This window comes from Papio anubis, chromosome 11 (assembly GCF_008728515.1).
Source record: "Papio anubis isolate 15944 chromosome 11, Panubis1.0, whole genome shotgun sequence".
NCBI classification, from domain to species: Eukaryota; Metazoa; Chordata; class Mammalia; order Primates; family Cercopithecidae; genus Papio; species Papio anubis.
Genome location: NC_044986.1, coordinates 21,982,889 through 22,127,067, shown reverse-complemented (window position 1 = coordinate 22,127,067; position 144,179 = coordinate 21,982,889). Strand labels below are relative to the sequence as shown.

The 144,179-nt window shown below is 40.2% G+C and overlaps 1 long non-coding RNA gene across 1 annotated transcript; it reads left to right on the top strand.

The window, feature by feature from the left end:
- Window positions 1-47,490: 47,490 nt before the first annotated feature.
- LOC108580463 lies at window positions 47,491-128,123 on the top strand. Its single transcript, XR_001891545.3, has 3 exons — window positions 47,491-54,873; window positions 87,819-87,929; window positions 124,871-128,123. It is a non-coding gene; the product is annotated as an uncharacterized LOC108580463 (long non-coding RNA).
- Window positions 128,124-144,179: the final 16,056 nt, after the last annotated feature.

The window sequence follows — 144,179 nt, the reverse complement described above, 5'->3', positions numbered from 1 at the left end:
ACACTAGCTTCTGGTTAGCTTCAAACCCTAACCTCCTCATTTAAAAAATAGGATCTGATGGACCTCAGAGGGAGTATGCTCATTAGAGAAATATTTAAACTGTTGAAAATGCCTTTCAGTGGCCATTTCAACACTGGCTTGGCCAATTTCTCCCAGGAGAAGTGTGTGGAGTGTGGCATGGGGCTTGCTGGGCTCAGTAACCCACAGCATGGAACTCAAATCCCAGCTCCTCTGTGAAACCTCCATGACCAGCCCACCTGGGCCTTATGTTTTCAGTGCTCACTCCCTAGCCCCCCAGGACTTACCATCTACAACTTTGCTGGGTGTTTATCTTTTTTTTTCTCCTTATGCATATCTGATCCCCCAGATAGGAGGCAAGTCTCTTGAGGGCCAGGACCATGACTTACGCAACTCTACCCTGGACACTGAGACCTCTGAGCTATTAGTAGTGTGATTCCAACAGAGTTAGGTGCTGTACATGCCACCATATACTCACAGGGTACCCAGTGGATTATTGTATGGTGTGTTTTCCTTCCTGGGATTAGAATTAAAGAGGACTTGATTTTGCAGAGAATTAAAACATGACTTTTACTGGAACAGACTTAAGAGCAATTGTCCCAGGCGCTATTTAGAGACCGTGACATGTATTAACTTTTAAAATTCTTACCAGTATCCTATTTTGTGGATGAGAAAACTGAGGCACAAAATAAGAAACTTGCCCAGGGTTTCTCATAAGAGAGTCTTGATCTGGTTTCTTTAGATTCCTTCTTTCCACAACCCTAACCCTAGTACTATAGGGTTCCCAAAGTGAGGACAGTCAGAGGGGTGAGGTGTGTGTTCATTGGAAGGGCTGACATCAGTTTTTTTGTTCATGTGTCCATCTGGTTGAATGAGCAGAAACCCATATAAGCCACTGGGGGTTTTATGGAAGCCAAGGCAGGGATGGGTGCTGGGTTTCATGACAGGCTGGAGCAAGAACTTGAAAGGCACCAGGAGATGGAGGAGCTTCTCGCTCTGCAGCTTATTCCTGCATCTGTGGGTGTCTTCTCCCTTCTTCTGTCTTGTCTCAGCAGCTTGATCCTCTCTGCACATGGGTCAAAATGTCCTTGAAGTTTAAATACTGAGACTGGCCATAGGAACTGTGTTCCAATCCCAGGGGAGAGTCTGAAGGGTCCATCCCCATCCAATCTACTGTGATGGGGGATGGGGTCCTTAATATCAACCTGCTCTCCACTCAATATTCCTACCTTACCAGTGCCTCAATCAGAGATGTCCATTCAGCTGTCATTCTCCCGAAGGAAGATCTGGAAGAGTCACCAACCATCTGGGTTTTAGCCTGTGTTCTCTTCTCTGCTGCTTTATGCATCCAAGTTCTGGGGTCCTCAACTTTTGGTGAAGCCCTGCTTAATGCAAGTTGGAAACCTGAGTGTCCTGAAGAAGGAGAGAGTGCATATTGAGGAAGGGGGACCCTGATGTCATGTTAGATATCTCTGGGCCAGTTGTACTGAGGTGCCTTGGAAGTGACAGAAAGCAGAAGAATGGTTCTTTCTTGGCTCTCTAGTTCTCAATCCTGCTTGGGGTGATTTCTCTGAAAATTATATATTTTTTTATGTAGATGGGGTTCAAGCATCAAAAAAAGGTAAAACGACTCTGATGATTCTATTGTGTAGCCAGAGCTAAGAACCCCTATCTTGATGGTAGTTTGGAAAGCAAATGTAAGGTCCCAAGTGCAGCTTTAAGGATTAGCTTCTGGGAAGTGGCTTGTTTTCTATCAGGTATGCTTATCTGCTGCCTTGGCCACCAAGTTCACAATCAGCACTTTATACTACCACTTTGTATTGGTGGCACCAGGGTGTGAATCCCTTCAAAGACTTCTGAAAGAAGGAATGCAAAGCAATTTAGTGGGCTGGGGCAGTTTTGCATCTATTCCAAGTTCGCCCAGAGACCCTCTCCTTGCCACAGGAAGACTGTGTTAATCCATTTTTGTGCTGCTATAAAGAAATATGTGAGGCTGGGTTATTTATAAAGAAAGGTTTAATTGCCTCACGGTTCTGCAGGTTGTACAGGAAGCATGATGCTGACATCTGCTTGGCTTCTGGTGAGGCCTCAGGAGGCTCACGATCATGGTGAAAGGCAAAAGGGGAGTCTGGATTACATGGCATGAGCCAGTGGGGAGGTGCCACACTCTTTTAAACAATCAGATCTTGCATGAACTCAGTGCATAAATAACCTTGAAAGTATGTCTCTTTCATCCCTGATTATTAATAGCTTGCTTTTGTGCCCTCCAGAGAGTTGTGGATGCCTGACTAGCATTCTGCCTGGGAGGTAAGAGGAGAGCAATGCAATGGGAGGCCATGAGGGAAGTGACTTGTGGACATCTCTGGCTCTATACCCAACCATTCGGTTTTGGAAGTGAAAGGTAGTTGTGGGAATCTTCACATGCGGTGATCAATGTCACAAGAAGTGATTTAGAAAAGCTGACTCGGGGATTAAGTCAGGACCTTTCAGAAGAATTTCAGGTGTAGGTCTGGAGTGCACAGAAGCTAGTGATGAGTCTCTTGTAGAATTAGGATGGCACTTCCAGCCACTCTGAAGCTTAGATTTCAGGTGAAGACTGAGATCATTTCACCTGAACATTCATTCATTCATGAACCTTATACTTATGTCTCTCTCTTCTTGGTTTAAGTACACTCTGCTTCTACTATGGAAGAGGCTGAAGGTCCTACCAAATTGTTGCTTCAATAAAATTGGGGGTGATCCTATTTTACAAATCTCTCCCTGATATTTGGCATCTTTCCCCCACTGAATAAATTAGCTCCCAGTGGGTATGTTAGTTGAATCTGTTTCACAAAAACAAAACAAATCAAAACACCAAAAACCCAACTCTAAGTAGATTGAGAGTAAAGGGGAGGTTTTTGTCTTTTGTGAGTGGTAAGTCCACAGGCTTCAGCATGGATGGATCCAGGGCTCAAATGACGTTTTGAAGCTCAACTTTCTCTCCACCTCTTGGCTCTGTTCTCCTTAGCACATTTCTTCATTCTAAAGGGACATTCTTTGGAAGAAAAGGTAGCCCCTGGTGGTCCCACGCCGGCATCTCTAAGTTTGTAGTCCAAAAAAGGAGGATCTTATTTTTTCCAGTACGAGTATTTACATTCTCAGACAAGATTCTAATCAGTTCTGCTAGGTTCATGTGCCCAACTTGGAATCAACTATTAAGGTTAAGAGGTGTCACACTCAGCTAATCATGGTACGATGCCCACCTCACCTAGAGGTGAGTCTTATTCCAAATACATGAAATCGGCTTCTTGTGGGAAGGAGGGGTTCTATTATCAGATGAAAAAGGGGGAAAGGGATGCTGGACAGATAGAAGTAATGACTTTACACCACAGCAGTCAAGCTTGTTTCTTTCTTGGCCTAAAGGATAGTGTTGTGGGCTCTGTTTACACTTCCTCTTACCATTGTGAAGTTATTTAATTGTTTCAGTTGCATAATTGGCTAAATTGGCTAATGTGCCTCATTCTGTGGCTCCATAACTAGCCTGTGTGCCCTCTTTTTTCTTTCCCCATTCCTCTCCTGTCCCCGACATCATCCCTGTATGAGTCACCACTAACATCTTTCCAGGAGTATACTGCTTTGGGAAGGATAATTCCTTACTTGTGTCGGAAGAGGATGAGAGCAATTAGCTAAGGAGCTCAGGCCAGCATCCATCCAGGCCTCCTTGGAGGATTCTGTGTTCTGTGGGAGGAGAATAATCTGGTTAGAGATAATTTCGGAAAGCCAATGGGATGAGGATGGCTCTTGGGTTTGCTGAAAGAGTACTTCCTATCATCACCAGAATGGAGCATTCTGAATATCATGGAATGAGAAACTTGTTTGGGGGAGATCCCGTGTTTTGGGGCTCATTGAGCAATGACTCCAGCACTGCAGTGGGAGAGGGGAGAATAGAAAGCATCATTCTTGCTTATAAGGGATGCTCAATCTACTTGGGAATTCTTGGAATACAGGTGCAAAGTGCTGGGGTCCAATGAAAGGCTGCACATAGTTATGTCTAAACCATATTTTGAGTTAGAAATGCAGAGACAAAGATGAGAGAGGGCTAGAGGAGTCAGGGAAGGCTTCCAGGAGGTGGTCTTGAAGCATGAGTGGGAACTGACAAGGTAATGGGAAGAGGCATGCCTGATAAAGGAAGTGCTACAAACCAGAGAGGAGAAAATGAATGTGTGTTAAGGGGTCAGTTGAACAGTATCCTGGAAGGAGGGGTAGAGGTATGGATCAGGGAAGGCTGGGTGATAAAGAATCTAGAATGTATTGACCACAGTCTGAAGTGCAGAATTATCTTCTTGACTTAGCTATGTTGGAGGCTTTGTCTTTGTTCTACAGCCCTCCAATTTTGTCTCTGTTTGATTCCATTTGTATCAGATATTGTGTAAATTCCAAGTGATGGTTACTACATACTGTAGGAAGTGTAGCTCATCCATGAGGCTAAAAAACATACAGTAGAATGCCACCTAGAACTCTGGGATGTCCAAGGTTTATTTCTTAGGAAGTAAAGAGGTTTGGGGACTTAATTTTTTAGTAGAGTTTTGTTTGTTGAGTGTTAGGTAAGGCACAGGCCATAGCAACAGTGGCTGACAATCTGGACAGTACCAAGTTCCCATTATGTACTTGGGAGTTTGGTTTAACAAGCATTTGCAAAGACCCTTCCATGTGATTGAGCTAGGCAGTCCGGGTGACACAAAGGTATTTCCCCACCTGCGAGGAGCTTATCATCTAGGAGGGTCTTTAATGGAGAAGAAATGAGGTACAATAGCAAACATGATAGCTCTATGACCTTGGAAAAACAGCAGGAGTTCCTTAAGTTTCTTCATCTGTAAATTGAGACTAACACCTGTCCTCCAGAGTTATTGTGAGGATTAGAGATAATATGTGAAATTAAGCTTCTTGGCTCACAATAAGTACTAAATAAGTGTGAGTTATCAATATGACTTAGGTGGAAATCAGTACAGCATCTTCCACCGAGATGAATTTTGGACCATTGGTCTCCCTTAGAGCATAATAAAGAGGAGCCTGAACCTACTTCTTGGTCAATTTTCACAGTTAAGAGCATTTTTAATTGAAAATACAAATACATCCGTGTTTCCTGGTGAGCTAATATAACATTGAAAGGAGATCTTCTAAAAGACTGAGATTTGGTCAATCTCAAATTATAAATTTTGATCAAGGCTAATGAAGTAAATGGCTTTAAAAATGGTTCAGTGGTTTAAAAATGAAGTGAAAATGGCTTTTAGGATCTCCTCACTAACAGTGACTGTACTCTATCTCAAATTCCTGGCATAGTTGCCCCATAGTGTATTTAATAAATATTTATTGAGTGCTTATTGTGTGTTCAGTACAGTTCTAAGAATTTAGTTTTTTATTTTTCACAGCAGGCATAGAAAGGTTAAGTAACACACCAGTGGTCAACCCAGCTGACACTGAGGGAGCCGTATTCAAATCCTGGCAGTATGGTCCTTGAATGCAGTTCTCAACCATGAAAATGGATTGCCTATTCCCACAGAGGTCTGCTCCCAGGTGTAGGCTGATGTTATATAAACTGCAAACCCTCATAAGCATGTTCACATTTTTACAGGGAATTCTTGAGGATAAGCAAGGCACCAGAAAACAGTCTCAGTAGTGAAATGACAGGATATTGGGTTGTTTATTAGGGTCAAGTTTTTCTCCAGAACACCTTCTGGGGACTGCAAGTGGCAGTTGTTACCCTGGTGGTCTAAGAACTTTCAGGAACTTTCTTAGGCAAAATAGTAGTCAATTTCAGGATTCCTGGGGAAGAGTCAGGGGCTGCCTTTTAAAGCAGAAAGAGTTTAGAGTTGAAAGAGCCAACAGACATCATCTAACTCAAGCTTCTGTCTAGTACGAAATTCATCAAAATTGGCCGGGAAGTCCATGACATCCTGTCTCCACGTGAATACTGCCTCTTGCAGGTGGCTCGCTACAGCTGCCATTCTGTTGCTGGACAGCTCCAGTTGTTAGAAAATTTCTTTCGTTCTTGAGTCAAAATCTGCCTCTTCCTAACACCCACCAATATGTTCCAGTTTTCCTGATAGAACAAATCTATCTCTTCTGTTGGGTGACAAAGTGGTGGGACGAGTGTGTTATTGTTGGCATCTGATGCCGGGTTGGCAGAAACTCCTTAACTTCCAGCCACTGTTTCGTCCTACTTATAGATCGGCACCCCTTCTGACCTCTGTACTTCTCTCTCTAGGGAAGAGAGGCTCATGCCCTGGATCTAGCTCCCCCAACCCCTGCTTTCCACAGGAATCTCTCTCTACCAGTTATTTCTTTTCTCATCTTTAACCTCTCTCAATTGGCTCAATGCACTCAGCATTTAAATATATTTAAGTATTTCCATCTTCACAACAAAAATAAAACTCTCCACAGTGTCTTCAACCCACTCCTCTTGCTTTTCCTTCTCCTTCGCAGCCTAACTTCTGAAACAGTTGTATCCATTCAGTTTTCCAATTCCTCACCTTCTGGTTTCTCCTCAACCTGCTCCAAACTGGCTTTCCTATCACCCACTCCCTGCAGTGAAAGGTTGCCTAAGATGTCTTTGTCCTTAAGACCTAGAGACACTTTTCAAGTCTAATCTTATGTGATCTCTGTGTTATTTGACATCATGAACCACTCTTTAGAAAAACATCCTCTTCATTGGACTTTTCCTGACACACAATCCTCTGTTTGCACCTCCTGTCTTGCAATTACTGAATCACTTGGAAGACCCATATTCCAAAGTATCAAGTATTGGGTCCATTGAGATTCTCTCTTGGATTTCTTCTGACTTGGGGTACTCACACTCAGTCACGTGTCTTTGATCACCACCCATGTCTGGCAACTCCAAAGTCACTATATTAAGATGTGTCTCTTGAGTTCCAGATCTATATTCAATGATCCACATAGCATTTCCAGATGGATATTTCACAAATTTCCCAAACTCTGGACATATAAAATTGAATTTGACATATTTTCCTTCAAATTTGCTCATTTTCTGGTATTTCTAACCCAGTATTTGGCAGCACCATCCTACCTATTGACCATCCAGAGACATTGGGATTATGTTTGATATTTGCTGCTGCTTTTTCTCTGTATATAAACTGTCTTCCTTAGCCACACCTTGCTTATTCTAGTGCCTAAATATTTCTTGAAACCACCATCTTCTCTCTAGTTCCTCAGTCACTATTCTTAATGTAGTTCATTATATTTTGCCAGGGATAATGCATCAGTTTCTAACTAGTTTCTTGTTTCTTCTCTCCATTCCTTATACTGAGGTCATCATGGTCTTTCTAGAGGTCAAATGTGTTGCCATTACTCCTCTGCTTAAAACCTCTCAATGGCCTCAGATTCTTCTAAGGGTAAAGTTCACATGTTCATGCTGCACCCAGTGATCTGAAGTAGTGGTGGGCTAGGCTGTGGGCAGGGATTTTAAATCAAGAGATGGAGTTCAGTCCACTGAGGTTGGGGGGTGTTACAGAACATGTGACTATTAAGAGTGGGTGTGGTTATAAAGGCACAAACTGGAACTATATGACTCAAAGATCAATACTAAAAAGTTGAACATGGCAGGAGCCATAGACAGATTAATAAGCCTGGGCTACAGTTACCATTGAGGCAGCACCAGGGACAGCTCCAGGGTCTTGGTCCAGTCTTAGCAATTGCCATCCTTTTATGTGGGAACAGTTTCAGAATTTATTAAACTCTTTGGGATCTTTGACGCTAGGAAGACAGACTGAAGGATGGAACTGACTGATCCATTAAAGCAAATTCTGATCCTCAAAGAGGTTACATCCTTATCTTTTTAGAACTTTCCAATGTTTGAGGGAAGGCAATGCCATTGTTCTGGGTTGGTGATTTGGGGCTTGGGAAAGGGAGTATGGGGAATGATTCCTTCTTGTCCTTAGAGTTCATCTCACCAGATTTTTTTGTTTCAGGACTCTAATACTTTTATAGTTTTGAAGGTTAAACATTTGCATAGAGCCCTCATGTGGTTCCCTTTTTGTTCCCCTTCATGGCAGTTTCTCCCTGCTCCTGACCCCAAAAAGTGTGTTAGCCCCATCCTGCACTCCAGTGGATTTTCTTCCTGGTACCATTGTGAATTGCTGAGGAAGTATTACAAGCGGATGCTTGAAGCCCCCTCCCCAGAGCTTTCTCAGGGACTTGCTTTGTCTGGGGAACTTCAGAAAAGGAAATGGAGAAAAATCACTGAGATGTGTTTTCCTATGTTGCTTTCTTCAGGAAATCACATGGAGTTCTGTTCCAAGGACAGGCCTTTCATACCTTTTTTTCTGATCTGTTCTTCCCCTAGATATTAGGATCATTCTTCTGGAAGTTTTCAGGAGAGATGAGAATGGGACTGGGGAAAAAACTCCAGTTCTAGGCAGCATGAATAAATGAGCTTATTGGGAAAACTGCTGACTGCACAGAACTCAGGGACAGATCCCAGATATTTTGGAGATATTTTAAGGAAAATAAAGTCAAATTATAGCATTTTTGTCTCCCAGGCTCAGTCAGAAAATGTGTCTCTGCCTCCTGGGGAAAGAAACATTTTTCTTGCTGGCATGGAAATAGGGAAGATATTATTATCCTTTTAGGTGGGCACAAGAAACTGAGAACTGTTTTTGGGGGTGGGGTGGAAATGGCAAACTCATTTTCTCAAAGACCAGACTAATTCCCTCAAGTCAGCAGGCTGTGGTGGTTCGATTTCTTCAAGACTCTTTATGTTCAAGGGAAGTAAAAGGCATTCATTAGTTCCACTCGGATATTTAATAATAGCAAATGCACAGGATGGAAAGTGGGCTAGATTGACTTTATCGTGAAGCTGTCCTCTGAGATGAAAGCCTTGGGAATGCTGTGGTGAGAGCTGCTGGCTCTTCTCCAGCAGGCAGATGAAGCCAGCCTTGGGAGTAGAAGAAATTCTTAGAAAACTAGCCAAAGTCTTTGCAAGGTATACACTTGGGCTCCAAGCTCAGATCCTGAGCTACCCTGTGTTATTAAGAGTGGGAAGTAGAGAGAAGTGTTTCAGACCCAGTGTGCATTAGGTGATGGGGAGAGGGGGGAGTGGGAGGGTGCACATCTGTTAGTTGTGAAGACAACTGGCACCTGACGTCACAGCTTCCTGCAGGGCTCTCCTCATCTAAAAGTTAACTCAAGAAGTTAACAATTCGTAAGTGAAGGAGTCCAAAGAGGAACCCTAGGAAGAGCTGGAGGGAGGCCCAGGCTTACAAAAAACTTCCATGTTCCATGACACTACTAGTGGAAATTTTTATAACTTGAGGAACATTTACCACCAATGTTCTTCGGAAAAATTTCAGCATGATGGTCTACATATTGAGTTGATGCTGGTTGCTTGGGGCCAGCTGCCTGACTTTCAAAATTCAGGGATACCAAGCAATTACTCTGAAAATTTGCAGGGGGAAGTCAGTCATGATTCTCAGTGTGCTCTGATAGTTCCACCCATCTCAAGTTTCTCCACATTTGTAAATGAAAACTCCTGATATGGTGAGAGGTAATCTGGAGGTGAAAGGCATGGCTTTGGAATGGGACGTGGTTTGAGGTTGGGTACTGGTTTTGTCATTTCCTAATAGGGTGAAATGGGGCAGGTAATCTCTCTGAGTCTCAGTTATTTGCATAGAAAGTGGGAATATGGCCCATATCAAAGCACTACTATAGGGATTCAATGATGATGAGTATAGAATAGCCCAGGTGGTGCTTGGGACCTAATGGGTATATGATAATAACCAGTCGTGTGAAAAGAGACTAGAATTTTGGTTTAGTCTCTCCTAAATGCAGCAGTTCTATGAGGAAGTTACAGCCTATACCTTGTGGTGTGTGTTGATCGGAAGTGTAGGCTCTGAATTCATACATATTTGAGTTCCAGTATCAGCTTCAGCACTTAGTAGCTGAGTGATCTTGGATAGATCTCTTAACCTCTCTAAATCTCAGTTTTTCAGTTATAGAATGAGATTAAATACCACGGACATTGATGAGTTGCTGTGAGAATTAAAATAGTATACATAAAAGGTTTTGCAGAGTGCTTTTTGCCCAAAGAAAGTGCCCTCAAATTTAACTTAACATCGTTATTGTGTAATTATTACTGAAATGGCTATGTCCTGGGTTAGCTCATCCTAATAAAATGAAGGTGCAAATATGATTTAGCTCTACCAGTTAACTGAATGTCCTTGACACCAGAACCTTTTCCCCCCTACACTGATGTATGTAGTACTTTCATCTACTTAAATCTTAGCAAGAACTTAATGTTTTCTAGGCTTCAAATTTATTTATTTATTTTTATAATTTTAAGTTTTATTTTAGATTCAGGGGGTGCATGTGCAGGTGTGTTATATGGGTACATTGCATGATGCTGGGATTTGGGGTATGATTGATTCCGTCACCCAGGTAGTGAGCATAGTACCCAATAATTAGTTTTCAAGTCTTGTCCTCCTCTCTACCTCCCTCTTCTAGCAGTTCCCAGTATCTATTGCTGCCCTCTTTATGTTCATGAGTACCCAGTGATTAGCTCCCACTTATGAGTGAGTACATGCGGTATTTAGTTTTCTGTTCCTGTGTTTGCTTAGGACAATGGCCTCCAGCTGCATTCATGTTGCTGCAAAGAACACGATTTTGTTCTTTTTATGGCTGTATAGCATTCCATGGTGTATATATGCCACATTTTCTTTGTCCAATCCACCATTGATGAATAACCAGGTTGATTCCATGTCTTTGTTATTGTGTAGTGCTGTGATGAACATAGAAATGCTTGTGTCTTTTTGGTAAAACCATTTATCTTCATTTGAATATATACCCAGTAATGGAATTGGTGGGTTAAGTGGTAGTTGTGTTTTAAGTTATTTTAGCAATCTCCAAACTGATTTCCATAGTGGCTGAACTAATTTACATTCCCACCCACAGTGTATAAGTGTTCCCTTTTCTCCACATAGACCTCAAATTTGGCAAATGTTTTTTGTTAAGTGCACTTGCTAACTCAGCTAGTTTTATCTGGGTGGATTGGCTAGTTTTATCAATTAGTATAGGTCCTAATTAAACGGCAATACCCTGATACTACATTTAGCAACGATTCTGTCCCCGAAGGGGCAAGGAAGGAATAAATGAACTCAATTGGTGTTAGTGTTGGGAAGTCCTAGCCTTCAGTTATGGTTCCTAAAGTTTGAGGCCCAGGGAAACAGTGGGTCATAATTGAGTTAACCTGAGAATTAATGCAAAAGCCAGAGGAGTTTGGAGCACAGAGTAGCTGATCTAGGAGAACTCTTTACCATTTAATTCCCTAAGGGTCAGGAAGGTGTTGGGTTTCTGTCTCTGGTATCCTGAGAAGGTTTTCCCCAGTGCTAAGGCTGTCTTTCCAGGAATGGGCAGAAACAGATGTAGTGATTCACCTTGGCCTGCCCTGGGTTACATTTGGACAACCAAAGAAAAGTTATTACTTCTGCTCTCAGCCCAAAGGTGAGTGTCTGTTTGAGCCTTGTTGGAGAGGGAAAGTAGCTGATGGGTTTTCTATCTTGTAACTAAGATCTACTCTCAAGGAATTCAACACACGCTTGGGCATCTACCATTGTTAATAGTGCTCCCTAGCTATGGGTACCCAAAATAAGGGTGTCTTCAAGTCTCTACCCCTGGGAGGCCATTTGATCCTGGTGGTGTTTTCTAGAGGTTTTGAATTCCAGAGTGAAGCTTGCTTAAGCCCTGTGACCTCTCAATGCTTCTGCCCTCTGGTAAAAAATATGGAGCCAATCAAGTTTGCCAAATGATGAGAGGTAAGAATGTATTTGGATGGCCCTCTTTCTCTTCTACATTATCTTCTTAGACAAGGCACATTTGAAGCAATGACTCCTAAGCGGTGATCCACAAAATATTACAGGCATACCTCAGAGGTACTGTGGGTTCAGTTCCAGAACACTGCAATAAAGCAAATATTGCAAAAAAGAAAGTCACACTTTTTTTTTGGTTTCCCAGTGCATATAAAAGTTATTTTTACATGACACTGTAGTCCATTAAGTATGCAATAGCATTATTTATAAATAAATATACATACATTAATTTAAAAATATTGCTAAAACGTGCTAGCGATCATCTGAGTCTTAGAGTCAATAATCTTTTTGCTGGTAGAAAGTCTCAATGTTGATAACTGCTGACTGGTGGTGGTTGCCGAAGGCTGAGGTGGCTCCCGCATTTCCTAAAAGAAGACCACAGTGATGTTTGCCACATGGATTGACTCTTCATTCCACAAAAGATTTCTCTGTAGCATGTGATACTATTTGATAGCATTTGACCCATGGTAAAACTTCTTTCAAAATTAGAGCCAGTGCTCTCAAACCCTATTGTAGGTTTGTCAATTAAGTTCATATAATATTAATATAAATCCTTTGTGGTCATTTTGACAATGTTCACAGCATCTTGACCAGGAGTAAATCCCATCTCAAGAAACCACTTTCTTTGCTCATTCATGAGAAGCAACTCCTCATTCATTCAAGTTTGATCACGGGATTGCAGCAATTCAGTCACATCCTCAGGCCCTACTTCTAATTCCAGTTCTCTTTCTCTTTCTACCACGTTTGAGGTTACTTTCTCCACTGAAGTCTTGAATCCCTCAAAGTCACCCATGAGGACTGAAATAAACTTCTTTCAAACTTCTGGTAATGTTGATATTTTGACTTCCTCTTATAAATCATGAATATCTTTTAAATGGAATCTACAATAGTGAATCCTTTCCAGATAGTTTTCAATTTACTTTCCCCAAATCCATCAGAAGAAACACTATCTATTGCAGTGATAGCCTTACAAAATGCATTTTTTAAAGTAAAAATTACTCTTTGATCTACTGACTGCAGAATAGATATTGTGTTAGCAGGCACGAAAACAACATTAATTTCCTTGTATATCTCCATCAGAGCTCTTGGGTGACCAGGTGCATTGTCAATTAGTAGTAATATTTTGAAAGGAATCTTTTATTCTGTGAGTAGTAGGTCTCAATGATGGACTTAAAGTCTCTAGTACACCATGCTGTCAACAGATGTATTGTCATCCAGGCTTTGTTGTTCCATTTATGGAGAACAGGTAGAGGAGATTTAGCATAATTCTCATGGACCCTAGGATTTTTGAAATGGTAAATGAGAATTGGTTTCCACTTTAAGTTACCAGCTGGATTAGCCCCTAACAAGACAGTCAGCTTGTGTTTGGGATATTTGAAGCCAGGCCTTGATTTCTCCTCTCTAACTAGGAAAGTCCTAGATGGCATCTTCTTCTGACAGGTTGTTTGGTCTACATTGAACATCTGTTTAGTGTAGCTACCTTTTATAAATTAGCTAGATTTTCTGAATAACTTGCGGCTTCTATATCGGCACCTGCTGCTTCGCCTTGCCCTTCTATGTTATGAAGATGGCTTCTTTCCTTTAACCCTATGAACCATCCTCTGCTAGCTTCCAACTTTTCTTCTGCAGCTTCCTTTCTCTCTCAGTCTTCATAGAATTAGAGAGTTAGAGTCTTACTCTGGTTTAGGCTTTGGCTTGAAGAAATGTGAAACTCTGTAACAATTAAACTCTAAAACTTTATCTGCAATAAGGCTGTTTGGCTTTCTCATCGTTTGTGTATTCACTGGCATAGTACTTTTATTTCCTTCAATAAATTTTCCTTTGCATTCACAACTTGGCTGCCTATTTGGCACAAGAGGCCTAGCTTTTGACTCAGGACTTCCTCACTAAGGAAGTCCTATGAATTGTCAATGCTTCTGCCCTCTAGCAAAAAATCTGGAGCCAATCAAGGTTGCCAAATGACAAGAGGTAAGAATTTATTTGGATGGCCCCTCTTTCTCTTCTACATTATCCTCTTAGACAAGGCACACTGGAAGCAATGATTCTCAAGCTTGGCTTTTCACATGCTTTCCTCATTAGTCTGAATTATTTATAGCTTTTGACTTGAGAGAAACGTGTGATTCTTCCATTCACTTGCACACTTAGAGGCCATTGTAGGGTTAGTAATCAGCCTAATTTCAATATTGTTTAGTTTTAGGGAATAGGGAGGCCCAAAGAGAGGGAGAAAGATGGGTGCATGGCCCATTGGTGGGACTGTCAGAACACAAACAACATTTATTAAGTTGCCATCTTATATGAAGCGATTTGTCGTGCCCCCAAACAATTACAGTACTAACATCAAAGATCACTGACCACAGATCACCGTAACAGATATAATAATTAAAGTGTTTGAAATAGTGTAACAATCACCAAAATGTGACACAGAGACAGCAAGTGAGCACATGCTGTTGGGAAAATGGCACCAATGGACTTGTTCAACCTATAGTAACACAAACCTTCAGTTTGTAAAAAAAAAAATTAAAATAAAAAATAAATTTAAAAAAGTTATCTGCAGAGATAATGTAATAAATAGCAATAAAATGAGGCCTTCCTGTGGTCTTATAAGATGATTAATCAAAAAGAGTCCTGGGATGAACACATTTGAAAAACACTGATCTAGCTCTTCTCTCGTCTGGAAATCAGTTGCAGAATTTTGGTAGGAGTGATGGGGACAGAATTGGATGACCTTTGCTATTTTGCTGGGTCTTCCCTGGGCCTAAGAAGGTTAACTTTAGAGGATGGTGGTAGAAGTGTTTCTGGGACTTGACCTGCAAGGCAGCTTCCTAGAGGACTTGCTAAAGTCTGTGAAGTAAGTGCTTATGTTCCCATCCCTGTGCCTAGAAGCCATCACCTGGTGGTTTATCTTGGTCCCAAGCAGAGAAAAGTAGAGGTTTAAAATGGAACAGTGTGGGCAGCACATGCACATGTAGACAAACTTATGCACAGATGTAAATGCATCTTTGGGATGCAAAACACTGAAATAGTCTATAAGCTTTTTATCATGGGGGAAGCTGAGTTAAATTGTTAAAAAACCTAACCAAATTTGAGCTGCCCTTCCATTAAAATCATATGTATATTTCATCAGATGTGAACTCTTCAACAAGACTGGAATGTATTTAGTTACTTCCTCTGGAAAGCAATTATTACACCATTATAATAGGCTTTCTCCAAAAACCCCCTTTGTCACATTAATTCATCCCACAGCCTGTGATCAAGTAAAATAAAACATATGGTTACAAAGCAGAGTTGTTACTTTTTTTTTCAAAGTAATGTACAGCATAAATAAATGACAGGCTTGCAGATGAAGGTGATGCTGATAAATTCTTGGGCTTGGAAAATGTACCTTCTCATGTGGTTGGAGGCAATCTAAACCAAACCTCCACAGAGACTCCAAATCATATATAGACCCACTCATTTCTTCTAATAGCCAAGGTACAGGTTGTTGCCAGAAATTTGGGCTCCTACGTAATAAGCATCTTTACTTCTTAATTTTAGCTTGAGATAGTTGCAACTGTCAAGATACACTTTTGTAAAAATCCTAAGCTCCATGGGAATCCAGATGACAATGTGAGAATGACAACAGCCAACCCTGATTTTGTCCCCCACAACCAAGCAAGTGGATTTTTCTGATATAAAGTTGCATAGAAAGACAGAGTGCTACAATCAAGACAGTCTAGCATGTGGCACACATTATAATGTAGGAAAGGGACCAGTTTGGGCTAGAGAGAGAGGGGACTCAATATTTTTTGAGGCTTTTCTAAGAACCAGGCAGGCATTCAGGCACTTCGCATATATTAACTGCTTTAATCCTCAGGGTAATCCTGTGGGCCTGGTGTTATCACTATAGGATGTCCATTAAATCTGGAAGTCCAGGTATAATGGACATCCTATAGTGATTATGTGTGTGTGTGTGTGTGTATATATATACACACACACACATATACACACACACATATATATGTATATATATATACACACACTATATATATAAATACAAATTTTATTATGTATTTATACACATTATATACTTATAATTTTTATTATATTTTATATACATTATATATTTGTATATTATATACATTATATATTATATATTTGTATTATATATTTGTATATTATATATTTGTATATTTTATATATCATATATAATATAAATTATATATTTTTTCACACTTTGAAGACATCCTTAATGACTATATATAGTATATATATAGTATATATAGTATATATATAGTATGTATATAGTATATATAGTGTATATATAGTGTATATAGTATATATACTGTATATATATACACACACACATGCTTAGAAAGACAGGGCTATAATCAAGACAATCTAGCATGTGATACACATTATAATAGTGGGAAAGGGACCAGTTTCCCACTATATATGTATAGTCATTAAGGATGTATTCAAAATGTGAAATAATAAAAATATTTCCCCTCTATTTTCTAAGTTTATGGAACCCTGTATTTGTAGATGGGTAAGATGAAGTTCAGCCAATAATATGGTCACTGGGCATTGAACCCCAACCTGTCTGATTTCAAAGACCAGGTTCTCTCATGGACACCTCGCAGCTATGACCAGGAGTTTGACTTGCTTTACAGGGAGGGAAGGGCTAGAAAGAGATCAGGGGTTTGCAGGTGAAACCTGACCACAGCAAGAATCACTGCAGGCCTACAGGCTGTTTGGGAAATGAACCATCTGCAGAATCAGCAGGACTTGCCTTTTAGAGGAGGGCCAGCTGGGTCTCCATGCACTGTGACGACCATCTCGAGAAAAGTGAACAGAATGAGTAAGTGGATGGCAAGTTAGACTTAAGAGTAAAGGTGAGAGGAAGTGGGCTGCCTTCCACCCTGAAAAAACAGGCGGAACTGCCAGGCTTACCCCAAATCCCTTTAGAGAGTACTCTGATGGGAATAGAAAAACAAAATTTTAAGATTCCCTGCAAGCACCCAAAACACTCCATTCAGATTTAGAACTCGTAATTCACCGGATGTTTGCTAGGTTGGACCCAGGGCATGAGCCTTAGCTATCTTTTTCTCCTTGCAGTATCTTGTTTTTCCACAACTCTCTTAGTTTTGTGGTTTTCAAAAACTCTCACTGCTTTTGTTTGGAAATTAGTGAAGAGAATCTGAAGGCTGTTCTCTCCTGGAGGCCTAGCTAGAATTCCAAATAAGCTGCTCCCTCCCTGAGGCTCAGGCGCAAGCCAGAGGCAAGTGCCAAACCAATAGCGCCTTGGAGCCTGGGCCCAGGAAGTTCTGTGCCATGCAACAAGCCCTGCCTTTGCCAAAGAAAAGAAAAATGAGGGAGGCCCATTTGGCCTTTTCCCATCCTCATGTAATGGAGGATTTTGTGCTTAGAGATGATAACTTATGATGTGCCAGATAAAGTGATCATTGGATGGAGGGGCTAAGCTCTCAGTTTTACATTGATGTTGAGGGAGATGTTATATACAGCATATAATTGTATAGTTATTTCTCCGGTAGTCTGTTTATTATCTTCTTCATTGAGCTCTAAAGACCATGAGGACAGGTTCTATATCTGCTTCGTTCATTGCTCTCTGTACCCTCAGGTTCTAGCACAAACTACGCGAGAGATATTTGGGGGACAAATGAGTGAATGAGCATCAGAAATGGGTAGTGATGAGTTGTGCACTGAGCACAGGCCATGGGATGGTCCAGAGTCTGTCTCCATCACAGGATAGCCAAGGCAAGGTGGCTTTTGGATGTGTCACATGAATGGGAAAAGGAGGCAGCAAGTATGGGAAGGAGTGCAGAAGACAGAGAGATTGCTGAGGCCTGGGATAGTTACGGAAGCCTTGACAGCAAAGACAAGCTCAAGAATGCCCTCAAAGTTAGGTTAGGAGAGGCCACACCTGGGGCACCTGATAGCATGAGGAAAGGCAAGCTGAAGCAGATGAGAAAAGTACATGGTGGATGGAATATTACTCACTATGTAAAGAAATGAAATAATGTCTTTCACAGCAACTTGGATGGAACTGGAGGCCATTGTTCTAAGTGAAGCAACTCAGGAATGGAAAAACGAATATCTCATGTTCTTACTTGTAAGTGGGAGCCAAGTTATGGGGATGCAAAGGCATAAGAATGATATAACGGACTCTGGGGACTCAGGGAAAGTTGGAAGTGGGGTGAGGGATAAAAGACTATATTAGATATAGTGTATATTGCTTGGGGATCAGTGCACTAAAATCTCAGGAATCACCATGAAAGAACTTATCCATGTAACCAAAAACCACCTGCACCTCCAAAATAACCAAAATAAAAGTAAAAATAAAAGTAAAAAAGAAAAGTACACGGTGGGCCTGAAAGATGACTGCCCAAGCACCCAGGTGTTTGACAAGTATCTTGGAGATGGTGGGAAGTTAATTGGGGATGGCCTGGCAAAAGTATTTTAAATGTACACAATAATAGACGAGGCGCGGTGGCTCACCGCTGTAATCCCAGCGCTTTGGGAGGCCGAGGCTGGTGGATCACCTGAGGTCGGGAGTTTGAGACCAGCCTGACCAACATGGAGATAACCCATCACTACTAAAAATACAAAATTAGCCGGGCATGGTAGCACATGTCTGTAATCTCAGCTACTTGGGAGCCCGAGGTAGGAGAATCGCTTGAACCTGGGAGGCAGAGGTTATGGTGAGCCAAGATCGCGCCATTGCACTCCAGCCTGGGCAACGAGCAAAACTCTATCTCTTAAAAAAAAAAAAAAAAAAAAAGATTTTGCATTAATTCCTGTTATACATCAGGCCTGGGAGTTAGAAACTATTCCCATTTTCTAACAGAAGAAACTGAGGCACAGAGAAGTTAGGTCAGTCAGTGTAGACTGTAGTTGACTCCAGATTCTTTGTCATTACTGTCACATAATCTGTCTCTTCACTCAGGTCTGGGCTTAATCTTAGTTTGGGGAGGACTATTTACCAACACCCCTCCTGACCTCCTAATCAAGCTTTCACATAGGTGATGGTATTCTTTAATGTTTTCAGCCTGACTCCTGTCATATTTGACATTTGTTCCTTGCTGTATTCCCAGATAACCCTTAGCAGAGTTGCTTTGGGGTCCTGGAATCAGATATCAGTTGGAGAGGCAGGAAGATTTTAGAGTGTGAAAGGCTTGGCTCCCAATCTCTACTGTACCCTTCACTAGCTGTGGGACTCCAGGGAGAGTTGTATAATCCATCTGGCAGTGCTGTTGGGTGAGGGTACCCTCCTTCAGTCCACAGTGCAGGGAACTGCTGTCAGAAAAAGCAAATGAATGTGAAGTGCCCAGTCTAGGGCTCTGCATGTGGATTAGAAACGCTTAAAAAATAGCAGCTATTTCAGTGCGTAGGTTTTAGCTAGTGAAGGAAGCTCAGTTTATCACATTGTACTCTCTTGTGCAAATGTCCAAACTTGAGGTGAATTGTCAAAAAACGTAAAAACAATACAACATGTTATTGTGTTGCTATTTTGACAGCCAGAGAGCTAAATGGGGAATTTGAAAAGGCAGTGAAGAGCTCTGCGTGCCCACAAAGGCAGGGAAAGGGGGTGAGTTGTGTGGCAGGAGTGAAGGACAGATATTCAGGGAAAAAAATGTTGCTGTGGTTACAGCCTAGAAAATAAAAACTGCATGCCAAACAGAAGTCGCTTAAAATTCAGTTGGAATTTATAAGCTGATGAAACAGGTGTTCTTGGAATTTAATTAAACACCAAAACATTGTTCAAGTCTGGTGAAGAATTGCCAGCAAATGTGTTTCCGCTGTTCAGGGATGTTGGGGCTGGAATGTTCTGTGGCGTGAACTCTGTGGCTATGAGCTAAGAGCATGTTGCTTGCACTCACACAATTGCTGTGACCTGAGTGTGTCTCTTGCTTCAAGTGTGAAAATAGCGCAGGGACTAGGGTGAGGAGAGGGGAACACTCGCTTTAGGAGGGCAATGGGAGGGTGTGCGCAAGACTCAGTAATCAGGATAAATAGTTTTTTAATGCACTATTTTAAAAACTCAATGAAAAAACTCATGATGAACAAAAAATAAAATTTTGAATAAACACAGGAATTGAATAGCACCCTGCCATCTCTGAAACCTACATTCAGCCTTTATGTTCCAATGTTTAGGTGAGAGAACACTGTCTGGGACTCTCCAACCCTGTGGATTTTTGACAGTCACGATGGCTTCTAGAATGTTCCATGGTCTCCTGTCAAGGGAACTGTTTCTTCCTTCCCCTCTTTATCCCTCCTCATCTCCCCTCCCTCTCAGTCAAAAAACATATATGAAATACCTGCCATGTGATGCCGTGCTCCTCTGTACTGAGGACTCTGAGATAAATAGGACACGGACCCTGCTTAGTGAGTAAGACTGACAGGTGAACTGATCACAGAGCCGCACTGTAGCGGCAGATGTGCTAACAGCTCTGGGAATTGTCCTTTTGTCTTTTTACATCTTATTTCTTCAGCAAGGCTCCAATTTCTTTGTGACCAGGGAGGAATCAGAATACTCAGTGTGATGGTTAATTTTACGTGTGGACTTGCCTGGGCTAAGGGATACTCACATGGCTGGTAAAACATTTTTTTTTTTTTCCTAAGTGTCTGTGAAGATGTTTTCAAAAGAGATTAGCATATGAATCAGACTGAGTGAAGAAGGTCCACCCTCAGCACTGTGAGTGGGCATCATCCAATCCCTTGAGGGCTTGGACAGAACAAAAAGGTGAAAATTCTCTCTCTACCCCTCCCCCTACCCCATCACTTCCTTGAGCTGGGTCATTAATCTCCTCTCCTGGGACATTGGAGCTCCTGGTTCTAGGGCCTTTGGACTCCTGGACTTACACCTTTGGCTTCTGTGGTTCTCAACCCTTTGTACATGGACTGAAGTACACCACAGGCTTTCCGGGTGCTCTAGCTTGCAGATGGCAGACTATGGGACTCCTTGGCCTCCATAATCTTGTGAGCCAATTCCTATAATAAATCTCCTCTTATCTATATATCTTCTATTGGTTCTATTCTCTGGAGAGCCCTGAGTAATGCCCTCAGGTACTGCGTGATAGTGCTTAAGAGTTCAGTGTGCAGCATCTAAATGCCTAGTTTTGAATTCCACATTTGTCACTTACTGGTTATGTTAGATGCTTGGACATCTTAAGCCTGGGTTTTCTCACCTTTGATAAAGGGCTGTAATAGTCTCTACCTTACAGGTTCACTGTGCGGATATAAAAGAGACACACGGAGAGTGTTCAGCCCAGTATCTGGCCTGTAGTAAGTGTTCACAAGTGTTGGAATCATTTGAAAGGCATGAGGGGAGCAAAGGAGACACAGCCCATGTGAAACAGTACAAAAGGACAAGACAGCTGAAAGGCATCTTTCCTGAGGTTTCTGTAGCTAGAGGTGCTTTGGAGTGACTCATATGGCCCCTGATGACAGTCATAGATGAGGCAAAGTTTGATTTTTCCAGAGTCTCCCAGGATTAACTTACTGCATATCCTGATTTAATTGTCTGCCCTTGTCATGCTGTCTCCCAGTCATAGACATATGAGCAACAGGTATAATCATATTATTTTATTATTAGACACTGATCATGGATAATGTACTTTGTTTATATTGGCTTTAGGAACTCAGAACATCAACTGGAGTAGACATTGTTGAGAACTTTATAAGCCATTTTCAGCTGATAGCCACCCCATGTATGTGAATGGCACAGTCTGGCATTGCTGAATTCTGATTCATTGAGGTTTCTAATAGGTCAGCTGACAGTGATGACCTGTAAGCTGTGATAATGGTTTCTGTAGTATCATGATGTTTCTCATGCTTTGTATCTATAAAGTATGTGTTTATTAAAAATCTTTTTTATCATATATGCATCCAGAAAAATGCACAAATTATAAATGTATCATTTGATGGATTTTGCTAACTGAACATACTCAGGAAACCAGCACTCAAATTAAAAAATGGAACATCACCATCTCAGAAGCCCCTCCTGCCCCTGCCTGACCCACTTCCTGTCACTACTGCTTCCCTCCCCTATCCTGACTCCTAGAAGCATGAATTAAATTTACCTGCTTTTGTATATGACGTAAATGAAATTATAAAATAAGTACTCTTTTGTGTCTGGCTTCTTTTGCTTAATGTATGCTTGTGAAATTCATCCATGTTGTTATTATTAGTTGTAAAACTTTTACTCTAGGTGCTGTGCAACATTTAATAGTGTTACTATCTCACTATGTATTCATTCTGCTATTGATTGATGTTTGGACTATTAAAAATGGTGCTGTTGACAGACATATAGAACAATGGAATAAAATAGAAAGCCCAGAAGTAAGTCCTCATGTATATGGTCAAACGATTTTTGACAAAAGTGCCAAGACCATTCAATGGATAAAAGGCAGCCTTTTCAACAACGGGTGTTGGAAAAACTGGGTACCCACCTACAGAAGAATGAAGCTGGACCATTAATTTAAATGGATAAAAGACCTAAATGTAAGAGTTAAGACTATAAAACTTTTAGTAGAAAACATTAGGGGGAAACTTAATGGCATTGGATTTGGCAATAATTTGTTGAATATGACATCAAAAGCACAGGAAACAAAAAATAGATCAATTGGACTACATTCAAATTAAAAACTTTTGTGTATTAAAAGGCAAGATAGTCAAATAGAACCTTCCAGCAATTGTCCCCTGCAGGAACACCAAATTGAACAACTATACATGCAAGGGAGCACCTTCATAGGAACAAAAAATCAGGTGAGCAATCACAGTATCTGGTTTTAACATAGTAACAGGAAAGAGGGATTGAAGAAGGTAGGAAGGGCAGTCTTGCATTGCCTACACTAATCCTTCCCAACCCCAGGTAGCTCAGAGACAGAATTCATGTGCTTGCAAAGTGAACGAAAGACTTTGCATTGGAACACAGCGCTGCCAGCAGGCAAAATCCACCAGTGCCCATTAAGGGGACATATAGATGAGTCCTGGGACAGAGGGAAATGCTCTGCTCTAGTGGGGGGAAACTGAGTCCTGCCCAGTTTCATCACTAGCTGACTAAAGTGACCTGGGGCCCTGAATAAATTTGAGTGGCAGTCAGGCCACAGTGACTGTAGTCCGTGGAAAAGCGCTTGTGCAGCCCTGGTCTCAGTGGCAGTGTGCTTGGGGTGTCACCCAGCTGTGGTGGCCACAAGAGTGCCTGCATAAACTCTCCTCCAATTCTAGGTAGTGCAGCTTGTGGAGATACTCCTTCCACTCGGGGGAAGGAGAGGGAAGAGTACAGAGGACTTTGACAACTTGGGTACAAGCTCAGCCACAGTAACATAAAGCACCAGGCAGATCCCTGAAGCTCTCGATTCTAGGCCTTTACTCTTGGACAGTGTTTCTAGACCTACCCTAGACCAGAAGGGAATATACTTCCCTGTTGGTATGAACCCAGTCCAGGCAGGATTTACCACTTGCTGATTCAAGTGGCCTTGGCCTTGAATAAACATCAACAGTCAGGCAGTAACAGCCATAGGCTTTGGATGAGCATTAGTACTGTGCTGGTCTGGAAGGCCCTCAGCCTCAGGTGTGATCCAGTGTGGTGCCAGCTGCGGTGTCCATGAGATAATAAAATCATCCTTCAAACATGACGGAGAAATAAAGACTTTCACAGACAAACAGAAGCTGACTTTGTCAAAACCAGACTTGTCTTACATGAAATGCTAACATGAATTCTTCAATCTGAAAGAACAGAACATTAATGAGCAACAACAAATAATTGGTAAATATAAGTACACAAATACAGAATACTCTACCACTATAATTGCAGAGTGAAAGCCACTCATGTCTTTAGTAGAAAAACTGAGAGACAATTCATCAAAAATAATCACTACAACAATTTTTAAAAAAAATACAGACAATATAAAAACATATAAATAGAGACAACATAAAGTCGAAAAGCAAAGGGGATGGAGTTAAAGTATAAAGTGTTTTAGTTTTGTCTTTGCTTATATTTTTTTTCTTTGTTATCAGAGCTAAGTTGTTATCAGTTTAAAATAATTGGTTGTGAGATGTTACTTGCAAGCTTTATGGTAACCACAAAGAAAAACTTAAAATTGGTATATAAAAAATAAAAAGCAAGAAAAACATACCACCAGAGAAAATAACTTTTACACAAAGGAAGACAGGAAGGAATGAAGGAATGAAGAAGAGAAGATAAGACAACCAGAAAAGAAATAAGAACATTGCAGTAGTAAGTCCTTACCTATCAATAAGAACATTAAACGTGAATGGACTAAATTCTCCAGTCAAAAGACATAGTGACTTAATGGATTAAAAAACAAAAACAAAAAAACCACAAGACCCAACTATGTGCTACATGCAAGAAACTCACTTCATCTATAGATTCAGATAGACTGAAAACAAGGAAATAGAAAAAGATACTTCATGCAAATGGAAACCAAAAAAGAGCAGAAGTAGCTATGCTTATATCAGAAAAAGTAGATTTCAAAACAAAAGGAGATAGTCATTATATAATGATAAAAGGGTCAATTCAGCAAGATGATAAAACAATTATAAATACATATGCACCCAGTGCTGGAGCACTCAGGTATATAAAGTAAATATTACTAGAGCTAAAGGGAAAGATGGACCCCATCAGTAATAGCTGATGACTTCACCCCATTTCCAGCATTGGCCAGATTATCTAGAGAGAAAAGAAAGAAACATTAGACTTAGTCTGTACCACAAAACTAATGGACCTGATAGAGATTTACAAAACATTTCATCCAATAGCTGCAGAATGCACATTCTTCTCCTCACCACATATGTTAGGCCACAAAACAAGTTTCAAAAAATTCAAAAACATTGAAATCATATCAGGTATCTTTTCTGATCACAATGGCATAAAACTAGAAATAAATAACAAGAGGAACAGCATGGTACTGGCATAAAAGCAGACATAAAGACTGAAGGAACAGAATAGAAAGGCCAGAAATAAGTTGATACATTTACAGTCCACTCATTTTTTGACAAAAGTCAGTAACATACATTGAAGAAAGAATAATATTTTCAATAAACTGTGCTGAGAAAACTGCACATTCTTCATATGTAGAAGAATGAAGATAGACCTGATTCCTCACCATAAGCAGTAGTCAAATAAAAATGGATTAAAGACTTAAATGTAACACAAGAAACTATGAAGCTACTAGAGGAAAGCATTGTAGAAACACTACAGCACATTGATATGGGCAAAGATTTCTTAAGACCAAAAAGCACAAGCAACCAAAGGCAAAATGGACAAAGGGGATCACATCAAGCTAAAAAGTTTCTCCACAGCAAAGGAAACAATCAACCAAGTGAAGACACAACCCACAGAATGAGAGCAAATATTTGCCAACTGCCCATCTGACGGTGATTAATAACCAGAATATCTAAGGAGCTCAAACAATAGGAAAAAAAAAAAAAACAATTTAATTTAAAATGGACAAAATATGGCCAGGCGTGGTGGCTCACACCTGTAATCCCAGCACTTTGGGAGGCTGAGGTGGATGGATCACCTGAAGTCAGGAGTTCGAGACCAGCCTGGCCAACATGGTGAAACCCCGTCTCTATTAAAAATATAAAAATTAGCCAGGTGTGGTGGTGGGCACCTGTAATCCCAGCTACTCGGGAGACTGAGGCAGGGGAATCACTGGAACCCGGGAGGCAGAGGTTGCAGTGAGCCGAGGTCGTACCACCACACTCCAGCCTGGGTGACAGAGCGAGATTCCGTCTTAAAAATAATAATAATAAAAGACAATAACAGATGTTGGCGAGAATTTGGAGAAAAGATAATCCTCATACTGTTAGTTGGAATGTAAATTGGTATAGCCACTATAGAGAACAGTATGGAGATTCCTTAAACAAATTAAAATAGAGCTACCCCATATGACCTAGCAATTTGAAATCTGTTTTGTCTGATATAAGTATAGCTACTACTGCTGGCTTATACATCCAAAAGAAAAGAAATCAGTGTATTGAAGAGATATCTGCACTCCCATGTTTATTGCAGCACTATTCACAATAGCCAGGATATGGAATCAACTTTAGTGTCCATCAATAGACAAGTGAAAAAAGAAAATGTGGTACTAATACACAATGTAATATTATCACATCATAAAAAGAATGAAATTTTATTATTTGCAGCAACATGGATGGAACTAGAGGACATTATGTAAAATGAGATAAAGCAGACACAGAAAGACAAATATTGTATGTTCTCACTCATATGTGGAGGCTCAAAAAATAGAATTCATGGAGATAGAGAGTAGAATGATGCTTACCATAGGGTGGAAAGGGTAGTGGGGAGTCGGGAGGGGAGATAGAGAGGGAATGGTTAATGGATAAAAAAATACAGTTAGATAGAAGGAATAAGATCTAGTGTTCGCTAACACCACAAAGTGACTGTAGTTAATAATTTATTGTATATTTCAAAATAACTAAACTAATGAATTAGAATGTTTCTAATCCAAAGAAATGATAAATGCTTGAGGTGATGGATATTCCAATTACCCTGATTTGATAATTCTATATTGTATGCTCCAATATATCACATATAGCCCATAAATATGCACAATTATTATATATCCATATAATTAAATATATATATATTAAATGACATTATTAGAGTGAAAAGACAATACATGGTGTGATTGAAGGATGCAGTACTGATCCTGGGTGTGTCTGTGAGGGTGCTGCAAAAGAAGATTAACATTTTAGTCAGTGGGTTGGAGAAGGCAGATCCACCCTTAATCGGGTGGGCACCATATAATCAGCCACCAGCAAATATAAAGCAGGCAGAAAAACGTGAAAAGGAGAGACAGGACTAACCTCCCAGCCTACATCTTTCTCCCATGCTGGATGTTTCCTGTCCTTGAACACTGGACTCCACGTCCTTCAGTTTTGGGACTTGGGCTGGCTCTCCTTGCTCCTCAGCTTGTAGACAGCCTATTGTGGGAATTTGGTTCATGTAAGTTAATACTTAATAAACTCCCCTTTGTATATCTATCTATCCATCCTATTAGTTCTGTCCCTCTAAGAGAACCCTGACTAATATGAATGAAATGAGAGAAAATATTACCAAATTATGTATCTGATAAGGGAATAATATCCAGAATATATAAATAACTCTTACAAGTCAAAAACAACCACAAACAACAACCTGATTAAAAAATGGGCAAAGGACTCGAATAGATACTTCTCCAAAGAAGATACACAAATGGCCCATGAGCATATGAAAGATGCTCAACATCACTAATCATTAGGGAAATGCAAATGAAACCCACAGTGAGATACCACTTCACACCTTGGGATGGCTATTTAAAAAAAAAAAACACCCCGTCTCTACTAAAAAATACAAAAAACTAGCCGGGCGAGGTGGCGGGCGCCTGTAGTCCCAGCTACTCGGGAGGCTGAGGCGGGAGAATGGCGTAAACCCGGGAGGCGGAGCTTGCAGTGAGCCGAGATCCGGCCACTGCACTCCAGCCTGGGCGACAGAGCAAGGCTCTGTCTCAAAAAAAACAAAAACAAAAAAACCACAACAAAACAACAACAACAACAAAAAACAACAGAAAGCGGCAAGTGTTGGCCAGGATATGAAAAAATTGAAACCCTGTGCTTTGCTGATGTGAATGGAAAATGGTGTGGCCTCTATGAAAAACTGTATGGAGGTTCCTCAGAAATTAAAAATAGAATCACTATATGATCCAGCAATTCCACTTCTGGGTATAAACCCCAGAGGATTGAAAGCAGAGACTTTTGGGGTACAAAAATATTTGTGCAAATATTTGTACACTCATTTTTCACAACAGCATTATTCATAATAGCTAGAAGGGAGAAGTCACCCAAGTGTCCACCAATGAATGAATGGACAAACAAAATGTATACACATGCAATGGAATATTCAGCTTGAAAAAGGAAGGAAATTCTGGCACACGCTATGACATGGATGAATCTTGAAGACATTATGCTAAGTGAAAGAAGTCAGTCACAAAAGGATAAATACTATGCGATTCTACTTATATGAGATACATAAGGTAGTCAAATTCATAGAAAGCAAAAGTAGAATGATAGTTGCCAGAGGCTGGTGATCTAGAGGGTTTGGGTGTTAGTGTTTGATGGGTATGGTGTTTCCGTTTGAAAAGATGACAAAAATTCTAAAGATGAGTTTTGGTGATGGTTGCTTAATAATGTTGATGTGTTTAATGCCATTGAACTCTGCTTAAAAATGGTTAAGATAGTAATTTTTGTTATGTATACTCTACCATGGTTTAAAAAAATAATGGTGCTATTATAAACATTCTTCTAATACATATCCTTTGACAAACACATCTATATTTTTGTTTGAATTATTGGGACATAATCTATGCATATGTTTGGCTTTAGTTGATGCTGCCATTATTTTTCCAAAGTGATTGTAATAATTAACACCCCCCAGCTCTGCAACAGCATGTGATAGTCCTCATGTTCCGCATCCCCACCAACATTTGATAGTATCTGTCTTTTTCACATAGACCATAAAAGATGATGTGTATTATTATCTTATAGATTTAATTTGTATTTCCTGGATGACTAATGCAATTGAGCCCTATTCTCTTTTGTGAACAGTCTATTTAAATCTTCACTACTCTTTCTGTTGGGTTGTCTTTTTCTTATAGAGTGAATTATTGTTTTTTTTTTTTTTTTGAGACAGAGTCTGGCTCTGTTGCCCAGGCTGGAGTACAGTGGCCGGATCTCAGCTCACTGCAAGCCCTGCCTCCCGGGTTCACGCCATTCTCCTGCCTCAGCCTCCCGAGTAGCTGGGAGTACAGGCGCCCGCCACCTCGCCCGGCTAATTTTTTTTGTATTTTAGTAGAGACGGGGTTTCACCGTGTTAGCCAGGATGGTCTCGATCTCCTGAACTCGTGATCCGCCCGTCTCGGCCTCCCAAAGTGCTGGGATTATTGTTTTTAATTTGTCTTAGGTAAATGTCTGAATTATATCTAATGTGATGGATTCTGAAAATAAAAGGCCCTTATCCATCTAGATATATAAATTTTCATTGTGCAGTTTATAAAAATTAAATTTATAGGAGTGCAGTTAGATTTTCCAGTATCTCTTTGTTAGTTGTGTGTGCGTGTGTGTGTGTGTGTGTGTGTGTGTGTGTGGGAGGGGGGCGGGGTCTACTCTAGCTGGAGAGTGTCAGCAGAAGCCGGAAAATATCACTTTCTTGATGACTAGTTCTGGTTAGTGTGCCAACCCCAGATACCCTGGACAGCCTCAGCAGGTCTGACCAAAAGTCAATTACAGAATTGTATAGACTATATGACCTGAACACCCAGTCAATTCTGTTAGGTCTGCTTTGATTGTACACAGCAAATATTTAGCTTTAATAGGCTTCAGTAGGTCTGCAAAACATCTAAAATTATATACAGAATAGTATTTTGTGAGTCTGTGTATTTTTCGGAAGGAGAGCGCCCAAGGCTTTCACTGTATTCTCAAAGAGGGGAAGGGGGATGGTCTGTGGCCTCTAAAGGGTGAGCATCCTTAGTTCAACATGAAGTTAGTCTTCTTGGCTCATCCTCAGTTAACTTCTGTTTCCTATTTCATGTCCTGCCTGTCTATATTTGAGGTAAGGACAGCAAGTTTAATATTAACCCTGTTTCCCTAAGAGTAAGAAGGTGGTTACCTATGTCTGAAAGGGTTCCAATTCCTATCTCCCCCTGGCTCAGATAAGTAGAAGCTATGATAGGCTGAATAATGTCCCAGAAAGGTATCCAGGTCCTAATCCTTAGATCACATGAATGTTACTTTATTTGGCAAAGGGAACTTTGCAGATGTAATTAAATTCAGGATTTTGAGATGGGGAGATTTTCCAAGTGGTCCCGAAGTGTAATCACAAGTATCTCTAGGAGGAGGAGGAAGAAGGCCTGGTGCAGTGGCTCACGCCTGTAATCCCAGCACTTTGGGAGCTCAGGCAGATTCCCTGAGCTCAGGAGTTTGAGACCAGCCTGGGCAACATGGTGAAACTCTGTCTCCACTAAAATACAAAAAATTAGCCAGGCATGGCGGCATGCACCTGTAGTCCCAGCTACTCAGGAGGCTGAGGCAGGAGAATCGCTTGAACCCGGCCGGCGGAGCTTGCAGTGAGCCGAGACCATACCACTGCCCTCCAGCCAGGGCGACAGAGCGAGACTCTGTCTCAAAAAAGAAAGAAAGAAAAAAAAAGGAAGAGAAAGATTTGACTACAGAAGAAGGAAATGTGACAACAATAAGATGTGACACTGCTGGCTTTGAAGATGGAGGAAGGAGCCATGCACGAAGGAACGTAGGCGACCTCAAAAAGTGGGAAAAAGCAAGCAAATAGATCCTCCTCTGGAGACTCCGTAAAGAACTAACCCTGCCGACACCTTGACTTTAGCCCAGTGAAACTGATTGCAGACTTTTGGCCTACAGGACTGGGAAAGAATAGGTTTACATTGTTTAAAACACTAAGCTTATGGTAATTTGTTGCAGCAGCAGTAAGTGGCTTTTTGAATTATCCATCCGTGGGGATTCAGGGAAGTCAGGTCTGCTGTTGGGCTGTGTTTAAGACCAATTTTGAAAAGAGTGTGAAACATGTCACTAGAATGTGGGTCTTGTTTTACGGAAAGGCTAAGCTCTGAGAGGCATTATGTGGTAGCACTATCCCTCGGTGCTCCCCTAGGAAGAGATGTGCCACAGGGCATAGGCTCTTCTCAGGGGTTTGGAGACCGGGACTCTTTTCCTGGCTGGGTAACCTTAGGAAGTTCAGTCACCTCTGCATTGACGGTTTCCTCTTTTATCAAATGAAGAAGCTGGACCAGAAGGCCCCTATTGAGGGTTGGATGACCAGGAGGCATGTCATGTAGGATCTCTCTTCCTCACTCAGAAGTGTTCTGTTAATGGTCAGGCACAGTGGCTCATGCCTGTAATCCCAGCACTTTGGGAGGCCGAAGCGGTGGATCACCTGGGTCAGGAGTTCGAGACCAGCCTGATTAACATGGTGAAACCTTGTCTCCACTAGATACAAAAAAATTACCCTGCGTGGTGGCGCATGCCCATAATCCCAGCCACTTGGGAGGCTGAAGCAGGAGAATCACTTGAACCCGGGAGGTGGGGGTTACAGTGAGACAAGATAGTGCCATTGCACTCCAGCCTGGACAACAAGAGCAAACTCTGTCTCAAAAAGAAAAAAATTCTGTTGATAATACTTCCTTTGTAACTCTGGAATCCATCAATATCCGCCTCTATGGCCATTACCCAAGAAGTCACTTTTACTTTCCACTTATTCTATTGCACTATTTTCTAGCAATTTTCTGCCTCCACTTTCGTCCCAATTTGATTCATTATCTACATGGCAGCCACACTGACATTTTAAAACACAGTTCTAATCAAGCATTCCCAAGCATAATCCCTTCTTCAGCTTCCTGTGCTCCGAGGATAAGATCCCATCCTGTTTGTTAGTTTTCTGTCCTTTGCAGGGACATGGATAAAGCTGGAAACCATCATTCTCAGCAAACTAACACAGGAACAGAAAACCAAACACTGCATGTTCTCACTCATAAATGGGAGTTGAACAAGGAGAACATACGGGCACAGAGAGGGGAACATCACACACCCGGGCCTGTTGGGGGTTCAGGGGCAAGGACAGGGATAGCATTAGGAGAAATACCTAATGTAGATGATGGATTGATGGGTGCAGCAAACCACCATGACACATGTATACCTATGTAACAAACCTGCACATCCTGCACATGTATCCCAGAGCTTAAAGTATAATTGTATAATTAAAAAATTAAGGCCAGGTTCGGTGGCTCACACCTGTAATCCCAGCACTTTGGGAGGCCAAGGCAGGTGGATCGTGAGGTCAGGAGATCGAGATCATCCTGGCCAACATGGTGAAACCCTATCTCTACTAAAAATACAAAAAATAGCCAGGTGTGGTGGTATACACCTGTAGTCCCAGCTAATGGGGAGGCTGAGGCAGAAGAATTGCTTAAACCTAGGAGGCGGAGGTTGCAGTGAGCCGAGATTGCGCCACTGCGCTCCAGTCTGGGTGACAGAGCAAGACTCCATCTCAAATAATTTAAAAAAAATATCCCATCCTGCCTGGCCCTCCACAGTCTGGCCCTGCTGCCTCCCAGTGTCCCCTCAGGCTAGTCTGCTTGCTCAGCTGGCCTCTCACCACTGCCTCCTGCCTCTTGCCTCCTGCCTCATGGTCTTGACCCCAGTGGGTATCTCTTTCTAGAAGTCTCTGTAAGCCACTCTTCTTAGTTCCTATTCTTCTTTTGCATCTTAGCTTACATGTCACTTCCTAGTAAATAGGTTACGTCCCAAATTAGGTCAGGATCCGTATTACAACTCTCATACCCCCCTGTACTTTTTAAATTGTGCTTATTCCAGATTGTAGCTCTGTGTGCTATTATTTGATCAAGACTTTTCACTTCTTCCAAACTGCACAACTTCATGAGCATAGGAACTGTGTCTGCTAGGAACTGGAATCAAACACAGAGTAGATGCTCAATATACATTGGATGGATGAATTGATGCATTAATGATGAATGACTGGGTTCATTCTCTTCTGTCACTGCCTCCTTCCCCAACATTGGCTCCTACCTGCCAGCCAGAGATCCTGACCTTAGCTTGGTGACATAAGAAGATGAGATGCAGCAGCAACATCTAGAATCTCACTCTTCCCCTCAGCAGCAGCCACAGTCAACTCTTCAAATCCATTAACAAGTGGCCTTCTGTACTCCACTGTGCCTGCAAAGGCTGGGATGAAGGTCTCTCAGGACCCGGCTTTGAAACTGACTTTGTCTTTCCTTAAGCAACGTCTCTGACCTTGAAATCTCTCCTCTGGGACAGGCGTGGTGAGTTTTGCTTGTAATCCCTGCACTTTGGGAGACTGAGACAGGTGGATCACCTGAGGTCAGGAGTTCGAGACGAGCCTGGCCAATATGGTGAAACCCTGTCTCTACTAAAAGTACAAAAATTAGCCAGGCATGGTGGTATAATCCCAGCTGCTTGGGAGGGAGGCTGATGCAGGAGAATTACTGAACCTGGGAGGTAGAGGTTGCAATGAGCTGAGATCACACCACTGCACTCCAGCCTGGGTGACAGAGCGAGACCCCTCTCAAAAAAAAAAAAAAAAAAAAAAAAAAAAAAAAAAAAAAAAAAAAAGAAAAAGAAAAGAAAAAAAAGAAAAAAACAAAAAACAAAAAACAATCCCTCCTCTGTAAAATGATGGCATCTTCTTGTTCTCATGAGGTAGTGACATGGAGTAGATGAGAAGGGTTATTATAGTGACTATACGTTGTGTACCTTATAAAATGCTGTTCCCCAGAAAGGGGTCCTTCAGCAGAGATCTATGTTAAAAGGGAAGCAAAACCAGAAACTCTGGTCCACAGAAAGAGATACTAAGTTCATCTTTGCTCTGTTCATCCTGGTGACCATTTGAAGGCATCTCCTCCTCTCCTCCTCCTGTTCTATCCTACCTGCCATCAGGGTTCAGCTGGATGGCTCCCCGTTCCTGGAAGCCTTCTGTGACTCCTGCTTTAAGATTGTTCCCTCCTCCCCACCCCACCCCCCTTTTCAACTGAACTCAGCCAGCCACACTTAGAGTGGCTCCTAATTAATCTTTAGTAGCCTTACCACCAAGTCTTTTCTCCCTAGCTTCAGCAAAAGCAGTTTTCTGGTTCAATGGCTGCCCTGGACTTCTCTTCCTAGAGGCCAGATACCTCACCTCCACCTCCCTGACTATTTTCCTGGTGGCTTCTAAGGGTCTGGATGTCAGTCTCATACCCCAGGCCCAAGGTCAACATTTTTGCTCCTGCATTCCAGAGTCCCTTTGACCGAGTCCTCCATTCTAGGAGATGGAGGTCCTCCAGGGAATTGACATTAAGGTTTGGGCTTTGGTTCCCGTGAATTGATAGCAGTATATCCCTGAAGTTAAGAGCAGGAACTTAAGACTCAAACTGTTCTGGGTTCAAATTCCACTTCCCACTTATTATTTTGTGGCCTTGGGAAACTACTTGATCTTCAGTTTCAGGTTTCCCATGTGGATATCATAAAGGTATTTAAATACTTTTATGATGTAATTTAAATATATGGTATAATAAAAATGGAGACAATAAAAGTATACAACAACATTTTTTTTTCAGAAGGAAGGAATTTTCAAAATTTTAGCCCTTAGTAAATGATCATCCTCATCAGGGATACCACTTTTGTGTTTCTGCTTTTTTTTTTTTTTTTTTTCTGGAGATGGGTACTCTTTCTGCCCTAAGTGAAAAGTGCCCGGTGCACTCCCAACCCCATCTGGTCTCCTTGGCTGGACTAGCTTCAGTCTAAAAGGTAGGCAGTGACAGGATCACAGCAGTGTGACATCTTGTCACTGGCTTACCCAAGAGGGTCTTCCAGGGTCCTCTTCCTCATCTGACGGAGGCCAGGTTTGCCCCACAGCTGTGCATGTCTGTGAATGGTCCATTCAGGCATGCAAAAGGCTGGTGGTCCCTGAGGTGATCTACCCCTTATTCCAAGCCAGTGGAAAAGCCTTCCCAGCAAGTTGGACTTTGTCTTTCAGAGCAGTGTTCACCAACCATCACCTTAATTAGATGCCTCATTGTCTCCTATTCTGAGGAGGGAAAAAAGCCTTGGGTGTTGCCAGGTGAGCTCCACCAGGACTAGAGGCAAGAATCCGAAGACAAAGCAGAGAAAGCCAGTCAGCCTGTTGAGGGGCGAACAGAGAGAGGGAGACATGGACTGCTTCTGAGGTCATAAGCCTGGCAAATGACTCTCAAGAAACTCATGATTTCATTTAGAAAGTATGCTAAGTGTTCCTAAGACAGAAAAATCTGTTAGATTTATTTCCTCTGCAATGAAGGCAAGCTTATCCCAGCTCCCCCTCCTGCTACCCACCCCCATGTTTGTTGCTGCCAAAGTACTTGGAAAAGCAGAAAAGTGAGTTCTGCAGGTTGCAGCTCTACTACAGGGGACTGTGAAGACAGCAGGCTCAGTGGACTAGCAGTCACCCAGCTGGGCAGAGGGGACAGCCTTCTGCAGAATGGCTCCAGAGGGCCCTGCCAAGCCCTGCCTGCTCAGTCACTGCCCCTCCCAGCAGCCCTGACCGTGAGACAGACAGAGGCAGTTTCCTTAGCCTCATTTTGCAGATGACTTTTTATCTATTCCTTACCTTTTGTTCTTACTGGATTATTTTAAAGAAAATTCCAGATACTGTGTTGTATCACCCACAGGTAATTTGTATCTCTAGCAAAGATTTAACAAATACAACTCCTATGCCATTATTAGCAATTGCTTCATATCATCTAACTGTCTATGTTCATATCCCTGATTTATTAAAGAATTTTTTGGTTGATACTGTAAAAAAATATAAAACTGACAAAAAGTTGTAAGAATTTCTCATATATACCTTGCCTAAATTCACCAAATGCTTATGTTTTGCTGTATTTGATTTATTATTTATATAAATGTTTTTCCTGAGTGATATGAAGTACATTGGAGACATCATATCCCACTCCTTGTAAACACTTCAGTGTATAGACATTCTCTTGTATAACACAGTATAATTATCAAGAACAAGAAACTCTGCACTTCTATTATTTATCCTCGTCCACTTTTAAAATTTGGCAGTTTCCCCAAAAATTCTTTTTAGAGTTATGTATTTTCCCTAGTCCAGATGCAGTGTAGGATCGTACGTTTGGATGTCATGTCTCTTTAGTCTTTTTCGTAGGGAACATCTCCCTTGCCTTTGTATTTCTTGACTCTTTCATTTTTTCAAAGGTACAGGCCAGCTGTTGTGTAGAATGTCTCATGATTTGTCTGAAGTTTCCTTATGGTTAGATTTCAGTTATGCCTTTTTGACAGAAACACCAAAGACGTGATACTATGTTCTCCGTGCATACTATTGGAAGGCGATATTGGTCATGTTGACTTTGATCATGTGGCTATGGTGGTGTCTCCGGGTTTCTTCATTGTTTAGTTAATTATAAGTAATTAGTGGGGAGCTTGGGAGACTATGTAAATATCCTACTCCTCATCAAACTTTTACTCACAAGTTTTAAGTATCCATTGTGATTTTCTAAGTTTATTGTCTAATTTATTATTTGGCATTCTATATACATGAGTCTTCCACCATTTATTTAGTCACTGATTTATTTATATCAGTGTGGACTTGCAGATTGTTATTTTACTTAATGTGTGATAATCAATTATTATTTATTTTCGATGCTTAAATTTTCCCAAATTTGGCCAGTGGGAATCCTGTCCAGCCAGCTCCTGTGTCCTTTTCCTATGTCCTCGTTGTTCTTTAAGCACTTCCTTAATTTCCGGATCAAGAAGGTGCTCCAGGATCTCCTAGGTTTTCATTGTTCCAGCTCTGGAATTAGCGTTTTCAGAGTTCTTATTCTTTTTAGAGAATAATAGTACTTAGAATCCAAAATCTGTGTGCCTAGTGTGCTCATTGCTATTGTTACATCATAGCTTCTAGGATGTTTCAGTGGACAGAGCTAGAAAATACATGTGCACATGCATTTACTTTTATAAAATTATAAATTATTAAAAGCTATACATTAATTAAAACTATACATTTATACTGATGCCTCCCATCCTAATCCAATGAATTCTAGTTGTTCCCTTTCCATGTTTGATATCTCCATACTAGAATACTGAGAAGCCTGGCCCCTGTGATCCTCAAGGTATTTACTTATTTGCTCAAGCATAGAAAACACAGAAAGTGGTTTTAGAATTGTTAATCCATGTCAATGTGAAAACAAAATGTATTGACTAGAATTTAGTATTTGTTTATATTCTTTTTTTCAAGGTAAAATTGATCAAGAGTGACATGTACAAATCCTAAGATACATGCATTCTTGTCATTCACGTCCTTCTCAAGATAACATTTCCATCACCTTAGAAAATCCTCTTATACCCTTTCCCAGTTTTAACTTCTCTTCTAGAGCTAATCACTTATTTTTTTTTCACCATAGATTACTTTTGCTTATTCTAGAACTTCACGTAAATGGAATCACACAATATTCTTTTGTGTTTGGATTCTTTTAGTTATGATATCTGTTAGTTCCTCCATGTTGTGTATATAGTAATTCATTCCTTTTTATTAATACCTAGTATTCCATTGTATGAATATACTACAATTTGTTTATCCATTCTCCTGTTGATGGACATTTATCCTACCCTGCAGTCCCCCATTTTTGGCTGTTATAAATAAAAATACTATGAACTTTCTTGCACATGTGTTTTTGTGGGCATACTTTTATTTCTCTTGAATACAAACTAGTGGGTAAAATTTCTGTGTCATAGGGTAGGTGAATATTTAGCTTTTACTTCGTCAGCTAAGAGACTGATAAACTTAGGCTTTCTTTTCCCAGATGGTTTTGCAACTGTATAGGATCTAAACAAGGTCTACATATTGCATTTAGTTTTTATGTGTTGATAAGTTTCTTTCCCCATTCTAAACATTTATCTATTTTTATTTATGTTATTTTAAGTTGACAAATGATATTTGCATGACATTTATGGAATGCAATGTGATGTTTTGATATATGTATACAATGTGGAGTAATTAAATCAGGTTAATTAACATATTCATCACCTCACTTACTTGACATTTGTTGTGGTGATAGATTTGAAATTTACCCTTTTAGTTATTGTTAAATATACGATATATTATTATTGACTATAATGACCCTGCTGTGCAATAGATCTGAAAACTTATTTTTCCCATCTAGCTGAAACTTTGTACCCTAAGGTGAGTATTTCCTCATTCCCTTAAACTCTCCCTACCCCAAGCCTCTGGCACCCATCATTCCACACTCTACTTCTATGAATTCAACTTTTTAAAGATTTTGCGTATAATTGAGATCATGTGATATTTGTTTTTCTGTGCCTGGCTTATTTCACTTAGCACAAGTTCCTCTAGATTCACCCACATTCTCCCAAGTAACAGGATTTTATTCCTTTGCAAAGCTGGATAGTATTTCATTGTTTATTCATACCTCATTGCAGGTTGTTGAAAAAATGCTCAGCATCACTAATCATTGGAGAAATGCAAATTAAAACCACCTGTGAGAATGACTTTATCAAAAAGATGAGATATAACAAGTATTGGCAAGGATATGGATAAAGGGAACCCTTGGACACTGTTGGCAGAAATGTAAATTAGTACAGCCACTATGGAAAATTGTCTGAAAATAACTAAAAAAACTAAACATACGACTACCGTATGATTCCCTTCTCATGCGATTTTATCTGTTGAAGTACCAGAACATTTAGCTTGTAGAACATTCTAGATGTGACTGATCAGTCTTTCATTATGCCATTTAGCTTGTTATTCGGTTCCTTGTATTTCATGTTATCTTACAGCTATACCTAGAGACTGAGAAGATTCTGGTTCTTTTTTTTTTTTTTTTTTAAAGAGGAATGCTTCAAAGGTTCAGAGTGGAGTTATGTGTTTGGCATTGTAATACACTGTGAGGCATATAATGTGTGGTTCTTCCATTTTTAGTGCTTTAAAGATGGAATTGTGTGTTTAAATAGTGCTAGCTTGCTCTCTCCATTATAATGTTCCCATCAGTCTTTCAATTTCATTAGTGGTTTTTAGCATTCGTTCATTGTTATTGCCTAAATCTATTATTTTATTTGTGTTACCAAAAGGTGATATTCTAATTCCATCACTCCTCCTGTCTTTATTACCTAGGATTTTTCTGTAAAGAAGAACTTGTTCCCAATATTTTCATTACTCTGAATAAAATCTATACAGGAAAATCAGAATAAATATTTGATTTTTGCAAGTTATCAAATTTTGGGGTAATAAGTTGGTGCCTTAGCAACCTCCAGTGGTGATGAATGAGATTATTTTTTCATATCATGATTAGCTCATAAATTTTTATATATTTGATATATTTCAATCCTTTGCAGTCATCATTTTTTCTCACATTATGTCATCTTAGGCCATTATGCACCTTTGACTTGGCTCCTGAGTGTTTTTCATATGGCCCTGTTTGACTCTGATGACTTCCTTGCTTTCTTGGCGCACCACAAGAGCTCAGGCTCGTGTTGTATATTTCCAGCTGCAGACTTGGACTCAGTCATTTCCACAAGAAATCCCAGTGTTTTTGTGGACAATGGTATTTAGAGAGCACAGACTGGGCATTTGGGTTGCTCAATGCTACTGGGTTGTCATTGCTACTAGGCCTCTTCAGTGATCTGAACTGGGAAATACATATTTTTAGAAACAGAAAAACATACTGATATTTTCCATTCAAATGTACCTTTGCAGGGTCTTTCTTTAATTTGTCTGATTTATGCTCTTTTAAACTCAACATTTTGGTTCCTAGTGGCATCATTGTAATCATTTGCTATAAAACACATGTAATAGTTTAGCTGGGCACGATGGCTAACGTCTGTAATCCCAGCACTTTGGGAGGCCGAGGTGGGCGGATCATGAGGTTAAGAGATCAAGACTATCCCGGTCAACATGGTGAAACCCCATCTCTACTAAAAATACAAAAATTAGTTGGGCATAGTAGCATGCGCCTGTATTCCCAGCTACTGGGGAGGCTGAGGCAGGAGAATCGCTTGAACCTGGGAGGCAGAGGTTGCAGTGAGCCGAGATCATGCCACTGCCATCCAACCTGGTGATAGAGCGAGACTCCATCTCAAAAATAAACAAACAAAAAAACCAAACAACAACAAAAAACCACACACGTAATAATTTAAAAATAACTGTAGCCATATTACGACTTAAGCAATTCCTCTGCTCCTGAGACAGTCCTTGTCAGGGTTGGCTCAAGACAGCTCATTCACATGCTGGTGCCTTGACAAGGATGGCTGGATATTCGGGCTCTGCTGGGATCTCCTCATCCTCCAAGTAGCCTCAGGACCTTTCTAGGTGGTTGCCTTTTTAGCGGGGTAGATGGACTGCTTACGTGGTGGTTCAGGGTTCTAAGAGAGTGAAGTAGAAGCTGACAGTCCTTTCAAAGTATAGGCTCTGGCTGACCTTGTGTCATTTTTCCCCTATATTCTATTGGTCAAGGCAGTCATAGGCAAGCTTAGATTCAAGGGAAAGGAAAATAGATTCCATTTCTGGACAAAACAAGTGTCAAAAATTTCAAACCTATCTTTAGACCATTCCCCTCCCACTCCCCTCTTCAACTCATATACTCTAAAGAGTATTCTGTTCCATATCTTTTGTCACTGAAGGAGGTAACCAGGACAGTGTTTTATATCCTTTTTAAAACTGTCTGATTCTCTATGATGTGGAAGTTTCATTGTTTATTCACCAAGCCCCCAATTGATAAACACTGGTCTTGTTTTCAATCTCTTATCATTATAAGCAATGTCCCAATAAATATCTGTACATACATCATTTTGTATTTTTTTGTTTGTTTTTTGAGATAGAGTCTCACTCTGTCACCCAGGCTGGGGGTGCAGTGGTGCAGTCTTGGCTCACTGCAACTTCCGCCTCCCATGTTCAAGCGATTCTCCTGCCTCAGCCTCTTGAGTGCCTGGGATTGCAGGTACACGCCACCATGACTGGCTAATTTTTTTATTTTTTATTTTTATTTTAAGTAGAGACAGGGTTTCACCATGTTGGCCAAGCTGGTCTTGAACTCCTGACTTCAAGTGGTCCACCCGCCTCAGCCTCCCAAACTGCTGGGATTGCAAGCATGAGCCACCGCACCTGGCCCATTTTGTGTTTTTTGACAGTGATGATTCCTAGAAGTGTAATTGCCAGGTGAAAGGATACAGGCACATGTGATTTTGCTAGACATTGCCGAACTTCCCTCCATGAAAGTTATATTAGCAACGTATCAGCCTGTTTTAGCATAATCTCACCAACAGTGTATTCCCAAACTTTTTATTTTTTGCATATTTAGCAGTAAGAAATGGTATTGCAGCTTGATTTTTTTCATATTCTTGAGCTTTAACATAAGTGAATATGTATAGTGAAATAATTTCAAGTGTAAAGTTTGATAATCTTCTGTTTATAAATGGCCCTGTTTGCCTCTGATGACTTCTGTGTAACTATCATTTTTATCAAGATATAAAATATTTCCGGAACTCAGAAGACTTCTTTCCTGTTCCTTCTCAGTCAATATTGATATGAGAAGTAACAGTATTTTTATTTCTAGTACCTTAGACATGTTTACCTCATATAAATGAATTATAGAGTGTGTATTATTTTTTTTCTAGCTTCTTTTGTACAACCTAACATCTGTGAGACTGGTCTATGTTGTGTATATATAGTACGTTGGTTACTTTTCCTTATTGTGTAGTATTTCAATGTATTATGTACATTTTGATGTTAATTATGTTGATAGACATTTGGTTTGTTCTCAGTTTTTTGAATAATGCTATTATGAACATTTTTGTTTGCTCTGATTTTGAAGGAAGTTGAGCATATTTTAATTTTATTAATAGGTCATTATCTTTTTTGAACTGATCAGCTCATACTTTTGCTTATTTTAAAATTTGCTTGTCTTTTTTTAAAATTAGGATATCTTCATATAGTTGGGATATTAGTTTTTGGTCTAGAAGTTTCATTCATTACAGTAGTTTTCCTTGCTTTCCATTTTCTTTCAACTTTATAATTTTTTCTTTTTGCTGTTCAGAATTTTTATAATGTCCTCAAATTTAAATATATTTTAAAATTGCTTTTAGACAATTTTAAAATAAGTTGTACCCAGGAAAAATTTTCCTCAGTCATTTTTTAAAACTTTTAAATCTCTAATTCACTTGGGATTTGTTCCAATGTACGTTTATTCTAATGTATGGAATTTTTTTTCCATGTAGTCATCCAGTAGTCAGGTCATCATTTATTAAACTCTGCCTTTTCTCATTTATTTGAGATACTTACTGCCTTCATCATACATTAAATTGCCCTGTCTGCTTAGGTCTATTTTTGGGTTTTCTCTTCTGGACCACTGGTCTGCCTGCCTATTAATTATATAATAGTTCACTGTTTTATTCATGGAGATATTTCATATTTTAATATCCAGTAGGACTAGCTCCCACCTCCCCAGAATTGCCTTAGCTTTTCAGGGTTTTCTTGGTTATTTTTTCCTTTTGCTTTTTCCATATGAACTTTGTTATCAACTTGTTTAGCTCCAGAAAGAAATAAAGCCTGATCATTATTGAGATCTCAATAATCAAAAGTTAACATAGAGAAAATGAACATCCTTCTGATGTTATGATGTTGAGTTTTTCTAATAGCATGTATGTTTCTGTGGTTCAAACTATTTTTGTGTTTTCAGGAGTATTTTAAAGTTTTTCTCATATAGATTATGTACATTTCATGTTAGTTTAATGCTTGGGTATTTTGTTTTACTTTTTTTTTTTTTTTTATTCTGTGAATGGGGTTTTCTCTTCCCTTGTATGTTCTAATTGGTTATTTTGTATATGTGAAGCCTATTGCTTTCTGCATAGGTGTTAATCAGAGTCCAATCAAGAGACAGGCATAGCACCAATGATTTTAACAGAGATTATTTAAGACAAAGAATTGTTAACTGGTATAAAGGTGTAAAGTGGGTAACTGAAAAGGTAAAAAGACGATACTAAGTAATCACAGAAGAAGAAAACTTCAGGAAGCAGTTACCATCCTTAGGGCTGCATAACAAAGGCACAGGGACAGAGGTATTAAATCTAGAAGTTTAGGGTGGGGGATCCCATGGAGTTGAATCTCTGTGAGGAGGAAGCTGCTTGGCTGCTGCTGGAATCTCCAAGCTCAGAGGGAAGGGTCATGGGACCTGGACATTGGCCGGCTGTTGCTTGTGTCTCTGAAGGGTACACAACATGGCTGGTTCTGTAATTCTTGGAGAAATTAAAAACTGGATTCCACTGATGCTACAGAAATGAGGAATTATTGCTTGGAGACATTCGCAGGAATAGGAAGCTGGCAGGAAGGCAAGAGGAACAAGCAAATTCCTCCTTCCCCTGCAACCTGCAGTCTCCCTCTGGGACCCCTTCTATTGAAGCCATAGAGGGAGCTGCTGGCAAAGCTGAAACTGGATTTGTGGAGTCCTAGCTCCTGCATCACAAAAGTGAGTATAGAAGGGTGGGTCTGGAGCTGAGCGACAAGAGCTTAGTAGCTGGCATAACATGATAATTGTACATTCCTTGGTTTTACTAAGAGTTGCTTGTAGTAATTTGTCCATGGTTTGTTTAGCTTTTAGGATTATATCATCTGCAAATAGAGATTTTTTAGAACCTCTTCCTGTATAATTTTTGCCATTAATCTTTTGATCTTGGTTCCTAAAATGTCTCAAACACAATGACTACTGCTCTTGGAAAAAATTATTGTCCATCATTGGAGATACTTTGTGAGGAGGGGTGGTGCTGGATAGAAGAAAGCTTTTCTTTATGGTCTTCCTTGATGAGTGTTTAGAAAAAGCTAACACAGCACTGAATGCTATTTCTTGACTATACCTAGGACACTGGGGGCACCTAGTAATTGCTAAATACTGGTGAGACAGATGTGTAGGTCTGCCTGTCCATCCACTCTTCTTTGTTTTGACCTGGTTATATCCATTCTCTCTTTTTCTGATATATGATGGAGATGTCCATTGGGGCATTCCACGTCATTACAGTGATTGGTTCAGACGTTGTCATGTGTTCTAAGCCAGGACAGTAATTCTCAATCTCAGAATTTTTGCTGAAGTTGATGGAAAGAAGCTGTCTGTCTTTTCCTTGAGTCTCTTCAGTTATTTGCTTCTAAGCCTGGTGCTTTCAATGACTACCCTTGCTTCCACTCAGAGAGAACTTGTTAGTAACTGGAAAAAGATTTCTGATGGTTTCATTTGAGCACCTGATTCCAAGCCATGCCTGAAATTTTAGGTCTAAGGCCCTTTAAGTGAGCAATAGTGTCCTTTGCAATTTAAAGCAGCTTGAGTTGAATTTCCCATTTCTTATGATTAAATGAGTCCTATTTGAGCAAGTATTAATTGTATTCATTGTTACTGGAACTTATATGCCATGCAAATCTGTGAGAACACTTTCAGTGTCAAATACTACAGAACCAGACAGGTTTACTAGAATGCTTTCTCTATGATGTTTACAGCTCTTTCTTTGCTTTGAGCAATTTTCTTGGTCCTAATGACCTTATGTCTGCTCTGGTTTTCTTGCCTCCATCGTCTGTGATTATCTTCCCATTCTTTCTCAAGGACAATCATGGACCATTGTCATGGTCAGTTGTCTTGAAGATGATCATAGACCAATCATGGACAGCCTCTAGGTCTACCATTGCCTGTAAGCTCTAGACACAAGTGCATTTTTGCTTTAAGAGTCAGAGAATCAGGAAAACCACAGCAAACACCCACCCATCTTCTGTCTTCTGGTTCTCTCTGGCCCTACACTGTGAATTCTGGTTTCCATTCCACAGTTTAACTGAAGCAGATCCTTTGAATGGTATCACCTCATGACTGAATTGGGTTTTCCATGTACGTCATATTTTTGGCTTTTATAGTTAATCTCTGTTTGTACCATTGCAACCAATCTCCTTGAGGGCTGCTCTGGGTCCCCACTGGGTGACTGTTGAGTGAGCCTGTAGGAGTGAGTAATAGATGATCTACAAGTGATTGATTCTGTTTGGTTCAGTCATTCAGTCAGCAAACATAACCAACATCTTATTCATCTTATTTTGTTTTCCACAAGAGAGAAGACTAATACAAGAAACCCCTAGGAAGATGAGAAGAGCAGCATTATTTCATTGACCAGTGCAATTGGTCCCAAGGCACCACTGTCTGATATTGCAGACAAGCAGGGGTGGGGCCCTGACTTTTGCAGGCAAGGAGGTGGAGCCATCCTAGGAATGGAAGGTGACTTCTTCTAGGACACACAGCAACATTTGCAAAGTGTTTCTGAACAAAGCTTCAGGGCAGCCATGCTTTCTGCCTGGAACCTTGCGTTCCTGGGAGATTCATCTGGCATGTAAAGAAAGTGGGATGGTTGAAACACAGAGGATAGGTATGTGCAAATTAAGTCCTTTTCTTTTTAGTAACTGCAGGGAAGGTGCAAAGAAGCTGGTAAATAAGGCTGTGGGAAATTGATAGAAACTTTCTCACTCTGCATGATTATTATCACCATTAATCATGATCAGACTTTATTGTGTGCTGACAGTGTAGCTAGTACAGTGCCAAACACAGATATGGATGTGGTCTTCATCAAAAAAGACAGTAATCCATAAAGTGGCAGGAGAAGAGCAATCATCTAGGTGAGGAAGGGCAAGTTGCCACCTGGTTTCATTTTATTTCTGTTTCGGACCTTCTCACCATTGAAAGAGTCTTTTGCTGTAATTGTGAAGACCCCTCTCCCCGACACTGCTGGCTTCTAGATTTTGCAGGATGTTCATCATTTAAGAGCACAATGTTTTGCTAAAAATTATTCCAACTATACTCATATTCTATTTTGTACAGTCTCCCATTTTGATCAGGAATAAAAACAGTAGTCATGCTTTGCAAAACTTTCATTATAAGAACTGAGATGAAAAGTAATAAAAGAGGGATGCTCTCAGGAGAAAAACTTGGAAGAGAGCGTAATATATCAGCCAAATAGAGGAATTGAACAAAACTGCTTTCTAGCTTAGGACTATATCAGACATGGGGGAAAAAAAGAACAAGCCAGGTTGATTAAAACAACTTATCACCTTAAAAAACATTCAGGATGATGAAGTCTGAGCATATAAATTACATCTCTGCCCATTCAGTTAGGAGAGCAGAGTGATGAGGTTGCTTAGAGAGAATGCTCTAGGATATCACCGCAATCTTTATATCCCTTTCTTATCCTTATTATTTTTTTTTTTTTGCAGTTGATGTTTGTTTGCTTCAGTAAGTGAGAGCTTTTCGCCTTCCTCTTTCTCCTCCTCTTCCTCCTCCTCCTCCTCCTCCTCCTCTGCATTCCCTTATTTCTAGATCTGAAAACTGACTTTAAAAGTAGCCCTCCTGGGCTCAGTTTAATAATGAAGCTATAGGAAACTCTCTGTTGCTGGTCTTACTACATGGAATCTTAACAGCTTGAAATTTTTATGGTAGTTATTGGTCATTCAATTGTCAGCTGTTTGTGAGTTGAATTTAAATTTATAAACAATCCTTTAGCACCTACAAAGTGCTAGGCAGCAGGGATGCTGGAGTGAAAAAGTAAGTATTTGCTGCCTTCAATTTTCTTGTAATCTATCAGAATAGCAGTATGCACACCACAGGGCGAGTTTCTGCAGCATGTCTAATGCTATGTTAGGTACATGGTAGGCATCCAATGTACTTTGGGATATCCTTTCTTTTTCACATATAAATGTCCTATATGGTAGTAGGAGCCGATATAGAGGGACGGAACAAGGAGCATGTCGGACGAGGAAGGGAGTAGTTAGCTTTCTCTGGGGAAATGTGGGAGGGGTTCATTGTGAGGTTAGCTTGAGCTGAGCAGTAATTTACCAGGTAGGCAAGATAAAGAGGAAGAGAAAGGAGAATGATGAAAGCACATGGGGGAGAAACAGTATGGTGGATTAGGAAAGCAGCAAGAGGTTTGGGATGAATGGAGTACGGCCTGTGAGAAGATGGGAGCTGGCAAGAAATGCTCCTGGGAAGGATGATGGGGGCCAGCTGAGGAAAGGCAATGCCTGTGTGCACAGGAACTTAAATCTTCCCCTCCAGATAGTGGGGAGCTTCTGAACAAGTGAGTCACTGGATCAATTCTGCATCCATGTTTAATTTTCTTCATTTTTCTTCATTATGACTTTGCAAATGAAGACAAGTTGCTACCAGTAGAGCATGCTGGCTGGCAGTGGGAATGAGTTTGAAATGAATCCCTGTTTCCTTCTCCTCGCCTCTCTAGGGATCAGTCACACTGCTGTGAGTTAACCAGCCTTGAGGCTGGAGTGAAGGGAGCATTGTTAACCTAGAGTCTGAGCCAGGGGCCTGGGCAGCTATGCTTATACCTCAAGCCATTGAGCTCCTTTGTGGCTCAAAGGAACTTCTGTATCATGAAAGGATGACTGCAAGGGGGGCTGGAGTTTATGGTGCATTAGAATTGGTTACTATCTGAGGTCTTGAGAGCCATCTCCCTTTAAAGTGGATATTTTGAACACCACCAACCAAGAGATGGCTTGGGGACTTTTCAGAGCTCAACAGAAGCTGATAGAAAATGCCAGGGGGGCTGGATCAGCCCCAAGACTTTGGATTCTTAGCCAGACTTGCCCATAAAAGGTAGCTACTCCAGTATGGCTGCAAGAACACCTGATGGGCTGCACTCAGTTTTGATTAGTGGAAGCCATAGAAGCCCTGTTCCACCACTGTGACTGCCTCTGTAAGTTTCTCTTTCTGATCACAAGGCCCTGATTCTGGAGATGAGATAGGGAAAGGCTGGATGAGAGGAAGAGGGGAGGAGGGGGAAAGAGGGAGAAGGAAGAAAGAGGGAAGAGGGGAGAGAGAGGGGAAGGGAAAGGGACAGAGGAGGAAGAGGAAGAGGGAGAGGGGAGGACAAGTTGGAAGGTAGGGGAAAAGAAGAGAGTGAGAGGGGTAGAGGGGGGAAGGAAAGGAGGGAGGGGAGAAGAGAAAGGGAAGGAAAGAGAAGGGAAAGGAAGGGAAGAAAAAAAAGAAGAGAGAAATGACTCATCCTCTCAAGCCATACAGCAAGTTCCTGGTGAAGCCTTGACTCCAAAAGTTGGTTAATGCTTCCTATGGTGACCCATGTGCATGGCTTGATTCTAGGTGCTGTGAGTAGTGATTCACTACTATAAATATAAATAAAATATAAATAATGGGGATATTTATAACCTGGTTAGGGAAATAAGACTGAAGCTAAGACAACTGTAACTTAATAGTTATAATAGTCCTATTTTTTGAATATCTGTTATGTGCTAGGCATTTTACAGGGTGCTTTTACACTTTTTGACTATTATGAGCTGAGCACATGAGACTGTAATATTATTCCCATTCTGCAGATGAGGAAACTGAAGCTCAAAGAGATGAGGTCACTTGCTCAAGATCCATCTAAGTTCTAAGGGGGCAAGGAGTTGGTCTAGGATGAGCTTAGCATTGAGACTCTGGAGTCTATCGCATGTTAATTACGTGCTTAATGAACATTTGAGTGGTGAGTGAATGGACAGTCACATAGTTAGAAAGAGCCTAAGGTGGGCTTGGAATCCAAGGCTTATAATTCGAAACCAATTCTATCCACTAAACTCCACTGTCACATAACAGAGGGCAGTAGAAGGCAATTGCCAAACTCAACGTGGAGACAGTAAGATACTGGGGAGACCCAAGGAGAAAGAATAGATATAGCACAGGCCGTGTGTGGTCAGAGGTGTCATGAGACAGTGGGGATTGAAATGGGCCTTGAAGGTCAAGCAGTATTTGGGTGACTGGAGGGGAAAGGTCAGTGTGTCCTGGATTCTTGAGAGGCAGAGGAATCTCCTTGTAAAGAGCTTAGCCTCCTGGTGCAGACTTCTGGGTTTAAAAATCTGAGTCTACCACTAGGAAGTTGTGTGATGCTGGGCAAACCTCTTCATGCCTTAGTTATCTCATTTACGACTGGGCATAATTCAGAATAATTCATGTAAAAGAGTTTGCAGACAGTGTCTGGGACACAGCGTTGACTCAATAAATATGAATTGTCATTAGGTCAAAGCAAAGTGCTTCCTTCCTATGGGGCAGAGAGCAGAGTTGGGAAGATACGATGGGATCAGAATGTTCTGAGCCTTGAACACAGAGTAAAGATTCTGAATTTGACTTTCTGCTCAAAAAGTTTGTCTCTGACAAGATAATAATGGTTCTAAAGATTACATTGCTGCCGAGTTAGTGTCATTTTCTGCTCATTGTGCATTGACAAGCTGCGCCCTTGTAGAAAGCCCTTGACTGTCCCAAGCCAGCAGATGGTTTCTATGTTCCTGCTTTTGTGTCTAGTAGTATGTTGTTTCTCTGGGGGGCTTGGATCACAGCCTAAATCTAGAGGGAACTTTACTGAGACTTAGTAAATGGAAGCCAGGCTGTAGACAAAACAAAAGCCAAAACTCCCAATAAAAAGAGAATAGACCAATAAACAAACCCACAGCCTAGAGAAAGGTAAGTTTTATAATAGCATTTGAAGATTGAGAAAACCTTGAAACTAGCTCCAGCACTGTCACCCTCACCTGCAGATGGCTGCAATTTCTCTCAGCCTTTCTGCACATTAATGCCTGAAAAATGCAATAATCAAGTTCACAGATGTGAAATTTACTTAGGAGGCAGCCTATTTGCCACAATCACTGGCTTGAGTGCTGGTACTTGGGAAAATTTTGCAAGTGGATAATAACACCAGCCTTCACCCTACATGATAGATTAGCATTGAATCATAATATTCAGTGAACATTTTTCATCTATTGCTTTGGAGTATTTTATAAGATGGAATCCTATTATTTTTACTTCATCTTGATACATCATATTGCTTAATTATTCCAGACAATTTATCTCTGTTCTTTTGCCCATCTTTTCTCAATCCTTTCCCACTATTGCTTCTGTCAGAAGATTGAAATCCTGAAGATAATTGTCAGAATAAAGGCACCCCAAAGAAGTCTGCAGGAGGCACCCCAAAGACCAAGATCTTGGACTGTTGAGGCTTTGAACAATATAAACTCGAAAACTGCCATTGCTCTTATTAAGACAATATTTCCCACTTAGGGCTCTACTGAGAAAGCTGGAAAAGTTAAGATGATTCAGAAACGGGTGGCAGACAAAGAACTAAAACATAAAATTCAGTAGAAATGTTTAAAGGAGACATTATAGTTGATAGCACAGAGTGGAAGGTTTGAAACAACTTAACGCTTTTAAAAAGTTATGAAGTATTCTAAGAAGAAAGATAAAAGTACCCTGTTGTCTAAGCGGGGGAGGGCAGCAGGGTATGATAGCAAGATAGAGTAGCCTTGGTGAAATCAGGAAGAACTGGGATCAAACCTTAGATCTACTACATGCCACGGTGAAACATTGGGTATGCTACTTAGCTTCTTTGACCCTCAGTTCCATCATTTATAAAAAGAGAATTATAACACTGATTTCATGGGACTATTTTGAAGAATTAAATTTTGTATGTTGAATGCCTATTGCAGTGCTTGGCATATCGTAGCTACTTACTAAATGGTAGTTAATGACAATAACAGGGGAAATGACCTTCTATTGCAAGAAAGTCATGAGTTAGATAAAGCTTGCTGCCTTTGCAACCTGCTATGTTGTGATGTAGTATTGTTTGGAAGCAGGAAAACAGCTTGATAGAAACTGGAATTCATGGGGAATATTTGGGGAGTAGAAACATGTTATGCTGAGTTGTCAGTAACTAGCAGGGGCCATGCCAGGGTTAGGAGAAAAGAAAAAAAAAAACGGTTCTTGGGAATTACCAGGCAGGGAATGTCTTTGGATCCTGTAGGGACTCACTATGTCTGATGACCTTGGCCCAAGCCTTGATAACCATTGCCATAGAAACCAGCATGAATGTGCAGTGCGAGCTCATTTCTTCAAGTTTGCAGCCAGTGCCAGCAGAGCAGAGCTCCAGGACTGAGAAAGCTGATCTTTCTTCCTGGGTGGAGGTCCTGGTACCTGGCAAGTAGTTGAATCAGTTCAGTTGGTGAGGTTACAGGAGCCCCGTTCCAGTTGGGATGGGGCACAGAAATCCTGCCATGGTTGCATTCACATACCTGAATGATCAACATGCAACTAAAAAAAAAAAAATTAAAACATCACCATCACAGATCTATTGACAACCTAGAAGACATGATTTCGAAAAGGAAGCAAAGGGCTTGTGTTCTTTTATATCACGTGGTGGCCTGCTCTGGGGGTGGGAAGACAATATTTTTTTCACAGTAGCCCTTTTCCAAAAAATGGCAAACCATCTCAGGGAGCAGGAACACCCAGCTCTGTTTTAGGCTTTTTGGCTTCTGCCTTTTTCCAGGGGACTGAGAGCTGTTAGAGTTCTTATAAGTGGAAAGTGACTTTTCACTTTATGACATGATAAAAATTGAATGAAATTCAATATGGTTTTTTCACCCTTTCCACAAATTATAAAAAATGGCTAAATCTACACTGAAGCAAATTTCATTTCCCTGGGTGCTGAGTTTATAGATCACATTTTTCAACTTGGGGAACATTTTACAAGCTGAACCTTTACATCCCTTTGACAAAAGAAGAAAAAAGAGGACCACTTTTGGCCAATGTGCTTTGCTATCAGGTGGGTGCTGGCTGTGATGGCAGGGATTGGAATAATTTAAATAAGCATCTTAGGTGGGCAAGTTAGAGACCTGAAGTTTTGAGTTGAAAAATGACTTTTTTGTTGTTGTTCCATGGTTTTCCGGAATCTCAGCTGTGCCCCCACAGAAGATCTTGGGAAAGTTTACTCTCTGTGCTGCGCTGTGCTAATGCACAGGTGTCAAGACTTGTTGAGACATTTCTCTCATGGAGAGAACAAGACTGTGGATGCCTGAAGCTTGAAATAATAGTTCATTTACGGATGTTTTTCCTTTTCCCAATTAGTCCCCTGCGTGCCAAGTAGAAGAGGCAGAGAGGAGTTAGCTCTAAAATTCTGTTTATAAGATCCTTCCATTTTAAGACAAAATAACTTATTTTTCTAAAGATTCTGACCTTAAACTTCCTGTGCCTGAAACTTCCTCTGACCTTAAACTTCCTGTGCCTTAAACTTCCTGTGCCTGGTATGTGATCATTCGATGGTTCTGGCACTGAGAAAAGGTCAGGTCCATATTGCCATGCAATGGGACACCAGGTATGCTGGGAGAAAAGCTCCCTGTGTCTGCTGGGACCTCCCGCAGCACCTGGAGGAGCGTAACATCCATGGAGCCAGGTGTGTGGTGGCCCCTTCTCCCATCCCACTCCCAGGGCCTGCTGTCTTTCCAGAGCAGTGAACCTCATCTTCTGCCTCTAGGACAGAGGTTCTTAAACTTGAGAAACTTGAGAGTATATCAGAATCCCCAGGAGTGGGAAAAACTTGTTAACAATGCAGACTTCCAGGCCCTCCGTGATTTTGATTCAGTTGATCTGGGGTGGGACCCCGGAGTCTGTATTTTATCTGGCTCCCTAGGTGGCTCACGGGTTATACTTTGAGTCTTTCTGGGAGATTTTCCACATTGAAACAATTCCTTCTTTCTCCATCTGGACCAGTTGTGGCAGAAATAAGACCCATTTCCCAAAGTGACTAACTTGTTTGAATTCTTCATGACTTTGGCCTAGTTCTGTCTTATTTCCACATTCTCAGAAATGACCTCCTTTTAGTCCCACATTCTCCAAGGTGAGGAGGAGAGAGGCTGTGATGTGAGCTAGTTCATTCAAGTTTAAATGCCAGCTTCTTAGGATCTGGGAGCCGCTGGCCTTACCTTTCACACCAAAAAAAAAAAAAAAAAAAAAAAAAAGTGCTCATAATAATCTGACCTGTTGCTTAAATGAAATAGAATGTATGGATGTCTCCAGAGGACAACCTGGCACATGGCAGGACTCACCTGACATGCTCTTTACCCATCTCAGACCCTCTCCTATGGATCCATTCACATGCTGCCATCTTCTTGGCAGATGAGCTTCATTAAGAGAAGGCCCAGGGGCAACTGCCGGGGTTCATCCCGGCCTTGTTAAGGTTGTGCCCTTGAGCAGGGTAAGGAGGGGGATGAGGCAAGGTGAGGAGGCTTTCCTTAGGGGAGGGCTTCCCAGCAGGTATAAATTAAAGCAGTCATCATTTACCCAATGTGGCAAGCTGAAGCTACTTGGCACCTGTATACTGTGAGACAAGAGGGGAAAAGAGAGAGAGAGAGAGAGGAGAGTCTTAAAAATATAAAGGCAGTATTGAGGAATCTAATCTGTCTTGTATTTCCACCCAACTCAACCTGATTTCTGTGCTGGCCAGGAGTAACAAATTGAATATCTCCCCAAGCTAAAGGGTAATTATGTCCCTGGGCAGGGATTTAAAATGCATTTTCCACCAGAGCAATGAGGCCTGACCGATGAATTGGATGTGCTGTCATCTGGTCATGCTGCTGGATGAATGGTCCCACGTGTCAGGTCATACAGCTCTCGTGCATTCAGTTCACATCCACTCGACACCATCTCTGTGCCAGGTTCCAAGCTTCCTGTCGAACACAGAGGTCTTGGGGATGAGTAGGAACCAGTCCCAGCCTTCCAGGAGTTGCTGATCTCACAGGAAAGACAGACAAAGAAATGGGAACAGTGTGGTTGTGACTGTGACAGGTCAAGGCAGCCTTCAGGTCAGACTACCCGGGATAACATCTCAGCTTGGCTAGTTAGAAGCTGTGGGACTTGGGAAAGTGAGCTACTCTGAGCTTCGGGAACTCATTGGTAAATTTGGGATTATAATTTTGCCTCTTTCATGGAGTTATTGGGAGAATTAAAGAAGGTAATATTAATTTTTGATATACTATAAACATAATAGTAGTTGCTAAGACTTATTAGTAGAGGTCCTCATAGTGCAGCATTAGATGTAATGATATTAGGCAAGTGTGGCCCCACATTATGGAACATTGCTCAGGCAACTAACAATTAAGTCAAATGTTAGGAGATTTGCTTAGCTGGTGATTCTGTTGATGTTTCTGCTGCTGGAGGAGGCAGCTCAAAGGGAGGGGTGCTCAGCTGGGTAGAAGCAGAACAGATGCTCAGCCTAACTGCAGCCAAAAAGGCCTAGAAAGTCCCTAAGCAGAACTCAGGCCTTCAGCTTTTCTGAATGCTGAGCCAGGACATGCATACTCAAAAATGAAGTGTAAGTTAGGGCATGTCCTTTACCTGCAAGGACGTAAATACTGATCTTCTGTAGTGGAGCTAACAGTGTCTGCCATCTTAAACAAGAAGCAGGAGAGGAGTAGGAAAATTTTCCACCAAATGGCATTCCCAACACAAGGGGATCGTTAGGGGGTGAGTAGTTCACCAGCATGGGGTACGTATTGATGAGATCATTTTTTATTCATTTACCAGTTCATTCATTTAACTGTTTCGTGCACATTTTAGAATTCATGAATTGCAGAAGTATTTATTGAGCCTCTACTATGTACAAGATACCTTGCTCAAGGCCACCCAGTTTGTCAAGGGACCTCAGGACTCAAAGGTGTTTAGCGTTAGCCTCTACAGTCCTTGGTATAAATTGTTCTGGGGATGGTTTATTAGCCCTGGAAAAGGACCAGTTCTTTCACTCACAAATTTAAGTCCTTTGTTCAATTAAATTAGAATTTATTCATTTCAGAAATGTTAATTGAGTATCTACAAATAGCAAGGCCTCCACTATGTGCTGACTGCTGGTGTGAGATTTCCCCTTACATGAGAGCAGGAGGACCTGGGGTATTTTAAGTATAAGACGACCTGCTGCTAAGCATGACAGGCTGGTGAGCAGTGGTCCAGGGATTTGCACTTTACCTGGCTGTAGCTTTGTGTTTTATGTTTAGCCTGTAGTCACTTGAGATAGTTCAGGTCAAGAGCATTATGACTTTTCTGCCTCACCTAGGTGATTAGATTTGAGGTTTTCCTCATGCGAATGACTGCATAGTGCTCTGGTATACTGTCTGCAAATGCAGTGTCCAACACTTCCAGCCTTCCTTAGATGCATAAGCCACTACTCTCACCAAGGGGTGGAGTCTATTTTCTCACCCTTTGAACCTGGGTTGCCACTGTGATTTGCTTTGACCAATAGAATGCAGAGGACTTGATACCATGCCTGTTTCCAGTCTAGTCCTTAAGAGACCCTGCAGCTTTTGGGTTTACTTTCTTGGAAGCCACGTAAAGGACTACTCGGGAGGGTGAGAGACTATGAAGAAAGAGAGGAACCTAGCCAGTCAGCCCCAAACCATTCCAGCCTCTCCTAGCTTAGATGCCAGACATGTGGGTGAAGCCATCTTTATTTCTCTAGCCCAGTAGGGAACCAAACAGACACCACACAGAGAAAAGACAAACCGCCCATGCTGAACCCTGCCCAGATTCCAAAATCATGGGTAAGTAAATGACTGTGATGTTAAGCCACTGGTTTTTGGGGTAGTTTGCTATGCAATGATTGATAACTGATACAAGCATGGTAAGTATTATCTTATTTAATTATCATGACAACCATTGTAGTGTCCAGTCTCACTGACTCAGTGCAGATAATTTACCCTTCACTTTGAGTATGCATGATCTGGACTAACATTGAGGAACCTGAGGGCTTTACAGATGAGAAAACTCGTACAGGAAGGCTAGCTCACTTGTCTAAGGCCATGCATGTAGCAGTGGTTGAGGTGGGTTTCAAACCCAGGCAGTCTGGCTCCATTGTCCATGCTAGTATCTGCTGTACTTCATTACCCAGATTCTCAGCTCCTTCAGGGGTGCCTGTACCTTCTGTGCCCTGAGTCATAGGCTTAGACCTGAGCCACAGTCGTAGGTTTGATTGCATGGGCTTTGGTTCATTTTGGCCTGAAACAAGGTCACACTTTGCCGGCTCAGTGGTCAGCCACCCCCTAGGTATTGTGTTCCAGGGAAGAGGAGGGGCAAGGTACGAATGAGTATCTTATGTGAACAATCTCCACCACTGGATAGGCTATCCAGAATCAGGCTCTGGCAGGGCACGACCTTTTTACAACCAAAGGACTGTGCATTCCTCTAGGCAAAGGGGCTGTGATGGGCCAGGAAGACCCCTTTCTGGATCTGAGGGAAGCAATGTCTCATCCACACATATTGGGGTCTCCTGAGACCCCACTTGAGCCTGCAGGGGAGCTGCAAGGTCACCTGGCATCGTTTTGAATGTACTGAAGGTCTGGGGTTTGGAGTCAATATGGCTGCAGCTTGGCATAGGCCATGCATGAAGCAGCCTCCTTCATCTTCCTCCTCCTGGGAGGTCGGAATTATTAGTCGCATTTTGCTAATGATGAAATGGAAGGCTAAATTTGAGCCTCATTTGGTTCTGGACTTCTGTCTCTGACTCTGCTCCCCAAGAAAGACCCCATGGCAGCCACCATGTGACAAGGTCTTCAACTATCAGTGAGAAGGTTGTGGGCACCCTCCAGGGTTCTCAGAATGCTCATATATGGTCATTACTGGATTCACTTCTTCACCACACACATCTATTACCTAGGAACTCATGTTGGTGCTGGAGACACAATGGTGAGCGAGGCAGACGGACCAAGCTGTTCCCAAGGAGCTTGCGTTCTACTGGTAGGAAATGGACTCCCAAAATGAAGACATGGAATGGAGTGAAGACACCCCCACCCACTGTGTACTGGGACCCTCCCGATAGGCGAGGCATCTTAGGTGCCAGCTATGGCAGGAATCGGGGGTTGACCTTTGGTAATGTTATCTATGTGATAGTTTATAAATGAATGCATGTTCCCTCCCTTTGCCTGCACAGATATAAATACATGCTCTAGGCTGGTACAAGTCCTTGGGCTGCGCCAGATTTGGGATAAACAGGCTCAGTGAAAAAGCAACAAAGTTTTTCTCCAGCAGGTGGAGTTCCAGAAAACTTCTCGTCTCTGTTAAAGAGCGCTTGTGGTTCTGAGCCAAAAACTCTGAGCCTGGAAGAGAGAGGCCCCCTAATTTACTTTGCTGATTTGTTTATTTATTCAGTATTTATTTGGCATTCAGAACTGTCCAAGAGTTTGTTGGAGATACCAAAATAGTAGTAATCCTATAAAAATATTTCAGGCTTCAGAGGGTTTATGATACGGATGAGAAGCAGGATGTTCCCACGTCAAAGAGCTGGCAACGCTGCAAACAGTGGGCAGAGTGGGAGGCGACAGGACAGATGGTGGGGGCACAGTAGTTCTCAGAAGGCCATGCCTATGTGCCATGGCATTTGGGGTATTTGAGTTGATACAACTCCTGCTGCAACTCAAAGGATAGGTAGGTCTCACAGAGGAGTGAGGCAAACAGGGAAAAAGCCATGTGAGTGACTTAAGGTGTGGATGTAGTGATAAGAAAGGAAGGAAAGGGGAGAGTTGGGGCTGGTGGGAGGAGGGGGTCCAGAGAAGCCACTCATGATTTTGTAGTGTGGCAAAGAAAGGGCCTTCAGAGATCCATTGGTGTAACTCTTATTTGTCATTGGGGATAGTGTCATATCAAGAGGTTTCACAAGTTAGGGGGATCTGTACCAGGGCTGGAACCCCCCTGCCTTGATGGCACCAGGCTGCAGTTTCCTCCTCCATGGGGTACTTGTTAAGGAGCTGGGGTACCGTTGGAGCCAGTCTTGAGTGGAAAAGCTGCAGATAGCAGGCAGAGGCTATAGATTTAAATCCCGGAAGCAATGGGAAGCTACTGGATGTTTCTGAGCAGGGAACCATGTTATAAGACTCATATTAGGATTAAGTGGCCATCAGTGTTGAAAATTCCCCAACAGACATTTTTTCTGTATCAAACCCACTGCATACTCTGTCACCTGAGAGTTTTCTTTTTTTTCTCTCCTCCTTTGAGCCAAGCAGCCTCAATTCTTCTACACTCCTCTCCCTCTTCAGGATTTTCCCCCAGGAAGTACAAATTTCTTATTTCTTTTTAATGCAGAGTAATTTCCAACTTTCTGTCTTTTTTATTTTCTACTGATTTTTATAGATTTCAGGGGTGCAAGTGCATTTTTGTTTCATGGGTATATTGCATAGTGGTGAAGTCTCGGCTTTTAGTGTAACTATCACCCAAGAATAGTGTACATTGTTCCCATCCTTTGTGTCTTGAACTTGCTTTTGGAGTCTTACTCTTCATTCTCAGCAGTTTCACAAGGCATTTTCTCCAGAGTAAATTCAGAGTTCACTCCAAAAAGATTTGGTGAATGGAGTATTTTCCATCTTTCCCTCTCTGTATAGTCAGCACTGAAGGTCGTGCCTGAATCATTGTGTTGTTTATAAAATCTCTAAGAGGAAAAAGAACCTACTTCCAAGGTTGCTTTTCTTTCATCATTTGCCCAAGGAAGACTCTAGCCTGTAATTTTGCTGGGAAATCTTAGACTTGAAAATCTTTGGGGACAGAAATCAGAAATGAGTTGGCGAGTTGGTGTGTTAGTCTGTTCTCCCACTGCTAATAAAGACATACCTGAGACTGGGTAATTTATAAAGGAAAGAGGCTTAATTGGCTCACAGTTCCACATGGCTAGGGAGGCCTCATACTCACAGTAGAAGGTGAAAGGCACATCTTACATGGCAGCAGACAAGAGAGAAGATGAGAGTCAAGTGAAAGGGGAAACCCCTTATGAAACCATCAGATCTTGTGAGACTTTACTACCATAAGAATAGTATGGGGGAAACTGCCCCCATGATTGAATTATCTCCCACAGGGTATACTCTTTTTTTTTTTTGAGACAGAGTCTTGATCTGTTGCCCAGGCTGGAGTACAGTGGTGCGATCTCGGCTCACTGCAACCTCCGCCTTCCAGGTTCAAGCCATTCTCTTGCCTCAGCCTCCTGAGTAGCTGGGACTACAGGTGCATGCCACCACGCCCGGCTAATTTTTGTATTTTTGGTAGAGACAGGGTTTCACCATGTTGGCCAGGATGGTCTCGATCTCCTGACCTCGTGATCCACCCACCTCAGCTTCCCAAAGTGCTGGGATTACAGATGTGAGCCACTGCGCCTGGCCCCCATTATACTTTCTAAACCACAGGTTGGATGTTGGCTTGGTTTGAGGTGTGAGTTGGTTGATATTGCAAAAGTGTGGGATAGATGTGGGAAGGGGGCACTGAGTTTGGCAGAGGGGTGTGTGTGTGTGTGTGTGTGTGTGTGTGTGTGTCTGTGTGTGTGTGTCTGTGTCTATTTGTCTGTCTGAACTTTTGGGTCTTTGGATGCACAGGCCTGTGAGTGTTTCCAGTCAGCAAGAGTGACTTCAAAAGCAAAGAGGCACTTGAGTCTTGCTTAGCAATCGGAAGACAAAAATCCTTATAGAAAATTTCTGTCCTTGTCACCTCTCTGTCTATATTGGGAAGAACATTGGTTCTGGTGAAATTTTGCTCACTCTGTAGAAGTGTTAGTTTAATAACCTGCCTCCAAGATTCCCTCTGAAGCCAAGAAGTTGAGTTTCACTATTATTTAATAAAGTTTCAAGGTAGTATTAAAAAAAAAAGACATGTCTGTGCTGGTGGGTGAGGAAGGTTTATTTCTTGTTTTGTATTTATTTATTTTATTTTTTGCACATAGACATTGATTATAAAAAATAGTTCCAAGGTTGATAAAAACCAGCCTTCCTCAGCCTGCTCAGAGAGTTGCCCTTATTTCCAATTATCCAGCTCACTGGCTGCTAAAGTATTGCTCCTTCAGTGCTACAGACAAGAGAAATTAGTTACAGAGGCAAATTGCTTTGTTGTGTTTCTCGCCTGAGCCATAATTCATGTGGAGGGGCATCCGGCATTGTGCTAGGATCCTTATTCAAAGTGCAAGTGTGCATGAAAGCTCTCTGCCACCTCAGGCACCGCTGGGTGAGCTGCCCGTTTGTCACCCGACCCAGAGCCGACAAAACAGTCTCTCCATCATTCTTTGGTTCAGGTTCACTCACATTTTGATGAACCTCCATGACTTCTAATTATTTAACATTCCAAATTACATAGATTCCCAAATGCTTTTGGAGTGATGAGTACCTTGGAGGATGCAATGCCCCCTGGAATCAGAGCATTTTTAAATGGCAGTGAATATTTGGAGGAAGTGTCCTCTTCTCTGTCACTTGGATCTGGGTTTCAATCCTGCCTCCGCCACTTGTGGATTCCACTGAATCTCTGTTTTTTCATCTGCAAAAGACAGTTGATGCTTATTCAAGAGGTGATACAGGGACTGGGTAAAATAGTCCAGGCAAATCCTGTTGCTTGGTGTCTGATCCCTAGGAGGCCCTCAGCTAGTTTCCTTCTGTTGATCAGGTAGACTCTGTTCAATTCACCCCTCCCTGACTGAGTGCCTACTGGATGCCAGTCAGTGAGTGGGTCCCTGGGAATACAGCAACAAGGATGCAGCACCTGCTCTCCGGAGCCTCGCAGCCTGTATTAGGCACTGTAGGGTTTGTGGTAAACTGTTTAAACATCTAGTGAAACTTCTACCTCTCCTGATCAGTTTGGCCCTTTCAGGAGCCTGCTTCCTGACACAGCAGCAAGGTTATAATTGAAAAGCCAATGTAGCTTCCTCTTTTATCAATGCTTTTAGATCTTGATTTTCTCATCACCTTGCTGTAGGAACTGAACTGGAATAAGCCCTTTTCCCATCGACAGCTCTAGAGTCTTGGAGGCAGAACTTTCAGAGCTTTGGAAGGCATGAAAGACAGTCAATCACAAGTGTCCAGTCATGCAAAATACTTTATATGTAGTCTAAACTGATTTTTTTTAAAAGAAAACTTTAGGTCTAAAGTTTTCTCTAAGTATTGAGCCTTTGGGAATCCAGGCATTTTGTGAGGTAGCACACTCTCTTTGTTTCATACCTAATTTCGACTAATGTTGCTGTTTAGGCTCTAAGTTTTGTTGGTTCAAGGCTGGTTAGCTTGCAAGCATGCATCTTTTTATCTATAAGACAGGCCCAGGAAGCAACTTCTACCTATAGAAATTCACAGCCCAGACATTACAGACACCTTCATTTCCTCAGATTGCACTGGCTGCCCTGCTTGAGGGTGTGTGTGTGAAGAGGGGTGGGAAGGAACCTAGCGTAGGTGTAGGCGTCTGAGTGTGATTTTGTGGAATCTCCAGAATGTCTGTACAGGAGGGGCACTGGTCTGATTACAGGTGGGTAGGGTGTGGGATGCTAGGGGTCTTCTTCCCCAACGCAGAGCAAGCCTACTCTTTCTAGCTGGACTTCAAGTTTATTTGAAGACAAGGTGCGCAGCTGATTGAGATTATCCATACAACAAATACTGAATGAGGACCTGCTATGTGCCAGGCATTATTCTAGGCATGGGCATGCATTGTGAATGAAGCAAGCAACCAGCTGTCATGGAGTTATCTTAAGCAGATGCTCAAGGACCCCCACCAACTCTTTCTCCTTTAGCTAATTTTTACTTTCTAGCATTGTTCCTTCCCATAACACCATGACCATATTTCCTGGGATTCTCCAGAGGTGGAAACAATGTGACTTAGTACTTCCTGAAATTCATGTTTTCATACATGAACTGAGAGACTGGAAAAGAAGTGAGAAAGTAAGCAGTCTGTAAAGGTAATGGAATGGAAACCACTATTTAGCCATGTGAGAGAGGCAGGGGAATGAGATGAGCAATGACGTAATACTGCATTACTACAGATATTCCTTGAAACAAAGCAAAAATACAATTTGGGCAAAGTTATCTTCAGCATTTTACTAGCTTGATGTTGCTGCTGCTTTTTTTTTTTTTTTTTTTTTTCTTTTCTTTTTTTTTTGAGATGGAATCTTGCACTATTGCCTGGGCTGGAGTGCAGTGGTGTAATCTCGGCTCACTGCAACCTCCGCCTCCTGGCTTCAAGCAATTCTCCTGCCTCAGCCTCCCAAGTAGCTGGTATTACAGGTGCCCGCCACCACGTCCAGCTAATTTTTTGTATTTTTAGTAGAGACGGGGTTCCACTATGTTGGCCAGGCTGGTCTCAAACTCCTGACCTCATGATACACCTATCTCGGCCTCCCGAAGTGCTGGAATTACAGGCATGAGCCACCGTGTCCAGCCGACGTTGTTGCTTTTTAAGCAGGCTCTTTTGAGTCACTGAGAAAGGAGGCCAGGGAAGGGTATTACCTAAGGTGCTTGAATGAAGCTTAAGCATTGTCAGTGGTTCATTTTGCCTTTTGACCTTGATTTTGGTGCTAACTTGCTGCATGGGTACCTGAATCTTTCCCTGTGGATGGCCACTGGAATCTTTAGGCCTGAGACTCAGAGCTGATAATGGCATGAAAGATTGAGCAGCTAACTGCTCTAGGGACTTAAAAATAGACACCAACTTTGGGAGGCAGAGGCGGGTGATTCACCTGAGGTTGGGAGTTCGAGACCAGCTTGACCAACATGAAGAAATCCCGTCCCTACTAAAAATACAAAATTAGCTGGGCGTGGTGGTGTGTGCCTGTAATCCCAGCTACTCAGGAGGCTGAGGCAGGAGAATCGCTTGAACCCAGGAGGTGGAGGTTGCATTGAGCCAAGATCACACCATTGCACTCCAGCCTGGGCAACAAGACTGAAACTCTATCTCAAAAAAAAAAAAAAAAAAAAAAAAAAAAAATAGACCAGCTTTTCTTCAATGAGATGGACAAGTATTTGTGTCTGATGTGGAGTGGCAGTGGTGGGGGTTCTCTTTCACAAATAACTACAGCCAGCTAGCTTGGGTCATAGATGTCCTAAAATTAATTTTTGTTAGGAATAGTTGCTAGTGTTCATATGACTAGGTAGGTAGAAGTTTTCCTTCTCTATCCCTGTCTTTCTACCTCCTCTCTGTTTCCCTCTTCTCCTCTCAAAAAGAAGCTCACATCTTCACATGGCCCCGAGATGTGTTCACACTGTCTCCAGAGGGCTGAATCCCAGGTGCCCACATGAAAACCTCATGAAAGGCCCCTGTGTTAGCTTGATTCTCTTCCCTGGCCCACTTCCCCCTCCTTTAATGGAGCTTCCTGAAATTTCCTTCCAAATAACCTACTAACCCACTTACTCTCAAATCCTTGTCTGGGGGTCTGCTTTGGGGGTAACCCAAGCTTAAACCTACAGATCCGAACACAGAGGGCAGCACACTATACCCACTTTTTGATACCTTCCTTTTCCTAATTATGAAAATATCCTGGAGGTTGTTTAATGCCATACTTTGTGTGTGTTTTTTTAGAGTTCCATTGTAGGGCACCCACACATTTAAACCTCTGTAGAACTTTATATTTTATGTTCTAAATAAGTCATCTAGAATAGATCTTATTATTATTATTTTTTAGTTTCTTGAATCAGAAATTCTTCTGGCCCTGGACTAGGCCCTGGGGTGTAGAAACACACACCCAGACACTAGGCTCTGGGTAAGCCGGGCCTGAATTCAAGTTCAGCCGTGCCTCATTCCAATTGCATGATCTTGGACAGGTTACTTAAGCTCCCTTACCTCACTTTCCTCTCTGTGAAATCGGAAGAGGAAAGCCTCCCCACCTCAGAACCTATGAAATAAAAATGGGACAATGATTATTAAACACCAGACCCATGATAATAATGTTCTCAGGAACAGATATCCCTATCCCAACATCCTATCTCATTCCTCGTGGGCTTCCCAATAGGTTGTAGCATCTGTCACCTTGCTCTGTAGTTGCTAAATCTATCTGGACTGTTATGGGACACAAAGGAAGGAGAAAGGGAGAGATTAGCTGCACCTGAAAGCATGGAGCAGGGCAGCTCAGATGAGGTGACATTTGAACTGGGTCGTAAAGACTGATGAGGATTTCACTATGAAAAGGAAGAAAGAAAGAAAGACTCTTTGGCTATTATTCTAGCTGTTATATATAGCTCATCTGGCTGGAGAGAAAAGGGGCTCAGGAAGTCCCACTTATGGGATCTGATGTAGGAGGCTGGGCGTTTTGCCTACATTAACTGTTTGAGCACTAATCTCTCATGTCATCAGATGGCTCAAACCTAACACCAGCCTTAGCACCTCAGAGAGGATAGAGCCCTCAGTCCACTGGTAAATCCTGTGAGAGCTGGACGGTGACAGTCCCTTTGTTCCTTCAGTCCCTGGGGTCTGGGGAGCTCCTGGGACTTCTATTTTTGCCCCCAGTTTTAGAGCAGAAGTTGCACCAATTTTATTGATAGTGTTTAAAAGTGAAGATAGATCTAATAATTAAATGTCGGGAGTGTTCACTTGCAAATCTGAATACTTAGCTTCTTTTGCAAATTGGGAATATCTGGCAAAACTCAGTCCACATTTATGTGTGCCAGGAGTCACCTGGGGCCCGGGAGGAGCAGTTCTCCTTTCCCAGGCACTTCTGCTTGCCTCGGGCCCCACCTCACCCCACTCCTCGACACTGAGGCACGGGCTCATGACTTTTTACCTCTACATTAACACTATTATTATAATATTTTATAATCGAAGAATATTTATCCATATTCATGTCTCCAAAGCAACAAACTAAATTATAGTCAGGAGAAGGGTAGCTTCTTTCAAGAAAAGTAGGAGTGACCATTTCTTTCTTTCTTTCTTTCTCTCTCTCTCTCTTTCTTTCTCTCTTTCTCTCTCTCTCTCTCTTTCTCTTTCTCTCTTTCTTTCTTTCTCTCTCTCTTTCTTTCTTTCCTTCTTTCTTTCTTTCTCTCTCTTTCTCTTTCTCTCTTTCTCTCTCTCTTTCTCTCTCTCTCTTTCTTTCTCTCTCTCTCTCTCTTTCTCTCTCTCTCTCTCTCTCTTTCTCTCTCTCTCTCTCTCTCTCTCTTTCTCTCTTTCTCTCTTTCTCTCTTTCTTTCTTTCTTTCTTTCTTTTTTGGTGGAGGTGAAGAATCTTCCTGGCTGGCCTCCTAGGCATCTCTGTAGTCTGCCGGCCTGACCTTGTGCTTGGGAGGGGACTTGGCTGTTCGTGACTGACTCGGTGACTGAGTGTCACTGGCGGTTTCCCTGGCTGCAGGGTGGAGTGCTCGGCTTTGTATTTGCAAACAGGTCTGTGAAGAGGCGGCCCCATTCCTCCATGCCAAAGAGCTCTTTGATTTTCTTTTACTTTAAGAAGTTCCTCCTGTAGATGTGTGGTATTATTTCTGAGGACTCTGTTCTGTTCCATTGGTCTATATCTCTGTTTTGGTACCAGTACCATGCTGTTTTGGTTACTGTAGCCTTGTAGTATAGTTTGAAGTCAGGTAGCGTGATGCCTCCAGCTTTGTTCTTTTGACTTAGGATTGTCTTGGAGATGCGGGCTCTTTTTTGGTTCCATATGAACTTTAAAGCAGTTTTTTCCAATTCTGTGAAGAAACTCATTGGTAGCTTGATGGGGATGGCATTGAATCTATAAATTACCTTGGGCAGTATGGCCATTTTCACGATATTGATTCTTCCTATCCATGAGCATGGTATGTTCTTCCATTTGTTTGTGTCCTCTTTTATTTCAGTGAGCAGTGGCTTGTAGTTCTCCTTGAAGAGGTCCTTTACATCCCTTGTAAGTTGGATTCCTAGGTATTTTATTCTCTTTGAAGCAATTGTGAATGGAAGTTCATTCCTGATTTGGCTCTCTGTTTGTCTGTTACTGGTGTATAAGAATGCTTGTGATTTTTGCACATTAATTTTGTATCCTGAGACTTTGCTGAAGTTGCTTATCAGCTTAAGGAGATTTTGGGCTGAGACAATGGGGTTTTCTAAATATACAATCATGTCATCTGCAAACAGGGACAATTTGACTTCTTCTTTTCCTAACTGAATACCCTTGATTTCTTTCTCTTGCCTAATTGCCCTAGCCAGAACTTCCAACACTATGTTGCCATCTGATCTTTGACAAACCTGAGAGAAACAAGAAATGGGGAAAGGATTCCCTATTTAATAAATGGTGCTGGGAAAATTGGCTAGCCATAAGTAGAAAGCTGAAACTGGATCCTTTCCTTACTCCTTATACGAAAATTAATTCAAGATGGATTAGAGACTTAAATGTTAGACCCAATACCATAAAAATCCTAGAGGAAAACCTAGGTAGTACCATTCAGGACATAGGCATGGGCAAAGACTTCATGTCTAAAACACCAAAAGCAACGGCAGCAAAAGCCAAAATTGACAAATGGGATCTCATTAAACTAAAGAGCCTCTGCACAGCAAAAGAAACTACCATCAGAGTGAAAAGGCAACCTACAGAATGGGAGAAAATTTTTGCAATCTACTCATCTGACAAAGGGCTAATATCCAGAACCTACAAAGAACTCAAACAAATTTACAAGAAAAAAACAAACAACCCCATCAAAAAGTGGGCAAAGGATATGAACAGACATTTCTCAAAAGAAGACATTCATACAGCCAACAGACATATGAAAAAATGCTCATCATCACTGGCCATCAGAGAAATGCAAATCAAAACCACAATGAGATACCATCTCACACCAGTTAGAATGGCGATCATTAAAAAGTCAGGAAACAACAGGTGCTGGAGAGGATGTGGAGAAATAGGAACACTTTTACACTGTTGGTGGGATTGTAAACTAGTTCAACCATTATGGAAAACAGTATGGCGATTCCTCAAGGATCTAGAACTAGATGTACCATATGACCCAGCCATCCCATTACTGGGTATATACCCAAAGGATTATAAATTATGCTGCTATAAAGACACATGCACACGTATGTTTATTGCGGCACTATTCACAATAGCAAAGACTTGGAATCGACCCAAATGTCCATCAGTGACAGATTGGATTAAGAAAATGTGGCACATATACACCATGGAATACTATGCAGCCATAAAAAAGGATGAGTTTGTGTCCTTTGTAGGGACATGGATGCAGCTGGAAACCATCATTCTTAGCAAACTATCACAAGAACAGAAAACCAATCACCGCATGTTCTCACTCATAGGTGGGAACTGAACAATGAGATCACTTGGACTCAGGAAGGGGAACATCACACACCGGGGCCTATCATGGGGAGGGGGGAGGGGGGAGGGGGGAGGGATTGCATTGGGAGTTATACCTGATGTAAATGACGAGTTGATGGGTGCAGCACACCAATATGGCACAAGTATACATATGTAACAAACCTGCACGTTATGCACATGTACCCTACAACTTAAAGTATAATAATAAAAAATAAATTAAAAAAAAAAAAAAAAAAAAGAAGTTCCTCCTTAGGAACTTCTTAAAAAGAAGTGCTGTTCTCTCTCTTTTAATCATAATTCAGCTCCAGCAAGTGATCTGTAGACAGACAGACTTCATTATTGTTGCTGATGACAGTGTCGAATCAAGCTGGCTCTTCTCTCTCCACTTTCTAGCCCCTCTTGCCCCATCTACATCCCTGCACTAAAAGATGTAGCCCTTACGGGCAGAGGCAATGCAGACAGGCCCAAAGAATATTGTCTAGATTATGCAGTAAAACACTTCCTGCAAGAACCAATTGCTTTTGCTCCCATGGTACCAACTCTGTAAATGTGGCAACTAATCTTTAAAAATAAATCACTTCTCTGGGTCCATTAAGTCCCCTCTTGGGAGGGTATAAGCTCTTGCTTGGGGTGGTTTTGTGGCCAGTAATGCTGGAGGAGTCATTATTTTGACCAATGAGGTGAAAATTGCTTCACTTATTTCAGGGTGACACAGACAAATGAGGTGAGTTTGATTCAATTGGGAACCACAATCTAGGCTAAGGCAAACCAATGGGTCAGAAAGAAGAGGGCAGAGGGATGATGCTTTCCTCCCCTTCCTGGGCAGCATCCGAATATACCAGATACTTCACAAGGTGGCCTCTGTCTTTGGAAAGACCTGGGAAATGGCCCCTGGGGACAGGGTGGGAAGCTGCAGAGGACTTTTGTGCATTTTTCCAGTCTTTGGGGAATTAGTTGGCAGTTTCTATACCTTCAGAATTTGGGGGGGAAGGGAGCAAAGATGGCCATTTCTCTTGCAGTTATGCTTCAACGCTGGGAATAGATTTGACCTCTTGGTGGAGGTCACACTTTTACCTAGAAAACAGATAAATTCTGGGGGGAAATCAGCCTCCAGGGTGTCAGCTCAAATCCAGGCCCAGATGGTGAAGCTGTCAGTTGATGCGGAAGCAGCAGTTTTCAAACCTGGGTGCACAAGAGTCTCCTGCGGCCTTGATTAAAATTGCAGTTTCCCGAATCCCACCTGGTAACATTTTGGTTTATTAGCTTGGAGGTGTAGTGCCTAGGAATCTGCATTTTAACAAGTACCAGGTAATTCTGTTGCAAGTGCTCTTCAGATCACACTTTTGCAGAACTCCAGCTCAGTCTTTCCCAGAAGCCACTTCATAAATTTTTTCAACTAGTAAAAGTGCTTAAGGATTTATGAGTATGTCCTCAAAGCATGGACTTCAGCACTGCTTCAACAGACAGGCTTATTTATTGTGAATTTAAGACAATGGAATTATAAATTATTCATCCATGGTTGGAAAAAGGAACTTGACTCAACATCTGGGAGTTGAATGCAGCGTGTTTCAGATCACTTATGCTATTTCTATAAAAATAAAATTGTTTCAATCGAGGCGCCTGTACGACTTCCTTTTCCCTTACCTTGCAGGTTGCTCTGCTCTCTGAGTGCCCGCAGTGGGGCTGTTATATAGGGGGAGACTGGCAATCGATGTTCCCATCGGCTTCTTCCAGTCATTCCTACTTTCCCGGTCCAGGGGCCCCAGATCATGGATTCCCAAATGCTGAAATGCAAGCAATCCCCTGAGAAGCCTGTTAGAAAAACCTGTAGATTCCTGAAAAGTACCACCAAAAATTCTAGTTCATGAGGTGTAGGATGAAGCCTGAGAATCTGCATTTTAATCAGCATCCCTGGTAGGCACTGTTTTACACATCTCTAAGGGCACTCTTGGGGCACCTAGTAACTAATCTAGGCATTCTAGGCAGAGTATCTGGGGCCTACAAGCTTCTCTGGGGCTGACAGAAATATTTGAGACCTGAAAAATTGTGTTGGCTCCAAACTAGGAATAGACAACTGCAAAATCAAAACCATCTACCAAATATAACATGCCAGTTCTATCCATTATTAAATTTAGTATTCATAAAGGTTTCATTACATTTGAAAACAATTTGTAGGCTAGATTTTCTTTGCACTTCACGAAAGTTTCTGAATATGTATGATAATCATTAGAAAACCATAATCAATTGTACCCACATTTCAAAGACAAAGTTATAAAGCTGTGCTTCAAGATATTTTTACAGTGAATACTTGTTTATATTCACATGTACATTTGTATCTATTATGGGATGTAGCTATGGTTTAATATGTTTGATGCCATGTTGGGGTAGGTGTTTGGGTCTTATGAAATGAAGGTGTTTGGGACTTATGAGGGATTTAAAATGCCCCTCAGGGAACATTTAAGATTTTCTTGGTCCTTGGTCAGTGAGTTCATAGTACTCCATTTACCTGTGAAGTAGAGAATGTTGCAATTCCTATTTTATAGAGGAGGAAGCTGAGTAGTTTATTGATTTCCCCAAGAAACAGCAGCCAGCAAATAAGAGAGTCAGAATTCAAACTCAGTTCTTAGTACTTGAAATGTGTTATATCCTGTACTTCTGTGTCAGGAACCGTACCAACAAAGACCACATGACCCATACCTTGGGTGGGCCAGATCTTTGTAATAGCCATGGATTACTCATATTAGTATGAGGAAATTTGAAGATTTTTGATCAGAGTAGAAATACTTTTCATATTTTGGGTCAAAAAGCAACATATTGACAATAATCATCATGTGAAGATAAAGCCAGCTAGCAGAGAGCGGCTTCTGGGTCCGGGAAGACAGTACATCTATTTTAGCCGAAGATATGGAGGGCAGGGGTGGACTAGTGCTTGATCTATCTCTAGATCTGCTTCTCCAGCACATTAAAATCCCAGCAATAGTGAGGGGTTATTCCAATAAAGCCTGAGCAAGATATTAATAGTATATGGGCCTTGTCACAAAGGCAGACCCGTGCTCAGAGGATGCAGGGGTCTGAAAGCACAAAAGACCCATCAGGCTGTGTCTGGAGAGCTTTGTTCTTCTGAGCAGACCACAGACTCTGCCTGAGAGCCTGGGCTCTTCATGTTCACCCCACGGTGACCTGCCTACAGCTACTGCTCATGTATGTCCTACTACCACTCCCTCAGGGATGTGAAAACTTTTAAAAAGGGGCTGAGGGAAGAGCTATTGATCAAGTTATTTTTCTTTACCTATGAACAACAAGAAATACATATTCATTGCAGAAAAGTGAGGAAGCACAGATTAGCCAAAGGGGAGAAAAAAATCTCTGAAATTCCCCCACCCAGAATATATACTATTAATTTCTTCACATAGATGATTCTGATATTTTTTTCTAAGTAAAATATCTTAAATGCTCCCTGAGATGTCATCCTGGCCAGTCCCCTGCCTTCACATCCAGTACATTTTCCACTGATTGTTCCCTTACCAGTGCCAGTTTGTGAGATGTCGTGCCAGGTCACACTTCAGGAATAATAAAGAATGAGAACACATCTTACTCCCAAACATATGATGTCAGTGCTGAGATTATTCTTAAACTTGGTCCAGCAGTGAAGTCTCTGAATTCATTGTACTCTTTGGAACACCACGAATATACCATTTTGTGATATATTAAGCCTAGTAAGTCAGGTATCAAAGTCATAAAGTATACTCATGGCTTAAGAAATTTTATGGGAAAAATATCATTAATTGAGAAAAGACCATACATTAACTTAATCTTACATAACCTGGAAGACTGTCATTTGGTTTTAGTAGAGAAATACCACTACATATACTCATGAAATATTGGTGCCCCATAGGTCTTTAGTTTGAGAAACTCTGATTCCTGGGATCATCTCTGGCAATTTACTTCTTCTTTCTGGGCTCCAGTGTTCTCATCTGTGTCAGGGTGCAGCCTTGATTAAGACTCAGGTCCCTGACTTCCAGTGCAGCACAGCAATGCAGGTGTCAGGTTCCTGAGAGGATTCCCAGTCCTTCTCCATCACCCCTTCTCATATGAAAACTCCTATTTCAATCACTTATGTCTTAGCAAAGTTGTTTTTATTTTCCTCTAGGATTATAGGATGGAACCTTCCTTGCATAGAACCATATACACAAACAAACACCCAGACTATTTTTGTGATACTTTTCTCTTTAAAGCTGAAGGTTCACGACACTTGCATACTTACATGACTCTCTCTTCCTCCTTCCTCCTCTCTTTCCTTTCCTCCCTTTCTCCCTTTCTCCCTGACCCTCCCCTCCCTCTCATTGTGGGTGGTACATCTTTTGATTAAATGTAGTCTTTTGTTTTTGGAAACTGTCTTCCCTTTGTGATTTTTTTTCTCTTGAGTTTTCTTTTTGAATTTCAGATTCAGGGCATACATGTGCAGGTTTGCTACATGGATATTTTGTGTAATGATGAGGTTTGGGCTTCTAGTGAACCCATTATCCAAATAGTGAACACTGTACCTAATAGATAGTTTTTCAACCCTCATTCCTCTCCCATTCTTCCCTCTTTTATAGTTCCCAGTATCTATTATTTCCATCTTTAGGTCCAGTGTACCCATTGTTTAGCTTTCACTTACAAATGAGAATACATGATGTTTGATTTTCTGTCTCTGAGTTATTTCAGCTAGAATAATGGCCTCTAGCTCCATGCATGTTGCTGCAAATGACATGATTTCATTAATTCTATGGTTGCATAGTATTTTATGGTGTGTATCACACACACACACAATGTGATACAGTATTTATATATATATATAATGTGATATATATATATCACATTTTCTTTATCCAGTCAACCACTGATAAACATTTGAGTTGATTCCATGACTTTGCTATTGCAAGTAGTGCTATGATGAACATGAGCGCAGGTGTCTTTTGATAAAATGGTTTCTTTTCCTTTGGTTAGATACCTAGTTAGTGGGATTCCTGAGTTTAATGGTAGTTCTATTTTTAGTTCTTTGAGAAATCTCCAAACTGTTTCCTATAGGGGTTGAACTAATTTACATTACTGCCAACAGTACGTATGCGTTCCCTTTTCTCCACATCCTCGCCAACATCTGTTACTTTTTGACTTTTTAATAAAGTTATTCTGACTTATTTTAGATGATATCTCATTGTGATTTTAATTTGCATTGCTCTTATGATTAGCAATATTGAACACTTTTTCATATGCTTGCTGGCTGTGTGTATGGTTTCTTTTGAGAATTGTCTATTCAAGTCCTTTTCCCACCTTTTAGTGGGATTATTTTTTTCCTTGTCGATTGAAGTTCCTTATAGACTTTGGATATTAGTACTTTGTTAGATGCATAGTTTGCAAATATTTCCTCCTATTCCTCAGGTTGTCTGTTTACTCTGTTGATTGTTTCTTTTCCTGTGCAGAAGAAGCTCTTTGGTTTAATTAAGTACAATTTGTTGATTTTTGTTTCTATTGTATTTGCTTTTAAGGTCTTATCATAAATTCTTTGCCCAGATCAATGTCCAGAAGTTTGTCTTAGGTTTTCCTCTATCATTTCTATAGTTTTGGGTCTTACATTTAAGTCTGTAATCCACCTTGAGTTAATTTTTATATGTGGTGATAGATAGGAGTCCAATTTCATTCTTCTGCATGTGGCTAGCCAGTTTCCCCAGCACCATTTATTGAAAATAGAAAGTCCTTTCCCCACTGCCTGTTTGTTGACTTTATTGAATATCAATTAGTTGTAGATACGTGTCTTTATTTCTGGGTTCTCTATTCTGTTTCACTGAGCTATGTGTCTATTTTTTTTTTTTTTGTATTGATACCATGCTGTTTTGGTTACTATAGTTAAGACTTCTTTTTGGTTTCTACCCCTGTGGGATGAAAATTTATTTATGCCCATTAGATTCCTTGGATTTGGTCCCATATCTCTTCAGATGGGTAATAAACTTTTCATAAACTGTTCAAGGAGTCTTTTCATTCCAACTTCTTCATCTTTGTTGCTGACTGCACATTTGGCAGTAAACACTGTTAGAAGTTTTCAAACATGGTTGCAAATCCTGTGACACCTTTCTGATTGAGAGTCTGTGTCCCTTCTCAAATCTGGGCACGCCTGCTCAGACAATAGAATACACTGTAAGTTAAGCTGTGGTACTTATGAGGCTAGGTCATAACGGGCTTTAGTTGCTGGAAATACTTGTTCTTGGAGTTTTGAGCTGCCATGGAAAAGGTCCAGCATCCTTGAAACTGTCATGCTGGAGAGGTCACAAGTGGGTTTTCTGTCCCAGTCAAGCCTGCCTTCCATTATTTCAGACTGAGAGCCAATCATTTGAGTGAGAAAGCTCTCTTGGAATTGGATTCTCCAAACGAGCTGTTCTAGCCTTCAGCTTCCTGAGTCATGTGAGTCATCCCAGCTAAGGGCTCAGACGCTGAAGCAAAGAAAATCCAGCCCTGCTGTGCCATTTCCCCATTCCTGACCCACAGTATCCATGAGCATAAAAAACTAGTGTTGTTTGACACCACTAAGTTTTAGGGTGGTTTGTTATGCAACAATTATTATAACTTAATACGATACCTGGAATTGGAATGTTACCATTACAAAACCTAAAACAAATAGCTCTGGCTTTGGGACTAGATAGTAGGTGGACACAGAAAGCAGTCTTGAGGAGGCTGCTGTGAGGGCTTGAAGAGATATGAGGGCAGTGTTGTCAGAAGCTAGAGAAAAGGGGAGTTCTGTTTTGTAGTGGTGAGACATTGGTTAATACTGTGACCTGCTGGGAAATAAAGAATATATTTAATGGAATGAATGATATAACTAAAAATTTCATACACAGTGTGGAATAAGGCACGGTGCTGAAAGGGCCACTTGGCATCTCCATTATGCCCCTGATCAAATGTGAGTAAAGAAACACACATTAAGGAATGTACTGTTTGATTTTTTTTTTTTCTCTTTGAGACAGAATTTTCCTCTTGTTGCCCAGGCTGGAGTACAATGGCGTGATCTCAGCTCACTGCAACCTCCACCTCCCAGGTTCAAGAGATTCTCCTGCTTTAGTCTCCCAGTAGCTGGGATTACTGGTGTGCAGCACCATGCCCAGCAATTTTTTTTTCTTTTTTTTTTTGTATTTTTAGTAGAGATGGGATTTCACCATGTTGGTTGAAACTCCTGACCTCAGGTGATCCACCCACCTCAGCCTCCCAAAGTGTTGGAATTACAGGCATGAGCCACCATGCCCGGCCCTGTTTGACTTTTTGAATGGAATTTGGAGCAAACATAAAGATCTCTGGACAGTCATTTACCCATTAAAATATTCTCAAACTAACAAAGAGCCTTAGGGGAAAAATTAAATCAAGGGCATTGTCAGGAAAAAGTGGTCTCAAGGTAAAGATGAAGGCAGGGATGTGACTGTAACCCTGGCCTCCCTACCCTTTTCTTTGGTAAAACCTCAGAATGGTTTAAGATGATGCCTCATAGACACTTTCAAATAGACAAAAACTAAGAATCCTAAGAATGTGCCTCACAAACCCTAAGAATCTTAATCGTTTTGTCCCATAGTGACCTCACAGGGAGCCCAGGGAAAAGGAAGAGAGGGTTTATGTTGAAGAGATTTGTGGGTGTAGCTTCTATCTAAAGGAATAGGTTTTAAATTGATCCTAAGAGGTCCACAGAGTTCTTAAAGGAACTCTAACAGATTGAACAGAATGGGAAGGAGACAATAGAATATGAAAAGAGGTCTTTGAAATCTCCCCACCTCCCCCAGGAGGCAGATGAAGAAACTACTCAGCTATAGACAGGGGTGCCTTAGTGAAAAGGATGACTCAGAGGGCAGAGCCCAGAGCTCTCTAGAAAATCACCCCCAAAGGGCAGAGATAAGCCTTAAAGAAGAGACTGGCTTGTCCCAGCTGGATTTCAGAACAGCCACGATCCACGACTGTTGTGTGTCTCTGGTTTCCCCAAATTTGAACGAGAATGTCTATATTCATTAGCTTAAGCCTGTTTCACCAGTCTAATTTGTGTGTGTGTGTGTGTTGCAAGGTGGTGCAGAAAAATAATGTTTTTTTGTTAACAGGTTTTCAAATCAAGAGAAACTGTAGACTGGGTGCTGAACTTGAAGAGCTTCATTTTGCACCTTGCCCTGATTTAGAAGGTGATATTCAGAACCTTGTGCCTGAGCCTGATGCTGTTATGGGATGAAACTCTCAGAGAGTCTTGGAAGGGGGCTGAGTGGGAAGGATGTAAATGATCTGTGGCCACAGCAAGGCCGCAGTTGTTTTTAAATGGCCACAAGTTCTTTCACTTTTATCCCTTTCTCTGAATCTGGGTGGACTATGACAGCTTTGACAAATAGAGTACAGCAGAAGTTGTGGCTTCTGAGGTCAGGTCTTAAGTGTCCATGCAGTTTCCTCCTTGTGCTGCTGGGAACACTTGCTCTTGGAGCCATCAGCTTCCACATAAACTTCCAATTACCCTGAGATGTCTGGCCATGCTGGTAAGGCCACATATGGGTGCTCTGATAACAGTTCAGCTAAGTGAGTCCTTCCACCATGCCAGCCCAGGTTTCAGATGTGTAAATGAAAAAGCCATCATGGAGGGGGATCCTCCTGCTCCAGTTGGTCTAGTCCTGAGTGTTCCAGACTCCTCTAGCCACATGAGTCATCTCGCTCAAATGTTATGGAATGAGAAGAGCTTTTTTCTCTGTTCCCTTTCTGAATTCCCAACTCACAGAATCTGTGAGAGTCATATAATTATTATTGTCTGCCACTAAACTTTGGTGTGATTTATTATGCAGCAGTAGAGAACTGGAACAATGCTGTATCATTTAATTTCTTGCTCCTTATTTCTGAAACATATCAGAGGCGTAAGAGCCCAAGTGTTTTACTTGAAGAGAAGAGGTCTGACCACAAATTTCTTGGAGGAGGTTAGAGCAGAGTCCTTTGCTTGGCTCATGGATGGATAAGGAGATGTGCCCATCCAGAGGGATTGCAAAGTACCAAAGGAGAGGAGAGAGTCTCTATATTGTGGGCAAAGGCCAGTGATGTGATATGGTTTGGTTTTGTGTCCCCACCCAAATCTCATCTCCATTTGTAATCCCCACATGTTGAGTGAAGGACCTGGTGGGAGGTGACTGGATCATGAGGGTGGTTTCCCTCGATGCTGTTTTTCGTGAGATCTGATGGTTTAACAGTGTGGCATTTCCACCCCACCCTCTGCCACCATGTAAGACATGCCTTGGTTCCTTAGCCCTCCCCAGCTGTGCAGAACTGAGTCAATTAAACCTCTGTTTTTATAAATTACTCAGTCTCTGGTAGTTCTTTATAGCAGTGTGAAAATGGACTAATACTAGCATTGAACCAGGAAAGGCTTAGTGCTACCTTCAACTTCAGATTCAGTGTGATGCTGAGGAGGAGGAGAATGGGTTTTTGGGTGAATGGTGGCCTTAGCAGAGAAATCCTTTAATGTAGGAGTGAGAGGGACAGTTCATGGTAGGAAACCTGGCATTAAGATTTTGTTGGGGCATAAGTAGTGTGGGCAAAGGTTTTGATCCTGAACAGAAAAGAGATGATAAGGACAGTAAGCCAAGACCTTCCTTATCAGGAACCTGGGACATTTGTTCCTGAACTGGTGGACCCATCACTTTGTATATCTTTAGTTTTTTTTTCACAGTGACTTAAATGTCCTTCTTAAGTATAATGACTTCCAGTGTCACTGTTGAGAGTCTACAATTCTCAGATATGAACGCATCCTCTTCTGAATTTCTTGGAACATTAAATGGGCATCTCAGTATTTTAGGCTTGATGGTATGCAGCCATTCCTACAGGAGAGCTGAATGTGCTAGGCTTTCCTTGATTGCTGAATGTTCTAGAAATCTTGTGAAACAAATATATTCTCTCTGGATTTCAGAGTAGGGATTTATTCTTGAGTTGTTTGATGGGATAGTTTGTCTTTGAACAGACATTCGATTAGACAAAGGGCATGGGTAAGTTGGTTCTATTATGTTGACTTGGCCAATATTTAATTGAGAAGCTTTTATTCTATGTTAGGCATTGTGCCAGACTCTGCCTTAGAAAAAGAAGTGGTTTGAATCTTAGTTTAACCATTACATCATAGACATTTTAAAATATTTCTTTAAGCTTTGCTTGCTCATTTGTTTGTAATACCCTTTTATAGATTTGGTGTAAAGATCACTTGAAATCAAAGGAGAATAAATGGCGTAAGATTCATGAAACGCTTTCACATTTCTTAACTCATCAGGGTCAGGGTGATATCTTATTCAGTCATTTATTAATTCAATAAACCTTTATTGCAGCCTACCTTGTACCTAGCACAGAGTAGAAGCTCAGTTGACATTTACTAAATGAATGAATGAATACAAGAGTAATAATTACTATTATTTACCTGTAAGATTTTACTCCATAGCTTGCAGTCCTAATGGGGTGATATGTTTTGACTCTGTGTCCCTAACCAAATCTTATCTTGTAGCTCCCATAATTCACATGTGTTGTGGGAGGGACCTGGTGGGAGATGATTGAATCATGGGGGTGTGTCTTTCTTGTGCTGTTCTTGTGGTAGTGAATGGTCTCCGATGGTCTTAAAAATGGGTTTCTCTGCAAAAGCACTCTCTCTTTGCCTGCTGCCATCCAGTTAAGACGTAACTTGCTCTTCCTCGCCTTCCACCCTGATTGTGAGGCTTCCCCAGCCAGGTGGATCTGTAAGTCCAATTAAACCACTTTCCTTTGTAAATTGCCTAGTCTCAGGTATGTCTTTATCAGCAGTGTGAAAACAAACTAATACATGGGGTTACCCAATTTCTCAGTTATATCCCTGTTGAGAGTTTTCCAGTTGGAATAGGGGCCAGTTTGAGATTTCCCTGATGTTGTTGCAGTGCTGAGGTGAGTGAAATGATTGGGCACCATGATGCCTTCCTGTATTGTCAGGGTTCTTCAGAGAGATGGAACCAATAGGATATATCTATCTATATCTAGATATAGATACATAGACATATAGATGTAGATATATAGATATATAGGTGTGTGTGCATACATACATGTATACACATGTGTACACACCTGTATACATACCTATATGCACACCTGTATACATACCTGTATACATGTGTAATTGCATATACACATATGTATACACATGTGCATGCACGCATGTATACATGCATGTATACACGTATGCACATACGCAGGGATACGCACACAGGTACGTGTGCACATGCTACATGTATGTGTGCATGTATGTATATGTACACACAGTCATATAGATGTAGATATATGAGAGGGGATTTATTAGGGAAGTTGGCTCGTGTGATTATGGATGCTGAGGAGTCTCATGATGGTCTGTCTGCAAGCTGAGGACCCTGAAATGCTGATAGCATGGCTCAGTCCAAGTCCAAAGGCCTAAGAACCAAGAAAGCCAATGGTATAACTCTCAGTCTAAGGCCAGAGTCCCTGAGAACCCAGTAATGGGGCAAGGGCACTGATGTAAGAATAGAAGGGGGACATATATTGGGGAAGGAAAAGAGAAGGTGGGAGTTTTGCTCAAGGGAGTGTGTGATTCAGGTAATCTTGAAGTTGGCTGATGCCCTGGGTCCCTCAGCGATCTGGGTAAACATTGGCCCCAAGGTAGCTAAAACCATTCCTTCGGATTTTTGAGAGACTGATATGGTTGGAGTTGTGTCCCCACCCAAATCTCATCTTGAATTGTAATCGCCATAATCCCCATGTGTCAAAGGAGAGACCGGGTGGAGGTAATTGAATCATGAGGGTGGTTTCTCCCATGCTGTTCTCATGATAGTGATTATGTTCTCATGAGATCTGATGGTTTTATAAGGAGCTTATCCTTCCTGCTGCCTTGTGAAGAATGTGCCTTGCTTCCCTTTTGCTTTCTGCCATGATTGTAAGTTTCCTGAGGTGTTCCCTGCAATGCTGAACTGTGAGTCAATTAAACCTCTTTCCTTTACAAATTACAGTCTTAGGCAGTTCTTTATAGCAGTGTGAAGACGGACTAATACAGAGCCCCATGCCTTGCTTCTGCAGGCTTCCCTCTGCTGTGCAGCCTCTGTTCCCAAACATACAGACTCATCTTGGTGCCTGCAAATTCCCATTTTTACCATGTGCCCTCGATGGAGGTGCTGGCTTCTGGCCTGTTCTGAGCATTCTAGAGCATCACAGGTAGAATATCTCACAGTGTCGTGTACCAAGGCCCTGCCGCTCCCTGGTTGCGTCTGCCTCTGCATCACTGCTCGATACCCCTTCCAAAGCCCATGGTCTGACCAAGTTAACTTCCCTGCTGCTCCCACCTCTGCATGAGGGAGTTAGGCCTCTAATTGAAATTCCTCTCTTGTAGAAAATAGCCCCACAGTCTGCCTTCCCCTAGCTCCCCTTGTGAATCTGGAAAATGTAATCATCTCCAGAACTGGGATTAGTCAAATCAAGAGGGAGATTTGGTGTCACTGAGTACAGCTCTACGCTAGTAATAGCAACTTCTGTCTTTCCTTTTTAATCCCTGGAGCATGGTGGGCCCCAGGAAAGCCACTGCACTCCACCCCCAGGCTTCACTGAGCACCTCCTCTGGGCCAAGCTCCAGGGACACAGAAGTTAGAACAGAGACACACGTCTCAAGTGAGTTAATATTGCAGACCCCAGAGTGCCACTTCCAGGGGTCCCTGCAAGCCTGAGAAGCTTGCCCCAGAATCTTCTGCCACCACCTCCCCGTGTGGTTGCCCCCTCTTTGCTGGGCAGACATGGCTAAAGGAATCTCCAGCTGGGGCCAGGAGGGCCTCATAGTCATCAAAGGCCTCAAGCTTAGACATTGTTGTTATTGCCACCCTTTCACCCTTTCATGCAGTCCCTGAGCGCCCTGACAAGATTGAAAAAAAAAATCATCATATGATATTAAGCTGTATCTTTTTATCAGATGACAGTTTGTGAAATTTAAGCATTTAAAACATGTTATAATTGTGTAACAATGATACAGCTTTTCTTCATTTTTCAACATTCTGGGGGCCACAAGCAAAACAAAACAAAAAATAGACGTGAATTAGTCCTCTCGTCTCTGAAAGACCCTGGTTAGTGGCAGCCTCTGTGTGTTCAGAGGCTTAAGAGGAGCCTAAGAAGGTTTCAGGGCAAGTAATTTGCTTTAAGTTAATCTGCTCAGTGATTGTGCCTACAGCAGCCACAATAGCAAAGGCAGACCTAGTGTATCTGAAATGAAGTTTGTAAGGGCTCATAGGGGTATCAAAAAGGCTGAACGGTGGGCAAGTAGTGCCTTGATATGATTTTTGGCTATCACCATGGCAGCCCCTTCAGGGACTGCTGGAAATGAAAGCCAAGCTGGGAGAATGTGGGGGAGAAGTGGTCAGTTCCTGTTGCCTGGGTCTGGCTTGAGAACAGAGACATGACTGCCCTTTAATAGCCCTTCCGCCCAGGCTGTCGTGTTCTTGTAGTCTTGACCAGTGGTCCCCTTGTTGTTGTAATTTCTGCTTTAAGAGGCCACTCTGCAACCTTGTTTTTTTGTTCCCTTTCAAGTTTTGCAAGCTGTACCAACCCACCATTGCAAAATCATTTACACACTTTGCCTTCTATCTGCAAATAAAAAAAAAATGCCTGATGGGAAAAGTAGGATGGTAAATGATCTGGTCCTCTCAGTGTGACCAAAAGAGGAATTAATAAAACCCTAAAAGTTTGCATGTTGACAGAGCCAATGGTGAAACAGATACCACCAAGCAGAGGCAGCTACATGTTAGTTACCCCATTATTAACGCTCTCCCATCAAAAAGTACATCCTACCAACAGTACATCACTTTTAGTGATTCCAGGAAGGAAAATTGATTTTAAAAAATCATGTCCAAGTTTTTCTAAAGGGAAGAGTGTACAAGTGTCTACCGAAATTGCCCTTTCTTCCAACATGTGCTGGCCGCTGCTCAAATGGATATGTGCCTTCCCGTTGGAGTTGGCAGTGATGATGCCTCTGCCCCACTCTGCTAGGGGTTCCCTTGGGGCAGTGGCTGCATCTATTTCTTTATATCCACAGTGCCCAGCACAGTTCCTGGAGTTTGGTAAGCACTCGCTTCCATGTTTGTGGATTGGATGAGTGACTAGAAGGAAGACATGAATGCATGCTGTTTAGGGCAAAAGAAAGCATGACCTGCTCCTCATTTCTCCAAAGCTGTCTCCTCATTTTTCCAATGAGGTCATTTAAGTCGAACATTCAGCAGATGCTACTTGATCAAGTTTTTTGTGGTTGTTGAACAGATGTAGAGCTGTACTCAATGGCGTCAGTCAGCTTTCCTGGGAGATAATGCAGAACAATGAGCATGTGTGTTTCCTTTGAAGTGTATAACCAATGGCTTCATTAGTCATGGGTGTTTGAAGCCTGACCCGGAACAGTCTTGGAAGTTAATTTGTTTCTGCAGAACATTTGAGAGTTTACTACATGTCAAGTACTCTTCTAAGCATTCTGGCCACAAATGCTTATTTCATCCTTGTGTTTGTATGAGGTAGAATCTAATGTTATTCTCAGTGGTACCAATGAGGCTAAGATATTTGTACCAGCTGACAGGTTTTGTAAATGGCACAGCTGGGATTCAAACCAACTTATGGTGTCTCAAAACCTCAGGCTGTGCTGGAAAGAGCTATTATGCCGCGAAATATACTATGACATTCCCATCAAAGATGGCAAGTGAGTGGAATAGAGAGAGGCTTGTGCAGTGTGTGGTCCTGGGAGTTCTGAGGTTCCGGGAGGGCTTTGTTCATTGATTGAACTTAGTAAGTAAAGTGCAAATAATGGTGAGCCTTCTGGGATAGACCACATTGGTTGAAAAAGGGGAATTCTAGAGTGAAGCAGACAAAGTGAAAGTTTAAGAGGACTCATCAAATGAAAAAATCAGATCCCGGGAAGAACACTAGGTAATATTAAGGTCTGGAAGGGATGCCTGAGGTCATCTAGTTCAGTGGTTCCTAGACATTTTCGTTTCATAGGCCAAAGAAATATTTGGGCTGAGTGAGTTGACAACTTTTTGTTTGGCAAGTAAATATATTTTTACAAAGCAACCGTTGACTAGTACCAGCATTTCTTAAATGGAAATATACTTTAACAATAAAAAAAAATGGAAAGGGGTAGAGATTCCGAATAAAACAGTCTCTATTTAGAAAAGACAGTTGGAAACTTTACGTTGGCATTTAAAAAGAAATGATACTCAGTATCTCCTCAGTTCTAAGGTGCTCTTTTATAAAGCATATCAATTCAAATGACAGTCACCTTAAATCTAGATAGTTGAAGATGCATCCTGATTTTAGAAGCATTAAAGTATGTTTTGGATTTTCTGTATTTGAAAAAAAAAATGACATATTTTCTTAATACTTGGAAATTATATGACATGTATGTATTTTCTTGATGTAGGTGTGCTGTGTATGGGGGGGCAGGTGGTGGGTGTTCTATGTTCATTGATGTCCTGGGAAAGTGGATCTTGAATGCCAACTTATTTAGGTACCTTGTTGAAATCCAGATTCACACAGGAATAGTTTGGAATGTTCTGAGTGATGCGCAGCAGCCACAAGCCTCTCTCCAGTCCGTCTGTCCTTCCCTTGCAGGTGTGTAGAGGGGGTGTCTGTGCAGGACTTCTGGACTGCGGGAAAGGTCTGTGGAGGTGGGGACTGTGTTGCTCACAATCCCGCTGGCCAGCACGGCATGGTCAGAAACTGATCTTAGATACCATTGACCAGGGACTTATTTTATTTTAATTGATTAATTAGTGTCTTAATAGCCAGAATGGGCCATGGGAGCCACAAATTCAGTCTAATCCTCTTTTATCAATACAGAAGGTGAGGCTAGAGAGCCTCACTGAGGCCTGTGGTGACCCAGAGCGTGCTTGGTTGGTCATCCTGGTTCTTTTTAACCATCTCGCGCAGTCACTGTACTGAAAATATTTGTATTTCAGGTCCAGGAGGCAACTTTCTGTGGGTGCAGTTTTTTGTTTCCCGGGGGATGGGTACTGCTATACTTTCCACACAAACACATCCATAGCTGAAGACAGACCCAAATATTCCTGGGAACCAGGCAGGCAGAGGACAGGAGGTGACCAGGTCACACATGTCTATCGAAGCCACCACCTTCTTCTGAGCTCTGGCCTATTGCTGCCAAGAGGAAAACGGGGCCCCTGTGTTCTCAGAACTTCCAATCATTTAAGGGAAATAGTAAGTCCAGATTTGAAATGAAATGTCTCACTTTTTAAATTTTGGCAATTCACAAAAATAAAAACACACACACACAAAACAAAAGCATTGTGCAAACCAAACAAAACCTGTCTGATTTGATGCCTGATTTGATGTCTCCTTCCAATGTGCACCCTCTGTTCTAAAGAATCATTGAGAGTTGTGGTCTTGACCTTCTGAAGTTTGGCTTGTAGAAGGCTTTGGAGGAGTAAATTGCATTTAGCCATACGGCAGAAGATTGTCATGTCATTATTTAAGAACAGTTTACAATGATGACAAAATAGGTAAGGCATGATTAGTGGATAAAGCAGGATACAGCATTTTTGATATACCACAGTCCCCAGCCGTACAAAACTGTACCTCAGAGACCTATGACAAGTGGTCAAAAGTTATTATGTAATTCTTTTCCTCCTTCTTCGTACTCTAAACTTTCCAAGTTGCCCATAATAAATATGTGTTCCTTTTTAAACAAGAAAGAAAATAAATAAAAATGTTAATTTATAGTTATGCCACTCTTAGGAACGTATCCTAAGATGACTGAATAAATATACAAAGGATTTTATTTACAAAGTTACTCTGGTGATTTTATTTATAATAGTGAAAAATTGGTAGCATGTCCAATAATTGGGCAATATTTGAGTAATATATGGAATAATTATACAATGGTGTATTTTGCAATCATTGTTTCGATATCAAGTAATCAAATAGAGTAATGATTATAATATAAAGTGAAAAAATAGGACATAAAATTGCATGAGCACTTGGATTAAAATTGAGCTTAAAACACCTCATGCATAGGAAAAAGGCTAAAGAAAAACGCCAGAATGTATGATAATAAGGTTTGTGACTGGCTGTTAGGTTCATGGGTAACATTTTGTTTTTGGATTTTTACTTTCTTTGGTCTTTTCCAGATTTTCTTTAGTAAGTGTAATTCTTCCAAAGAAAAAAGAAAAAAAAAAGGGTGTTGCCATTAACTCACCTTAGATACACACTAACATACTAAATAACAAAAAGTTATCTGTCTGATACAATTTCAGACTTTTTTCTAATGTGATTATATACTTTATTCTCTAGAAATATACTTCAAATCATTACCTTTATTCCTTGACTGCCAGGAAGCTCAGAGTTCAATTTATTGTTTATCAAAGTAATTATATTTCTCATGGGTTTTGATTAATTTGTGTTTCTTCTCTCTTCTGATTTTAAAAGTTATATATAATGATCTAAATATTATTTTTTTTATTTATACGATGCTATTATTTTATTACAAACTACTTCAAATTCTCTTGCAAAGTGGGTTGTCAATTTTAATAAAGAATAAGTCTACAGTCTTTTTTCCCATGATTTTACAGCAGTGAGGGAAGTGTTAAACTGTTAAATCTCTATATAAATATGTATAAATATGTGTATCGGTCTGTATACATCTGTATATATATATACATATGTAAGAATTCTTGAATACTTATGAATCTTTGATAATCCAAATGTGTTGACTACTTTTCTTTTTCTACTTTAAAAAAATTTTTTAATAGCTTGGGCCCTTAGAAATCATAGATGGTATTAATGAGAGACTTCAACTCTTCAGTATTTAAAATAAGCTTTACAGAAATAGTCTAAAGTCAGTGGATAAATATTCAAACTAAAATTTTTCTTTGCTTTTGACTTTCCAACTCAGTGTGGTAACACTTTTTTTTTTTTTGAGACAGAGTCTTGCTGTGTCGCCCAGGCTGGAGCACAGTGGTGCAATCTCAGCTCACTGCAAGCTCCGCCTCCTGAGTTTACACTATTCTCCTGCCTCAGCCTCCTGAGTAGCTGGGACTACAGGTGCCCGCCACCTCGCCCAGCTAGTTTTTTTGTATTTTTTTAGTAGAGACGGGGATTCACCATGTTAGCTGGGATAACCTTGATCTCCTGACCTCGTGATCCACCCGTCTCGGCCTCCCAAAGTGTTGGGATTACAGGCTTGAGCCACTGTGCTCGGCCAGCAACACTTTTATCTCACACTGAGTAGGTCGTTTACTTTGAATTCAGAAATTTTTTTTATGCATAAAATCCCAGAAAATAAATTATTAATTTATAATTACATTATATTCTGAAATTGAAACTCTCAAAGCCTACTGTTTAGGGAGGGAAGAAATGGAAGGGTCTTGTTGCAGTGAAGAGATTGGGCATGTGGGTGTGTGCTCTGCCTCTGGTCATCGTGGGGGTATCTGGTGATATCACAGAATGTGTTCCTCCTTGGTGGCTCTTACTGAAGCTGCTTCGATTATCAGTCTAACTTGAAATCATTTTTATTTTAAATGCTGCAGCAGTTTTGTCCCTTAATCTAATGGAACTGCCCATTTTTGAGATTTATTATTCTGCCTTCCTGCTGTTTTCTTACTCCTCAGTGTTGCCAATGGTGTTGGAGGTATTATTAATACGTTAGGCCGATGGATCCCATTCATTAGCATGAGGGCCCGGGGCTGGAGGAGAGCATGATGCTGGCCATGTGCATCAGCCATTGGCTAAGAGACTGCATCAGCTGCCACTCTTCTTTCTAAGGAGCAGCTGTCATTGGACTGAACAACAGCCTCCTCATCCCAGGACTCTCTTTAGGGGGAAGAGCACTGGACATAGATTTGGATAGGTTCAATTTGAGCCCTGGCTTGGCATATAATGATTCTGTGACCTTGGGAAAGACTTGCAACCTCTCAGTCCCAGTTTCCTTATTAGTAAAAGCAGAACAATATTTGATCTTGTAACATCATTGGACCATTGTGAAAATTCAACCAAAATATATACCAACTGTAAAGTGCTGTAGAATGATAGTAGGCATGTATTTGTCTTCCCAGACCCACCCTCCTTGCTTTAGGGATAGCATCACCCTTCTTCTGGGGCAGTTGCCTTGCCTTGTTCCTCATTCTCACCTGGGCTCAATGGGACCTGACATCTTAGAAGACAATCTTACCCTGTTGGGCACAGTAATTGGTCTAAATTAAATTTTACCTGCATCTGTTTTTACATCTATGCTGTGTGAAAAACCACCCCACAACTTAGTGACTTAAAACAGTAATGACGTTATTTTCTTGATTCTTTGGTTACTGGGTAGTTCTTGTGATGCTTTCAGATGTGTTCCCTTATGTTGCTGCAGTCAACTGATCGCTTGAGTGGGGCTGGAGAGTCTGGGATGGCCTCACTGACATATTTAGGGCCTTGGTATTGGTCTGGGCCTCTCTTTCCATGTAAGTTCACCCTGGGCTCCTGTCACACAGTGGAAGCACACCATCATAGCAAAAATGGAAGCGTGAGGCCTCTTAGGCTGAGGGTTAGATGTCAAAAAACATGACTTCTATTATATTTTGGTTAAAATAAAACACAAGGTCAGCTCAGATTTAAGACAAAGAGGAATATACTGCACCTCTTGATGGAGGGAGTAGCAAAATCACATTTCAAAAGGTCACATGTATGGACACAAAAGGAATTACTACATTAATATTCACAAATAATCTGCCATATGACTAATGCTGGAAAGCTTTTGGGCCAAGATCCATTAGCAGCCCTTGTTCCAGCCTTGTGGAAGGAGTTGGTGTGCAGTAGAAGAGAATGCAACTGACTTCTGGAGGGAATCAGGGACAAGTGCTAGAGAACTCTGAATCAGCTTTTAAAGCAGCTCTGTGCCTGCTCTTATTGCAGTTTGAATTACGCCAGCAAGTTATCCTGCCCCTTCTCCCATAATCTAGCTTAAGTTTGATTTCTGTCACATGCTCTCCAGGAGTAAGCTCAATATATGCTTATTATTTTTCCCTTTGTTTGACTTTCCTGGAGAATGGACGACAGGATTGGGAATAGAGATCTATGAGTTTTAAATTAATTATGTGGACTGGCACAGCAGCCCTGTCTTTCTCCGTCTCATCCTCAGCCAGCTCAAAACTGAATAGGCTGGCAACTTTCTTGCTATCATTATTCACTCTTATTCTGAGGGTAGAAATGACTATGAGCTCCCAGTATGCAGCATCTTGTGAAAGATCGGAACTTGAATGACAGCATCAGAAGAACATGAGAGTATGCACGTGCAAGTTCCTTCATTTCTTCTCAAGAATGATTTTAAAGTTTGCACCAGGAGAAGCTCCTGAAACATCTGTTAGCAGTTTGGTAGAATCTACAGTCTTGTTACCATCTTAGATTAATTTATTATGGCAATGAATACATCAGACTTGATCTCCAAGGGCTCTCTGTAAATCAATTCTAAACCCTCATTCTCTGGGTCATCTTTTTGGGATAAACGGGATCAAGAGAGGTTGTTAGTCTTTTGAGACTGTAGACTTTAAAATCTTGAAATTCAGTGCTTCAGAAATAAAAAGCAAACTCTAAAATCTTTAATAATCAAAAGAGGAGATGATAATCATTTTCTGCAGTTAGCCACTCAAGCTGTCACCCATGCCTTTTATCCTTAGATTTCTCTAGTTTTATGTAGAATGTCATTATGCAATTATCTTAGAAAACTTCTTCCCAAGAATTTGACTTTTCAGTATTCTGTCATTTAATTCTCTAATTGCATTACTTTCCCAAAGCATTTCTTTAGTCCAACTCACAATAAATATTTCTAAGGGTAGGTCCTACACGCACCCTTGGAATGTGCTCCTTTTGTTGGAAGAAAAGAGAGAATTTGGCCTGGATTAGGGTCACCAAAGATCCAGTGTAGTGGAGTTGGCCTTTGGGAAGCCCTTTTCTGGGGGCCCTTCTCTTAGGAAGACAGAGGAAAATGGTCATGTAGGATGTTTTATATTCCCGTTTATAAGCCTTTTCTTGTAAACACTTTTTTTCTATGCTACTTCCTGCTGGATTTGTAGAGACAAAAGGTGGTTGGGGAAGACATGTAGTGGCTGAGTTTAATCTCTGGAATCAGACAGACTCAAGTTTGAATTCTAATCTTGTCTTGTACTGTTCATACAACAATAAGCAAATTGCTTGGCTTCTCGGATCCAATTTCTTCATCTGTAAAGTAGGGATAATACCTCCTAGGCTTGTTGTAAGAATTAAATGACAAAATGTAAGTATCCAGCACTGTGCCTGGAACATAGTAAGTGTTCAATAAATGTTATCTGTTATTATTACAGTATTTGTGTAACTTAACTAACTGCAATTTAATTTATCTAAGAGGGTTGGAATACTGTTGTCCTAGTCAATGTGGGCTGCTATAACAAAGTACCATAGACTGGGCAGCTTAAAAACAACAGAACTTTATTTCTTACAGCTCTGGACACTGGAAGTTGAATCAGGATACCAGCATACTCAGGTCCTGGTGAGGGCCCTCTTCTGGGTTGTAGAATGAGGACTTCTTGGATCCTCACATAGTGGAGAGCAGGTAAGAGAGCTCTCTGGGGTCCTTTTTGTAAGCATGATCTGATTACCTTCTAAAGGCCCCTATCCCAATACCATCACATTGAAGGTTTGGATTTCAACATTTGAATTTTTGGGCATGTAAATGCTTCATGCATTACAGCAGTCATGGGGCAGAAGAATCACCTTGGATTTTAAGTATAATTCCTAAATCTTAAGGCAGCCTCTCCTTTCCCAGAGTGGGCTGCAGTGTGACTTTCAGAAGCAATGTATTTGTAGGGCCTTCACATGGAGAAACGGAAGACAATTGCCCTAATGTTGAGATTTAATCCTGGAGAAAAGTATGTCTAAATATCTTAAAGAGTAAATGGCAGTTGAGAAAGGCCCAGCCATTTTTTACTTTAAATCAAAACAGGGGGCGGATCACGAGGTCAGGAGATCGAGACCATCCTGGCTAACACGGTGAAACCCCGTCTCTACTAAAAAGTACAAAAAAACTAGCCGGGCGTGGTGGCGGGTGCCTGTAGTCCCAGCTACTGGGGAGGCTGAAGCAGGAGAATGGCGTAAACCCGGGAGGCTGAGCTTGCAGTGAGCCGAGATCCGACCACTGCACTCCAGCCTGGGCGACAGAGCAAGACTCCGTCTCAAAAAAAAAAACAAACCGGGATATTTATGGGTTCCTGATTAGGTATCTGGAGTCACCTGAATTGGTCTTCATGCTGGCTAAACATCTATATTCTTAAGATGACTATTTAACAGCAAATAAAACTTCTCTATCTTCTGAAGTAAGTGTCTAAAAGGTTTTTATGGGAAGTATAACAGTGCTTCTGGAGTTTGCAGCTAACTTTGAGAATGTCTCTGGAAAGGAAATACCATGTTCTGTGGAGCCCAGTTGGACCCAACATTATCACATGCCCAAGAGCTGGGTTGGCATATTATCCCAGTTTTCCTGGAATAGTTCTAACCAACATCATTGTCCCAACATCATTATTAATAGTACTTCATTTTACTCAGAAGCGTCCTGGTTTAGGTGACAAATTATATGGTCACCCTGTCTAAAACCTCATGTTCTATCTTTATTTTAAAAATTTAAAATATTTAGGGATGGGCATGGTGGCTCACACCTGTAATCCCAGCACTTTGGGAGGGTGGGCAGATCACTTGAGGCCAGAAGTTTGAGATCACCCTGGCCAACATAGTGAAACCAGATTTCTACTAAAAATACAAAACATTAGCTGGGTGTGGGGGTGCTCACGTGTAATCCTAGCTAGTCAGGAGGCTGAAGTAAGAGAATCTCTTGAACCTGGGAGGCAGAGGTTGCAGTGAGCTGAGATTGCGTCACTGCACTCCAGCCTGGGCAACAGAGCGAGACTTTGTCTCAAAAAAAATAAAGTATTTATTTGTAATAGACCAAATTATTATTATCACAATAACATTCTCAGCTCTTAGTGATAGAAAAATGTTCCTCTGTTTCAATGAAGTGGAGTTTGTCCTTTTATGAGACACTGCAGACAATGAGAAATACGTAAGTCATTGGGTTTCCCTTTTTGCTGTGGCTGCCAGGAAGCTCAAGGCTAATTTGGAGCTCAATTACAGGATCATCCATAGCTTCAGATTTCTAAAGCAAATTATTCCCTTACCTGCCATTGTTACTTGGTTTGTGTTTCAATTTTTATTGTGAGATCATTTTCCTAGGGATGATTTCAAATTATTTTTAAAAATAAGTAGAATATAAAAATGGAAAAGGTTGTGAATATTTTAGTTTTAGCATCTAAAGCCAATGAACTGACCAAACACAAGGTATTTCTTGTGGATATCTAGAGATCCCTCTTCTTCATGGTCACACTTGATAATGATGTGATGGTTAATTCTGGTGCTGTGGTAGGCTACATCATTTGGCCCTAATGCCTTATGCCTTCCTCTATTCCTGACTTTTGCCAGATAACTTTGTAGTGCCCACCACTGGGTGTGGGACAATTGTCTTGGCTCAGTTATTCTTGGACTGGTTGATTGTTTCTCTGGGCATTGACAAAACTGAATAGTAAAAGCTACAACCTTGGAAATCTTGACTGTGTTTAGCTATGAGGAAGGGATTTCTCCTCTTTCAGAGACCCACAACAGCCTGTCTGGAATGTCTACCACAGCAAAGGATCTTAGCAGCAGTGGGCAAGTACTGGACTGCATAGGTCTGGTTTCCAACAAGGACTTCTTGTGGCAACAAGAAGCCATGAAAAATAGTGGCTCAAATAGATTACAGTGGTCGACATTTAGATAAAGACTCTATGAAGATCATCTTAGTGTATAAAGAAGAGCTGGTACCATTCCTACTGAAACTATTTCAAAAAATTCAGAAAAAGGGAATCCTCCCTATTCATTCTATGAGGACAGCATCATCCTGATAGCAAAACCTGGCAGAGACATGGCAAAAAAGAAAACTACAGGGCAATATCCTTGATGAACATAGATGCAAAAATCCTAACAAAATACTAGCAAAATGAATCTAGCAGCACATCAAAAAACTAATCCACCATGATCAAGTAAGCTATATGCCTGGTGTTCAAGGTTGGTTCAATGTATGCAAATTGATAAATGTGATTCACCACAGAACTTAAGGACCACATGATCATCTCAATAGATGCAGAAAAGGCTTTTGATAAAATTCAACACCCCTTCATGTTAAAACCTGCAACAAGCTAGGCACTGAAGGAACATACCTCAAAGTAATTAAGAGCCATATGTCAAAAATCCACAGCTGACATCATATTGAATGGGCAAAAGCTAGAGAACCTCTTGAGAACCAGAACAAGACAAAGATGCCCTCTCTTACCACTCTTATTTAACATACTACTGGCAGTCCTAGCCAGAGCAATCAGACAAGAGAAAGAAATGAAAGGTATCCAAATAGGAAGAGAAGTCAAGCTATCTGCTTGCAGATGATATGATTCTATACATAGGAAACCCTGTAGTCTCTGCCCAAAAGCTCCTAGATCTGATAAACAACTTTAGCAAAGTTTCAGGAACAAAATCAGTGTACAAAAATCAGTAGCATTTCTATATACCAACAACATCCATGTTGAAAGACAAATCAAGAACGTAATCCCATTCACAATAGCCACAAATTGAATAAAATACCTAGGAATGCAGCTAACCAAGGAGATGAAAGACTTCTACAATGAGAATTACAAAATGATGCTGCTCAAAAAAATCAGAGATGACAAAAACAAATAGTAAAACATTTCATGCTCAGGGATAGAATAATCAATATTAGTTAAAATGGCCATACTGCCCAAAGCAATTTATAGATTAAATGTTATTCCTATCAAACTACAAACGACATTCTTCACAGAATTAGAAAAAAAAGATTATAAAATTCATATGAAACCAGAAAAAGAGCTCGAATAGCCAAGGTAATCCTAAGCAAAAAGAACAAAGCTGGAGGCATTACATTACTAGACTTCAAACTATACTGCAGGGCTACAGTAACCACAACAGCATGGCACTTATACAAAAACAGGCACATAGACTAATGGATTAGAATAGAGAGCCCAGAAATAATGCTGCACACTTACAACCATCTGACTTTCAACAAAATTGACAAAAATAAGCAATGGGGAGAGGACTCCTTATTCAATAAATGGTGCTGGGATAACTAGTTAACTATGTATGCAGAAAATAGAAACTGGACCACTTCCTTACATTACATACAAAAATCAAGTCAAGATGAATTGAAGACTTAAATGTAAAACCTAAAACTATAAAAACCCTGGAAGATAACTTAGAAAATACCATTCTGAGCATATAGGGCTATGCAAAGATTTCATGACGAAGACTTTAAAAGCAATTGCAATACAAAACAAAAATTGGCAAATGGGAGTTAATTAAACTATGGAGTGTCTACACAGCAAAATAAACTATCAACAGAGTAAACAGACAACTTACAGAATGGGAGAAAATGTTTGCAGGCTATGCATCCGACAAAGGTCTAGTATCCAGAATTTATAAGAAACCTAAACAAATTTACAAGCAAAAACAACCCCATTAAAAAGTGGACAGAGGACATGAACAGATACTTTTCAAAAGAAGACATATATATGACTAACAAGCATATAAAAAAATGTTCAATATCGCCAATTATTATATAAATGCAAATTGAAACCACAATGAGTTACCATCTCACACCAGTCAGAATGGCTGTTTGTTTATTTTTTTCTTTCACCTTTTTGTTTTTTAACTTTTACTTTAGATTCAGGGGTACACGTGCAGGGATGTTATATAGGTAAACTCATGTCATGGGGATTTGTTGTACAGGTTATTTCATCACCCAGGTACTATACCTAATACCCAGTAGTTATTTTTTCTGCACCTCTCCCTCCTCCCACCCTTCATCCTCAAGTAGGCCCCAGTGTCTGTTGTTCCCTTCTTTGTGTTAATGAGTTCTCATCATTTAGCTTCCATTTGTAAGTGAGAACATGCGGTATTTGGTTTTCTGTTCTTGTGTTAATTTCCTAAGGATAATGGCCTCCAGCTCGATCCATGTTCCTGCAAAAGACATGATCTTGTTTTTTTATGGCTGCATAGTATTCTGTGGTGTGTATGTACCACATTTTCTTTATCCAATGTGTCATGGATGAGCATACAGGTTAATTCTATGCCTTTGCTATTGTGAATAGTGCTGCAATGAACATTCATGTGCATGTGTCTTTATAGCAGAGCAATTTATATTCCTCTGTAAAATTACAGCATCCATAATTTTTGGACTTTAATAATAGCTATCATTTTAATAGCCATTCTATCATTAAAAAGTCAAAAAATGACAGATGCTGGCAAGGTTGTGAAGAAAAGGGACTTCTTATACACTACTGGTGGGAGTGTAAATTCATTCAGCCATTGTGGAAAGCAGTTAGGTGATTTCTCAAAGAACTTAGAACTACCATTGACCAAACAATCCCATTACTGGGTGTATACCCAGAGGAGTATAAATCATCCTGCCATAAAGACATGTCACTACAGCACTGTTCACAATAACAAAGACGTGGAATCAATCTAAATACCATCAACAATAGACTGGATAAAGAAAATGTTTTGTAGTATGTATACACCATGGAATACTATATAGCCATAAAAAGAATGAGATCATGTCCTTTGCAGCGACATGGATGGATCTGGAGGCCATTATCCTTAGCAAACTAACACAGGAACAGAAAACCAAATACTGCATGTTCTCACTTAGGAGTGGAAGCTAAACTCTGAGTATGCATGGACACCAAGAGGGGTACAATAGACACCAGGGCCTACATCAGGGTGGACGGTGGAAGGAGGGTGAGGACTGAAAAACTACCTATCAGGTACTATGCTTATTACCTGAGTGATGAAATAATCTTTACACCAAACCCCCACGAGATGCAATTTACCTGTATAACAAACCTGCACATGTACCCCTGAGCCTAAAACAAAGGTTAAAAACAAACAATTTGAGAACTACAAAAAAAAAAAAGGAAGATCATCTTTGGGTTGTGTGAACGCCAAGGGGGTGCATCTTAATGGAAGAAGACATGCACATCTTATCTCCTATTAATAAGACAGGGGATCAAATTATTAATTGTAAAAATGAGAGCCACGTGATACCTGCCTGCTTGTGGAGCAGTTCAGTCGTCACTTTCAATGTGTAGGAGATGGAGAAGGATATGGAGGGAATGTGCCTCTCTGTTTATGATATGGACTGGAGACTAGATGGGGTCCATAAGGAGATGTTTTAGGAAAGGGGTGACCTCTGACTTCCTATTTAGGGTCCTAAGTTGAGAATGAATGTAATCCAGACCCAAGTGACATTTATGAAGGTGCCCAGCCTGCTGTGCTGAGTTGCACAATGAGTTGCAGTGGCTGGAGCTGCCTAATGAGGCATGAGATGGACTGTAATGCAAAGCGGGAGACAGTAACAAATTAGTCACGCAGATGGCTTTGAAAGGTGAGCTGCAGCCATACAAACTCACAGCCTGAATTTCTGGCCAGAAGTGTTGTGTTGCAAAGCAGTTGCCTTCCATGCATTCTTTAAAAAAGAAAAAAGAAACAGTTATCCCCTAGAGGGCATTTCAGATTCCTCCTTCTTGTTTCACTTGCCAGAAAATAGAGATACAGAGGAAAAATTCCCTGGGAGGAAAATATAATTTGAGGGGTGATCGTTGTTTATTTGCTTCATTTAAAATTCAGCAAAACCAAGACTAATCCAGCTCTTCCCTGTCCTCCAGCAAATTTGCTTTCCTCCTATTGCTGCATCAATTTCCCCTTGTTTTCCTTCTGAAGTAGAGAAAGCAGTAACTTCGCTTTCGTTTTTTTGCTGTCTTACACTTTGCGCCGACATCAATCACGCGCTCGACGGAACATTTATTTTACCAGTTTTCTCTGAGCTGAGCATCTTCTTTTTCTTTTCTTTTTTTAGTTTAATGGCATCTCAAAGCCATTTTGAATTTATCTACTCCGACATAAACTGAACGCTGGAAAAGCTGCTCTTTGGTAATCTGTTAAGAACAGCAGATATCTATGCCCCGTATCTAGTTTCTTAAAGAAACATTTCTCTATAATTCGAATGTCTGATGTCAATTCCAGGCCCCTTGGAGAGCATCCCTAGCTATAATAATCATTAATGGAGAAAAATTGGCATGCAAATACAATACTGAAGCATCATGAAACCAAATGTATCTCTAAGGTTGCACTAACTGATCAACAACAACCATAACAACAAACAGCTTTTGTGCAATATCAGTTTCCTTGAGCAAGGAAGGAGGCTGTGTGTAGTAGTTAATTTCCCTCTTGCTCTACTATTTACTAAACGAGTGACCTTGGACAAATTCCTTAGCCTTTCTTGTGCCTAAAGTATAATGGAGGAGCCACTAACGATGGTTCACATTTATTGGGCTCTTTACTGAGTGTTGGGCTGTGTTTCAAGCTCTTTGTCTTTAACTTACTAATTCTCCTAACAACACCTGAATTATGTGTAATTGGATCCATCCCCATTTTACCAAAGGAAAAACTAAGGGACAAAAACCGCTAACTTATCTAGTGACACAGTGCTGGAAAGCAGTAGCACCAGGGTCTCAGGTCAGGAGGTTGACTCTGGGGCTATGCTCTTTACCTCCACACTGGACTGCTTTGATGATCATAATAATATATACCTTATTGGATTGTTGGGAGGAGTTAAAGAGACTGGTTCACTAAACCACACAGCACTATGTCCAGCATTTGGCACAAGCTCATTAAATGTTCACCAGTGTTGTTAAGGCTAAATCACTCAAACTCCTAAAGAATGACCGATTGCCCAAATTTAAACTTGAACTTTTGATCTTGAGGTTAGCTCAAATGCCTCTGGTTATATTGCTATCCTTTAGAAAAATAATTTTGGAACAAAATCAGAATTACCTAATGTAATCCCAACATCATGCAACTGGTATGAACAAGAGTAGGATGACTATCAAGGTTAGTTCGTGAGCAATGGTCAGTTTCTGGACCACTTTGTGACTTTCAGGAAGTGGACTTCTACTTCTCTTCCCAATATTTGAACTCATGCCCACCCCTCCTTTGCCCTGTTTGTCTTGATAGTCCTTTCTACTCTATTCATGGTGTCTACTTCACATTGGTGGAGTGCTGGAAATCATACTTTATTTCATTTTGTCCTCTGGTGTTCTTTTTGCAAGGAAGCACTGCAGCCCCAGCAGAGAAGTAATTTAATTCGTTTTTATTAACAAAGTCAAGTCATATGCAAACGAATTTGTTCAAGAGCTGTTTAATTAGAAAAGGGTTTTTTTTCCTTCCATTAGGTGATTCCCTGATGGAGGAATATCTAAAAAATGTACCACACTTCTATTAAATGTCCCAAATGTTAGATTTAGGAGTGTCTCCATTTTGGAATGAAAATTGCAATTTGGGTTTGGCATAATTCCACACAAGTGAGACTTTCTGAATGAGATAGAAGATTAGAGCTGAAGGGACTTTTGAGGTCAGTTGTTCTAACTTCCTTAATATGGCAGGCATGAAAACTGAGGCACATGTGTTCTGAGAAGATTCCTCACCAATGTTGGTCTCTGGCCTTGTTAGTCTTAAGGAAGCAACCTAAAGGTTTATTAATATGATGCAGTTTGCCATCTTCATTTTTTCTCTCTCTCTTCCTCTGTTTCTCTCTCTCTCTCTTCGTGTGTGTGTGTGTGTGTGTGTGTTTGCAGGTATTTCAGGCTATTGGTACTTGATGAACAGGATGAATTTATTATTAACATGTCTTAAAAGTGTTGTTATTACAGAAACTCTATGTAGGCAACAACGATTGCCTTATGTGCCTAGCACTCCTGGGCTCTCTTTCTCCTGACTGCTGGTCCTCTCATCCCCCAGCCACCCATAATTCTCCCATTTTATCTGCATAATTCCCACAGGAGTTGTCATTTTCTTAGCTGGTTGCATCCTTCCATGCATAGCTTATTGATCTCGTGGTGGACACATGACCCAAGTTAGTCCTGTAAATTATTTCCTTGGGACTTTTGGTGTTAAGACTAGAAAGAACAACAAAGTAGGGTCTCTTGAAGTTAGAACTATATGTAAAACATTTGGATGCCATTGGTTTCATGTATTCCATCAGGTGCAGAAAGTTGATCTGAAGGAAACAGAAACTGAGACATACAGAGGGAAGCAAAAAGTGGAGATGGTCATGAGGATGTAGGATTCTAACTCTGGAATGTCTTAGGTCCTAGCTGCATTCCTGTTCTTCTGTCATGTAGCTCACTGCCTGTGGATTCCTTGAGGCAGCCAATCCTATCCTTTTGGCTTGATTTAATTTAACAACACTGAGAACAAAATATTACTAAAACTCCCAGAGAAGCAAGGGTGAGTGTCATTTTATCCAGTGTGCACCAGCTAGGCCAGATGCTGTAATAGAAGTATTGAGGGGACAGGGAAAAAAACTCCCAGAAGAAATAGCCTTTGAATGATGTAGAACAGGCATTTAGCCAGCTCAGCACAGAAGATATCTTAATGCTTACCCAAGAAAGAGGATTAGAGCCCCACTCCACCCCACTAGTACAGGATAGAGGGCATTCAAAGGCATCTCCAGAGGAATGTGATGTCTCTGGATGTGCAGGCACAGTTCCTTACAGCAAATCCTTATTTCTCATAAAATTCCAAAGAAAATCCTTTGTGTGTTGCTCAGGAGTGTTGTCCATAGTGGATGGGTCCCACATGGTTGCTGTCATTCTCTGAATTTCCACATTAGGCCAACCGCATAAGCATACATTTATACCAAAATATTGTGCCTGAACAAGGCTAGTGGATGTTTGGAAAAGTGCTTCTATGTAAAGACTGATTTTAAGCTTAATTCCCAAACCCAGCTTGCTCATTTCTAGATCTTCAATACCTACATAATCAGTATAGGTCACAAGTCTCAGAAAGATTCTGAGAACCATAGAATTTAAGACTTTTTTCTTCCTAAAGCAACTTCAGTCCAACTCTTCTACTGAATTTCCCTCTATACCAAAGCTGACAGAGTGGAGATTTATTCATTCATCCAGTTTCTGCCCCTTCCTGGGGATATGCAGGAATCTGGGAGACTTAGTGCTTTTGGTTGAGGGTGGATCTGCTAATCTGGATTCATCGGACTCACTCTTGATTTCCTTATTGTCCCAGCTTGCCTAACTCCCTGAGGCCCCATAACTTGTAATTTCTAGTCCAGGTCAAGGGTTCAGGAAGTCTTGTAAAGCTGAGATTCTAGGATGTTAGAACCAACCTCCTTAGACCACAGGACCTTTCCCCCTCTGAAGTCTTACCAGTTCCACCAGGAAGCAGCCGGAGGGGGATTCTGCTGCTCCTGGGATCCTTGTTCTTGTCCCACTTTCCAGTCTAGGGAAAGCATTTTTCTCTCTCCCTTTCTTTTGGTCTCCTTCCTCCCCTCTCTGTCCATGCCCTCACTTTTCTTCGACGGATTTAGGCTTTTACAAAAGAGATGAATAACTGACTTTACGTATATTACACTTTTTCCCCAGGAAAGAAATTTTCCAGAAATACTGGAAGAGGACTTGATGACTGACTTGAAATGTAAAGTGAACCGGGATAGGAAAATATGAGAAGAGCAAACAATAACTCATATCTTAAATAGTCTATCCAATGATATGTGTTTATCAAATAATTAAAGGTACAAGAGACAGAGCACTTCAGCCCTAAATGAAAAACTATTGAGTGTTAAGGTTTTTTTCTGGCATGCTGTTAAGTTACTTGTGGATCAGTTTGATGTTTACAAGGTTGGCTTTTAAGCTTTCTTAAGGTATGTCCTGAGGGGTCTTTTGGGTTAATGTAGCCCCACTACTAAGGTGTGATAAAGAGTGTCTAGTCTATAACATAATAGTTACAGACTCAATGATTTCTCTCTAAATTTGAGAATAAGAGAAGCGTCAACTCTTACCACATCTATTCAGTATTTTACTGGAGCTCTTGACCAGCACAGTAAGTCAAGAAAAGAAATAAAGTCACATCTATTGGAAAGGAAGAAGTGAAACTGCTTTAATCCCCACAGTTGTCTGTGTAGCAAATGTGAAGGTATTTACAAACAATAAAACAAAAATACTAGAACTAATAAGTGAGTTTAGCAAGGTCACAGAAAGTAATAGAGAGAAAAAATCAATTATATTTCTTTATTCTAACAATGAAAAACTGGACATTGAAATTTTAAAAATAGCAGCATTTGTAATATCCAAACCGTAAAATATCTGGGAAAAATTTAATAAAATATGCATAAGAGCTGTTTGCTAATAACTACAAAGTGTTACTGACTGAAATTAAAGAATACCTAAACAAATATGGAGATTCATCATGTTCCTATGCCAGAAGTCTCAACATTGTTAAGGTGTCATCTCTACTAAATTAGTGTATAGACTCAACACAATTATAATAAAAATGTCAGCAGGATTTTTATCTGTGTAGAAATTAACAAAATGATTCAAAAACTAAATAGCAACTCAGAGAACTTAGAATAGATAAAATAATTTTGGAAAAGAACAAAGCTATAGGATACACACTACCAGATTTTAAGACTTACCAAAAGTTACAGTAATTAAGTCAATGTCAAATTGACAAACAGATATATAGCACAATGGACCAGAAGAGAAGCAGATGATTAACCCCCATACATAGACAGCTGATGAGTTTGTGACAAAGGTGCTGAAGTATATTCAAAAGGGGAAGAGCAGGTTTTCAACAAATAATTGAAATAGTTGAAAAAATTGAATATGCATATGGAAAAATCAGTATCAACCTTTCTCTCACACTATACACAACATTTAACACAAAGTGTATTATAAACCTAACAGTTAAAAGCTGTTAGGTTTATGATTAAAAGCTAAAAATCATAAAACTTCAAGAAGAAAATCTGTGGCTTTGGGTCAGGTAAAGATTTCTTAGATATTATATAAAAAGTAAAAACTATAAAATAATTGCTAAATTTTATTTCAACAAAACTAAAAACTGATGGTTTTTGAGGGAATGGTTTAAAATATGCCGTGCTCCCTCCAGGAGTCAAAATGGCAGTGAGGGAAACCTGGAGCAGTCCCAGAGCCTGAGCCACTGACAGGAGAGGAGCGGGCAATGGCAGTAGCAGTAGGAGGATGGCTGTGGATGCAGGTGCTGGTGTGGACAGTGGTGCTTCTGGTGGCAACAGTGGGGGCAGTAGCCATGGGGGTGATAGTAGTGGTCCTAATAGTGGTAGCAGCAGCAGCAGTGAGAGGAGCCTCCAGGAAATGGATGAAAAAACACTGGACCCAAGGTTGAAGGTTTGTAAAGACCTCCGTGATTACACTCTGAAGAAACCACAGATGGAATGCCTGATTGACTGAAGAAAATGGGTGTGAGTGCATCTAACTATCCTCATTCATGTTCCCTGAGAATAGGAGGAAATTCACAGTTCCACGAGACTTTATAGAAACATCATCCTATTCTCAGCAAGGCTATGGTTGTGAATCAAAATTGTATAGCCTTGCCCAAGACCATGAGAAACCATGACAGGAGAAAAAGAAAGAAAAGAATTTCTGGCCTTGCCACCCTCAAAAAAAAAATTTATTAAATGCCGAAAATCTAATTGATCTGCTGATCAGGAAGAACTGATCAGCCAAGAACTGTTGCAAGAATTGTTTTCTGTTTGGGATATTATAGATGTCAATGCATTAGTAGAGGAATATGGGAGAACTTCAGCCTTAAAGGAGTTTTCTCTATAAGCCAATTTGGCTAGACTAGAAGCCCAGACATTGAAGAATGATATGGCTGATCTTTATGAGCAGCTATATGTACTGATATAGACTTGATATTTCATGAAACTTGTTTTACTGTTCATTGTGCCATTTTGGTAGCAAGATTTCCATTTTGAAAACACTGCTTTCTTCCTCACCTAAGTGTGGGGCAAAAATAATAATGGATGTCAGTTTGTACTAATATGCCCATGTTTTCTGCTTTATTACCAGAAGAGATTAGGGGCCCATTTTTAACCTCGTTAAAGAAGAAAAAGTGCTAGGCAAGAAATTGCCTTTCCCAGACAAACGCTAAGGGAATTCATCACCACTAGACCTGTCCTACAAGAAATGCTCAAAGGAGTTCTAAACATGGAAATGAGAGGACAATATTAATCATCATAAGAGGACACATAAGTTCAAAGCTCATGGATCCTATAAAGCAATTACACAATCGAAACTTCAAGGCAACTAGCTAACAACACTATAACAGGAACGAAACCTCACATATCCATATTAACCTTGAATGTAAATGGCCTAAATGCTCCACTTAAAAGATACAGAATGGCAAATGGGATTAAACAGTCTCTTACTGCCTACAAGAGACCCATCTACTGACTAAAGACAGCTATAGAGTCAAAGTAAAGGAGTAGAAAAAAGACATATCACACAAATGGAAAACAAAAATGAGCAGGAATAGCCATCTTCATATCAGATAAGACAAACTTTAACGATGGTTAAAAAAAAAAAAGCACAGAAGGGCATTATATGATGATTAAAGGTTCAATACAACAAGAAAATTGGATTGTTGTAAATGTATATATACCCAACACTGGAGCACCCAGATTCATAAAACAAGTACTACTACACCTATGAAAACAGATGATAGCAATACAGTACTAGTGGGGCACTTCAACTCTTCGCTAACATCACTAGACAGATAACTGAGGCAGAAAATCAACAAAGAAACTCTGGAGTTAAACTGGGCAGTCTAAATGGACCAATAGATATGTATAGAACATTTCATCCAACCACTACAGAATTCTACAACTAAGAATGCTTGACCATAAAGCAAGTCTCAATAAATTCAAAAAAATTGAAATGATATGAAGTATCTTCTTGGACAACAGTGGAATAAAATTATAAATTAATACCAGGAAGAAATCTCAAAACTGCACAAGTACATGGAAACTAAACAATTTGCTCCTGAAAGGCCTTTAGTTAAATGACAAAATTAAGGGAAAAAAAACCCAACCATTTGATACAAACAAAAATAGCAATACAACATACCAAAGTTTCTGGAATTTAGCAAAAGTAGTGCTTAGAGGAAAGTTTATAGCATTAAATGTCCACATCATAAAGATTGAAATATCTCAAGTTAACTACCTAATGTTGTTCCTCAAGAAACTAGAAAAATAAGAACAAACCAAATTCAAAAGTAGCAGAAGAAAAGGGATAAAAATCAGAGAATAATGAGATTGAGACAAAAAAATACAAAGGATCAATGAAACAAAAAGTTTGTTCTTTGAAAGGATAAACAAAACTGACAGACCACAAGCTAGTTTAACCAAGAAAAAAAGAGAAAAGATTCCAAATAAGTACAACCATAAATGATAAACATGACATTACAACTGATACTACAGAAATGCAAAAGATCATTAGAGACTATGAACATCTCTAACCACACAAATTAGAAAACCTAGAGGAAATGGATAAATTCCTGCAAACATACAACTGCCCAAGATTGAACCAGGAAAAAACAGAAATCCTGAACAAGCCAATAATGATTAATGAAGTCAAATCAGTAATAAAACATCATCAACAGTAACAGCAAAAGCCCAGGACTAGATGGATTCACAGATGAATTTTATCAGACATACAAAGAAGAGTTGATGCCAATGTTACTGAAACCATTCCAGAAAATCAAGAAGGATGGATTCCTTCCTAACTCATTCTATGAAACCAGTATCAGCTTAGTACCAAAATCAGGGAAGGACATAACAACAACAACAACAACAATGACAACAACAAACTATGGCCAATATCCTTGATAAACATACCTGCAAAAATTCTCAACAGAATACTAGCAAACTGAATGCAACAGCACATCAAAAAGATCATAATCAAGTGGGTTTTACTCCAGGCTTGCAAGGATGGTTCAACATATGCAAATTAATAAACATGATTCACTGCATAAACAGAACTAGAAACAAAAATCATATGATCATCCCAATAAATTCAGAAGACATTCAGTAAAATCCAACATCTCTTTATAATAAAAAAAATCCTTGGCCAGGCGTGGTGGCTCACACCTGTAATCCCAGCACTTTGGGAGGCCGAGGCAAGTGGATCATGAGGTCAGGAGATTGAGACCATCCTAGCTAACATGGTGAAACCCTGTCTCTACTAAGAATACAAAAATTAGCCGGGTGTGGTAGTGTACACCTGTAATCCCAGCTACTCAGGAAGCTGAGGCAGGAGAATGGTGTGAACTCAGGAGGCGGAGCTTGCAGTGAGCCGAGGTCGCGCCACTATACTCCAGACTGGGTGACAGTGCAAGACTCTGTCTCAAAAAAAAAAAAAAAAAAAAAAAAAATCCTCAACAAACTAGGCATTAAAGGAACATACTTGAGAGTAATAAACCCACAGCCAGCATCATACTGATGGGGAAAAGTTGAAAGCATTCTCCTTAATAACTCCAACAAGATAAGGATGTCCTCTTTGACCCTTCTATTCAACATGGTACTGAAAATCTTAGCCAGAGCAATCAGTCAAAAGAAAGAAATATTAAAAAGTCAGGAAACAACAGGTGCTGGAGAGGATGTGGAGAAATAGGAACACTTTTACACTGTTGGTGGGATTGTAAACTAGTTCAACCATTATGGAAAACAGTATGGTGATGCCTCAAGGATCTAGAACTAGAAGTACCATATGACCCAGCCATCCCATTACTGGGTATATACCCAAAGGATTATAAATCATGCTGCTATAAAGACACATGCGCACGTATGTTTATTGCAGCACTATTCACAATAGCAAAGACTTGGAATCAACCCAAATGTCCATCAGTGACAGACTAGATTAAACAAATGTGGCACATATACACCATGGAATACTATGCAGCCACAAAATAGGATGAGTTTGTGTCCTTTGTAGGGACATGGATGCAGCTGGAAACCATCATTCTCAGCAAACTATCGCAAGAACAGAAAACCAAACACCGCATATTCTCACTCATAGGTGGGAACTGAACATTGAGATCACTTGGACTCGGGAAGGGGAACATCACACACTGGGGCCTATCAGGGGGGGGGGGGGGGGGAGGATTGCATTGGGAGTTATACCTGATGTAAATGACAAGTTGATGGGTGCTGACGAGTTGATGGGTGCAGCACACCAACATGGCACAAGTATATGTAACAAACCTGCACATTATGCACATGTACCCTAGAACTTAAAGTATAATAATAAAAAATATATATATTTTAAAAAAGAAAGAAATAAAAGGCATCCAAATTGGAAAAGAGGAAGTCAAATGATCTCTGTTTGCTGATGATATAATTGCATACCTAGACAACCCTAAAGACTTCCAAAAGATTCCCAAATTTGATAAGTAACTTGAGTAAACTTGCAGGATATAAAATCAACATACAAAAGTCAATAGCATTTCTATACATCAATAACATTCAAAATGAGAAATTAAGAATTCAATTTCATTTACGACAGCCATAAAAAAACGTAAAAACCTATGAATACATTTAACCAAGTAGGTAAAAGATCTCTACAAAGAAAACTACAAAACACTGGTGAAATAAATGGTAGATGGCATCTAAAAATGGAAAAAATCCCATACTCATGGATTGGAAGAATTAATATTGTTAAAATGACCATAATGTCCAAAGCAATCTACAGATTCACTGTAATACCTATCAAATTACCAGCATTGTTTTTCACGGAATTAGAAAAAATAATCCAATGGGTCATATGGAACCAAAAAAGAATCTGAATAGAGAAAGAAATCCTAAGCAAAAAGAACAAAGCTGGAAGCATCACATTCCCTGACTTCAAATTATACTACAAGCTTATAGTAACTAAAATATGGTATTGGTACAAAAATTGACACATATATCAATGGAACAGAATAGATAACCTAGAAATAAAGCTATGTACCTACAACCAACCGATCTTTTACCCCGCATTTCTTTATGTGTTTGTTGGCTGCTTGTGTGTCATCTTTTGAGAAATACCTGATCCTTTGCCCAGGTTTTAATGGGGTTGTTTGGTTTTTGCTTGAAAATTTAAGTTTCTTACAGATTTTGGATATTAAACCCTTATCAGATGCATAGTTTGCAAATATTTTGTTTACAAAATAAAATATGGAGAAAGGGTAAAATAAAAATAGGAAAAAGGACACCCTATTCAATAACTGGTGCTGGGAAAATTGACTAGCCAAACGCAAAAAAAATGAAACTGGACTCCTATCTCTTACTATATATGAAAATGAAGATGGATAAAAGACTTACATGTATGACTTGAAACTATAAAAATCAGAGAAATAAGCCTAGGAAAATCTCTTCTGGACATTGGCCTAGGCAAAGAATTTATGATGAAGACCCCAAAAGCAAATAAAACAAAACAAAAATATACAAATAGGACTTAATTAAATTTCAAAGCTTCTGCACAGCAGAAGAAACAACAGAACAGACAGAATGGGAGAAAATATTTGCAAACTATGCATCTGACAAGGGTCTAATATCCAGAACCTATAAGAAACTTAAATTTTCAAGCAAAATGCAAACAACACCATTAAACACTGGGCAAAGGATATGAACAGATATTTCTCAAAAGACACACAAACAGCCGACAAACACATAAAGAAATACCCAACATCACTAATCATTAGAAAAAATGCAAATTATAGCCACAACGCGATATATTACACCAGTCAGAATGGTTATTGTCGAAAAAGAACAGATGTTGGTGAGGATGAGGAGAAAAGAGAACACTGACACACTATTGGTGGAAATGTAAATTAGTTTAGCCTCTATGGAAAACAGTATGGCGATTTCTCAGTGAACTAAAAATAGAACTACCATTCACCCAACAATCCTACCAGGTGTCTACCCAAAGGAAAAGAAATCATTGTATCAAAAAGACACCTGCACTTGTATGTTCACCCCAACACTACCCACAATAGTACAGTCATATAACCAACTTAAGTGTCCATCAAGAGTTGACTGGATAAAGAAAAGGTGGAGGCCAGGTGCGGTGGTTCACACCTATAATCCCAACACTTTGGAAGGCTGAGGCGAGTGGATCACTTGAGGTCAGGAGTTCGAGACCAGTTTGGCCAACATGGTGACTGCGAAGCTTCAAAGGACAGGCTGACTCTCTTGTTAGGGGCTAATGCAGCTGGTGACTTGAAGTTAAGGCCATTGTTCATTTACCATTTCAAAAATCCTAGGGCCCTTGAACATTATGCTGAATCTTCCCTGCCTGTGCTCTGTAAATGGAACAACAAAGTCTAGATGACAGCACATCTGTTTATAGCATGGTTTACTGAATATTTTAAGTCCTACTCAGAAAAAAAGATTCCTCCCAAAATATTACTTCTTATTGACAATGTGCCTGGTCACCCAAGAGCTCTGATGAAGATGTACAAGGAGATGAATGTTGTTTTCATGCCTGTTAACACAACATCCATTCTGCAGTCTGTGGATCAAGGAGTAATTTTGACTTTCAAGTCTTATTGAAAAAACACATTTTGTAAGGCTATAACTGCCACAGATAGTCCTTTGATGGATCTGGGCAAAGAAAATTGAAAACCTTCTGAAAAGGATTCTCTATCCTAGATGTCGTTAAAAACGTTCATGATTTATGGGAGGAGGTCAAAAGGTCAATGTTAATAGAAGTTTGGAAGAATTTGATTCCAGCCCTAATGGATGACTCCAAGGGGTTTAAGACTTCAGTAGAGAAAGTAACTGTAGATGTGGTAGAAATAGAGGGAGATATAGAAATAGAAGTGAAGCCTGAAATTGTGACTGAATTGCTACAATCTCATGACAAAACTTGAACAGATGAGGTGCTGCTTTTTAAGAAAGAGCAAAGGAAGCAGTTTCTTGAAAGGGAGTCTACTTCTGGTGAAGATGCTGTGGATATTGAAATGACAGCAAAAGACATAGAATATAACATAAACTTACTTGGTAAAGCAGTGGCAGGATTTAAGAGGATTAACTTTAATTTCAAAAGAAGTTCTGTGGGTCAAATGTTATCAAACAGGATCACTTGCTACAGAGAAATCTTTCATGAAAGGAAGAGTCAATCAGTGTTTCAGATTTTATTTTTGTCTTAGTTTAAGGATTTTCCACAGCTATAGCAACCTTGGCAATGACCACCCCAATCAGTCTGCAGTCATCAACACTGAGGCAAGATGCTCCACTGGAAAAAGATTATGACTAAATGAAGGCTCAGATAATCTTTAGACTTTTTTTAACATTTAAATTATTTTTGAAATTAATGTATATACATCTTGTTTTAGATATAATGCTATTGAACATTTACTAGACTACAGTATAGTACAAATGTTACTTTTATATGAACTGGGGAACCAAAAAGCTTGTGTGATTTGCTTTATTGCAATCTTCACTTTCTTGTAGTGGTCTGGAACAGAACTTACAGTATCATTGAGGTATGCCTATATCTACTCAGACTCTCTTGCAGCTAGAGATTGCCATGTGACACAGATCTGACCAATGAGACATAAGCTAAAATATGCTAAAGATTTCTGGTCAAGTTTTACCTCTCCTAATGTAGATGCCACTTATTCTTTCTTTATGTCCCCCTTTTTTTGTGAATAAAAGAACATGAACCTAAGCCTATAGGTAGAGCAAGCATCTTACATCCACAATGGAGCAAGAACAAGGAAAAATCCCCACATGGAAGCACCCAGAGGGTTCCTAGAGCACTGAGAACATTGCAGTTTCTGTCTCACCCTACACAGCTTATCTCTAGACTCCTTATTTATTGAAAAATAGAGACCTTTGTTTGGTTAAGCCACATAGTTGTGTTTCTGTGGCAAGGAACCAAATGCTGTAGGTTAAAGCAGTTTAGGAGAGAGAAATGGTATCCTGGGGTACCATTGTGTGCCTGGTCACCTAACCCATCCCGGGGTAGGCTGGCCACTGTGGAGATGAGAAGAAGCAAAGAAGTTACAGAGTTATTTAGGAGACAAAATTCACACCTTCACAGGAGACCTCTGCTTTGTTCCTTCCCTTATAGAAACTTCTCGAAGGCTAGTTTAGGGCCTGCTTCACTCTCCCCACCTTAATTGATTTTTCGCAAGGCTTTATTTCCCAAACTTCTACATATGCTACACTTCATTTTCTTTTTCGATTCCCAATCCCTAATTCCCTCTTTTTCTAAATATCTCCAACAGAGATATTTACATGTTTCCACTGGGGACAGATTTCTAAATACCTCTAGAGCAGATAAATATATGGGGTCAAAAAGACTGGTTTGCATCATTTTTTTAATGTTACTCACATAGTAGGTGAATAATTTTGGAGAAACATCTTAACCACCAATATATTAGCTTCTCATCTGTAAATTGGGATTTAGAATATTTACCTTATATGATTTGAATGAGATAATAACATTTTTCCTGATGCCAAGGCCACACCCCAGATTGGTAAGGTCAGAGTCTTTGAAGGTGGGATCCAGGCATCAGTATTTTAAAAGCTCCCAGGTAATTCAGTAGTGCAACTGGAATTAAGACCCACTGGTCCATAGAGGGTTCGGTTCATGACATACCTTGTGTTAAGTGCTTTATACATATAAGTATTACTCATTTGGACTAGCAGTTCACATGGCCTGAATCCAAAATCCTCCTAAAATATTCATAAGTGAAACCACATGTGCTCAGATTTCCTTTGCCTGCACAGACACTACCAGATTGCCACTTTTCTTTTGAATTTAACTGTCACATGAAATGTTTCCTTGGTTTTTCCCTTCTTCCCTTGGTGTGGAGATCTGTTAGGACAGTTTTCAAGGAGAAATCATTTTCCTGCCATTTCTCATGCATTGGTTGCAATGCAAACCTCAAAGCAAAAAAGAGAGAGTGGTTTGATCCAGTGAATTGATGGAGATTTAGAAGATGGCTGCTGGAGTCCTTGGGAGTCATCTTGGCATCCCTCTAACCTTCTCTGCCTCTCCCAGAGCCTCTGGAGAACTTCCACCGTTGTTCCCACCATTACATGAGCCTCCTAGGGACTTCTCTCATTTAAAGCCAAAACCCAAGAGGCACTGCATACAGCAGCAAACCAACAGTGGCATCTGCTAACCACAGACTTGCCCTTTGGGGCTTCCACTTGACCTCTGGCTTGGCCATCATGTTCCTAGAGCAAATGTTTTCTTAGCTGCAGGCTCAGGGACTGACCTTTCCCATATCACAGGACATCTTCATCAAAGTGATGAGACTGGGGACTTGAATGTTTAAATTGGTGGAAATGAGAATGCGGGGGTGGAGGAGATGCTTTCTTATTTTCTTATGATGACAGGTCCTCTGGTTTGTTTTATTTGCTTTGTTAAGAGAAACACTTCTAAGTTACCTTATGGTGCTTGGCCTTTTTACATGACCTTCCCAGATCATTCTTGGCAGTAGTCCTCTTGCATGAAGAAGCACTCGTGTGTGGATGGTCACAAATGTGGTCTGAGGACCATTAGCGTCAGAATTACTGGCATGGGCAGGAAGCTTGTTAAAAATGCAGATTCTTAGGATAGACCCCAGGCGTACAGATGCAAAACTTCTGTGTGTAGGTCAGAGGAGGCCCAGGAGTTTCAATTTTTAATCATCACCCTGAGTGATTCTGAAGTGCAATACAGCTTTGGAACCACTGGTTTTAAACTCTATTGTGACCTTGGTGAGGAATTTTAGCTCTTGGGTTAATATTGTCTTTCATCATTTCCTCTTTGGAGAAAAGTATTCCAGGCATGAGGCAAGAAGTGGATAAAGTTCTTGAGGGCTTGTATCTCACACTGCCCCCAGCTCATCACCAACCCGTGAAAGATGCTTGATGGATACTCTCCTGCGTTGACGATAGTTGCAACCCATCTTATGCATGCTTAGTGCCAGTTTCCACTTAGGAGTCTAGTGTTTGTAAAGTCCTGGGCTGAGGCCAGGTCAAGGGACTGGCACAATCTAATGATGCCAAGAACAAAGTTTCCTTTGAAAAGGAGATTTTTAAAAAACAGATTAAGGGCAGCAGGCCTATTGGGCTGCAGCCAAGGTCTAGCTTAGCCTTATTTTAGCTGAAATGGTTGAATTATTTCTCATAATTTTTGATACATTTTAAACAGTGAATAAGGGCCTCTTTTTTTTCCTTCTTTTTTTCTGCTGACTTTGAATTCAAATTACTGCAAATAAAAATAGCTTCAGTTGTCTTGAGATGGAAAAAGAAATCTATTTGCTCAGAAGATTTTCTTGGTATTTGTTATTGACCATGATAAGTCACAGCTTATGGTCAAGGCAAAGTTCTAGTTCTGGGCTTGTCAGCTGGATGAATATGGGGCTAATGGTAGCAGAAGACTGTTGTGTGTGGCTTTGTGCACCGCTGCCCGATTCATTCACCAGATTCTGCTCCGTGACTGCCCAGGGTGGGTGGGACAAAAGGCCTTGTTTTACCCAAATCTTTGGCTGATTTTGAATATCGCCTCTTCTTGCCAGCTGTAACCTCTGCCGTTGGGTCCCTCGAAGATTGAGCCCTGACCTCTCCCAGGAGTCATTAATCCCTTTGAGCCTCTGTTGTGCAAGACGAAGCCCATCTGAAAAGATTTCCATACAGTTTTTTTGAGTATGGCTTCTTTCACCTGGCATGATGCATCTGAGATTCATCCATGCTGTTGTGTGTATCAGTACTGCCTTCCTTCTTACTGCTGAGTAGGATTCCATGGTAAGGATATAATGTAGTGTACTTTTTCACCAATTTAAGTTATTTGGATTTCTTTCTTTCTTTCTTTTTTCTTTGACAGAGTCTCAGTCTCACCCAGGCTGGAGTGCAGTGGTGCAATCTCAGCTCACTGCAACCTCCACCTCCTGGGTTCAGGAGATTCTCCTGCCTCAGCCTCCCGAGTAGCTGGGATTATAAGCACACACCACCACACCTGGCTAATCTTTTTTTTTTTTTTCGTATTTTTAGTAGAGACAGGGTTTCACCATGTTGGCCAGGCTCGTCTTGAACTCCTGACCTCAAGTGCTCTGCCTGTGTCAGCCTCCCAATGTACTGGGATTACAGGCGTGAGCCATAGTTCCCAGCCTTTTTTTCTGTTGCTAAATGTTTGTCATAAATTTTTTGTGAGCTGCATTTTCATTTGAGAGTAGGATTCCTGAGGAGCATTTGTGAGGATGTTCTTGATTGAGTGCTTCTTCCATTAACTTAAGTGGAAAGAGAGTAGGGCTCCAGCAGGATCAGTTGGAGAGTTTGATATGTGTCTCTGTGGTTAGGGGAACACAATGGTGTTTAGTGGAAGTAATTGGCTCATATATGCATAAGAAAAGATATGGTAAGGTCCTTTGGTAGTGTTTCTTAGAAGGCTATTGCCCTCTTTCTGTGTGCAAAGCAAATTCTGGTTCAAATGGGAAGTGTAGGTTCTCAGGGTTGTCAGTGCCTCTGCTTACTTTGTTGTAGGTGCAGCAAACTTCCCTTGTGCTTGTTTTTAGTCTTGCTAAATGACTGTGCAGTCCACTGGAATCTGTGCTCATGAGGTCTGTGTGCATTGAGATGCTATATGTACGTGGGACAGTAGGAAGGGTGGATGAGGGCATAGCACATGTCTCCTCTGCTCACTCGCATGCTCCTTGGTCCCACTTAACGGAAGAAACAGCATTTCCAACTCTGGGGATTGCCAGTGCTGAGATAGAACTTTCTGGCTCCCATGGCTGCCATGTTTTAGAGGAAATAAATCAGGTTTGGGTACATACTCACAATCTTTTTTTTCTTCCATGTGTCTTTTACAGATTTTCATTATAGACTTGACTAGAAGTTATAAAGTAGAGCATCCTCTTGGTTTCTTGGAACAGCAATGAAATTTCTGGCATAAATATGGTGTAGAAAACCCAAGATCTGAGCTCAGACACTGCTCGTACATTGTGTGGTTTTGGGCAAATCACTTCACTCTGAGGCTCAGTTTTCTTCCCCTTAGTATAGAAATTAAATGGTATTTACTCACAGGGCAATTATGAGGATTCTGACAAGGTGAATGAACCTGGCACAGAGGAAACATGATGATTGTTAAAACCCTGAAGAAACCTGCATGACACACTCCTGCCATCTGCTCCTTTTTCTTGCTGGGGTTTTTCCCTCTCCTTCCCTGCCTGTCCTCCCCAGTGGGCCTTGTGGGCGTGCTACTTAGTAGTCCCTCAGGGCCCCATCCTCTACAGGTGTCATCTGCTCAGAAGGCTGGAGGTGAGTGTGTGTGTTCTTGACAGAGCAGGCGCAAAACACTTCATCTACAATTAAAAAAATACTTTAGATCAGAGAAATGTTGGTTGACGTTACTGGGTGAGCTGAAGACCCACTCCCAAGCCCATGTCCCCTTTGGCTCTGCCATTGCTGCCACCTCTAGGTACCAGGGGACTGCTTCTGCTTTATCTCTGCACCAGCTTGTTTCATATCTCGTGCAAGTCTTATGACACCTTTGAACTTCAATTTCCGTATGTGTAAAATGTGAATAAATAGTACTTATTCTATCATTTGGAGTTTGGAAGCTACAATATACTGTATCAACATAAAACATTATGATTACTATTATCGAACACTGTATGACTGTAGTGTTTCATTTTTTTCAAAATGACACCTCCTTCATCCTTTTAAAAATAGATTAGAGAAAATAAATCCAAGGGATTGAATTTCTAATTGTGAAATTTCTAGTGCTTCAGCATGAGGATAATCTAGCTACTTGAGAGTGGGGAGAACTTCTTGATTTCCTAAAAGGGTATAATTTAGACAGTTGAGTATTTTGCTTATGTCTCAGGCTGTCTCTGAATCACACTCCTGGAGGCTCACTTCAGGCCTGTGGGCGGCTTAGAAATTTGTTTTAGAAATAAGGTTTATGTGTCGATTGCACTTCCTCTGTGGCTCTCGCATTGTCTATTTCTGACAATATTTGCATGAAACCAGATATTTGATTTTGAGAACATCTGTTCTCACAATTCATTTCCCACCTGAATCAACGCTCTTCCGCCTGGGCTGAAAGAGCTGCTTCACTCAGCAGTATTGGTGCTGCAGGGCAGAGAGAGGGGAGTGGCATGGTAGGACAAGAGGTTTTGTGAATACAAACAATTTTGCTGGGGCATCGAGCCTTAGAGGAAGGCTGACAAGTGTGGAAGCCTTGGGAAATAAGTGTTGTTTGGCCAAAACTTTAAAATAGGCTCTTATTCTTTTGAATATCCGGACTTAAGATGATTTAGCTGTTTTGATTAAAAATCTTTCTGAAATGTGGCATTCTTCCTGGCTCCCTAAATTAGAGTGTATGGAATTTATTGAGTGCCTTTGTATGCCAAGCTTTGTTTTTCTTTTCTGCCTTCTGAAAAGGAAGCTTGGGAACAGAGAGGCTGATACCTAAACTTGAACACTTGTACTACATTATGCTGTTTCAGATGCTTTTGGAGTTTGTCAAGGGCAAATAGCTTTATCCTAATACTAAACGTCCTGTCCCAAAGTCCGTAGCTACAGGGAGCTGGCTATGGAGGAGTGGCTGAAAAAGAGGCACTGCGGCATTCGCTGGGCCATACACAGACTGGGGCACTCCTCACAGGGCTCCATAGCCTGGACAGAAGTCCTCACAGCAATAGGAAATCATTCAAGAGTTTTAAGCAGCAGTGTGACATGATCAGATATACATTTTGAAGGATCACTCGGACTGCAGGTAAAGAAGGTGTTGGGGGGATACAGAGGTGGCTACTGCTTCTCTGACCTACCCAGGGGGATGTGAGAATCTCCTTGTGACCTTGTGTCTGCCGTGTCCGCCTTTCATGATTATTGTCTGCCCTTTTGCTCCTGGTGGCTGACTATGTGTATGCCTGTCCAGGCCCTGCTGAGACCTTTCAGTCAGATACTGGTCTTCTACTTTTCCATGGAAACTCCCTTTTACCTTTATGAGGCACTTTCCCATCTTGCTTTGAGTCAGGTTCAGTAGTTGACATTCCCATATTCCCAGTGGATTGCTGTTTCCTCGAGGGGATGAGAGAAGTCTGACTCATCTTTGTCTTTCCCATAGAAGTCAGCTCAAGTATGTGGCAGTATTAATTAGATTGTGAATGGTTCTATAGATGTTGAGTGGCATTTTAAAACACAGGAGTCAATGGGTAAATTTGGGGTGTGTAATTAGTTCGTTTTCACTGCTATAAAGAACTACCTGAGATTGAGTAATTTATAAAGAAAAGAGGTTTAATTGAGTCACAGTTCCACATGGCTGGAGAGGCCTCAGAAAACTTGCAATCATGGAGGAGGGTGAAGGGGAAACAAGGCACATCTTACATGGTGGCAGGAGTGAGAGAGTGAGGGGGAACTGCCAGACACTTTTAAACCATCGGATGTTGCGAGAACTCACTATCATGAGAACAGCATGGAGGAAATTGTCCCCATGATCCAATCACCACCCATCAATTCCCTCCCTTGACATGTGGGGATTACAATTCAAGATAAGGTTTGAGTGGGGACACAGAACCAAACCATATCAGGGTGAAATGAATAAATGCATGAATATACGATAAATGAATGGGTAAATTTAGTGAGAATTTTTTTGTAAATTAGTTATTAAGATATCATAAGCCAGATAGAATTGTGTGTAAATTTAGGGTAAATTGCCTAGATATAAGTTCCTTATACTCCAGCATGTTGGATTGGTAATACCATTTTGTGGCTGCCTAGAAGTCTTGGTTTACCTCCTGCCTTTTAGCTATGTTCTTGGTTAATGAAACTGTTAGATAACTGAATGCTTCTATTTTGGGGGTAGACTGGTGAGATATTGAAGGATACCTGTTAGTAAGTTACTACTAGGACTGTTCTTATATGCAGAATTAAAGCAGCCATCTGCATGACATAACATGAGGGAACTCTACCTTCTCTGCAAAACAAGGCCTCCACCTTTTTACTACTGCATTCTTTAGGGAGGTCTCTGATTTTAAAGGCATGGCATAATTTTTTCCTGGAAGAAGTCACACTGCACCTCAAATGTGTTTCCCACCGAGGTACAAATGACTGATGGAAAATTATTTCTTGACAGAATTGAAGGCCCACTGGAGGGGGGAGTATTGGGGGACCCAGTCCCCAATATTTCAACATAGGTTCTATTTTCCCTAAGTGTCAGCTGTTCTGAGAAATAAAGAGTACAAAGAGAGGAATTTTACAGTTGGGCCTCTGGGGGTGACATCGCATATTGGTAGGACCATGATGCCCCTGAGCTGCAAAACCAGCAAGTTTTTATTAGAGATTTTAAAAGGGGAGCGGGTGTACGAACAGGGAGTAAGTCACAAAGACCACATGCTTCAAAGGGCAATAAAGAACACAAGGCGAAGGCAAAATTAGAATTACTGATGAGGGTCTATGTCCCACTGAGCACATATTATCTTGATAAACATCTTAATAGGAAACAGGGTTCAAGAGCAGAGAACCAGTCTGGCCAAAATTTACCAGGCTGGAATTTCCCAATCCTAGTAAGCCTGAGGGTACTACAGGAGACCAGGGCATACTTCAGTCCTTATCTCAACTGCATAAGACAGACATCTCCAGAGTGGCCGTTTATAGACTTCCCCCTAGGAATGCATTCCTTCCCCAGGGTATTCCTTGCTGGGAAAGGAATTCAGTGATATCTCTCTTACTTGCACGTTCATTTATAGACTTTCTGCAAGAAGAAAAATATGGCTGTATTCTGCCCAACCCCACAGGCAGTCAGACCTCATGGTTATCTGCCCTTGTTCCCTGAAAATCAGTTATTCTGTTCTTTTTCAAGGTGCATTAATTTAATATTCTTCAAACACACATGTTTTACAATCAATTTGTACAATAATGGTCCTGAGGTGACGTACATTTTCAGTTTTCGAAGACAGTGGGATTAAGAGATTAAAGACAGGCATAAGAAATTATAAGAGTATTATTAGGAAAATGATAAATGTCCATGAAATCCTTACAATTTATGTTCAGAGATTGCAGTAAAGACAGGAGTAAGAAATTATAAAAGTATTAATTTTGGAAACTGATAAAGTCCATGAAATCTTCACAATTTGTGTTCTGCTGCTGCGGTTCCAGCCAGTCCCTCTGTTTGGGGTCCCTACAACAGGGGAACATACAGAGAAGAAGGAGATTAGGGAGTGTGGAGGATGACTCCTCAAATGGATCATCCTGCACGACTTCCCAATTTGAGTAGTTTCAGTTAGGATTGTCTAGGTCAGGGGTCAGGAAATATTTTCTGTAAAGGGTAAAGTAGTGAATATTTTTAGGCTGTGTTAACCATGTGGTCTCTATCACAACTACTCAACACTGCCCTTGTCATGTGAAAGAAGCCATGGACAATACATAAATGAATGTGGGTAGCTGTGTTCCAATACAGATTTAGTTATTAATACGAAAGCAGGCTATGGGATGGATTTGGCCTGATAGCAGTAGTTTGTTCACCTTGGTCTAAGTTCTTCATTAAAAAAAAAATAAGAAACCTCATCTCTCACAGATTAACCCCCAAAAGTGTTATTTATGGCTGTACTAAATGTCTACTTTAGGTCAAAAGAATGAGTCTTCTCTCGTGGCCACTCAGGGCCTCAGGCTGACAGGGGCTGCATGTCAACAGTGCTTCCATAATAACCTTGCAGAGAGAAGAGAGGTGGTTACATTGCACATTGGCTCTTAAATTCCCACTTGGAAGTGACACATGCCACTTTCATTCACTTTTCATGGGCAACACAAGTCACAGGGTCACATAGAATTTCAAGGAGTGTGGTGCAGGGAAGGGTAGTCTTACTGTGTGCACAGAGGAAAATCCAATATTCTAAGGTAGTTGAATTGTATTAATTACCACCACAGATGAGAACCCCCAAATTCACAGGAACACTCATATTCTCTTCTTGCTCCAACTGACGGGGCAATTGTTTCTTCCTGTCCTTTATTCAGCATCCTTAGGTCAGCTTATCTTCCCCAGGCCTGGCAAGAGTCAGCATTTCCACAACATTCCTACTGCTTTCTGAATGCTTAGATATTCAGGATAATATCTGACCCTGCTCAGGTATTACCCAAGCCAGAGCTTGCCCGGCATTCTCGATTCCCAGAGCCCATTAGAATTAGAAAATAAGTTACCTCACTGTTGAATACACTAACCTCTTAAAAATCTTCACTTCCCAGTTTCTTAAATGGTGCCTCGCAACTCAAATTTCAGACTCTTAGGAAGGACTAGGTAGAGGGGTATTTTGGCTTTGGTGGCCTTTCAGTATGTCTCCAGTGAAAAGTCTGAGATCGATCTATATCTGTATCTATGTATATGCATACTATATCTGTATCTATCTAGCAATGTTTGGGCAATGCCTTTTATAATCAGGCACCAGACTCCCACTCCTTGTTTGTTTTTTTACTGTGTCCCATACTTTACTGCACACTTCAGCCAAGCCATGCTCTGAAATACACAATGCCCTACATATCTTCATGTTATTGCCCCTGATGTTCCTCCTGCCTAGAAAGCCACCCTCTCCTGGTGAACTCATGCTCACCAGACCTAGCTCAGCTGTGTTAATAGTGTTTCAGATTTTGGGTGGGTGGTGATTTATTTGTGCTCATTGTATTATTAAATTAATAACACTGATAAAAGAAGGCTATTATCAACCAATGATGGTAGCATGTTATGAATTAAGTATTATGATTAATTCTTGGAACTTGAGGTCAAATAAAAAATACATGAATAAAATCCTATAGAACAGGGATTGGCAAACTGTTGCCTGAGGGCCAAGTTACACACACACAGAGCCCGAGAGAGAGAGAAAGAGAAGAAGAAGGAATTAGGTCACATGATTATGGAGGTCCCACGATCTGCCACCTACAAACCTAGAGACCCAGGAAGGCTGCAGATACAGTTCCAGTCTGAATTCAGAGGCCTGAGAACTGGGAGAACTGTTGGTGTAAGTCTTAGTCCAAAAGCAGGGTAAGACTGATATTCCAGCTCAGCAGTCATGCAGAGAGAGTGGTCTTCCTTCCTCCATCTTTTTCTTCTATTCAGGCCCTCGATGGGACTGGATGACACCTACCATGTTGTGGAGGGCAATGTGATTTACCGAGTCTACCTATATCAATGCTAATCTTGTCTAGAAACACCCTCACAGACGCACCCAGAAATAGTGTTTAAATATCTGGGCACCCTGTGATTCAGTCAAATTGACACATGAAATTAATCATCAGATACCGAAGGTAAGGTGCCTGAAGTTCACGAGGAGAAGGCAGGAGGAGAAATCCCAGGTTAAACAACAAAGGTCACTGCAGCAAGCACACAGATCCATCTCTCCCAATAACACTCCCTTTCATCTTCCCCACTCTCATCCTGTCTTACGGTGATATGTGAGGAGGGGATAGAAATTTAGTAGGATACTGAGGAAATTTAGCTGAGAGAGCAACTTTCAATGTTTTGTGACTGAAGCTTGAGAGAGCAACTTTCAATGTTTTGTGAGTGAAGCTTGAAACAGTATACCCATGGGCTCTCATAGTTAAGCCAAATATTACTTCTTAAATCATTTGCTAACTCTCTATCGTAAGTAATCCCAGAACCCCAGAATGATTGCAATCACTTGGAAAACAGGACATACATAGCAGATAATTCCAAAGTTAAAAAGATGCCAGAAGTAGGTGAGATTTTTACAATCCTCTTTCCTTTACCTGTAAATGCATTTTTACTAGTATGGGAAATTACCCTCAAATGCTGAAGCTTGAATTGAAATAAGTCCAATGATTTGCATACAACACATCGAGAGAGGAAAGGACGGGCCTTGATCTTGCCAGTTCTTGTTTTTTACAGTGATGCAATGGTCCTCCCAGAGGAGATACCCCTGACTTTGCAGCTAAACAGAATTATGCTCCTATAGCTTGATTTACTCTCTCTCACACAGAAAGCCTTCCCCTGATGGCCTCCAGAACAATAATCCACGACCTTCTAACAGAGATGACAGTGAAAGGTTTTATTAAACAAATAAAATCCTGTACCCAAGAATGAGTGTAAGGATGTGGGTTAAAGGATGAAAGAGGAGAGGTAGTGATTTAACTGCAAAGCTTGAGTTTAATATAGAGATGAGTTTTCTTCCTCCGTAAGAGTATAACCCAGTGTACAGTAATCTGTCTTCATTTCCAGCACAGAACCTGCTACACACTTTTAAGTTGCCATCAGGGACAGGAACTAAAGTGGAACATGAATCAGAAACTAGAATGAATATACTCATTTGCTAAATCCCACAGCAAATCCAAATATTAACTTTCTAACTGAATTGAACAATTGTTTCAAACCAGTGAACCAGCTCAAACTGGATCTGAACCTACATGTTTTCTGAAATTACTAAATGGAGAAAAAACTACTAAAAGGAAAAAGAGAGGAAACTGAAGAAGTCTCGGAGACATCTACCCCAAAGAAATAAAAATGTATGTTCACACAAAGACCTCCAGGCAAATGTTCACAGCAGCGTTATTCGGAATAGCCAAAAACTAGAACAAAAAAACACTCATATTCATCAATTGCTGAAGGGGTAAACAAAATGCAGTATTTTAATAAAGTGCAATATTCTTTAATAAAAGAAACAAAATGTTGATATATGCTACAACATGTATGAACTTCAAAAACATTTTGTTGAAGTCCTGTTTTGTTATCTTAAGAAATCTTTGCCTACTCCAAGGTGATAAGGACTTTCCTCCTATAATTTTTCTACAAGTTCTATACATTTTTTTCCTACTAGGCCTGTTCTTGAATTAATATTTATTCATGGTATGGACAGGGAGTAAGGTTAAAGGTGTTTATTTCCCATATGGATGCCTATTCACTATAAAACACCAACCTTTCTCCCATTGCACTGCAGTTATTTCTTTACTGTGAAGCAAGTGACTATGTATGTATGGTCTGTTTCTGGACAGTCTATTCTGACTCATGGATTCATTTGTCTATCTTGTACTAATAGCACATTGATATAATAGCATTTTAAGAAATCTTGTAATTAGGTAGTGTCTTTCAAATTTTTTCTTTAAAATTATTTAGCCTATTTTAGATTCTATGCATTTTTCTGTAAACTTTATAACAAGCTTGTCAGTTTTCTCAAAACCTTAAGATTTTGATTGGAATTAAATCTATAGATGTGTCTAGGAATAACTGACATTTCATTAATATTGACTGTTACAATTCATGAGAATAGTATATTTCTCTATTTGTCTTTAATTTTTCTTAGCAATGTTTTATTGTTTTCAGTGTAGAGAATTATATATGTTTCTTTAATTTATTCTGAGACATTTGACATTTTTAAATGCTACTGGAAAGGACATATTAAAAATTTTATTTCCCCAATTTTTGTTAACATATACTAACACAGTTTATTTTTGTATAGTGACCTCAGTCTTGCAACATTGGTAATTTTCTTAATTCTAATGCTGTGTTTTATAGATTCGTTGGAACTTTTACATACCCAATCATGTCTTTTGCACAAAGCGACATTTATACTTATTTCTTTCCATATTTTCATTCCTTTCATGACTTTTTGTTTGCTTTATTCACTAGTTAGGACTTCTAGCACAACCATAAAGGATGTAAACAGAGTAAGCCAGATCCTTATCTTGCTTCTGACATCAAGGGGAATGTTTTACATACTTAATCCTTAAATATGATGAGGTAGACTATTTAAACTTTAATTGACGTATAAACTACATCTATTTGAAGTGTACAATTCAATGAGTTTGACCATTATGTACACTGATAAAACCATCACTACAATCAAGATAATGACCATTTCTATCATCTCCAGAAGATTTGGTGGTAGGCAGAGTTCTAAGAATGATCACTAGTGGAGCTTATCTGTGTATAATCCCCTCTTTGTTGAGTATAAATGGAACCTGCAACATTATGAAATGCTACTCCCATGACTATATGATATTATGCTGTACAGCAAAAGGATGACTGTTCAGCTTGACCTGACCTAAACCGCATGAGCCCTTTAAAAAATACTAATAATAATAAATAAATAAAACAGCATTTTATAGGTTTGGGAGCATCAGAAGAAATCAGAGAAATTTAAAGCATCTGAAGGACACAACATACCTTTGTTGAAGATGGAGGAGACCATGTGAAAAGGAACGGCAGGTGAAGTTCCCGATGAAGCTTAGAGAGATTCCTGGTTGATGGTCAGGAAGGAAACGGAAACTTTAGTTCTACAAATAAAAGTCAGTCTCAACAACTGAATGAGCTGGAAGCAGATTCTTTCCCAGGACTTCCAGATAAAAGCCCAACTAAGCTAAAACGTTGATTTCGACCTCAAAAAGGCCTAAACAACTCAATGGGAAGTTTAACCTTTAAACTGAGATACTAAAAGCCGCTGTATTTTGTGGTAATTTCTAATGTAACATAAAAAACTAATATACATTTGATACCTGGATGTGAGTGTTGCCATAACAAATAAGTGAAATGTGTGAGTAACTTTGGAGTTGGGCAGATGTTGGAAGAATTTTGAGGAGCATGACAAAAGCCTAGATCACCTTGAAAAGGCTTAGTAGCAATACAGACTTTCAGAATGTTGAGGGTGTGGAAGGAAGTAAGGAACATGCTGGAAGCTGGAGGAAGTGATATGCTACTCTACAGTGGCAGAGAGCTTAGCAATTGTCTCCAACACTTAAATAGAAAGCAAACTTACACATTATGAACTCGGATATTTAGCTGAGAAGATTTTCCAGCAAAATGTCGAAGGTGCAGCCTAGTTTCTTCTTGCTGCTTCTAATAAAATGTGAGAGGAGAGAGATAAATTGTGTGAAAAACTGTTAAACAAAAAGAAACAAGAACCCAATAATGGGGAAATCGTTCGCAGGTCCAGATGTCACAAGGGGCCGCGTTTTAGAAATGGATGCTGAAAGCATGGCATAGAAAATAGGCTGAGGACACCAACTTGTTACACCAACTTTCGCTGGAACCTCAGAAAGATCCAAAGACCAGAGTATTCAGCTGCACAAAAGCCCTTCCAGGAGATTAAGGGTGCTCCTTGTGTATCTTCTAAAGCAAACAATAAGGCATCTAGGAAGCTTAAGAGCGTTGTTCCTCAAGTATGTTACGATGGGCTGGAGATAGAGAAGAGATCTTACCTGTGGATAACAGCTTTAGCCATGCCTGTGGAATTTCATCCTGCTTGTGAACCTAGAAATGTAAGATGTCACTCCTGGGATTGTGTTATGTTATATGGCCCAATTGACCTTAAAATAGAGAGATTATCCAAATGTCTCGGATTTAATCACATAAACCTTTAAAACCAAAAAAATAAAAATAAAAATAAAAAGTTTGTTTTGGCTGGGCGCGGTGGCTCACGCCTGTAATCCCAGCACTTTGGGGGGCCCAGGCGGGCGGATCACGAGGTCAGGAGATTGAGACTATCCTGGCTAACACGGTGAAACCCCGTCTCTACTGGAAATACAAAAAATTAGCCGGGCGTAGTGGCGGGCGCCTGTAGTCCCAGCTACTCGGGAGGCTGAGGCAGGAGAATGGCATAAACCCGGGAGGCGGAGCTTGCAGTGAGCCGAGATCCGGCCACTGCACTCCAGCCTGGGCGACAGAGGGAGACTCGTCTCAAAAAAAAAAAAAAAAAGTTCGTTTCTGGTTTGTGGCAGAAGAAGAGGTCAGAAGTCAAAAATATTAAATATCTGAAGCTTGAGAAGAACTTGATGTGGTTTTACTTCTTTGAAGAAATGAGGGCTGTCCTCAGGATATAAGAGTGGTTCCCTCCTGACAGCAACAGTCACCAAAAAATAAGAACTTCATTTTTATAGTCACACAAAAAAATCCTACCTGGGTTCTCCCATCAACCCGAATGAGCCTCCAGGCAGGTACTTACCCTGGACCTCCAGATAAGAGCCCTGCCTGGCCAATACTTAAAATTTTGGTCTGGTGAAACCTGGAACAGACAACACAGTCAAATCCACCTGAACTTCAGACCTATAGAATTGTGAGATAAAAATTTGCTGCTAATTTTGTGCTAGTTATTGTATAGCAGTAGGAAATTACTCCCTTAAATGTTAGCCCTTCTAGAGGATGTGTCGTGGTATCACATTGTGATTTTATTTTTAACTTCTCTAATAATTAATGATGTCGGGTATCTCTTCAGAGGCTTGTTCTCTATTTGTGTCTCTTACTTGGTGAAGTGTATGTTCAAATTATTTGCTGACTTTAAATACCTTGTTTTCTTAGTTCATAAGAGTTCTCTTTATGTTCTGGATAGAAGTCTTCTCTCAGGCTAATGTATTGTGAATATTTTCTGCCAGTTGTGGTTGTGCCTTCTTAATGTTGTTTGTGAAGAAAAAACATTTAAAACCTTAATATAATTCAATTTATCAATTTTACTTTTATGGTTTATAGTTTTTGTGTCTTAGAAATATTTTCCTGTCCCTCAAGGTTGCAAATATTTTCTTGTTTCCTACTAGGTACTTTATAGTTTAAGAATTTACTTTTTACTGCATATGGTGTGAGGTGAGGAGTAATATTCACTTTTTTTTTTTTATATGGTTCTCTAGTTGTTCTAGCACCATTTGTTATAAAAACCTTTCACCCCTGAATTTAATTACCTCAGTACTTTTGATAAAACTTAATTGCCTCAGTACTTTTTTGACCCATAGGTTAATCAGAAGCATATTGTTTAATTTTCAACTATTTGTAGCTTTTTCTGGTATTTTCTTGTTATTAATTTCTAGTTTATTTTGTAACATGGAGAACATTAGCAAACACCCAGAACACTTTGTATGATTTAGGTATTCTGAATGAATTCTGCTTTGTTTTATGGTTCACATCATTGTCTGTTTTTGTGAATATTTCTTGTAGACTTGAAAACAATGTGTATTCTGTTTCAGCTGGTAAAGAGTTTTACAGTTGTAAATTAGTTTAGACTGGTTGGTGGCGTTGTTCATGATTTCTATGTGTTTACTGATTTTTTTTCTCTTCTTGACCTATCGATTACTGAGAGACGAGTGTTGAAGTCTCCAAGTACAATCGTGGATTTGTATATTTCTCTTATTTATATCAGTTTTTGTTTCATGTATTTTAAAGCTCTGTTATTAGGCACATACACTTTTAGAGTTGTTGTATCTTCTTGAAGAATTGGACCCTTCATTATTGTGATGTGCCCTTTATCTCTGGTAGTAATCTTTGTTGTGAATTCTGCTTTTCTCATATTAATTTGCTGCTCTGAATGCTTTCCTATTGAGGTTAGCCCAAGAAAATTCCAGATATCTATGAACTTTATTTTCAAAACTAACTTCCTGTGTAAATTACTATATTTGTGTTGATATTTAAACATATCAAAACAAATTCAAAAGATTTGGGCAGAGAGGACATAGGACATACTTATGTTTAATCATTTTAGGCAAAAACATTATGATAAGCATGTAAATGAGATTAATAGACAAGCTTTTGGCACTAATACAACAAAAATCTTCTTTATTTCTTTCAGAACATAGAGAGCAGTGTGCTAACACATTTCTTGGGATATTTCATTTTGCCAGTAAATTAGTCAAGTTTCTAAATATATATATTTTCTGTTATCTGTGTTTTACTAGAATTCAGTACCCTACAAAGACCTGGTATATCACATTGGACAGCAATGAGCTACGATAAGCTCAACAATGTGGCAATTGCTCTATCCCTATAGATGACTAGTTATAAGCTTGATTTAGAAGGTAATTTGCTTGTGTCTTTTAATTCTCCTTTACTATGGGTGATGGAGGATGAAGCTGGCTGAGATCAGAGCTTGGGTGAAAAAAGATGTACTCACTAATGGTTAGTGTTTTTGGCTGCAATGGATGGTCCTGCAGTCAATGTCAAATTGCCTTACTACTTCCATTTTCCAAGCATCAAATCTTTAAGAGCTAGTAGTGGTTCTTAGCTGTCTTCTACTGTATCAGGCAGTGGGAGAAACTGTAAAAGGTTGGTTGAAGCACCTCTCCAGGTTCTCTCTTCTAATTATTCCCTTTCTTCAGACCCTATCTCTATTCTCAGGGATGATTCTCCTGACTACCTTAGTAAACTACCACCAATCTCAAACAATCTCTGATTTTATTGGACATTTATTATTCAGCACTCAATTAGGTATGACCTTTTGCATTCTAGTTTTGATCCCTGGCTTATTCTTCCAAATATGTCAAAAACTAGTTAATTACTGAGATCAAGTCTCTGGAAGTAGACATTTCTGTTGAATGAGTAAATGAACCAAAATTTGAGCTGTTGGGCTGGGGAAAATTTTTGTGCAGGTGCTGTATGTGAAAAGTTGTCTGCAATATTTGGTTTACCTAGTTTGGTAGTAATAAATAGAATTTATTAAATTTTTAAATTATTTACTATGCTACAAAGGCAATAATTTAATTTGAATATATTCCAGAAAAATCAGGGCATAAGGTTTTTTTGATATATTTTTCCCATATTTGTCATAGAATAAAGCATTTGTTAATGCTAATATATTTTGGTTTTCTAATTTTTACTACAGTTGATCTTTGAGTTAAGAGATATAGTCGCTGCTGATTCAATTATCATTGAACCTCCTTATTGAAGAATGACATTACCAAGATAGCACCAAGTCTCAGAATCTAAAAACTTAATACAATGATTTTTAATTCAGCTAATCATCAAAATCACCTGCAGAACTTTACAAAAATTTAAATCATCATGGCTAGAGATTCTATCCAACAAGTTTTGAAGCAAACCCAGAAACTGAATTTTGAAATGTTCCCAGATCATTCTGTTGATCAGCCAAGTCTGGGAATCTCCAGCTGAAATGCCGAGGACTTAATCCATCTGCAGGCTCATCTCATGACTACAGCCTAGCCAAGGTAAGCAGGGCAGTTGCATTTGCTGGGCACTGTGTCCCTTATGTGACGAGAAGCAGTGTGGAGATGTGGAGAAACCTACTGGAGAGGAATCATTGCTTTCTTGGTGTTTGCACAGCTAAGGATGCAGAATTTGCTTGTGTTAAAAATTTTACCTGCATGGTAGATTCTATAAGACAGCAGCACTAGGCTTCATCTCATGTTCCAAGGCTTTGCAGCTCTTGATACAAGAGTGAAAAAGAATTCCAATAAAAATTTCTAATAAAAAAGGCAACAGAGCACAAAACATTTTAAAACAGACTTTTATGTGAGTATATAAGAAGATGAATAAAAGCTCATTTGAATGTGTTATCTGGGACAGTTAAGAAAAAGAGTAAGCGTTATTATTTTTAAAAGGACATTTTCTGTGACCCTTGGCCAATTATCTCGGTTAATTCAGGCTTCCATCCTTGAAATGGTTGGTGGTCCTCATCTTCTTTAGCCCTAGACACTGGTACGTCGAAAGAGAACTAGAAGTTCTAGTTGGTTCCATTCTCATTGGGTGAGCTGTGCCTGAACAATTCTTCCTGCTTTGTTTCAAGTTTCCACAATCGACTGAAGCACCCTTCTGGGCTGCAGAAGAGACGTAATCTGATGTGCCAATCAGATGAAGAGTTTTAGGAGTATTGGTGTCTGACTATTATGAAACTGACAAATAATAATCATTTGAGCTGGACCCAGAGAGATAGATGGGCATTACTTTGAAGGACAGACATGCTGGGTTGTTATAAGGTATTTTTTTGTAGCATTGGTTTATGCTGCAAATGGCATCATAGAGTATGTGAGTAATTTTAAACTATATTCAACAGCATTCTTCAATGAATCTTATGAAACACAAGCCCTACATGCTGCTTTCAGCTAAAATGATCATGAGGTCCCATTTCAAGGGGCTGCAAGTGCATTACCCCTAGGTAATCTCCCCCACTAACTTGTAAACACCAAGTTGTACACAGCATTCTTATTCCAGAATTTAACACAGTGCCTTAGAGAAGCAGCTCAATGAACCACTCCGGTGGTTGTCAACCAAATGCGATTGATTTTACTCCCCAAGGGACATTTGGCAATGTCTGGAGTCATTTCTGGTTGTCACATCTGGGGAGTGAGTAAATGGGAGTGTGTTACTGACATAGTAGGCAGAGGCAGGGATGTTCATATACATATTACAATGTACAGATGGCCCCTCACAACAAATAATTATCCAGAATTTCAATAGTGCTGAGGTTGAGAAGCACTGCACTAGATTAAGTATATAGTTAATCCCAGTCTACTCCTTTGGATGCCCATAAATTATTAAGTTGTCTATTTCCATGGATCGTTTGTCTCCAACAATCAGAATTCACTGTGTAATTCTATCAAAAGCTGGAAAGAAATGTGATGGAAAGAGAGGGTGGGCAGAGTAGGGAACTGAGAAAGAAGGTAGTGTATTTTAAAGTTGAAGTAACAGCATTTTTCAATTATTCATGGTTTTTAATGATCTATACCTTGTTTACCTCCAATAGTATGGATAAATGAGAGTGATTCCCATGGTAAATTGAATCTAATGTTATTCATCATACAATGTGAGTTTACTGGAGATCTAGAAGAAGAAAGCTTTGTAGCTGCCAAAAATGCAGTTATTAGTTTTTAATATAATGTTTACATGATCTGAGCTTGGTGTCATAACTGGTGTCTTATCCAATCATTATTAACTGATAAGTTTTTGAATGCTTTCTAGGGGCTAAGTCCTGTGCTTAGCATTTACATGCAATACTGCCCTGAAGCCTCCTAATTATTCACTGAAAGTGTAGAGTAAACTAAGGCTCAGGGAGGTTTGGTGTTTTGCAATTATTCACAAAGTTAACCTCCACCACTTCTCAGAACGAGTGAGTAAATGGAAGAAGTGGAAAGAGAGTTTAAGTCCTGACCTCCTCGTTCTCCCTAAAGAATATCTTTAAAATAAAATAAGTTCTCAAGAGGAATTTATTGAGATTTAATCACATAACATTAATTGCAATTTTAAACAGAAAGTTTAAAGATGTTAAAGACCAAGATTTTAAAATGTTACAGTCCAGAATAATTTTCTCTCCCTGGCCCCCTCCCCCACCATAAGCTCTGCTGAGCGCTTTATAGTGGAGAACATATAGTAGGTCATGAGGTCATTTCGGAACATCAAGGCTACACTTGCTCCTGGGATTTCTGGCTCTGAAACTTGTGCACCTGTTTTCTCACCTGTAAAGAGGAGTGCTTTACCATCTGCTTTGCCTCCCTCATTTAGGTTAGATGCAGATCAAATGAGATAATGTCCATAAATGTCCTTTGTAAGCTTCAGTATATTGCACATACCTGTCAGAATGGTTTATTTCCATTAAATGCCTGGGGTGCATATTCTTACAAAATGGATGTGCTGGTTTCCGTGGTGCAGTTAGGGATACATCAGGGACTGAAATCTGCCCTAACAAACGGCCATCTTGAAAAGGCCCCATGGGGACAGTAGTGCTGGAGAAACCCAGGGACAGAGTTGCTGGTCTCTAGTAGCGTCTCAGGGCCTGAATGTCCCTTTGAAAAGACCATATTATGACAGAGGCATCTGAGCACCTGGGGCAGCCCTTCAGAAATTTTGCTCTTTGAACTCTGGGCATTTTAAAGATTATTCTTTGGTAAAGTTTATCAACTCCTATGAATATGTCAGATTTCTCACTGCACTGGTTCTTTGAAGACAACATTTTAAAAACAATTAGGAGAAAAAGGAGTACCTGAGAAATCCTGACAAGCTTTGGAACTCTGCTCCCATACACTTTGTTGATTTATAAAAATGGTGAATGCCCATTACAAAAGATTCAAATAATGCAGACAAGTTAAAAAAAAAAAAAAAGCTATAAATATCCTCAAATCCCACCACCCAGAAATTACCACTGAGCATCATTACAGACGTAGCCTTCTGATTCTATGTGGAGATAGTGGGGTGAGCAAGAGAGAAAACATAAAAGAAAGAAGGGTAGGGAGATGGATGAATGGGGTCAGAGAAGTGAAGAGACCTCCTCTATGTGACATAGGTGGTGCTTGTCCTGGTCACAGTGGGGTCTAATCCAATGTGAAGGGCCACTCATTTAAAAAAAGAAAAATCATGAATGATTGAGATATAAAATGAACATGTGTTAAAGATTTTATTTAATTCACCCATTAATGAGAGAACTGATACGTTGTGTTTTTTTTGTTTTTTTTTTGTTTTTTTTGTTTTTGAGATGGAGTATAATCAGCAAATCCAAAGAACATACACATTTAAAGATCAGAAAAGTGAGAGAGAAAGAGATATGTCATTCTACTGGGAAAAATTCAATTGCATGTGTATAGTAAGAAATTATTTTGCATTGCTGTCATCTATAATGTACAGAGTTTTAAAATTTCTCAAAGGCAATGAAAAGCTAGAATCAGATAATCCTGAAGGGTATGAGCAAAACACTGCATAATTTTCCTTTGGAGACACTCAATAACATGTTTTGCTTACTCCAAATTTTCTTACACCCACATGTTCCTGCTGCAAGCCCAGGGCCCTCTTCTCACATCACACTGTGGTGTTCTGAGGCTTCTGTTGCTTACCCTTGCCAGAAAAAAGTTACTGAGCACTGCAGGTACAACTTCAAGAGTCAGAAAGGACGAAAAGATTTCTTTGTGTGCTTTTTTCTTCTTTATTTTTAAAAAATCATATGATCTAAGAAGTGAAAAAATTTCCAAAATACGTCAGGGAAAGGTGGTAATTTCTACTGTACTCCCTTTTTCCTCCCATGTCTCCTGCCTCCAGGGGAAATCAGTATGGTTTAAGATATGTCCATCTATAGCTTCCACATGTTCAACAATCACACATAAATATTTAAGCACATATACAGGGATTTTAGTTGTGAGAGTTTACATAAGTGGGAATTTGGGAATATACCATGTATGTCTATATCTTGCTTTTTTATTATTTAAAATAATGCACGGAGGCTATCTCAGGTGCACAGATACTGACTGAATGTATGCAATGGTATGCCATGACATGGATACCCCTTCCCAGTCTCAATCCTGGGGATTCATTTTCATTAAGTAAGGAGCAAATGCAAATAGTTGTGGAACAGGAGAGGAATTGTCCTTCTCGCAGTAGCCATGGTGAGAAGGGGAGAAGGAGGACAAGTTTTGCCACCTGAATTGGATTGTGGGAGTGGCACAGTTAAGCATCTTTGTCCAGGTAGAACACACACCAGCACCCTCCAATCATTAAGGTGTTTCAGAATCCATCAGGCTGTGAGTAGGGAGCATTGCTCATTCGTTTTAAAGAAAACAACTCTTTCCTTGGTAATAAAAACCAAACAATTTTCAAAGAAAGTTGTCTATTTACTAGTGGGAAAAGGAGTTTCCCTACCTGGTCTTCCAAGGAATACTGAAAATCTACCACAGTGGTCTTAGGAGGACATCAAAGGAATGCTTGCTGCATACAGCAAATTAAACATTCATATTCTATTGAAAGCCTCCCCTGCATCATAAAAAAGTAAAAACTGGAAGTTGTTTGGGGTGTGTTGAAAATTAGTTATTAGAAAGGAACTTTCTCTTAATAATAGAAACTTATGCTATCTGGAGCCAAGAAAAAATGTTAGGTGGTAGAATGGGAAAGAAGAGGAGTATAAGAAAACCATTCCTGAAAGATAATGCTATGAAATTCGCTCCTTTTGTATTATTTTTTTCCTAAGATGAAGGCAGGCAAATGCTTAAAACATTGTGATCTTGTTAACCTGGAGGGTGCAAAACCAGAACTGCTGAGAGAGGGGAAGCAGCCAGCAAGAGGGGCCTTAAGCCAAAGGGCTCCTGAATTGCTCATTTCTACTCATCCAAGGCCTCAGAGCCCTATGTTTTAAAGAATGTGCTACTTTACACTCTCAGTGGTACATTTCTGTTCTACTGGCCTTTTGTTTCAATCTGTCAATCAACACATGTTTTATTGATCATATACTAAGTGCCAAGAGCTATGGAAGTTACAGCTTCCAGATACAGTAAGCTCCTTAAGGGCAGAAACCATCTCATCGTAGACAAATGGCATAAAAGTAGAAATAATATACAAGGCAACATAAAAGGCATTTTTAATAGTGAGCAAAGGCTTTAAACTTCTTGAAAATTTTGCATGTTTTCAGCAAGGGGAATTCTGAGAGGTATAGAAAAGTGTTTTGCATATAGCAGAAGCTTAATACATGTATGAGGTATAGAGGGAGAGACCCTTATGAAGCCAGGCTCTTCAAAAAAGTCATGGTAAAGCAATATGGTGTCCTGGTGCCATAGTAATAAAAATAGTAAAGACGGTGGCAGTGGGAATTATAATAAGAGCAGCTCACAGTTATTCATCTCATCATTTCACTTAATTCTCACAAGCACCCTATGAATTAGATATTTTTATTATTCCCATTTTAGAGATGAGAAAACAGAGGCCCAGGCCGTTCAGGGAGCAAGTGAGAATGTGGCAGAGTGATCAGAAAGCACATACTTTAGACCACAGAAACACACCTATAGTTGAAAAAGTTGGGTCAATTACTTCTTGCCACATGGGGGAACACATATCATGTGAAAATGCAAGGTTTCTCAGTAACAGGATATTAGAAAGAACGTATAATAAAATTTAGGATTTGTATGGGTAATTTTGGGAGTGTCCAAGGAATTGGATATTCTCTCTGAATTCTGCAATTCTATGATAAACTATCTTAATAAATCTTATCTATAGGAAGGGCAGACTAGAGTGAGAATAAAGTTGTAACTGGCAAAGAACTAGCAGCCACTCATTTAGCCAAGTGAAAAAATGGTATTTGTATTTTGTGTTGTGAAGTGACCCTGTCTGAGTGGATGTTTTGTGCGATTGTGACAAGCGGGAGAACAGTATGATTTTACTGTCAGCAACAACTATATGTGTACTATCATAGAGGCTCAGCTATGAGTTCCCTGACGTAAAGGCCTGCCTTTCTTCCCTTGTAACTTTTGAGTGGTTTGTGCCATTGACTTAATTGGCTCAGCCCATTGCACAAACATCTGTACGGTAGACCTGTCGTGAAGATTAGATGTCACGCAGACAAAGGACCTAGCACCTAGCATGCAGGGTGTTCTCCATCACTGGGTTATTCCTGGAGGAAGACCAGAGATTGTGGGAGGACAGACAGATTTTCCATCACCCAGATGAAGGAGAGGGCATCTAGATGGAGAACAGCAGAAGCAGAGGCGGGAATATAGAGAATGTCTTATACCCAGAAATTCCCACTAATTGGCTAGACTCACATTTCAACTTTTAGTGGTCGAGAGCTATGTTTGTAAGGTCTTTTCTTAAAGGCAAAGACATCCTATGTAATTTCACAGCAAATGTTCTCCTTGTCTCTTTATTTTTCTTGGCACATCAAGTACAGTGTTAGCCCCTGGAGACTAATTGCTTTTCAAGAAAAGGTGTTTTTCATTTTTTTTTTCTTTCCATCCTCTACATTGGCAAAATAAAGCTGAGCTCAACATCTAATCTTTTCCTTTGATATGGTTATAGACAACATTTATATCTCAGGATTGTAGAAAGCCCTGATTTAGCAAAAATCTTTGCTGCATAATTAATTTTTTCCAGCACATCAGGTGATGGTTGGAACTCAGCTATCATCTCAAGCAAATAATTTATTTTTATATCTGAAGATAGAAGAAGAAATAGCTGTTCAATTTTTAAGTGGATTTTATATGTTTTAAGTGAGTAAATCCAATAAATAACTGTTATATGATTTGTTTGGGGCATTTTTAGTTAACAGTGAGCTCATGGTAGTAAATATTCTTCAAGTGATTCTTAGGTAGCTGGGGATGGGTCTCCTTCCATTCTTTGAAAGTGGGCACATTTCGGGAGAGTGACTATTACTGTGTTTGGGAACACAGAACATTTTGTCATTTTGAGAGCAATTACTGTTCTTATGAATAATATCATTAAAGGAAATGATAGTGTTTAGCAACATCAGCAATATAAGAACTGCAAAAAATGCAGTATGCTCCTGGATGACAAATACTTCCCTTCCAAAGATAAGGCAAACATCTCTAAACGTGAAAATACCTAAACCCTGGAAAAGAAAACCTTAGAAAAATCTCACTGCTCCTTTAGCACTGATTTTCCACGTCATAAAGTGACTTCTAGACCAGTCCAAACAAGTGAAAAAGGAAGTGAGGGGCGTTTCTGGAGGTTTTAGCTTCTCTTATACCTTGGAATTCAGGAATTGTTTAATATGATTTGTGCCACTTCAGGTAAACTAATTTTGCGAAGAAACTTGCCCAAGGTCAGATTCGTTATCCATGAAACTGAGATAACAGATTTGTTATCACGTTCTTGTCATCAGGGGAATCTGAGATTTGGGATCTATTTGTCTCTAAAAAAGTTTTATTAATATTTGGTTGCAGCCAGCACTTAATCCTCAAGGATTCACACACATTTTATCCTGTATGAGCTCAGTGATTTACATTATGGCTGTGGAAATTAAAATCTAAAGAGATAACCAGATTAGCCAGGATTGACTACATAATATCTGTGTAGGATGCTGAAATTTATCCCTTCTAGCTTGCCATTTTTCTCTAGTTATATATCATGCTTGTTAATGTTTAATTATGTTATACATTTTAAGTTAGTTTTCCTATGATTTATAGTTAGAACCTAGAGACAGAATCAATCTAATGATTACTGACTTGGAACTTGATTTTCTTCATTATGGTTTATGAAGTTTGAGCTCCTACTCCATTGGAGTCTCTGCACTAGAAAGATTTGAAGGACGGAGCACAGTGCACCATTAAGTGGGTTTACGATCAGGTAGGGATGGATGAGTACACATTAGCACCTCTATTAATTTGTCACTTTTAAGTTGCAAGTGACAGAATTCTAACTCTATTACTTATTTCCATGTGTCCCTAAACTGTATAGGAGACAAAGTACAATAGGGCTTCAAGGACCACTGCAGCCCAGATCTCAAATATGCTGGTGACAGCAATGGAGGGGCCATGAGCTTTGGAGGCAGTCTTGATTCAAATGCTGGATCTGTGCTGCTGTGAGGTCAGCTTGCTGAGGAAATGTGTCCATGTTCACTTTCCTCTATAAAATGGAGGTTGTAGCTATGTCCTCATAAAGTACGTATTTAATGATATAAAATTGGTTTCCTTTGTTAAGGATTTGAGGGCTGGAGGGCTGGGAAGGCCAGGGATGGCAGGCTATGCCCAATTTTCTTCACTGTGAAAACAGCACTGTTAGGAATGGAGCATACAACTCAAGGTCAACTATCACCAGACTTTGTGTGGTTTTGATCCAGCTTTTCTACAGCCATGTGATTTTATTCTGATGTTGTAGGAGGAATGAATCCTTAACCTGGAGATTTCAGAAAATAGTAGGAGAGGAGGGAAAAGCCATTTTCACAGCGAATGAGGAGCACTATCAGACAAAGATGGCTATGTGGAGGGAAAACATGCTGACTCTGCAAGATAGCTGAAAAGCCTCAGGGCTTTGTGACAGTTTTACCCCCAGATGGGAAAATATATGACCAAAAAAGACCCTAGGAGAGGTAGAAACTAAAATACCATGGGATCTAGTGTTAAATATTGTGAAATTTGTAAAGGATTATTTTCCTGGCAAATACTTTCAACCTTTAGGGAACAAATCTACCTAGACTTTTAAGCATAAAAATAGAACAAAATACTTCCAATTACTTTTATAAAAAATAGCATTAGCACTAACATAAGTCCAAAGAGCACATAAGAATATCGTATGTATTATAGCTATTATATTTGGGATTTGGACATCTATAATCATCAGCAAACAGAACCCAGCAGTACGTTAAAGAAAAAATCACCATGACGAGGGAGGGTTCTTTCTACGACTTCATTAATTGTTTAATCTTAGGAAATCAGTGGTTATAATTCAATTTACTAAGAGCAAAAGAAAAACACGTAATACAACTTGATAAATACTGAAAAACGTTTGATAAAAATTAACATCCATTCTTGATGCAAGAACTTTCAATCAAATATCAATAAATGAATATGTTCATAGCGTTATAACATGGCTAGCCTCAAACTCAGTGTTAAAATTCCCATTAAGATAAGAAACATGAAAAGAATGTTCATTGTCATAAATACTATCTGGTGGTGTTTTTTTCTAGATGTGCCAATTCCATTAGAAAAAGAAAGAAAATGAGTAGTGGAGACACCTTGATGATTTGCAGACTAAAAGACTGTGAAACTGTTAAAAAGACAGTAGGATTCTCTATGTACTGAATTATAACAATGCTTCCTCCATATTGAGGAAAAATAGGATATGTATGGTCACTAGAATATTATATCCTTTCTGTAAAATCAGAGTACATAATTGTGTGTTGGGGAAAGCAAAATGCATTTAAAAAAAAAAACTCATGTTTTTTTTTTAACTCATGCTTGTATTTAGCAAGGTATTAACTGTTCTACTTCTGAATTATGGGTTTACAGGACACTGTTAGTTCCTTCTCTGTGCCTTTTGAAAATTGCTTGACTCTTTTTTTTTAAACAATACACATGATGATAATACTTGTTAACTTATTTATCAAGCATGTACTTTTAGATTATGCTTCATCTCACTCAGTCTTCACATTATTTTCTATCTCTTTATTTTCCAGAAGGGAAAAGAGGCTCAAGGAAGGATAAGTAACTTGTTCAAGGTAAAAGGCATTCTGACTTTAAATTCATGGGCTCTTGACCACTCCTCTATTGCTTTTATTATTAGAAAAAGAATTGTCATTTCCAAAATACATATATTATATATATAGAAAGATATATACACCCACATACATACAGAAATACATTCTGTTATAAATGGTATATATAAAGATATTTCATATCTATATACAGAAATGTATATATATTTAAAAAGATATATAAATGTATAAGTATATATTTATGTGTATGTATACATATATATATGCACTCACAAATATATATAAAAGATATAAAAAGTTGATATAATACAGTGCCTAGAAAATGGTCAATAAATTGTATTTATTCATCTTCCTAAACTCTCCATGCTTGGAATATGAGCAAAAACTATGTTTATTTACCATTGTATCCCCTAGCAGCAAGCAGGTGTCCTTCACAGTACTAATATTAAACAAGGATCTTTTATACATGTAAATATAATAAACAATAGAAAATTGGATTACATTACGTGCCCAGCAGTGAGTTCTTCCTGCGATACCCCCACTGCCTACTGTCCTCTGCGATGAGCACTGACCTTTCTCTGGGCTGTGGATAGAGTCACAGCAGGGGTCAACAGGGCCATGGTGTGGATTCAGGGCCCAGCATTGGCCACTCTGCTCTATGATATGAGTAGGAGAAGCCTCTAGAGAGAGGCTGGCTTTTGGATATAGAAGGATGTGCCTTTCCTCTTCATAGAAATCTGGCCCTTGCAATAGCCTAAAGGAAGACCTCATCCTTTCTGCTCAATGTCATTCTTCATGGATGCTCCGAGGAGGAGGCTGAGGATATAGCCAGGCCATGGAGTTGGGTGAATGCTATTTATGTGTCCCAGGTGGTACCCAGAGTCCTGAAAGCACCAGTGGAATTTTCTGGAAAATACCATAGTTCACCTTTCTTCAGTTAGAATACAGTCCCCCATGTTTTTCCTTTAGTACTGGCTCCTGAGCTCAGAGAAGATACAGAGAGGATCACACTGACGTGAGCACTGACCACAAAGGGAATGAGATACTCCAAGAAATGCCCCTTCCCTGTGGTGACAGGATGGAAACTGCCAACCTCTCTGCAGGCGCCCCTCTGGCTGGAAGGAGGCACCAGAACACACTGCCACACTGCATGCTGCAGTGTGTGACACGCTGCTGTTTCTTAAGAGCCTGTGTGAGAGGTCAGTGCCACCAAGTGGCTGAAAGGTGAGTGGGCAAACGGAAGGGTATCTGCAATACAGTGGCTTCCTAGTGCTTCTGCTTGCCTTCCTCCTGCCTCTGCCACCCACCCATTACCCCATGTCTCTCAGGACTCTCTGTGCTGTCCTTGGCTGACTATAGGGTACTGGATTAATGTCCTCTTTTAAGTTAGCTTTCAGGTGTCCAACTCTCCCTTTACACCTTAACCTAGACTTTGGCCTCCTTCCCTGCTCAAATTGATTCGTCCCATCGTGAGGAAGAACTCTGACTACAGACCAAAGACTCCTTCATTAGGTAGGAAAGACTGAGAATAAATCAGTGTGTTCCCTCTCTGTTGGTGGATACTTTCACATTTGCTCTGAGCTCTGGCTTAACTCAAGGAACTAACTGGTAATGGAGGAAGTTCAGGCAGGCTTGTGGGAGAGATGGATGGATAGACATTTTTTATTAGCACTTTTCTAATCAGTTGAGTTAAGATAAGTGACCACAGGTGCAAGAGACCACATTCTACAATATAAGGAAACACTCAATATATATGTCATATTTGTGCCCTCAAGGAAGTGGTGATTCAGTAAGGGACATAGATCATAAGCACATGGATTAAAAAATTCACACAAGTATTTAAAAATGATAGAATAGCATAAGATAGGCATAAAGTATGCAGAACCAATCAAGGAAATAAAAGATGAACTGGACATAATGGTCACTGAGTATCTGTGGTATGCCAGATACTATCAAGCACTCCCATAAATTTAATTTTATGTAATCTACCCTAAACTGTTATTTCATGGATCTCAAAAGAAAACACCCAAACTCTTTCTTTTTTTCTTTATTTTTAAAATTTATATACATTTAAGGGGTATAAGTGTGATTGTATTACATGGATATGTTGTGTAGTGGCGAAGTCTCAGCTTTTCACGTAACCATCACCTGAATCGAGGACTTGATTTTTAAATGGTGCTTGAGTCAACATTTTGCAATGTTGAAGGATCAACATTAGATCATTCTAATCCCCCCTACTCTCTAGAAGCCAACACTTCTCAAAGTGTGCCATGTGCAAATGGCATTTGGATAAATATACATAATAAAATTTAATAATAATGCCCTTTAAAACTAACAGCCAAATTTGTGCTAATCCCCAACAGTCTAACCTTCTACTTAAAGTGTAGTCTGTAAATCAGCAGCATTAGCATGACCAGGTGCTTGTCAGAAATGCAGAATCTTTGGTCCCTTCTGAGGCCAGCTAAATCAGAATCTGCATTTTACAAGAATTTCAAGTGACTTCAGTGCACATTAAAGTTTAGGAAGCAACCAGATGGAACACAGGAATAATTTTGCCTCAAGTATCTAATTCTCTGTTTCCTGGTCTTCTTGACTCTTGTAGCACACAGTACTAAGTGGTTAACCAGTTGTCCAAGCCATTAAGACTAAAAGGTACGAATTTGAAAGAAAAGATTCAGTAAGCAATTAGGATCAAGAGTAAAAGAAAGAGAATGAGAGTAGCAGAAGAGAAAGCTATGAATACACAAGTAGGCATAAACGCACACACATATGCACACACACACTTGCATTATTAGAGTACTATAATGGAGCCCTAATTAGCATTCTGAATGAAGTACAGTGCCTTGTACATCATTATTCTAACAAATATTTATGAGCCCTTACTGATGAAATCAAAAGTTTGCCTATGATTCGGCCTCTCTTTTTTTTTTTTTTTTTGAGATGGAGTCTTACTCTGTCGCCCAAGCTGGAGTTCAGTGGCAGGATCTCAGCTCACTGCAACCTCTGCCGCCCGGGTTGAAACGATTCTCCTGCCTCAGCCTCCCAGGTAGCTGGGATTACAGGTGCCCACCACCATACCCGGTTAATTTTTTGTGTTTTTAGAAGAGATGGGGATTCACCGTATTGCTCAGGCTGGTCTCAAACTCTTGAGCTCAGGCAATCCACCCACTTTGGCCTCCCAAAGTGCTAGAATTATAGTCGTGAGCCACCACGCCTGGCCCAGCCTCATTTTTAAGGAGCTAGAGGAGTTTATCTCAAAATGAAAAGTGATGTCAAACTTAGGATTCAAATACTTTGAAACATGTTAAGTGTGTGCTAAATGAATTTTCTAAGATTGGCCACTTTATTCTGAGATAACTGGCACCTTACAGCACCACCCATGCCCACATACCCACCCCACCCCACACACAAACGAGTAATTAAAATTTTATTTTGATTGACCTGAAACATTTTCAGTGATCTTAGAAGAAATAAGGGAGACAAATAGGGGGAAGAAACACAACAGAAAAATATTTTTTTAAATATTGTTATCAGTTTTTGCAGTTACTTGCTGGTCTAAATTTATGGATGAATATGATAATTATATTTCCTAAATAGCTACATACTACAGACCATCTTGAGATAGTCTTCAGTATTCTGTGGCTTCCTCGTTTGAGGTTCAGGAAGCCTCGAATAATCAATAGACACCAAGCATTGTGGTCCCACATGTCCTTGGAAGGCTTTCAAGACCTCAGTTCCATGTGGCTTTGGTGTGCAGTCTGCAAGGTCTGTGTTAAAAGCTTAGAGATAGAGTGCTCCTGTACACATATACATAGACAATTCCACACAAAGAAGTGCATCATTTGCCATTTTAATCTCCTTGCATAGCTCGTCACCTTGTCTCTTTGAGAGTATGCCTTGTAACTAGGGAACTAGCTGTATTTTTTATTTCAGTATTACTGTGAAAATATCCTAGGTAAAAGCTAAATAGTCCCAAAGAAGGTTCAGGAAGGCTGCTAAATATAAAACCCGAGTTTAAAAGTTGTAGGATACAAGACCAATATGTAAAAATCAATTGTATTTCTGGGATTTATTCCATTCCGTTGGTTTATGTGTCTGTTTTCATGCCAATACTAGACTTTTTTTGTTTTTTAAAATATACTGTTGCTTTGTAATATAGTTTGAAATCAGGAAGCATAATGCCTCCAATTTTGTCCTTCTTTCTCAAGATTGCCTCGGCTATTAGGGGTCTTTTTTGGTTTCATGTGAATTTTATGATTTTTCTTTCTGTTTGTAATTGCTGTTGGAATTTTGATTAAGATTGCATTGAATCTGTAGATCTCTCTGGGTAGTGTGGACATTTTAACAATATTCTTCCAATCATAAACAAGATAAATATTTTCATTTATTTGTGTCTTCCTCAATTTCTTTCATCAATGTCTTGTAGTTTTCAATATACAGACCTTTCACCTACTTGATTAAATGTATTCCTAGTAATTTTTATGCTATTGAAAATATTGCTTTCTGATTCCTTTTTCAGATAGTTCATTGTTATTGTATAGAAATGCGCCTGTTAATTTTGTTAACTTTATATCTTGCAACTTCACTGCATTCATTTATTGGTTCTAATAGTTTTTTTGGTGAAGTCTTTAGGATTTTCTCTATGTAAGATCATGTCATCTGCAAACAGAGACAATTTAACTTTTTCCTTTCCAATCTGGATGCCTTTTTTGTCTCATTTCTCAGGCTAGGACTTCCAGTACTATTTAAGAAATGTCTCTTAAGTAGATGATGTTTATAATTACTGAATATCCACAGGCAAGAGATAATAACTGGATATCCGCATGCAAAGGAAAATAGTTGGATTCTTGTCTACACCATACACGAAAATTAACTTGAAATGGATTAAAGACTTAAGTGTAAGATCTGAAACGGTAAAACTCCTAGAAGAAGAAAACATAGAAAATTGATCTTAGCAATGATTTTTGGGGGGATATGACACCAAAAGCAGAAATTAACAAGTGGGACCACATCAAACTGAAAACCTATGAGCAGCAAAGGAAATAATCAACAACAGGAGAAGGGAACCTACTGAATGGGAGAAACTCTGTGAATGAGATACACATGTGTAGAGGAAAACTGTGGGGACAAGAGAGAGTCCTCTGAACAAGAATATGGGACTAAGCTTGCCATCGGTCTACCAGAGGCAGGTTAGAAACAACTTACAGCTTCAGGAGAATGTAACCATTGTGACAACACTCTCCTCAATGCTTCAAGTGGTATAGGACGTAGTCTTGGTGTTATCTCTCTTTTAGACAGACTAGGGAAGAAAGCCTTATGGCTGTCTCCTTGGACTTTGTTTAGAGTTTTAGAGTTATGGGAATTACCCAGTATGCTTTGCAACTATTGCCCAATATGTGGGAGGGTAGCTTTTCCCTTCCCTTACACTTTCTCAGGCTTCTCTATTACTTAAGGTGATTCTGGCTTCCCTTCACCAAAGATACTTTACAGGAAGTTGATTTAGGCAAATGGTGACAATTAGCTATTATTCTTTTGCCAATTCAGATTGATTGTTACTGGCTGAGGGATTAGTTTAATAAGAAGGATTCCAGGGTCTGATGGTATTTCATAAATAACTTGTGCTTATGGCATAGGCACGAAGCATGTGTGTTAGATATTTACCATTCATAATCTAGGCTTAGAAGGTGGAAGATCCCTTGACAGACCAGTGGGACACTGGTTTTAGTCCTAAACCATATCACCGCTAGAAGCAGCCCCACACACAGTTTTCTTCTTCCTCCCTTTGTTCAGCACCTCTACATCTCCATTTGACAATGATGTGCAAGTTTTGGCCTCAACAGTTATTTCTAATTACCTCATCAGATATGATTGTGTTTGATGCCTTCTCATTCTTATCATCTATGCAGTGGGCATCTCTAAAAAGTCAATGGTTTCCTAACAAAGAAAAGAGCAAGATTTGTTAGTCTGCCTGGCTGGCTTTCTTTTGAAATAATCAGGTTGTCTCTTCCCTAAAGAGTGACTTCCCAACTGGGAAGTCATCACCTGTCACTCGAGTCAATTATTGAAAACACTTTGTCCTGCTCGTGCTGTGAACTGTGATATAACCCAAATTCCCCTGGTATAGAGACTCTCCAACCTTTCAGTAAAATCCTTCTTTGAGATTGAAGCTATGGTCTCTATCAGCTTGGGCCATTTTTGCAGGATGGTTTTACTTTGGCCTTAAGAAAAAGTGACAAGAAACAAAAAGATGAGTTAAAACCCTAATAAGTTACACAAGTCAACTCTAAAATGAGCTCCGGGTTTGCTGGCCTTCAGTGAATGGTTTTGTTTAGTGGGAACTGAACTGGTTCATCCAGATAGTGCTAGGTCAGAATTATCTCACTAAGTGGTGACCTACGGCAAGTCATTAGCCTCCCTAAGCCTTTATTTTCTCAGTTGTAAACTGGAAACAATAATAACTACCTCCTTGGGTTGGTGTCAATATTCTGGGTACTCAAGATCTCCCTTGATAGTTTTCAAACTCCTAATGCAATAAGTACCCAGCAAATGCCCTTTTACCTTCTTCTTCCCTTGTGTTTGATGGAAGGTCTTATTATGTTTTATTTTGATTTGATTTTAATCCTAAAAGTTAAATTGTTCTCAGGTATTGTACTGTTGTCATGAGTTTTTCTAGGTAAAAATCAAGTGTAATAAAACTGAGGAGAAAGTAAGGCCTTAGTGACACCAGGACCCAGAGGTCAGTTGGACAGAGAGGTGGGTGCAGTTCAGAAGCCTCCAGTTGCATAAATCTTTAAGGGATTGCCAGATTATTAGACTCAGGGCCTCATTTAGGCAGCTGAAATATGAGAAGAGAAAAGGTACTTGGAAATGTTTAGAAATATGTCCTCCAAACAAGGTTGGACTCAAGCCAAATTGGGATGTAGGTGATATTGCATTCATTTATTAATCTATTCAATCATTTGTGTCCCAAATATTTACTTAGTGTTTCCTGTGTGCTAGGCACTATATCAATTCTTGTGTCAAAGAGCTCGTGATAGATTGATGGAAGGGTCGTTATAATACCATGTGGCATGTATCTCTGTTTAACTAAAATGGTGAAGATAAAGCTACTTTTACTAAGTATTTTAGGGCTCTAAAACCAGCCTTCTCTTATTAGTATTTGTCTCCCACCACCATCTGTTCTCTCTTTTTTTGGATGTAAAAAAAAAAGTGCATCCATAGAGAGAAGGCATGTTCCAACCATGCTTTCAGGTTGGTGTCACTGAGTTCTCCCTACTAGAGTTTGAGCAAAAATGATGAGTGTAACTTCTGTGTCTTTTATTTAAAAGGAAATCCCTTGCTACCAATTTCCACTATTTATTCTCCACTGACTGGAAAGGCAATGCCAAACAACCTTGGAAAGCATGTGTTGAGAATAACAGGGACTTCCTATTTGCCTGTTCCCCTGGATGACTTTGTGGAGCAGAATGGGCCAGCTGCCCCGGCACATGAGAAAGCAATGACCTTCCAAGACTTTAAGCCACAGAATTAGGGGGAATCTCTTAAATAGCTTCTACTGTAATAGATTAATCATATTTTTTTGAGGTGATGACGTAACTTAGAAAAACATGAAGATCATTTGACTAGCAGAAACTTAGATTTTGTTAACCACATCAAATTCCTGGGTATATAGGTGTCAAACTCTGAGTCCAAGCTCCAACTCTGGAATGATTTTTTATCTAAGACTTTATGCACTCCAAAACTTAAATAACTTCTCAAGTCTCCAAGGTATAAAAGGGTCAAGGTTCCATCTTTTTCTGAGGCTTTATCTCTTTGCTAATCTAAGGTTTGTAAAAACAGTGAAGAAACAAGTCAGCATGGATTCTCTTGGAGGTGGGGTGTTAGAGACATACAATTTAAGGGTGACAACGGCAGCAACAAGAAAGCCAGTGTCTGACAATTCAAAGTCATAGTTGAGAAGATAGTGCCAGAAAAAGAGGAAGGGGGACTCTCTTCAGGGTTCATCTTGTTTATTCAACCCAGGCAACCCAGGAACCTCTAGACATGTGCCTCATCCTAGCCCCATTCAGAAGTTTCCTTGTTTTCACTATGTCATATCCTCAGAGTCAGCCTTTCTGTGACTGTCAAGAGTCAATGGCCATTGTAATCTGTACAAATGGGAGAAGATCCTTTCCCTTTATGCACCATTCATTTATCAAATAGTTACTGAGTGTGCATTTTATGTCAGGAATATTTAGATGTCTGTTTTAAGAGGAGACATGACCAAGAAACCCTGTCCCAGAAATATAGGACTAGAATGTGCAAGAAGCACAAAACGCAGGTACAAGGAAGGTAAAGAAATACAGCAGTAACCAACAGGATCTACACAGGAGTGTGGAGGCACAGCCCAAGGCAGGTGTCTGTTGTCAGTCAGCAGCTTGTATCTACTGTAATAAAGGCACATGATTAATTACACGTGGAGACTGTATGTATGTTCCTTCACTCGCTAATTGCAATTAGCTGCAGAAGCAATGAACATATTGCGCTCGGTGAATGTCAGGACATTTCGCTGGATTTCCCTTGGTTCTCTGTGAAGCCGCAATTAACTTCACTAATTATTCCCTTTACCACATGTGCTTCACTTAATGAAGAACCAAACTAATCAATGCTGATCTTTTAAAAAAACTTTTTCTTTCCAAAAGCCAACTTGGCTACTATCCAACAATGGCTCCTTAGATAAAATTATGAGTGTCAAGTTCATCCAAAGCTGGGAGGAGAGAGGAAGCAATTTTCAGGTTCTAGAATTTTGTTTCTTCAGGGAGGGAGAGGCTCTCTGCACTGACAATAAGCCATGTTGCACTTTTGGCTGGATGTGTTTTAGAAGTTAATGTAGCTGGCCAGGCAGGCATCTCTGCGGCAACCCATCCTTAGCAACTGGTAGTGGTGGGGAGTTGACACACCAGAGATCTCCAGCATGCCAAGGAGTAGGCTATGAATGCAGGCCCCTACAAATGAACAAAAATCCTGCTTTGATGCCAGCAATACACCCAGAGTTGAGCAGGGTGCTTTCCTGTCCCTTATGATATAGATAACAGTGATTCAAATGTTTTCTTCCTTGAACTTTTATGACTTTTCTCAAGATGCCTGTGAATCTCTTCTCCTGCCCCATCTCCGTGTGTGTGTGTGTGTGTGTAGGGGATGGCTCAGTGTTTGGGCTCTTATGTCCACATATCTTGCTTTTACCCCACATTATGTTGATTCAAATGTGAAACTCAGTACC